The sequence below is a fragment of the Crotalus tigris genome, unplaced genomic scaffold, assembly GCF_016545835.1.
Source record: "Crotalus tigris isolate CLP2741 ecotype Arizona unplaced genomic scaffold, ASM1654583v1 scf7180000024277.1505481, whole genome shotgun sequence".
In the NCBI taxonomy this organism is placed as follows: domain Eukaryota; kingdom Metazoa; phylum Chordata; class Lepidosauria; order Squamata; family Viperidae; genus Crotalus; species Crotalus tigris.
This window is the reverse complement of record NW_024100449.1, coordinates 609,135-753,313: the sequence shown is the minus strand read 5'-3', so window position 1 is coordinate 753,313 and position 144,179 is coordinate 609,135. Positions and strand designations below refer to the sequence as shown.

Sequence of the window (144,179 nt, the reverse complement as noted above, 5' to 3'; positions counted from 1 at the left end):
CTCAGGAAGTAGCTGTAATGCATTGCAGAGGCCATCAGAAGGGAGCCTCAGAGATTCAAATAGGAAATAATAAGGCAGACAGGGAAGCTCGCATTGCTGCTCTAAAGGCACCTACTGAACACACAAATTGTTTAGCTTTATGGACCCCTAAAGAACAAGAGCAGGTGAAACCAAACTATTCTCAAGAAGACTTGGACAAAGCTGAGATGTTGGAAGCAAGGCAGGAAGATGGTTGGTGGATTTTGCCAGACCAGCGAGTCTTTATCCCAGGATATATGGCATGGGATGCAGTGCAACAGGTTCATAAGCAGCTGCACCTAGGAAAAGGGGCATTGGCAAATGCCCTGAAGAGAGAGGTTTATATTGATAAAGTGCACAGTATTGCAGCAAATGTCTGTGCTAGGTGTGAGATCTGTGCTGCCAACAACCCAAGGCAAGGACCCCAACTGCCTCAAGGACATCAGCCCAGAGGAAATTATCCCTTCGATTCCTTGATGATTGATTTCACTGACATGCCCTGTTCAGGTCCATACAGAGCAATGTTAGTTATAGTCTGCACATATACTGGATGGCCAGAATGCATCCCAACAAGAACAAAAAAGGCAACTGAGGTTGCAAAAGCCTTGCTTCATATTATTTTTCCTCGGTATGGGTTGCCATCTAGAATCTCTTCAGATAATGGCCCTGAATTCATCCATAAAGCCACCCAAAAGATAGCAGCTATGTTAGGGATAACTTGGAAGCTTCACTGCAGTTTCCATGCTCAATCTGGGGGTGGAAAGGATGAATAGGACCATTAAGGATGAATTGGCAAAATTATGTCAGGAAACTCAGCTTAAATGGCCAGATGCTTTGAATATGGCTCTGATGGCAGTAAGGTGTGCTCCACAAAGGGGGTTGCTTGTATCTCCCTTTGAATTGCTGTATGGCAGAGTCCCCAACCTACTCAAACCAGATGTTCAGAACACTGGGCAAGTGGCAGACACTGTAAACTTAAACAGCTGCAGGCTCTTAATCTTATAGTCCAGCGGCTACAACAATATGTTCTACCCAGGGGTAGGCAACCCAAAATACTCAAAGAGCCACTTGGACCCGTTTCCCACTGAAAACAAAACACAGGGAGCCGCAAAACCCTTTGAATATCTAAAATGAAGATAAGACTGCATATATCCATATATATATGGATATATGCAGTCTTATCTTCATTTTAGATGCCAAAAGGATCTCTCTCTCTCTCTCTCTCCCTCCCTCCCTCCCTCTTTCTGCCCTTGGTCTGCTAGTCTTCCCCGTGTGTGTGTGTGTGTGTGTGTGTGTGTGTGTGTGAGAGAGAGAGAGGCACTTGCACTTCCCCCCTTTCTCTCTTTCTTTCTTCTCTCCCTTTCTTTCCTCTCCTTCCCTTTCTCTTTCCTCTTTCTTCTCCCTTTCTCTTTCCTCTTTCTCCCTCTTTCCTTTCTATTTACTTTCTCCTCCTTTCCTCTCCCTCTCCCTTTCTTTCCTTCCTCTCTTTTTCCCTTTCTTTCCTTTCTCCCTCTCCTCTTTCCTTTTCTCTTTCTCCCTTTCTTTCCTCTCTCTCTCCCTCTTTTTTTCCTTTCTCCCTCTTTCTCCCTTTCTATTTCTTTCCTCTCTCTCCCTCTCCCTCCCCTTATTTCATCTCCCTTTCTCTTTTCTTTCTCCCTCTTTCCTCTTTCCTTTCTCTTTCCTCTCCCTTTCTCTTTTCTTCCTCTTTCCTCTCTCTTTCTCCCTTTCTATTTCTTTCCTCTCTCCTCCTCTCCCTTTCTTTCATTTCCCTTTCTCTTTCTCGCTTTCTTTCCTCTTTCCTTTCTTTCCTCTCTCCTCCCTCTTCTTTCTCTTTCCCCTCCCTCTTTCCTCTCTCCCTTTCCTCTCTCCCCAGGGGGGAAATCCTGGCTCCTAAGCTGCAGGGACTTCCAACCACAGAGCTTGCTTGGCTCTGTTCCCAGCCAGTGCCACGCGTGCACAAAACAACAACAACAAACTACTGCGATCGAGACTTACCTGCCTCGGTAGCAAACCATTTGAAGCAAGCAGCCTCATCCACAGAGAGAGGAGAGGAGAGAGTGAGGGCGGATGAGCTAAGTTTGTGGCAGGGATAACAAGGATTCGGGAGAAGCTAGCACGAAAGTTCCATGTCTTCTGACTTAGCTCGCCTTGTCCCCCACTGGTTCTTTGCCCGAACAAGTCACCCTCTCTCTCTTTCTCTCTCTTTCCTCTGCCCCCCCTCTCCAGATGAGGAGAGAGAGAGAGAGAGAGAGAGAGAGAGAGAGAGAGAGAGAGAGAAAGGCAGACGGCACCAAAGGGGCAGGGAGGGGAGGCCCGGGGATGGCCTAGGAAGTGATGCCCCCCTGCTGCAGCCTGCCCAGCCCGGGGAGACATATGGCCAGGTGAGTTACCCAGGGACGGCACAGGAAGCAATCTCCCCCTGCCACCCAGCCTGGCCTGGGGAGATGCATAACCGACTCAGTGGCCCCTGCCGCCGCCCCAGCCAGGACTGCCACCTGGCCCAGGCAGACATGTGGTCGGCTCAGCGGCCCGGGGATGGCCCAGGAAAGAATGTCCCCAGCCCGGTGTGGGGAGACGTTTGGCCGGCTTGGCGACCTGGGGACGGCCCAGGGAGCGATGCCCCCGCCGCCGCCCCCCCCCAGCTGGGACTGCTGCTCACCCCGGACCAAGGAGATGCGTGGCCAGCTCAGCTGCCCGGGGACGGCCCAGGAAGCAATGCCCTCCTGCCACCGCCCCAGCCTGGACTGCTGCCCGGCCCGGCCTGGAAAGACACATAGCCAGCTCAGTGGCCCGGGGACGGCCCAGGGAGAGATGCTGCCGCCGCCACCCCAGCCGGGACTTCCGCCCGGCACAGGCAGACAGGTGGCCGGCTCGTCGGCCCAGGAAGTGATGTCCCTGCCGCCCCAGCCGGGGACTGAAGCCTGGGGGGGCAGCAGGAGGAAGAAGGGGGGAGGGGGAGGAGGAGGCTCCGGAGCCACAGGAGATGGCTCAAAGTGCCGCATGCGGCTCCGGAGCCGCGGGTTGCCGACCCGTGTTCTAACCCAAAGACCTCATGTCCTGGTTACTCCAATACATAATATACAGCCTGGACAGGAGGTTTGGGTAAAGGACTGGAAAAGGGAAGTCTTAAGCCCAAAGTGGAAAGGGCCATATACTGTTGTTATGTGTTCTCCCCTTGCTGTTAAGGTGGCTGAGATCAAGTCGTGGATCCATTGGTCCAGGGTTAAATTGGCCGCCCCCACCCAGTGGAAAGTGCAGAGTGATCCAAGTCAACCCCTTAAACTCACCCTGCATCGTAGGAGAAGGAGCCTCTCCTCTTCTGGTGACACCCCGGAAGCTGCACCCCTGCGAACGGGAGAGGTGAAACAAACCCCTGCAGGTGTTACTCCGGAAGCTAACACCCATCGCATGGGCAACAAAAGGTCCCTACCTTGGAAACTGCGTTCACATCATTAGTCTTAGAAGTTTTTTTATTGGTTATGGATTCCACCCAGAGAATGAGGGAAACTGCCTGTATTAGGAAAGGGCTCATCCCAACAATTTGGGTGGTGGTAATGTTGTTGTTAATTACTGTTATAATTAATTCTCTGTTTCTGTATAGAGGGATCACAGTCAAAGAAAAGGGGGTTGAGGGTGTGTCTGAGGACTGGCTAATTGAACCCGATAATCTGAATATCAGTCAGGCTGTCACCCCATCCCCCACTTTAAAATCTCCAGAACCTGTATCAACCTCTGTGGGACAGGGTCTTTCCACAAGGGAGGGAGATCATAAGGGAGTAAGTGGTGATGAATATCTCTTGGGAGACCCCCGCCCTTACCCTTCAGACCACATCCCTCCTTGTGATGAATGTTTTGTAGACCTTCCTACAGGGAGACACTTTGTTTATTCCATCACACAACCTCCTAACTGTTCACCTGCCCTGTGAAAATGAGGGGCACCGATATTGGCGTTGTGTTCTTAATCCCACTATCAGGTGCCATAGCCTACGTGTTCCATGGATCCCTCCTGTACAAATCCACATGCCCCATCATATACCCCGCCGCTCAGTACGGGACAATCACCAGGTGAGACCAGGGAAGGAGCCCTGTACTCAATGTATCAAACACGATGGGGCAGTGCGAAGGAGGATTGGTAGGCCTGAAACTTGTCACCAGTTTGATCTGCCTCCCTGTGTTCATGGCCAGCGACGGGTAACCACATATAAAAGATGCAATGGTACAGAGGGGGTTCTTTGCTACCGAGAGCACCCACCTTTCTCTATCCATCGCATCCAAAGGGCCCCAGAGGAATCAGATAACTGTCACCAATGCATAACAAAGGCAACTCAAGGTGCAGCCACCATAACTACCTTAGTTTATCACACTCAAATACCGGCAGGATGTAAACAGATAGGAAAAACTTGTCTGAATAATGGCACAATGCGAATACTGTATATTCTTGCTTTGACAATATGCAAAACTGTCTGGTATTTATTGGGTTAATACTTAGCTTAGAGTGGGGGGGGGAAAGCCCAGGAAAGAAAGAGGAAGTAAACTTTTGACCTTCACACTAATTGGATAATGTGACCTGTGACTGCATGAGAAGGGAAGGGTTTAGCAAGAAAAGCTTGATGCCAGCGAAAGGAAGTTCAGATTCTGGCATCAACCCGTCCATCATGGTGACCGGCAAAACTATAGCTCTGCAATAAAGACTTTAGGAAACATGCCTGAAAGTTCTTTGAAGTGCTTCATTAGTCGGAACCTGTGACATCATGCCAGAATCCAACACTCTTTTCAAACGATCTATGCCTGAGAGGAGCTGGCAAAGTTTTGGGGAAGATCTCATTATGGAGAAAGAAAGATTGCCTGAGACCAGCCCCGTAGCTGCAACAATTTCCCCGGGGGGGAAAGTGATGGCCAGCAAGCCGGGGGAGAGAGGAATTTGGCAGATTTCCCAGCTGAGAGCGAAGACTTCAAGAGCAGAATGGACAGATAACACAGTTATGGGTGAGTCGTTGGAAAGATTTCAAAACTTAGAAATGAAAAACAGAAATCAGTTCCTACAAAGTGAAACCTACAGGCCCTCTATTGCAAATGTTCCTGCCATGGGCTCCAGCCCTGAGAGAGAGAATCCCAGTCTGAATCTTCTGCAGCAAAGGGGAAATTGGGTTTCCCAGCAAGTGGCTGATCCATGTCCTCTGAACTTACCACAGCTAATAGAGGCCTTGCAATGTCTTGGGGTGGTACAGAAGCCAGGAAATCAGCAGCTGGGGGGAGAACAGCCACAGCAAGGAGGTTGGCCACAGCCCCCAAACGTGCAATGCCTGGGCATAAATCTGCAGCCAGGTTGGGGCCTACAGCAACTGGGGTGGCCACAAGAGCAGCAGGAAGCCTGTCAGACCCTGCCTTTGCTGGCCAGAGACCCCAACCCTGAAGAGAGGGTGAGTTCCAGTCTGAGGCATCTGCAGCAATGGGTAGATGGTTTCCCCAGCAGATGAATGATCATCAGCAGCAGAGGGCATCACCACCCCCTGCAACCCAAGAACAGAGAAGACCACCACAACCCCCACTTGCGCAGCCACCATTGGGAGGCCTACAGCAGCAGGGGACACCATCCAACCCCACTGGCCAGCAGCAGAGCGCCCAGCAGCCGTAGAACCAGCCCCAGTGGGGGTCACAGCAGCCTGTGTTCGCACCACCCTTCAATGCAACCTTTGATGGGGACCCAGAGAAGCTGATTTTTTTTCTCAAACAAGTGCGTTTTCAGTTGAAATGCTGGGCCTATCTGTACCCGGAACCAGGGGCCATGGTCGATGTTATTGCGTCCAACCTAGAGGGAGAAGCATCTGAATGGCTGAACAATCTATATAGCGAACAAGCCCCAGAATTGGAAGATCCCCACCGCTTTCTTTTAAGTCTGAGAGAACGATTTGAGGACCCATCCATTGGCCTCAAAGCAGCAGGACAAATTCACAAAATAAAACAAGCTGGGAGGCCTGCCCTGGAGTATATGCGAGAATTCCGCAAGATAGCAGGTCGAATAGAGGGGTGGCCTGAGCAGTCCCTCATCCATTTCTTCATTGAGGGATTAGACGATCACCTCTCTCAGGCCTGCATCTATCGAGAAATACCTGATCGGCTTCAGGAGTGGTACCAGACAGCCGTGAAGCTAGATGTTAAGCTCTCCACTATAAAAAGCCTCCCCCACAGGAACCCGAACAGCAACCAGAGCTACCTGGACAGCAATCACCCACACGAAAGCCTTCAACTACTGCAAGGGCTGAGAGACCCAGGCCACCTGCACGCCCTTCCTTCGAGTGTTTCCGGTGTGGACAAGGAGGACACCGAGCAGCCACCTGTCCAGTCCCCTACCCTCGACTGCAGAGCAAGCCAGGACCGGCAATGCAAAAGAAACCTGCTCAGCGGCTAACAAGAGAAAAATCCAATTGACCCACGCAAGAACCAATTGCCCAGGTTACACCTCACACACAGGAGGATGCCAAGACTCCAGGTCGACCTGCCTCTGCTCTTCCCTTCTTTGATAGCGACGATGAAGGAGAAAACGACCCAATGGTGAGTCGACAAATCCTGCCTTTTTCACTGGCCGCCAAACTTATAATCCCTAAGTCTGGGGCACAAATAGACTTAAACGTACTAATTGATTCGGGATGTACCCGCTGCATTATTAGTCTGGCGTTTGCCATGAAAATGGGCATAAGGGCAAAACAGCTTTCCAAACCAGTGAGATTTGAGCAAGCCGATGGCTCCCTGATGGGAGGGACTCTTATTTCTAGGCCCTTACGCCTAGAAATAGGTGCAAACTGGGAGTTTATTCGTTTCCTGGTGGCTCCCAAAATGACCGAGGCAGTGATCCTAGGACTAGCCTGGTTGGACAAATGGAAGCCGTTTATCTGGTGGGAGAAAGGAATGAGAATTGTGAGACTACCTATAGGGCCTGATCCCCCCCATTGATTCAACAGACGTTACTGGGCATCTTAGGCCACCCAATGAGTGAGCGCACATGGCCGCCTCACTGACTCCAGGTGAACCAGTCATCCCCAAAGAATACAAGAACCTAGCGAGGGGGTTTATTGAACGGGCCAAATCTTCCGTGGGAGTCCCTGTGTTGTTCAAAGAGAAAAAAGATGGGTCTCTTCGTCTCTGCGTAGACTACAAGGGACTCAATGCTGTAAGTGTGGAAAATAAATACCCCCTCCCCCTTCTAAAGGATTTATTGACCCATCTGGCTAAGGGGAGTGTCTTCACTAAGTTAGACCTAAGAGAGGCATACTACCGGGTGAGAATAAAAGAGGGAGACGAGTGGAAAACTGCCTTCAACTGTCCAATGGGGAGCTATAAGTTCAAAGTCATGCCATTTGGACTACAGGGGGCCCCAGCTGTATTTATGCAGTTGATCAATGAGGTTCTACATGATCACTTGTACAAAGGGGTTTTGGTGTATCTTGATGATATCCTGATATACAGCACAAACATGACTGATCACATAAAGCTAGTGAGAGAAGTGTTAAAGAAACTATTGAATGCCAAGCTTTATGTCAAATTGTCAAAATGTGAATTTCACCAAACCCAATTAGACTATCTTGGCTACCGAATTTCCAATGAGGGTATTGAAATGGATCCGGCCAAGGTAAAAACTATAATCGAATGGCAGCCCCCAAGGACTCGCAAACAGCTCCAGAGATTTCTGGGTTTTGCCAACTTTTATCGTCAATTCATCCCTTCTTTTGCCGAGATTGCCCTTCCTCTTACAGAACTACTCAAAACAGGCAAAGGAGGAGGGAAGCCATGACCGGGCCAACCACTAGCATGGACAATGAGCTGTCAAACAGCTTTTGAGAATTTAAAGAGACTATTTGCCGCTGAACCAGTTCTAAAGCACCCCTGCCCAGGGGAACCCTTTGTGATTCAAGCCGATGCCAGCGATGTGGCGGTTGGAGCAGTGTTACTTCAAAAGAACAAAAATGGGATCCTGCAACCCTGTGCCTACACCTCTAAGAAATTCACTGAGAGCGAGCGAAGATGGGCAATCTGGGAGAAAGAGGCCTTCGCAATTAGGTGGGCGCTATTGAACTGGTGACACTATCTAGAAGGGAGCAAGGTGCCATTTGAGGTATGGACAGATCACAAGAACTTAGAGGCACTGAAAACTCCCCGCAAATTATCACCAAAGCAAGTACGGTGGGCACAGTACTTTAACCGCTTCAACTTCACTCTAAAGTACATACCAGGAGGAAAGAACTTTCTAGCTGATGCGCTATCCCGGTTACCCCAGTACAAAAGTGAACGAGAACAGGTTAACGAGGCAATTATCCTCAATCCACAAACCGTTGCTCAACTTACACCTCGCAGGGTCCCGAATCCGGATGACCCTGGAGTGAAGAAAATAAAACGAGAGCTCCTCACTGACCAATGGTTCAAAGATAATCAAGCGTCCCTAACATGCAAGGATGGCTTGGCTTACAAAGGGGGGAAGTTATATTTGCCAGAAGCACTCCGTCTTAATGCTCTCAACCACAGCCACGATGTAAAGCAGGCTGGACACTTTGGATATTTGAAAACCCTACACCTCACCCGCCGCCAATTCTGGTGGCCGGGGCTGAAAAAGGATGTGGAAAACTATGTAAAAAGTTGTACTATATGTGCCACAATGAAAAGAATCCCGGGGAAAACTCCTGGGTTACTGCAACCCGTGGCAGACCCTTCTCAACCCTGGGAAGAAATAGCTATGGACTTTATAGTGGACCTACCTGAAAGTAGGGGAAATACTGTCATCTGGACTGTGATAGACCTGTTCTCGAAACAGGCTCATTTCATCGCCTGCAAAGGACTCCCATCTGCCCAACGCCTGGCCAAATTGTTCCTGAAACATATCTACCGGCTGCATGGTGCCCCTAAGCGAATAATCTCAGACAGGGGGGTGCAATTCACAGCGAAGTTTTGGAGAAATTTCCTTACATTGATTGGATCATCTCAAGGGTTATCATCTGCTTTTCATCCAGCCACCAATGGGGCCGCTGAAGCCGCTAACAAAATGGTGGAGCAATATCTTAGGTGCTACGTTTCTTACCAACAGACGAACTGGACTGATCTCCTCCCTTTTGCGGAGGTGGCGTACAATAATTCCGTGCACAGCAGCACCGGCTACACGCCTTTCAAAGTAGCCACAGGGAAAGAATTCAACCCAATACCTGAATATCCTCAGTTGCCCTCCGCTTCACAGACACTTGATCAATGGGTGAGAGGGTGGGAAGAAGTTTGGAAAAACACAAAAACTGCGTTAAAAAAGACTTTTGAAACCTATAAAAAGCAGGCTGATAAAAAGAGGGCTCCCCAAAGAACATTCCAAGTTGGGGAAAAGGTCTATCTGTCAACTAAATATCTACGCCTCAAATTGCCCAGCAAGAAATTGGGACAAAAATTCTTGGGGCCTTTCCCCATAGTAAAGGTCGTCAACCCAGTCACAGTACAACTAAAACTCCCTAAACTGTTAGGGAAAATTCACCCAGTTTTCCATTGTAGTTTCTTGAAGCCTTATCGGGGCTCCACTTTGAGACCTCCTCCAAAGAAGGCACCTGGACCCCTCGTAGTGGCAGGGCAGACCCACTATGAAGTGAAACGTATTCTTGACTCCAGAATCTTTAGAGGGAAATTACAGTACCTAGTACAATGGAAGGGATACCCGTTGTCTGAAGCCACCTGGGTGAAATCTAGTGAAGTGAACGCCAACAGATTGATCGAAAGGTTTCATGTGAAACACCCCAGCAAACCGAAAGATAACCCTTAACATATGCTTTTGTTTACTTTACAGGATCTGTCCTTCTTGTAAGGGGGGCCGGATGTCAATGCTGCGAATACTGTATATTCTTGCTTTGACAATATGCAAAACTGTCTGGTATTTATTGGGTTAATACTTAGCTTAGAGTGGGGGGGGGGGAAAAGCCCGGGAAAGAAAGAGGAAGTAAACTTTTGACCTTCACACTAATTGGATAAAATGACCTGTGACTGCATGAGAAGGGAGGGGTTTAGCAAGAAAAGCTTGATGCCAGTGAAAGGAAGTTCAGATTCTGGCATCAACCCGTCCATCATGGTGACTGGCAAAACTGTAGCTCTGCAATAAAGACTTTAGGAAACATGCCTGAAAGTTCTTTGAAGTGCTTCATTAGTCGGAACCTGTGACAGTATACCTTGTTCACCTTGGGAGAAAAGGATGTTTGTTATCACCCCCAAACCCCAGAAAAGTTAAATATTACCTTGTATACAGGGTTTGGATAATGGCACAATGGAAGGGTGATTGGTCTATATGCCTATGTTAATCACACCAAGGACAGGAGAAGGTGTTTCTGGAATTTGATGCCTGCAATGCCATAGATAAACCAGACAAATATGGGAGAGTGGGATGTGGATCTGAGGCCTGGAAACAATCCTATAAAAGTAACCATAAGTATTTGTGCACTACAGATAGTACCTGGATCACAGCTGCCCATAATTGGCTACCGTGTGCTGGCTCAGTGAAATGTTCAGGGTGGGAATGTGTGTGCGCTTATACAGGAGGTGGATATAAGGGTTGTTCAGGATTGGGTGATCTCACATGGGTTCTAAACAGCAATTGGGTAAAACTGGAAATCAGAAGAACTCACCCATCTTTGAAAGTATATGGATTTGGAATTGAGGGGACTGGTGAACACCCTAAGACCTACCTCACGGTCCAAGTAGAAAGGATCTATGATGGGCAAATTAGGTCTTATTAGGCTGGTCTGTATATGATAGTCTGAAGAAGCTAGAAGATGACCCCCTCCGTATAAGTACAACAGCTACTAATTTGTTTATTGAAATGGCTGAGGAGGTGGCAAAAACACTTACTGTGAAGAATTGTTTTGTATGTGGTGATACCAACATGGGGGAGCAATGGCCATGGGAAGCATTAGAGGCCACCCCTGAAATCTATAACAACATGTTTAATGCTGGAAACATAACAGCTCGAACTCGCTTCTCAGGAGCTGTGTGGACTTTAGCTACTAACCTGGTTGGGAGAAACTGTTTCTTCAGGAATCATACTGTGCCAGTGGGGCATCTAATCTGTTTGGGATATTGGGATCAGGACTATGTAAAATGGGTCTCTCCTGGTCCAAGTCCAGAACCCGCTAAATTTGAGGGAACTCTACTACCCTATCTTAAGGGCACTCAAAATGAGTGGATTGCCCCAGAAAATATGTATTGGATTTGTGGTAATTTGGTCTATGAGAGGCTACCCTTAAACTGAGCAGGAACCTGTGTTTTAGGTTGGATTAAACCATCCTTCTTCCTTTTGCCTATCAGGGCCTGACAGCTGCTAGGTGTACCTGTATATAACCCCCTAGGGATGCTGAGACGAAGGAGAGAAGTGGAAACAGCTTTCTCTAATTTTCCCTGTAAAGAGCTGGCTGAATATGAAAAGAACAATGTCTGGAATTCTGAAAGAATAGTGTGCTCTTATGGACAGGCTACGTGGGCTGAGGATGGGTCATATGGCTACAGGACACCTATCTATATGTTAAACAGGATTATCCGACTCCAAGCTGTCTTGGACCTCGCAGGCCAACGTTTGGATAAGGCTCTCAATATATTGTCTGATACTACAGATAAGATTTGAAGAGCAGTGTATCAGAATAGGTTGGCCCTAGATTACATCTTGGCAAAGGAAGGAGGTGTTTGTGGTAAGTTCAACCTTTCCAATTATTGTTTGCAGATTGATGAGACAGGAAAGGTCATTAAGCAGTTGACCACTGAAATGAGGCAACTTACCCATAATGCTGACCAGGAATGGAAAGGTTTTGACTTTACCCAAGTATTTACATCTTGGTTTCCCAAGCTGCCTGGTTTGCAAGCCATCTTAGCCCTCGTGGGAATCATTGCCCTTGGTTGTCTAATTCTACCTTGTATTTTACCTATTGTTACTCGCACCATTTCCAAGAGCCTCTCTATGCTCGTCGAGAAAAGAGCCATAGCCCAGGTCATGGCCCTTGTAGAAGAAGGGGAATATGCTACCTTATGTTATCCTCCAAGGTATGACTCCTCAATAATCTCATGATTTTAGTGAAGTTTCAAGGGGAGGAAATGAGGTGGGCAGGAAAAAGGTCAATATATCTTAATAGGAATGCTTGATGCTGATAATAGTTAATGGATAATATTAAGTTTGGCTGTGCAATGTAACCTAAATCATATAACCTGTGTGTCATAATTATAGAGATGTGTTCATGCTATGTAGAAACCATTTTACAAGAAGTGTCAGTGTCAACTAAAAGTCACAGATGTTGTAAGATAGCACCCATGCAGAAAGGTGTGGTAAGACAACCGTTTGTGTGAACTTCTCCTTTTTACTTATGTAGCTGCAAGATATAAACTTCTCTGTTTTAGTGTGTCAAAGGTAGATAAGAGCCACCCTAAGGCTAAGGCGTGGGTGGTTAATGCTATAAGAATTACTCCCTGAGAGTAGCTCAGGGTTCAGAATTTATCATGTGAATGCTCTGAACCATTGTGCACAAATAAAAACCTGTTATCTCCAGCCCTTCGTGGTCTTGTCTTCTGATGTAAGTATTGTGGTTTTCCACTACACAATTATGTCCTCATTTCAATGTATGCTTCAATTTACACAAAAAGAATTGTTCCCCACTTATGTCCCCTGTCCCAAATAGAACTTATGTGATATCAGGTGCCAGAACTCTTCATGGCTATTTAAGTTCCTGAAAACCTGTAAGGTAGTACCTGAGAGAACAGAAACATGGAGTACATCTCAGAAAAGAGTAAAAGAACAGATTGTGATCTCTGATAAAGATTATGGTACAACAAGCAGCTGAACAAATATCCTTATGAGAACACAGCCTTCCCCAAACTGGTACAATTAATATGAGATTCTGGAAGCTGAAATCCCAGTGCAAGTGGAGGGTATTATGTTCAATTAGATTGTAATAACCAAATTTGCCAGGAAGCAATTAATAATGGAAGTGATGCAATGGGGCTGTATATTCAATTATAAGAATATAAGGCAAATTCTGTAAATTCTGTCTAATGTTAGAAGAAAATTCTGGTTCATTCATTCCAGTATATGTTCTGAATCATGTTCAAAGAACACAAGACAACTGCTTGAAGCAGAGGTAGAGTTTATTCAACAGTGAAACCATCAGCTTAGTAATCAATGCCAGCCATGAGTTAAAAAGGAAAGGCTGGTTACATTTATAGAATAGGTTGTCTTTTGTTTCAGGGACCACATGAATGTGGTCCAGTCTGGGAATCCACTGGGCTTGATAGGGAGAAAATGTGTTCCCTCACTTGTGGGGTCTTGTAATTGCTGCTCTTTGTGAGTCCAGATGTTAACCTTAGATGATGAAATCCTATTGTGAATTGTGAAGGATTTCCATATCTTGAAGGGATTTTCTTATCTAATTCAACTGTTGGCATTTGCTAGTTTCACCTATGTAAAGACAAACTTTGTCAATTTCAGCCTGTGTGTCAAAAATAGGCAAAAAGGCTCCTTTCGTTTTATCATCTGGTGATTCAGTGACAGATCAGTGAAGGTTGGGGCTGATGAGTGATATGGAAGGAGCAGGTGGTATGGATGGTTTTTCCTTCTCACACTAAAAATCAGTCTACTGTAACTCTTTCCCATTTGTTATCAGTTTCATTCATCAAAACTTCATTGAAATATTCGTCTGAATTTTTCTGCTGTTTCAAATGTTTCTAGACCATTCACAATCTACCTATGTGAAGAAAAGGCTTTTTATAGCTTATAGAAGCCATAAAAATTCATTCTTTAAAATGAATTTGTCAGTCAATAGATAATCCCTCATTCCTCTCGAACTTTTGCAGGTTCCTTTTTTTTTATTATTCAAATTTTTATAAATTTTTACAAAAAAGACAAAAAGACAAAAAAACAGAAAAGAAATACAACAATTCAAAAACAAGAAATACAGAATACACAAAAAAAACTAAACGTAACATCCCCTTTCCCCCCCCCCCAAAACACCCCCCTTCCCCCCCCCTGAGCTTCCCAGAGCAGAATATAGGCTTAATTAAAAAGGAATTAAAAAATATATATGTAAAAAGGAAAAAAAAAATTTAAAACTAAGAAATATATATATATATATATATATATGCGTTTAAGAAAATTAAAAACGTGAACCCTGGGAGTGTTCATGATAGGAAATAAAATGATCACCAGGGTAATAAAACTATAAAATTTATTAAAAAGCGCCTAGCTTTCGCCATCACCTGCCGGCATCCTCAGGGCTAGTGCGCCAGGGAGTGGGAGGGTCATTCTTATAGGTGTGGTGAGGTCTGCGCACGACTCCTCGACCTCGTCATCGGGCCTAAATAGGATAACTGCGTGCGGCTGGTCTGTTCCTTTCTATTCATCTCAACCGCCCGTTCATCCTCCTCCATCCTTCTCTCCCTCAATCTTGAGGTGGGCGGGCAAATGTCTCTATGGTTGCAACAGTCTCTATGTTTGAGCTCTTTTCCCTCGGGGGTAGATGGCAGTGTGCATTTCGTGTTTCTTTTACAGTCCTCCTTCGTTCCATCGTTCTTCCTATGGCAAGTTTTTTGTTGTTGAATTTTGGTATTTTTGTTTCTTATACAGGTATCATTTAAGTGATCACATAGGTCCTTTCGAGGTAGTTGTAATTCGTTAACGGTCTGGGGCTGGAGGGGGGGACCTTTCGAATGTGGAGGGGGGAGTAGTGATTCTTCAATTGTCCCTGTGTGTAGTCGCTTTGTGCGCGCTGCGCCCTGTTCGGGCGGTCCGGAAAGGGTAGCGGTGGGGCCATGCCTTCGCTCTTCCTCTTGGGGTAGGTATCGTCCAGGTGATCTCACACGCCCCTCCCAAATAGATATAGTTCGTCGGCAGTCCAAAGCCGAAGGGCAAGCCATTCGGTCGTGGGTGGAGGGGGGCGGAGGCTCCCCGCCCGTCGCCACCCCCAGCTGTCCGGCGCGTCTCCTGCTATGAGTGATCGATCCGGGGGGAAGGTTAGCAATAGAGTCGTGATCTGTTTGGTCTTTGCAGCGTCCTTCCTCGCTACAAGTAGGTATAGATCGTCGGCAGTCCGAAGCCGAAGGGCAGGCCATTCGGCCATGGGTGGAGAGGGGCGGAGGCTCCCCGCTCGTCGCTACCCCCAGCTGTCCGGCGCGTCTCCTGCTGCGGGTGATCGGTCCGGAGGGGAGGGTAGCGATAGAGTCGCGATCTGTTTGATCTTTGTAGCATCTTTCCTCGGCTTGTCTCCTCCTCCCTGCGTCGTCGGTGGTCATACGGATCCTCCGAAGCTCTCCGGGATACGCAAGCGGGGGGAACGGTGGCTTGATCTCTTGAGTTCTTTCTCCTTCTTGCGGTTTCCTCTCTCCTAACTTGGTCCCCTTGATCCAGCGGGGGGCTCTCTCTTTTCTTTCTGAAATGACTGGCACGTTTCCTTCCATATGCAGGTGGGTTGCCATATCTAAGGGTCTCCCCCCTCCTCCAACCGCGATGTCTTCCTTAGTATTGGTCACCACATTTCGAGTATCTATATCTTCCTTAATGCCATTAGAGTTATTATTGGAACGTCGGGGGTGCTGTCCTTGATTACTAGTGCTCCACAGCCTTAAAGCCATATATGCCGGGCACAGGTCCACATGCCGGTTAATAGAATTGTCATCCGAGAGCCATGCCTCCTTAAGTAGGCGGCCCCCCTTGGTATTGTCGCTAGCCAATACGCTGACCTCACTGAAATTAAATTTGTGATCTAGTTCCGCCATGTGTGCCCATATTTGAGAATGTGGATCTCCCCTTCTTACTGCTAACTTATGCTCGTGGACCCTGGTTTTAATCCGTTTGGCTGTCTCCCCAACATAGTTGGATCGGCAGTCCATACAATTGATCTTATAAATGGCTGCCGACCTTTCAGTGTTGGGGAGCGGGTCCTTTGGGCGCATTACAGCTGCCCGCAGTGTTTGGTTGGGTCTATGGGCCACTTGTATCTTGTGCGGTGCTAAGATCCTTGCAGTGGCCTCTGAGACGTTGTGGATATAGGGGAGAGTAATACGTGTGGTTACTTGGGATGTAAGTCTTTGGGGTGTGGGGTCACTCCGGGGTCCAGATGGTTTGCTGAACCGATTGATAAATTTGGCCGGGTACCCATTGTGTTTACACACCCGGAAGAGATAATTTCTCTCCTCCCTCTTGGCTCTGGCAGTGCTGCAGTGCGACTCCACTCGCTTGAATAAGGTCCTGACACAGCTGGCTTTATGAGCCATGGGGTGATTGCTCTCAAAGTGTAACATCCTGTCTGTACATGTGGGTTTTCGGTATACCCTGGTAGTCAGACATCCGTCCACCTGGCGCTGTACTAACACATCTAAAAACGCTAAACTGCCCTGGTGTTCCTCTTCCATGGTGAACTGGATGTCTGGGTATACCGAATTCAGGATGTTCATAAAGCCAGTCTTGTGCCGCTCCTTGATGACCGCAAACGTATCGTCCACATAGCGGGCCCAAAATTTTGGTTGGTATTGGGCCAACGCTATGTGTTCCAGTCGCTGGAGCACCACCTCTGCGATCACGCTGGAGATCGGCGACCCCATGGGAGTTCCCTTAATCTGTTCGTATGTCGTGCCCTGAAAGGTGAAATAAGTGTTAAGGCAGACCCCCATTAATTTTATAAGGTCTTCCGTTCGAAGGGAGTCTTGGTGTAATCCTTGGTCTCCCTGATTCAGTCGATCCCTCAAGACCGCAATGGCAAGTTCTTGCGGGATGGAAGTGAATAGGGAGACTACATCAAAGGAGACCATAATTTCATCTTCTTCCACCTTCAGGGCCCTGATTTTGTCAAGGAACTCCTCTGCCGACCTCACTGTGGTGTTGCTGTTATCTGTCAAATGGCTGATGCGTGTGCTCAGCCATTTAGCCAGTTCGTAGGTGGGGGTGCCCCTAAACGCGACAATGGGGCGTAGGGGGACGTCCGGTTTATGCACTTTTGGTAAACCATAAAACCTGGCAAGCGCTGAGTCGCCAGGGCGCACTCTCCTCAATACGTCCTCCCCCATTCTCCCATTACGTTTCAGGGCATCAAGGATCGGGGAGCCTCCGCCCCTCTCCACCCATGGCCGAATGGCCTGCCCTTCGGCTTCGGACTGCCGACGATCTATACCTACTTGTAGCGAGGAAGGACGCTGCAAAGACCAAACAGATCACGACTCTATTGCTAACCTTCCCCCCGGATCGATCACTCATAGCAGGAGACGCGCCGGACAGCTGGGGGTGGCGACGGGCGGGGAGCCTCCGCCCCCCTCCACCCACGACCGAATGGCTTGCCCTTCGGCTTTGGACTGCCGACGAACTATATCTATTTGGGAGGGGCGTGTGAGATCACCTGGACGATACCTACCCCAAGAGGAAGAGCGAAGGCATGGCCCCACCGCTACCCTTTCCGGACCGCCCGAACAGGGCGCAGCGCGCACAAAGCGACTACACACAGGGACAATTGAAGAATCACTACTCCCCCCTCCACATTCGAAAGGTCCCCCCCTCCAGCCCCAGACCGTTAACGAATTACAACTACCTCGAAAGGACCCATGTGATCACTTAAATGATACCTGTATAAGAAACAAAAATACCAAAATTCAACAACAAAAAACTTGCCATAGGAAGAACGATGGAACGAAGGAGGACTGTAAAAGAAACACGAAATGCACACTGCCATCTACCCCCGAGGGAAAAGAGCTCAAACATAGAGACTGTTGCAACCATAGAGACATTTGCCCGCCCACCTCAAGATTGAGGGAGAGAAGGATGGAGGAGGATGAACGGGCGGTTGAGATGAATAGAAAGGAACAGACCAGCCGCACGCAGTTATCCTATTTAGGCCCGATGACGAGGTCGAGGAGTCGTGCGCAGACCTCACCACACCTATAAGAATGACCCTCCCACTCCCTGGCGCACTAGCCCTGAGGATGCCGGCAGGTGACGGCGAAAGCTAGGCGCTTTTTAATAAATTTTATAGTTTTATTACCCTGGTGATCATTTTATTTCCTATCATGAACACTCCCAGGGTTCACGTTTTTAATTTTCTTAAACGCGAATATGATAGAGCAGTTCTGCTCAGAGCCAGGAAGTGGGAGAAGTCTGCACGACGCGTATCGGCCAACTACTGCAAATTAACATTCCTCCATAGATGCATTAAGGAGAATTTAACACCAAAATCATTGAGGAGAAGACCAACGGTGGACTCCTTAGAATGCTGGCGAGCAGTACATCAATTCCAACGACGTACGCTCTATGCACTAATCAATGACCAACATAGGAGGATTCGGCACCTAAAAGCATGGATTCAAGAACACCGAGATTTCTGCAACATGGAATTGAGAAACCAGCATTTCGTGATGCTAGACCAATACATCCGGCAAACCATGACTCAGATGACTCAGCGCATGACGGAGGTGTTCCTAAAAAGAGTGAACACGTTACGTGAGTCCAGTAATAATACCTTGTCGGGAAAAGTGATACACAACCTATCTTCTAAAGTATTAAGCCAGTCACAACTCTCCCTATTACAGCGAGATACAGGCTATAATCTTACTGACGCTAGCGCGCTTGCTTTCATAGCAGCGTTAGAGCCTGCTTTGCTCCGTATGGGAGCGGGAGAGGAGACCAAGAACCTAGTCAGGCAACAGGTCACAAGCCTTGTCATGAGCCACAAACGCTACCAAACACTGTCAGCAAAGGAAAAAGTGGCCCTGAGCCAGCTTAAGAAGGATGACACTATTGTCATCCTTCCAGCTGATAAGGGGAGAGCAACAGTTATCTTAGACAAAGAGGTATACGTAAGCAAAGCTCTGGAATTGCTCCAAGACAGTGCTGCTTACAGAATAATTAACAAAGATCCCTCCACTACGCTAAAGAACCATACCAACAAACTCCTTGATGCCCTGAAACGTAATGGGAGAATGGGGGAGGACGTATTGAGGAGAGTGCGCCCTGGCGACTCAGCGCTTGCCAGGTTTTATGGTTTACCAAAAGTGCATAAACCGGACGTCCCCCTACGCCCCATTGTCGCGTTTAGGGGCACCCCCACCTACGAACTGGCTAAATGGCTGAGCACACGCATCAGCCATTTGACAGATAACAGCAACACCACAGTGAGGTCGGCAGAGGAGTTCCTTGACAAAATCAGGGCCCTGAAGGTGGAAGAAGATGAAATTATGGTCTCCTTTGATGTAGTCTCCCTATTCACTTCCATCCCGCAAGAACTTGCCATTGCGGTCTTGAGGGATCGACTGAATCAGGGAGACCAAGGATTACACCAAGACTCCCTTCGAACGGAAGACCTTATAAAATTAATGGGGGTCTGCCTTAACACTTATTTCACCTTTCAGGGCACAGATTAAGGGAACTCCCATGGGGTCGCCGATCTCCAGCGTGATCGCAGAGGTGGTGCTCCAGCGACTGGAACACATAGCGTTGGCCCAATACCAACCAAAATTTTGGGCCCGCTATGTGGACGATACGTTTGCGGTCATCAAGGAGCGGCACAAGACTGGCTTTATGAACATCCTGAATTCGGTATACCCAGACATCCAGTTCACCATGGAAGAGGAACACCAGGGCAGTTTAGCGTTTTTAGATGTGTTAGTACAGCGCCAGGTGGACGGATGTCTGACTACCAGGGTATACCGAAAACCCACATGTACAGACAGGATGTTACACTTTGAGAGCAATCACCCCATGGCTCATAAAGCCAGCTGTGTCAGGACCTTATTCAAGCGAGTGGAGTCGCACTGCAGCACTGCCAGAGCCAAGAGGGAGGAGAGAAATTATCTCTTCCGGGTGTGTAAACACAATGGGTACCCGGCCAAATTTATCAATCGGTTCAACAAACCATCTGGACCCCGGAGTGACCCCACACCCCAAAGACTTACATCCCAAGTAACCACACGTATTACTCTCCCCTATATCCACAACGTCTCAGAGGCCACTGCAAGGATTTTAGCACCGCACAAGATACAAGTGGCCCATAGACCCAACCAAACACTGCGGGCAGCTGTAATGCGCCCAAAGGACCCGCTCCCCAACACTGAAAGGTCGGCAGCCATTTATAAGATCAATTGTATGGACTGCCGATCCAACTATGTTGGGGAGACAGCCAAACGGATTAAAACCAGGGTCCACGAGCATAAGTTAGCAGTAAGAAGGGGAGATCCACATTCTCAAATATGGGCACACATGGCGGAACTAGATCACAAATTTAATTTCAGTGAGGTCAGCGTATTGGCTAGCGACAATACCAAGGGGGGCCGCCTACTTAAGGAGGCATGGCTCTCGGATGACAATTCTATTAACCGGCATGTGGACCTGTGCCCGGCATATATGGCTTTAAGGCTGTGGAGCACTAGTAATCAAGGACAGCACCCCCGACGTTCCAATAATAACTCTAATGGCATTAAGGAAGATATAGATACTCGAAATGTGGTGACCAATACTAAGGAAGACATCGCGGTTGGAGGAGGGGGGAGACCCTTAGATATGGCAACCCACCTGCATATGGAAGGAAACGTGCCAGTCATTTCAGAAAGAAAAGAGAGAGCCCCCCGCTGGATCAAGGGGACCAAGTTAGGAGAGAGGAAACCGCAAGAAGGAGAAAGAACTCAAGAGATCAAGCCACCGTTCCCCCCGCTTGCGTATCCCGGAGAGCTTCGGAGGATCCGTATGACCACCGACGACGCAGGGAGGAGGAGACAAGCCGAGGAAAGATGCTACAAAGATCAAACAGATCGCGACTCTATCGCTACCCTCCCCTCCGGACCGATCACCCGCAGCAGGAGACGCGCCGGACAGCTGGGGGTAGCGACGAGCGGGGAGCCTCCGCCCCTCTCCACCCATGGCCGAATGGCCTGCCCTTCGGCTTCGGACTGCCGACGATCTATACCTACTTGTAGCGAGGAAGGACGCTGCAAAGACCAAACAGATCACGACTCTATTGCTAACCTTCCCCCCGGATCGATCACTCATAGCAGGAGACGCACCGGACAGCTGGGGGTGGCGACGGGCGGGGAGCTTCCGCCCCCCTCCACCCACGACCGAATGGCTTGCCCTTCGGCTTTGGACTGCCGACGAACTATATCTATTTGGGAGGGGCGTGTGAGATCACCTGGACGATACCTACCCCAAGAGGAAGAGCGAAGGCATGGCCCCACCGCTACCCTTTCCGGACCGCCCGAACAGGGCGCAGCGCGCACAAAGCGACTACACACAGGGACAATTGAAGAATCACTACCCCCCCCTCCACATTCGAAAGGTCCCCCCCTCCAGCCCCAGACCGTTAACGAATTACAACTACCTCGAAAGGACCCATGTGATCACTTAAATGATACCTGTATAAGAAACAAAAATACCAAAATTCAACAACAAAAAACTTGCCATAGGAAGAACGATGGAACGAAGGAGGACTGTAAAAGAAACACGAAATGCACACTGCCATCTACCCCCGAGGGAAAAGAGCTCAAACATAGAGACTGTTGCAACCATAGAGACATTTGCCCGCCCACCTCAAGATTGAGGGAGAGAAGGATGGAGGAGGATGAACGGGCGGTTGAGATGAATAGAAAGGAACAGACCAGCCGCACGCAGTTATCCTATTTAGGCCCGATGACGAGGTCGAGGAGTCGTGCGCAGACCTCACCACACCTATAAGAATGACCCTCCCACTCCCTGGCGCACTAGCCCTGAGGATGCCGGCAGGTGACGGCGAAAGCTAGGCGCTTTTTAATAAATTTTATAGTTTTATTACCCTGGTGATCATTTTATTTCCTATCATTCATATATATATATATATATATATATATATATATATATATATATATATATATAAAAATTATAAAAAGGCAACATGATATTTTTTAATATCCAATTTAAATTGTATAAATTCTATCCATTTATCCCAAACAGCAAGAAATTTCTCTTGCGTTTGATCCTTTAAAAAAGCCGAAATCTTTGCCATTTCCGCCAGATAAGACACTTTGGAAAACCATTCCTGCAGTGTAGGCAAGGATTCCTTCTTCCAATATTGTCCTACTAACAGCCTTGCGGCTGTGATCAAATTTAACATCAATATAGCCTCCTTTGTATCACAATCAATAGTTATACCCAACAAAAATAACTGCGGAGTAAATTTTACCCTCCTTCTAAAAATTCTCTGGATATTCCACCATATCTTGATCCAAAATGCTTTTATCTCTTTACACGACCACCAAATATGATAATAAGTGGCATCCAAACAATCACATCTCCAACATTTGGGCTGTAGGTCAGGGTACATGAAAGACATTTTTTGTGGGTCAAGGTGCCATCTATAAAACATTTTGTAAAAATTCTCCCTTAAATTCTGTGCCTGCGTAAACTTGACATTTCTTACCCATATGGTTTCCCATATGTCCAATGGGACTGGTTCACCAAAGTTTTGGGCCCATTTAATCATACAATCTTTAATTAGTTCCGTTTCCGAATCCAGTTCGACTAGCACCCCATAAATTCTCTTAATATGGGCTTGTCTTTGATCCTTCACTTGCTTAATAAGATTTTCATCTTCTCTAAGAAAGCCCACCTTACAATCCACCTTCCATCTATCTGCTAGTTGCCTATATTGGAACCAAGAATAAATGAAATTTTCTTGTGCTAAATCCTCCCGTAGTTTTAATTGCCAATTTTGTCCATCCCATCTGAGTAATTGTCTATAAGACACCATATCCATTTTGACATCTCTTTTTATTCCCTCTATCGCATGCCAAGGTATAGCCCATAATGGTACTTTAAAATCATTTTTGTAATACTTTCTCCAAACCCTAAGTAAGGAAATTCTTATAATATGAGATTTAAAAACCCAGTCCACTTTTTTGTTAAATATTAAATAGGCATGCCACCCATAGAGTAAATCTGCAGGTTCCTTTTTGTTCTACAGACAGTAAATTATTTATTTTAGACTAGTTGTAGTTTTGATTTGCAATAATGCTAGTAAGTAGTTTGTATATTGCTGGCAAACAGCTTGTGGGTCTGTAGTTTCCAGGGGCTCATCTCCCTCCTTTGTATTCTTCCGAATTAGGAATGTCCTTCCAGTTGTTAGGCATTTTTACACAGCTATGTTGGCCAGTTTTCTTCATAATTCTAGCCTTAGGCAGGAGCTCAGAATTGTAAAGGTAATACCTAATTATGTATGAGGTACCCAACCATGCTATTCTTTGTGTTTGGGCAAACTATATACATAATTGTTCCAAATTCAAGCAATCCAAATTCTTTCTAAGTTCTCCTGGTATTATATCTACTATCCCAATAACACTGTTAACTTCTTCCAAACTAACAGAATAGCAGAGTTAGAAAGGACCTTGGAGATCTTCTAGTCCAAACTCCTGCTCAGGAAGGAAACCCTATACTATTTCAGACAAATGGCTGTCCAGTATCTTCTTTAAAATGTCCAGTATTGGAGCATTCACAGCTTCTGGAGGCAAGTTATTCCACTGATTAATTGTTCTATCAGGAAATTTCTCCTTGGTTCTAGGTTGCTTCTCTCCTTGATTAGTTTCCATTAGTTTCCGTTGTTTCTTGTCCTACCTTCAGGTGCTTTGGAGAATAGCTTGACTCCCTCTTCTTTGTGGCAACTCCTGAGATATTGGAACACTGCTATCAAATCCTTCTCTTCATTAAACTAGACATACCCAATTCCAGCAACCATTCTTTATATGTTTTAGCCTCCAGTCCCCTAATTATCTTTGTTGCTCTTCTCTGCACTCTTTCTAGAGTCTCAACATCTTTTTTATATCATGGCAGCCAAAACTGAATACAGTATTCCAAGTGTGGTCTTATCAAGGCATTATAAAGTGGTACTAACACTTCCCGTGGTCTTGATTCTGTTCCCATGTTAATGCAATCTTTACATTTTTTAGTTTTTTTTCTAATTCCTGGTCTTTAATATTACTCTGTCCGGAAATGGCTACATCAATAAAACAAAGATTGTTCTTTTAATGATAGTATGTCTGGAATGGTATGATCCAGGTGTCAATCAGTTTGAATTTTAAAATTATATGTGTATATGTATATGTGTATGTGTATGTGTATGTATATGTATATATGCTTTATCATCTTCAATACTTTATTTGTGATTTCATGTTTCCAATAATTCTTGTTTATCAGTAATGTGAATCTATAAATTTTGTATAAATATCAGTGTATACTGCCTTTAAAAAAAAATCAGACTGTGTAATTTTGCTGCACCAGTTATTACAGCTAAGTGTTTCATCCTTATCTTGGCACAATCATTGTTTATTACGTGACCTAGGTTCCCCCCCCCCTATTTTTACCTTGATGACATTTATGTATAGTACTTGTCTTGGGCAGCAAAAAGCATTCATTTGGTGTCCTTTATTTAATGCACTATTCTTAAGTCACTGTCAATTTTACTTCAATATTTTTCAAAAAAATGCCCATGAAGTCCTTTTTCCAATTTTTTTAATACCATTTCAAGGAGTCTATGGAGATTCTCAGGTATCTAGGTCAAGGGTTAACTCAAAGGTGCTTTTTTCAAAAGGCAACTGGACTATGTTTTTTTTTTCCCTTGAGGAGGAAAAAGAGGTTTTCTCATCCAAGAAGCTTCATCAATTCATCAGTCAGAAGTAATCCTTCCATTCCCCACCATCACCACCATCCAGCCAGAACTGATGTGTTACTATTCATAGTCATATTTTGATTCCAGTTCTGCAAATAGTCCTTTTTTCTGAGATTTATTCAATTCACTTGTCTTGATGGAATCATTAAATCCTAATTTTTCTTCCTCTACAATTTGTTTTACCAGTAAAAGTTCTTGTCCATCAATCTTCCTTGGCAGTTATAATCTTGACATTATTGAGGTGGTGAAGGACAATGTTTCTCAACCTTGGCAATTTTAAGACATGTAGACTTTAGCTCCCAAAATTCTCCAGCCAACCTTAGAATTGCCATGGTTGAGTAACAATAGTGCAGGATAATACTCAGTCAGAAATTTTGGGGTTTGCTCTCAACATCACCAAAGCCCATTTGAATCCTTATCACAATATCTGAAATATTGATATTGTCCATGAATTGATGGCTCTGATTGTATTTCCATCATATAAACTAGACTTTAGGATTTTTCTTAATCATTTGCAATATTTTAAGCTTGTTTCTTTCTTTATCCACTTGTATCAAATATCTGATGTTTCCAAGATTTCTAAATATTTATAAGCTTGCTCAGATGCCAAACCTTCATGGTTACCCCATTTTTGAGTTGAAAGTCTTCTTGGGAATTAGTGATCTTCTTTTAGCAATATTCTAGTTGGCCATATAATTTTAAGCTATTCATATAAAAATAACCCTATTTTGCATTATTTAGCAACCTTGTGAATGGGACCATTACTAAACTGAACAATAAAGCTGATCATTATTGTCATTGGTGTTGTTGTTATTATTATTATTATTACTATTATTATTATTTCTATATAAAGTCAAATGCTGAAGGCACAAATATGGCCTTCTCTTTGTTACTACTATATGTCAGGACAATGCTCAAAATTGCCCCAATGTCTACTCCCTTTGCCAAGTTATCAAACATTTGCTAGACAATAGCAGGCTCCTTGCTCCAGAGAACTCAGACAGTATGGAGCCAGCCAGAGAATATTCTTGGCAGGCACATCCAAATATCACTATACTCCAGCAACTACAGCACATTATGAAAAGAAAGATACTATAGTAATTCCAAAAAATATGACCTTAATTACACAAAAACAAAAAAACAAAAAACTTTTGACATTCAGAAGTTCAGAATCTAGGCTAATATTCAATAGTTTTGCTGTTGTTGCTGTCCATTATGGATATGAAATGTGATTATTACATCAAAAGCCACTAAAATCAGATAATAAAAAGAATATTTTAAAAAGTGTGGAGAATTGTAGAGAAGAAGGCAGTGTTGAAAGAAAAATCTTCATCGGCGTCCAGTGCAAGCTAGGAATAAACAAAATGGAAACTGCTTTAGAAAGAAGGGGTACCACAACAATGGATAGAATAGGGATACTTTGTGGGTGCTAGAAAGGATGCCTTCTCTATCATATTACCTAACGTATGGAAGAGCCAGGTCCTGAGATATGAACAGCCCTGACCTTACAGCATTCAGGATGGCTGTGAAGACTTGACTATTCCCTCAGATACTATGGCCAAGGAAGTTATATTGTTATAATTATTGCATTTTTTAAAAAATGCCTTGAAAAAGACCTGGATCTTTGGGCTTCTGGTGAAGAATTGTGATAAACTGGATTTCTCTGAAGGAGTGGAGATAATGTTGTAGTGATATTGCTGACAAAATGGTGTTTTTCTGGCTTGGTAAGACTCTCCAAAGAAAGGAGTGTTTGTGAGATCACACATTTGCACACCAGACACCTGCTCTCGTGAGTAAACTACAGGAAGAGAGGTTTCCACAAATGGCTGGTGAGTAGAATGAATGGGAGCTGAGGGATTTCAATCAGGCTGACAACCTCTATACAGCCTTATAGACTGTATAGACTTCCTATTGAAAAGTTTGAAAAGATGCCCTGGGTAATTTTCCTTTAATCCTTACCAAAGGTTTTAAAGATAAGTTTAAGAAATATTTTCCTTATGACTACAATAATGTTTTTTTAAAAAATAATCTTCAGGGGCCACTAGATGTGTTATAGGTGATATTGTGATAATAGTTTAATGGGGAAGTGCCCAAATGTCAGCTCTTTGGAGGGAAAGGACTGCCAGGGGACAAAATGTAATATTATAGTATTTCTCAAAGGGGAAAAAAATGAGCTAGATTTCTTGAAGTCCAGAGGTTATATTTAAAGAGAGGAATTGTTTGCTTTAACATCCCCACCCCACGTGTTTTTTTTTTTTTTATAACATGTCCATCTGAACTATAAGGATACTCTTGCTCCAGCATGAAGTACTGGAAGCCATGTTGTCTATTCTTGAGATAGAAGAAATGCAAGATAAAAAAAAAAAAGTGTAGCAAAGAAATTTTCAAAAGACAATGAAGAAAGGTTAGCTTGGCCAATCAAACTTGCCTAATTTGGGGAAAAAACACTTTATTGGTTTCCAGGCCAATAATCTCACATGAGTATTTTGCTAAATGTTCAGTTGCTTTATTTTCACCAGGCACTTCTATTACATTATTTTTCCATAAGTTGATTTCACCAGAGGCTTAATTTTAAAAGAGTTGCACACATAACTGACAAAGAAGAAGAGATGAGAGAAGGCAATGAACAATGGCCACCAAAAATCCAATTAGTGTGCTTCGTTCTAGGCATATTGAAATAAGTAACAAATAGAGCAGCTTCTATGTAAGTTAAATGATGATGCATATATGACCATCTCCATTACATTCTTTTCAGGCATATGCTCTACAAAATAAAGCAACAGAGTCCTTTTTGTTTTCTTAATGGTCTGTTTTTCTGCTTCAATTATTTGGTTAGTAAATAGCTTGTTACAGTAGATGAATGCCAATCCTTAAGTGTAGCTCTGACGGCTTTCCGTCTGTGCATGTCTTCTTCTCAATGGTACCTGTGTCTCTTTTCCAAATGTTCAAACTACCACAAAGTAATTTTTCAAGCTATTTCCAAAAGCTTCCAATGAGGACGTGCCAACTCTTCATTAATTTATATGCTTGAAATAATTTCAGCTTGGATTGCTTCCTATTTTTCTTGTCCAACCCACCCCAGATGATGCCATTTTTACACATTCTTGAAAGCGAAAGAAATGCAGAGGTTGAGAACCTCAGAGGAAGAATTTGTCATTTGACACATGGGTGAAGCCTGTTTGAGTATCTTTAGCAGTTTGAGGGGTTGAGCAGTTCAGATAGATATGCAGAAAAAAAAATGCAAAAATATAATTTTAGCCTTTTTTTCCAATTCTGAAATTTAAAAAAAACCTTCATAGTTTGTGAAACTGGGTGACAAATTGAGTACTTAGAATATCCAGATTTTCTGTCCAAGATTTAATTAAGAAAGATTTAATTAAGAAAGACACTCCATTTGAAACATATGTTTTCTTTTTAAAAGGCTGAAAGAAAAGTTGCCTAAATCCATATTTATCGTGATAAAACTTCAATCATGTATAGTTTTACAGGGAATTCAATAGACAAGCTAAGGATAATTAAGAACAATAACTGCAATATCAAGTTAATTACAAAATGGGGTAAGAAACTGTGTGTGTGTGTGTGTGTGAACCTACCCCTTCAAATTCATTTCATCCTTGCTGCCTTATTGATTAACATGATCTCTCTAAGTAATCAGCTATTTAACAAAAGCACTCAAGCTCCCTTTTTTACGACCCTGTAATCGCTTAATTCTGGGTAGAGTTTGGGTGACTGGATGGAGCTGAGCATTTACTGGCTGGATGCCTTTCCAGCAGATATTTTTTTCTTTGTGCCCTAGGAGAGAAACATACAAAAGCACTCAAGGCATTTACATAAAATATCATTGTAAAGAAACAGTCAAAAAGTAAAATAAAACATCACATTATAGTATAGGTTAACTTTAAAAAGCAGTAGTATAAATATGATTTAAGGTTTTACAAGCAAAACATCACCCACTACTCATCTAAAACAAAGAATAAAAGGGTATCTGACATTCTTATAAGGATAATATAGATTATTATTTCATTATTGACTAAGAAATTGTATACTGTGCACACAAGGTCATCAGATTCTATCTGCAGCATACTCAACTTGAAAGCATGTCAAACATTGAGAGGTTTGTTACCCAACACATGAAGGGGTTATTTATTTTATTTATTTATTAAATTTATGTGCCATCCATCCCACTATCAACTGACTCTGGCTTACAACCTGATTAAAATGACAGGATAAGATATTAAAACAAATACACAAAAAATAGCTAAGGAAGAAACCAATATACACTGGATTGGAGGTGGGGGACTTCTTTTTAATCACGAACCACCTCCAATATGGAACACCCCCAACAGTGCCCCAGGCCAATCAGCTGAGACAGATTTTATGGTCCTTATGAAAGGCCAAGTGGGTCAGGCAGATCTTACCTCAAGGGGCACCATTATTCTTGAGGGTGGGAGCCACAGCAAAAAAAGGGTCTGACTTACTTCTAGCTTTTTTTGGTAAGTTGAGTGCCAGCAACATACTTAGCCTAATATATGATAGGACTGTCTGTATGGACCCATTTGCATGAATGCAAGCGTTGTGCTTCACAGAGACAGATGTGCTAATTAGAGGCCTTTCTATGAAAGGTAGGATGAGAGAATTGTTTTCCACTTAGCGGTCATTTATCTGCAGAGATAAACTTGTTGAGGGCCACATTGATCCCATGATACGTAGGGCTGAAGCAAGTTGTGGTTTGGTCAGAGCTCAGACTGGAGGCTCCCTATGGCAGCATTGCTTTATATCAGGGGTCCCCAACCCCTGGGTCATGGACCAGTACCAATCTTGATCGATTAGAGAAAGGGCCGCACAGCTGGAGGTGAGCAGTGGACAACCAAGCAAAGCTTCATCTATATTTGCAGCTCCTCATCAGCATTAGCATCATTGCCTACGCTCCCCTTCAGATCATCAGGAATTAGATTCTCATAGGAGTATGAGATCTAGGTTGTGTGCTCCTCTCCCCTCCCTCCCCCCAGTCCATGGGTGGCCCCTGGTGTCAAAAAGGTTGGGGGCCACTGTTTTATATCCCTTAGTTTTTCTAACCTTTTGTCCCTCTTTTTAGGTTTTTCTTTTTTTCTGGCAAAGCAGGCTGCCAGAAAAGAGAATAATTGCTTCGCCAGAGGTCTGAATTGGTTGCTTACAAGGAACTTTCAAAATTAGTCTAATACCTACATAAAATAGATGGAGAACAGCATATAGTCTTAGGGTTACAAGTTGTCCATCTCTCCTACACTTTTATTGTAGTGGTAATATGTTGGTAATCTCAGACAGAAATTTTCTGAGTTCTGAGGAACTTTTTAAGGCAAAATGGATGCAGTAAGTTTATTATACCTTGAAAAAAAATCATGTTGCTGAAATTAGTTTTTCTGCTGCCAAATTTCAATAGCATAACTGGAGGTGCTCTTGTTTATGGTTTAACAAGCTGTATGAATGCAGTCACTGCAGTTTGTAAATTATGGTTTAGTGTATTGTGAAAACCTAGCTAATAGTAGTTTATTCAATTAACCATGGAAAAGGGCAACTTGAACACAGTCTATGATGCTGACGAAAATATGTATTCACAGAGAATATCCCAAAGATTATTTAAAATTCTAGAGAGGTAAAGTGGTTAATAAGTATCATGAGACCCTCACATGGATAAAGTCTACCTGGTTTAGGTTATCACACAGGATTATTGTGAATGGCAAGAAAAAAAATGACATCTGGTTCCCATTGGAAAAATGGGATGAACATTTAATGAATGAAAGAGATACTAGCTTAGATAAAATGGAAAATGCAGAAAGGGACATTTTATAATGGATAATATAATAAATTAGCCATGATCCCAGACAAGATTCATCTGGAATCTGGAGTCATGGCTAATTTAATTTAATAAGATATCACAAAAAATGAGATTGCCTTTAATGCAAAATGCACCAATGTGCAATCCAACTGTATTATTTACACAGAGAATTTCTAAAAATCTGTAAAATACAGTCAAATTATTCAAAGAAAAATGACAGAACGAAACTTCAGCTATTTAAATCTCAAGTGGAAACAGAGAACTTTCTCTCCTAGCCACAAGGGGGACACAAGAGCACACAGTGAAAGAAGGCAAAAATCTCCATCAGGCTTTTTCTTTCTTTCTTTTTCAATGCAATTTTGTATAAAATTGCCAGAATAGTCATTAGCCTGATAAGATGGGAATGTAGCTTACTGGTATTTGTTGGAAATAGAAAAAGAAACCTAAAAATGCTTTGATGAACCCTAAAACTATTTGCCAGGTACTATTTATTGCACTCAATTCCACATATCCCACCCTCCATGTTTCCTGATTGTCACCTTTTTTGAAATTGACAAAGTCAGTTAAAGAACTACAAAGGAGGATGGTCATGAAAGCTGTTTTGGGGGATTCTGATTTTTTTTTTTTTTTTTTAAAAACTAAAACAAGCAAGGAAAAATTAGAGGAAAAATAATTCTGGGTCATGGGTCAAGAAATCACTCAGGACCACAGAATTTCTGTGGAACTGTCAAAAGTGAAAGTTTGGCAGCTACATGCCTCTTTGTTTTTATCTTTCCATTAGAGTAATGGGGGAGGGGGAGGTGATGTTTTCAACTGGGTTAGTTAGAGAAACGAAACTTCTCTAGTTCTCCTGAAGTTTGCTGAGAGATGCTGTTTGGAAATATTTCAAGGACGTTCTAAGTGTGAAGAAAATAACAAAGAGAACCTATTTACATGAGCTACGTCAGTGGTTCTCAACCTTTTTAATGCTGCGACCCCCAACCGGTCGTAAGTTGAGGACTACCAAACCGGTCGTAAGTTAAGGACTACCCAACTGATCGTAAGTCAAGGACTTTCCCTGCCCAGGAGCACCGCGATGCTTGGTGCCGCCCCCTGCGCCGGCCGAGGCGTAGCTGGCAAGGGGCAGCGACGGCGCAGGGCAACCACCGGCTGGGCCACCAGCTGGCCCAGCCCAAGGGAGGTAAGGCACCCGCTGGGCCCCACGTGCGCCAGCCATCCTCCCTGTGCCCGCCGGCCTCCCACCTCCCACCCCTGGCCCTCTTTTACTTACATTTTAGTAGTTACTCAGCAGGGAAGGGTGGAAACTTCCAGACAGCTCACCTTCGCTGCAGACAACTTGCAGCACCGTTTGCAGACTGGGACTTTTGGCGGGCTCAGCAGGGCAGAGACAGCCTGGACAATTCCTATTGGCTTTTGAAAGCCAATAGAATTAGACTCTATTCAAGAGAGTCTATTCTATTGGCTTTCAAAAGCCAATAGAATAAAAGGGAGTAGCACAGCTAAGGAAAAGGGAAAAAATGGCGGACTGCGTTGTTTGTGACCCCCATGAAATGGTCGTTCGATCCCAAATGGGGTCGCGACCCACAGGTTGAGAACCGCTGAGCTACATGAACATCTGGAGGGGGGGGATTTGGCTGGGAATATCATTGTTATATGTTATACTCTGATGCCTTGGGATTTTAGAGTTAGTTTTCCTTCGCCTATACCAGACTATGGATTCAATAACCCAGTAAGCTTTTCAGAAATGAAACTAATCCTAAACTTTTATTTGGATATTTGAGCTGGAGGTTGACAGGAACTTTATATATCAATGGTACGTTCACCATTGGAAGAAAGCTAAAGGAGCTACAATTTTGTTTTACACCCTAGCATCTGAGCACCTTCCACAGGTAATAGAGAGGCTCATATAGATGGAGGTGTTTCTGTTTGCTTCAGCATTGTTTTTCCCATCTCTTCATAGAATGTAAAGGACACCTGACCTGTGGATACATGAGAGGCTACTGTAGTAAATCCTGTAATGGGCATTATATCTGGTTTTCCTATGATTTGGCACAAAGAGTCTCCAGTGCTGTGTGGTTGGTAGTAAAGTCTAAAGAGGAAGGTGGCTGATTCCTTGAGATGGAGCAAGAGGAGCTCCTCCCAGGGCTTTGCTGTTTAGAAGGCATCATTACTTTTGCTCTTTTTAAATAAATCAACATCAATATTTTGAGTGTATCTTGTAAACTGCCTTGGTGGATATATTGGTGGAAAGAGAGGTGGATGGAAGATGGAAGGGGCTGCCACAAAGAAGAGGGAGTCAAGCTATTTTCCAAAGCGCCTGAAGGCAGGACGAGATGCAATGGTGAAAACTAATCAAGGAGAGAAGCAACCTAGAACTAAGAAGAAACTTCCTGACAGTTAGAACAATTAAGCAGTGGAACAACCTGCCTCCAGAAGCTGTGAATGCTCCAACACTGGAAGTTTTTAAGAAGAAACTGGACAGCCGTTTGTCCGAAATGGTATAGGGTTTCCTGCCTGAGCAGGGGGTTGGACTAATGACCTCCAAGGTCCCTTCCAACTTTAATAATAATAATAATAATAATAATAATAATAATAATAATAATAATAATGCCCTTCATCCACGCAGTGACATTGATAGACTTTATCTACCAAGGCAAATAGGTGGGCGTGGAATGCTACAAGTACATCAGATGGTTGAAGAAGAAAAAATGGCTTTGGAAGAATATTTGAAGAACAATGATGAAGATGCACTGAAATTAGTATATCAGGAAGGCTTACTGACTAATGGAGAGACCAAACTGGCCTACAAGAAAGACCAAATGAAGAACAGAATAGAGGCATGGGAAGACAAAGCACTACATGGCCAATACATTAAAAAAATAGCTGGAAAAGCAGATAATAATAAAACCTGGCAATGGCTAAGAGCAGGAAAATTGAAGAAAGAGACCGAGGGACTAATTCTGGCTGCACAAGACCAAGCTTAAGGACAAATGCATACAAAGTCAAAATTGAGAAGACAGCAACAGACAGTAAGTGCCGCCTATGCAAAGAAGCTGAAGAAACAGTGGACCACTTGGTAAGCTGTTGCAAGAAGATTGCACAAACTGATTACAAGCAGTGGCATGACAAAGTAGCAACCATGGTGCATTGGAAGATCTGCAAAAAATATCATTTGCCTGTAAGCAAAAACTGGTGGGATCATAAAATAAAGTCATAGAAAATGATAAAATTAAACTGCTCTGGGACTTCAGAATTCAAACAGACAAGCACCTGCAACATAACACCCCAGACTTAACAATTGTCGATAAGAAAGACAAAAAAGTCTGGATAATGGACGTGGCAGTGCCTGGAGATAGCAGAATAGAAGAGAAAGAACTGGAGAAGATAACAAAATACAAGACCTACAAATAGAAATAGAAAGACTGTGGCAAAAGCAAGCAAGGGTAGTACCAATAGTGATAGGCTCCTTGGGTGCAATCCCAAAACAACTGGAGCACCACTTGAACACCATTGGCATTGACAAATTCGCTATTAGTCAATTGCAAAAGGCGACCTTATTAGGAACTGCTTCCATCCTGCGACGATACCTGTAATACCATCAAACATCCACATCTGCCTATCCCAGGTCCTGGGTAAGGACTCGATAGATAGACAAAATGCCAAATCCAGTCTGAACATCTGGCTGACTGTGCGATGATCGATAATAATTGAGGAGGAGGAGGAAGCCATATTATCCTTGTGTTCCCAGAACACAAGACTGCTTACATTTCCAATATCTCAGGGATTGCCACAAAGAAGAGGGAGTCAAGCTATTTTCCAAAGCACCTGAAGGCAGGACAAAAAGCAATGGATGGAAACTAATCAAGGAGAGAAGCAACCTAGAACTAAGAAATTTCCTGGCAGTTAGGACAATTAATCGGTGGAACAACTTGCCAGTGCTCTAACACTGGAGATTTTCATGAAGAGATTGGACAACCTCATAAAATTCTATGAGGATTTGCTCCAGATTAATCTACAATGTTTAACAAAACAATTTTGGGACATTTTTTTATGGATATAAATAAGGCTGAAAACTTCCTGAAGAAAAGAGATTTAATAGACACTCTTAAGAAGAAAAATATTTCATTCTATGAAGATAAGCTGGAGGGAGTGACTTAAATTCAATGATTTAATTAGTAAGAAAATAAGTTAATAAGTAAGAAAGCATTAAGGTAACTTTATACGTACACAATGAGTTTGCAAATGTATTTATTTATTTATGAGACTTATATACCGCTTTAAGTGCAAGCACTCTCTAAGCGGTGTACACCAGTAAGCAATGTATATATATATATTTACATTGCCCCCAACAATCTGAGTCCTCAATTTACCTACCCCAGAAGGATGGAAGGCTGAGTCAACCTTGAGCCGTTATGTCCTCTGTTTTTTCCCCGTTTTATGTAATGCTGTGAAAGCCTTAATGTAGTTTTGTGGTTTGGGTTCTAGGTTTAAAATGAATAGGTTTCTGTTGTTATTTATTTATTTATGAGACTTATATACCGCTTTAAGTGCAAGCACTCTCTAAGCGGTGTACACCAGTAAGCAATGTATATATATATTTACATTGCCCCCAACAATCTGGGTCCTCATTTTACCTACACCGGAAGGATGGAAGGCTGAGTCAACCTTGAGCCGGTGAGATTTGAACCGCTGACCTGCTGAACACAGTCAGCTAAAGTGGCCTGCAGTACTGCACTCTATTTGAGTATTGTTTAAAGTTAGTAATATATCCAAATCAGGGAAAGTGGTTTCTCCCTTTAGGGTTAAAAAGAAAAACAAAAAAACCAAAGTTATATAAAATTCCCTTAATATGAATATGATAAAGATTAATGGGTCAATAGAGATATATATCATCACCACAGCAAAGAGTGTCAGAGATGATCAAACTGATTCTTTTGTCCAAAGAAGAGAATATATTTAATTTTGTTTCTATTTTGAAATTGCTTCCAGACTTTGTGCTTGCAATGAAAAAGAAAAATGAAATTTTGTTTTTGTTTTTGTTAAATAGATGGGTTTATTGTTATAGAAATGGTTTATACATATTGTTCTGTAAAAGTAAAAAGTTGTGATTGTAATGTTGGTATCTTCTACTGTGCTAAAGAGAGTTGGAAGTTGGTGCCTTTTTCTTTCCTTTTTCCCTCTTTACACTATCTTTTTTCATATATATATATATATATATATATATATATATATATATATATATATATATATATAAAATTGGAAGTGTCTTACGTTTATATATATATATATATATATATATATGTAGGTCTTTGGTTGTTCGGGTTTTCTCCCACGTAAAATTGGAAGTGTCTTGGCGACGTTTCGACGAAGTCCCATTCGTCATCTTCAGGCTGGTGTTTTCAGCTTCGTGCTTTGAGCAGCAATGTGTGGTCTTAGCTGTTTCTTCCTTTTAACTGCCAGTGGGGGTATGTACATACATACATATGTATGTATGTATGTACATATTCTTAAGAATATTAAAAATAAAAAGGTGATTCCTGGGTCAACTCATGTTTAGCTAGCAATAAATGCAAGAACACCAGGAAATTATAAAACTATAAAAAGTTTTAATAAATTTAAAACACCAAACTTTTGCCGGCAACTGCCGGCATCGTCAGGGTGGTTTCCAGTCGATGGGAGAGGCTATTTATGGCTGTGGCGTTCTTTGCGCCCGGCTCATGGATCTCGTCATGGGTCCCAGCCAATCCATCTGCACTTTGATCCTAGTTTCCGTGTTACTGATCATTGTTTTCTTGCTTTCCTTTGTACCAACATTCTCATCCTTTTTCTCCTCGTGTGGTTGTGGGTTGGGGGAGCTTGCACGTTTTCGTTGTTTGTTTTTCTTATCCTCCTTCCTGTTACTCCCCCTCCTCATTCTCCTACGTTGAGTGCCAAACAATGGGAGGGAACGTATGTAAGGAAGACTGAGGTGGGGAATAAAGACTTGATTGTTGAAGCATACCATACCCAGATAGGAACTGTTAACATGACAAAGGAGGAGAGAGATACACAATTGGGAAAGGATATTAACCAACAGTTAGTGGAGCCCTATCCCCATTGTAAAACACAGGAAAACATCAGATCAAGTCCTCCCCCCGACACGGCAGATGTTGGTATTATCGGAAGAGGAGGGGATGTAAGGTTACTAATGCCTCTAAAGACCAATAGTGGAGGGATAGGGAAGGGCATCCGAAGAAAAGAACATAACGTTATAGACACATCTTGGCTTTCAGCTGGCCAATCAGGGCCAGTAACACGGTCTAAGAGCCGTGCGCAAACGTTACTTGAACCTACTTAAACCACCTTTACTGCAATTGCCTTTTAGCCCTGACGATGCTGGGGAGTTCCCCAGCGAAAGCTTGGCAACTTTTTAGTATTAATATATTTTTAGTAAAGTATTTTTACTTCAACTCTCCCGGTGATCGTGTTTTATTCATATATATATATATGTAGGTATATGTAGGTCTTTGGTTATTCGGGTTTTCTCCCGCGTAAAATTGGAAGTGTCTTGGCGACATTTCGACAAAGTCCCATTCGTCATCTTCAGGTTGGTGTTTTCAGCTTCGTGCTTCGAGGAGCAATGTGTGGTCTTAGCTGTTTCTTCCTTTTAACTGCCAGTGGGGGTATGAACTGATTGGGTGGGAGCTTGGCTGTGTTCTGATTGGGTGGAGGTTTGTTCTGATTGGTTAGGGGTTTGGCTGTGTTCTGATTGGATGGGGGAGTGTTCTGTTTGGGTGGGGGCTTTGTTGTGCTCAGGTTAGTCTGAGTTGCAGGGGGATTTAAGATGGTGGGCTGCCTCGCTATTTTTTGGCTTCGCGTTCCTGGTCGTGCCTCATCTTCATGGTGGGTGTCAGTTTGCTTCATGTATGGATTGGAAGGGTTTAAAGTGGCTAATGATGCAGCTGTGGTCTGGCTTCTGGTTTGTGGTCGTGCCTCATCATCGGTGTGGTTTTGGGTTTGCTTTTTGCGTGGATGTGTGGTGGTGACATCCTGTGTGGTTTTAGTGAGTGTGGGTCTGGTGTCATTCTTTGTGTTAGGCAGTCGTTTGTCAATAAGGGCGGGTTTCCAAATGGCTGGTAGCGGGAGGTATCATCTTGTTTGTTCATGCTGTGTGGGCATTTTTCTATCTCGATGGCTTCTCTGATTATTCTGTTATTAAAATGTTCAGTTTTGACGATAGTTCTGGTATTTATAAAGTCAATTTCATGTCCTGTGGCTTTAAGGTTTTGGACCAAGGAAGATGTTGGTTCCTCTTTTTTGACTGAGTTCTTATGTTCTTCAATGCGTGCATTTATTCTTCTGTTGGTTTGTCCGATGTATGTGGTGGGACAAGAGGTGCATGGGATTTCATATATTCCTTGATTTTCTAACTCAATTCTGTCTTTGGGGTTTCTTAGGATGGTGGATATTTTTCTGTTTGTGCAGAATGCTGTTTTGATGTTGTGTTTATGGAGGATCTTGCTGATTCTGTCTGTGGTGCCTTTTATGTATGGGAGGAGGGCTTTGCCGTTTTCTTGTTCTCGTCTTGGATTTTAGTGGGGGTTTCTTTTTGGATTAGGTTTGTAATCTTATTTCTTTGGAATCCATTGGATGTTAGTACATTGGTGAGAGTGTGTAGTTCGGTTTTTAGGTGTTGTTCGTCAGCTAAGCGAACAACGAACAACCTAAAAACCTAAAAATCGAACTACACACTCTGTCACATTTTGGTGACAGGGGACCATATTTACGTTAGGAGGAGCTCTACAGTACGCAAAACAGTTATTCAAGAAGGCAGAACTGTACCGTATGTGTAGGTTTCCATTTTTTTTCCTGGTTTGACATAGTTTTTTTATACTCAAAGGCCTTGCTGGATTGGAATGGCTTGTCAGCCCCAGGAAGTAAGCAAATACTGTAAACACACTTTAACATTTTGGTTTATTTATGGATTCACAGGGAATGCTAAGCTTGGCATTTCTATCTTACTGTTCCAAACTTTTGTCAGAAAAAAATCTAGTTAAGGGACTTGGGAGACTTGGGTTTGGGGTTTGGAGAATTGCCATCTCTGGTTTTGAATGGGATGGCACTGTCCCAGATGGATCCAATGCATAATCTGGGGATTCTCCTGGGTTCACAACTCCTGCTCAAGGAGCAGTTGGCAGTCATGGCCAGGAGGGCCTTTACACAACTACAGGTTGCACATCAATTACACCCTTTCCTGGACTAACATATAGGAAATGGTGTAAATGGCGCCCTTTCTCTGCTCACAGTCATTCATGCCCTAGTCTTGACTATTGCAACCTGCTCTACGTGAAGTTGCCTTTGAAAAGCATCTGGCAGCTCCAATTGGTTCAAAATGCAGCAGTCTAGTATAAAGTTTTGAAACTCCTAATTGTTTCCTGTTCATAGAATAAAGAGATTCAGCCCTTCTTAGGTTTTCTGAGCTCAGCCAAGGTTAGCTAAATACTGCCATCTGCTGTGTCTAGACCTACTACTGCCACTATTTGTAGTAAACTATGGATTTCTAATGATGCAATTAATGTTATATGCAGATCTCATCAGTAATCCTAGAGGTTTTCAATCTAGAGCAAGACAACCCATCTGAAGTCTTCTTGAAGCCACTGGATTGCTTTGTTGAAGCCTTTGCCTAATCTAATGAGATTTTTCTCTTTGCACTTGATTGACAGTATCTCCTTCCAATGAGTTAAATCTCGAAGCCAATGGTTCTCAACCTGTGAGTCGCGACCCTTTTGGAGATTGCACAAGCCTTTCACAGGGGTCACCTAAGACCATTGGAAAACACATATTTCCAATGGTCTTAGGCAGGGCTTGTCAACCACCTTCTCTCCCTCCCCCCCCCCTCTGCTCCACCTCACTTGTTTGTGGAAATTATGCTGCTTGGTGGCAGTCTACATGAACTCTACCAAATGTGCCCTGCAGGGGGTGCATGAAGAGCACAGGCGCAGAGCAAGGCCCCGCCCTTCCCAGGGACTCATTGTGCAGCAACTGGATTGACTTCTTCTCATGCACACAGGTCAGTGAAGGGGAGGCCGCCACAGCACCCAACTCCTGCGCCCATCAGCTGGTGACCTCCAAACTTGCGCTTGTCAGCCGGGAGGTCTGGTAACAGCTGCCAGTCTCCTTTGTCACCCCGCCAATCCTCGACTCTTCCTCTGCCCATTCATGTTGAGCCTGCTGGGGCTTGACAGGGAGAGAGGGAGGGAAGGAGGAAGGGACTCCTCCTCCTCTCCTAAGCTTCAAAGCATGATCGGCTTCCCAAGGGCACCACAATCCTCACAAAAGTGGGGGGGAGAAGCAAAGGGGGCGAGAAAGCTCACGGCAGGCTCAAAGGAGCACCTGTCAGTGTTGGTAACAAGAAATTCCCCACAAACCAGGGAAGAGGTGGAGAAAAGGAGCCCCCTTTGTGAGGAAACTGCCACCTTCTTCTCCTTGGCTTTGTGCTCTTCTGTTTCTCAGCAACCGGGCTGCCAAGCCTCTCCTGGCTGGAACTTCCTTTCCTTCCCTCCCTCTTGATCTCTTCCTCCTTCCCTCCCTCTCCCATTGTCCCTTCCTTCCTTCCTTCCTTCCTTCCTTCTTTCCTTCCTTTCACCTCCCTCTTTGTCCCTCCTTCCCTCCCTCTTTCCCCTTGTCCCTTCCGTCCTTCCTTCTTCCCTCTTGTCCAGGATCGGGGTGAGCCTCTACAGCTGATCCATGCTTCTGCAGCTGTAGCTGCTCTCCTTGGCTCCTGCCCGGCAAACTTACTCGAGCTTTTCTAGAAAACATGCCTCTTGCTAATTTAGCAGAAGTGCAAATCAGCTGTAGCCCGGTGCTGATCCTGGGGCTTCTGCTAACTTAGCAAGCAGCTTGTTTTCTGGCGAAGCTGAGCAAGTGAGCTGGGTGGAGCTCTCCTCTGTCTCTGCCTGTGCACAGGCAGATTTGCCAGCAGCAAAGCCCCCAGCCACGCTGGCAGCCTATCCCCTTCCCCTTGTCCCTTCCTGGGCATGGGGGGGGGAGGAAGGAAGGGAAGAAGAGGGAGGGAAGTAAGGAACAATGAGAGAGGGAAGGAAGGAAGGAACAATGGAAGGGAGGGAAGGGAGGAAAGGGACAAAGAGGAAAGGAAGGAAGGAAAGAAGGAAGGGACAATGGGAGAGAGGGAGGGAAGGAGGAAGAGACTAAGGGAGGGGAAGGAAAGGCAGGAAAGAAGGAAGGAAGGGACAATGGGAGAGAGGGAGGAAAGGAGGAAGAGACTAAGGGAGGGGAAGGAAAGGAAGGAAAGAAGGAAGGAAGGGACAATGGGAGAGAGGGAGGAAAGGAGGAGGAGACTAAGGGAGGGGAAGGAAAGGAAGGAAAGAGGGAAGGAAGGGACAATGGGAGAGAGGGATGGAAGGAGGAAGAGATTAAGAAGGAGGTGAAGGAAAGGAAGGAAAGAAGGGACAATGGGAAAGAGGGAGGGGAGGAGGAAGAGACTAAGAAGGTGAAGGAAAGGAAGGAAAGAAGGAAGGGACAATGGGAGAGAGGGATGGAAGGAGGAAGAGACTAAGGGAGGGGAAGGAAAGGAAGGAAAGAAGGAAGGAAGGGACAATAGGAGAGGGTGGGAAGGAGGAAGAGACTAAGAAAGAGGTGAAGGAAAGGAAGGAAAGTGAATTGTTGTAAGTCAAGGACTACCTATACTTTCCCACTTTTTCCTCTCTTTTTTGATCAAGTTTTTGATACCCCCCACCCAGCTGGATTGGGGGTTGGGGGTCACCACAACATGAGGAACTGTATTAAAGGGTCACAGCATTAGGAAGGTTGAGAACCACTGCTCTATGCTAACATATCCTGTTAAACTAAGTAGTTTTAATGGAGATATGCAAAATATTCAGTTTTGGAAGTTTCAGCCATAGAACTATTCTGATCATTGACCATTCTGAGGTCAAACTAATTGCAGTACAGCCAGAATAGCCTGTTTCAAGGTTGTAATATTAATTTAACAAAATGCTTTGTATCTCTCTGGTTCATGTAATCAGATGGTCTCTTATAAGAAACTTAAAAATCATAGTTTGACATGAAATCTTTGGAATGTTTTGCACATTTCAGTAAATACATAATACTCCATCTGGTTTTTAAGCAGTGGTATGATACTTATCTGATATCAGAACAAGATATCTGATTTAATTTGCCATGCAAAAGGACTTGGGGAGGGGCATATACAAATCAAAAGAATCTTTTCCACCCAGAAATGGATTTTCCATTTTTTTTATCCCAATATGTATCTTTTATAACTGCTACAACTTCAGCATTATTTTTAAAGTTGTTCCAGAAATTACTGATAACATTCTATAATTTTAAAGGATGGTCATATTGAGAATAAAGACAGTGAATTCAAAGTAATAGCAAGACTTCACATATTCCTTTCCACTACCCTTACACCAAAGGGGAATAGCAAATGGTGCCCAATATTCATGAAAGGGACACTACTCTTTTATGGTAACATAATTTGAGGTGAGAAACGTCTGTGGCTTTGTGGTTTGGAAAATGCTACAGGTCCTCTTTTCTCCCTCAAGATTTCCATCTCCTGCACCAAGGAAACACACACGCAAACACACAAAATCAAGATATTGATGTGGCTTTATTGAAGAGGATCATTCATGATGATGTCTCCTAAACTGATAGGAGCTCCTCTTGCCCCATCTCAAAGGATCAGCGATCCTCTCCTTTAGCCTTTCTTGTGAGGCCTGCAGCAATAGAGTCTGCGTCTGCTGCAGTCACAGGTATATTTGGCGATATATAGTTTGTCACAGTTTTTGCCACATACGCCTCCCAAAGAATGGCAAGAAAGTTGTCCTTTGCATTCTGCAAAGAGTTGGAAAAAAACAATGCTAAGGAAAAGTGAAACATTTTCATCCATTTTCAGAAAGACTTAAGAGGAAATATAAAGTTGATAGATAAGAAATAAGAATTAGCAGGAATTCAGAGTTCTCATTTTAAAACAATCATGCTTTTTACTTTTTTGGATCATCCTATTTTCTAAACTCATCACATACTAGTAGGTTCTCCATGCATCTTATAGGATCCACCATCTAATCCATTAAACCCATTATTGCCCAAGACCTTCCTTTTGCTGCTGGGTCTGTTGCCACAAAAGATTTATAGCTGTGTTGCATCTGTTACATTAGAAGACTTTCCTGTTTTTATTGTGCCACCTACTCCTCCCAAGAAGACTAGCCTAGTTGGCTTTCCACTGACCATTAGGACAGGGATGCTCAAATCTACTGATATTATAGAACCACTTTTTTTAATGAAAATGGCCTTGAGATGTAAGGCAGAGGATTTATCTCTAGAGTAGGCAGGGCTAATAACCAGCCTGTTTTGAAGGAGGGGGAAGCAATTAATTTTACTCCTAGAACAAAAACATGCACAAGCATGGAGTGACTATTTAGTACTTAGATTACTGGGGTCCATTTGTAGTCCATGATCTACAGATTGTGCTGCTCGAAAGATGGATAATCCACAAGAAAATATTTGGGGCCCTAAAAAATGTCAGCTTCAAGCCTATTCGTAGACATTACTAGTCTGTAGGTCAGAAATGCCAGTACAGCCCCAGAATTTTCAATGGAGTCCTTCACCAAATGAATCGGTCAATTTTCCAAGGGCCATTCCACTTAGTAGTCAGTTCTACCTGCCTCTCTTTTCCTAGGATTGTTTCTTTTCCCCCAGATATTCATGGTAACAAAAATAACTATTCAACTACAAAGTATTTGTTTAACTTAGTAGATTTTTTTGTTCATTTATCTACCTCCTCCACATTTGTTTTCTTCTGGTGTCATGGTTTTAGAGTGTCAGTAGAAACTGCCTTTTATATCAAAATATAACTTATTAAAAAATTCTCTAGAATATGGAAACCAGTTTGGGCTGATATTATTCTAATCTGACCAAATAATTATATAAAACAAATCTTCAGAGTATTCATGAAAGTCAATAGGAGGCAGGAAGCATACTATTTCCACAAAGCAACAAATACACTGCATTTACTCTATGTCATAAAAACACAAAATTCTATATATCCAGAAATTAATGTATTTATTTATATATGTGTATATAAAAGAAGGGAGCCAGCTGTTTGGTTCGTAGTGAGACAAACTAAAACGTATGCTTTATCTTAGTGCAGCATTTAATCTTTGTCTGGGGCCAGGCAAATGTGGGTGAGGGGTGCTTGCAGGCAAGAACCAGAAATACAGCATTGCCATCGCTTCCCTGTAAAGAATGCTGCTTCCAGTCTGACAGTGGCATTGAATTTTCAAGAAGGAAAACTGTTGACAGACCTTTCCTTCAGGAATATATCCAAACTCCTGAAAAGCCACCACCACATTCCATGGCAATGAAATCAACAAGTTAAGTGGACGCTGTGTGAAGTGCTTCATTTTTCTATTTTAAATCCCTTTCGAATCTTTACATGATGTGGTGCTTTGAGAGGGAGAAGGAATTCCTGATCTTTTTCTCAGTGCCTTGAAGAATGTTATGCACCTCAGTCATGTTACTTTCAGCCTCTTTTTTTCTCTCCAAGTAAAAAAGTTAATCTTCTTTTTTTTACCAAGCCTAATGCATCTAAGATTTCTGAAGCTTAAAAGGCATCTTTCTATCTAACCACAATTCAGCTGGTAAGCGCCATTAGTACTCTAGGGAAAATCAAGCTGCTGAGAAACAATAGGCCGTGATCACCATTCATGGACTAATGGCAAGGCTCGGGGAAGCACAGAAAATTCTTCAAAGAAGAAAAATTAAAACTCCTGTCCTGCAAAGTGGTGATGCTCAGTATTCAGGAATCATAGAATGTTGAACATCGGCTGAAAAAGGAAGGTGGGGAAGAAAAATAAAATGGAGATAGCTGGAGGAGGCCATAGTAGGTTGGCTTGAACCTTCAGTGAGAGTAAACTACAACATTGTGTGATTTACCAACTAGTTCTAGCTAGAAGTTTCTGCAGACTCAGAACCTTACTTCATTTCCACAATGATATAATTTTTTCATAAAACCTCTTCATTTCCCTGGCCCGTACTCATACCTGGACCAGCCATGACAGTGACAACCAACAGCATGACAACCACAGCAAGGTAAAGAAACTTCATGGTGAGAAAGGGATGCTTTGGTCTCCAAAACTCTGAGAAACAGAAGCAACTCGGTGAGCTGGATACTCAATGCTGGTTGCAGTCAGGATCTTGTACTTTTATAGGGAATTTGTGAGGGGGGGAACCCCATGTAAATAGTTGTTTAATTGTTTGCACGCGTCATCTTATGTAGTTATCATCAGCTTACGTAAATTATGTCTTGTTTGTCAATATTTTTCTTGCTGTTTACTGCCCCCAACAATGTACACTAGCTGAATTTTCAATAGGCATTGTTGTCTTCTCTCATTTTTTTGTGATAGCACTGTTCAGCTGTTCCCGCAATTGTAAACATAAGAATCAACTTTCTGCTCCCAGAAACTAATGTTGGATTGCCAAATCAAAGCCAATGAAGGAGTAGAAACTTCCTCTCATCCTGCTTTGTACTGAGATATATGAATGTGCAGACCATGAAGGCCAAACAATTACTGCCTTTCACAATGGGCATTTTCTCAAACATAGTAACTAGAAGTGAAAAGCAGGCCTAAAGAAACTAATGCTTCTAAGGGACATATGTGGTATGGCGCCATTGGTTTGTCCATTTAGTGTCACAGGTGTACAGGATATTTTCCAAAGAAGAAGAGAAAAGGTCCATTGGCATATTTATAACATTTAAGGAAGAAAAAAAACAAAGATTTTCCATATTTTGGGGCATTTTAAATTATGTTTTTTCTTCCATTAAATTGCATCTCATTCTTGGAGCTTATCTCGATGAGTCCCTGCAGGTTTTTTGACAAGGTTTGTTAGAAGTGGTTTGCCATTCTCTCCTTCCTAGGGCTGAGAGAGAGTGATTGGCCCAAGATTATCCAGCTGATTTTGTGCCCACGGCAGTAGAAGAACTCACAGTCTCCAAGTTTCCAGCCTGATGCTTTAACCTCTACACTAAACTAGTTCTCAAATATTATTATACACAATTATTCAAAAATTATTATTTCAAATAATTATATACAATTATACAAAATATTATTTATATTTGTGTATAAAGTACAGCATATTTTTTGGGATCAGGTCTGCTTAAAACAATGCCAGTATAAAACATATCAGAGATACCTCAACAAAACATTAATATCAGCAATTCAGTCATGTCCAACCCTGGGCCACTCCATGGATCAGCACTCTCCATGACCCTCTGTCTTGCCTTGCCTCCTTCAGATCCACTGTGGTCATCCTTTATAGTGTCCATCCAATGAGTACTAGGGTGGCCTCTTCTCCTTTTTCCGCTAATCACTCCCAGCATGATTGACTATTCAAGTGAATCAGCTCACATGATATCGCCAAAGTTTGATAGCTTTTGTTTGATGATCAAAACATCAATAATAAAAACATCTAAATTAAAAGGCAATCTAAACAGAGCAGTTTTCAAACTATCCTTAAACCAGCTACTTGAAACTATTCCTTGGAAAAAAATTCTATGAGAAGACCCTGTACAGTATGTTGAGCTCATGCTACAACAAATCTTAAAAGTGAGAGAATAAATATAGTTTCCAATGATGATCTGATTCTAAGGCATTCGGATTCCTCAGCTTTCTTCCTTCAGACATGAAATGTTACAATGTCCAAAAGCCCTAGCCAGCAAAAGAGATTTGGGGAGCTGAAATCCAATACTTTAGGAGGCTTAACCTGAGGAAGACTAATGTATGTCATAAGCAGGCTAATAGAGATATATCTAGTCCTTCAAAAACCTTGTCTCAAAAACTTTGTCTCACTCCCCTTCTCGTACCCCCCCCCCCAACAATTTTGAGATGCTGGCTAGTAACTCTGGAAACATACGTCTCAAAAGTCAGAGCTGGCCATGTTGATGTGCTTGGGGAGGCTGCCTAAAATGATGTGTTTCATGTCAGCAAATGCATAGCTTCCACTGATTCAGCTGGGACCGACCAACATTAGAACCCTTTTGCAGAGAGCTAGGTCACCACATAATGTGACTGAAGTAAGATAATTTAAATCTCATTATTTATACCTCCATGAGAATTCTAGGTTGATTTGTTCACTGATCCATTTATTTGTTCTCTTGGCTGTCCATAATATTCAACATCAAATTCAAAAGCATCAATACTACTCCTATCCTGCTTCTTCAAAGTCCTATTTTAACTTCCATAGAGTGTCACAGGGAATCACATTATTGGTGCGATACTGAACTTTGTATCTATAAACACATCTTGGCATCTGAGTGTCTTTTCCAAGGTTTTCATGGTTGCTCTACTAAGGGCTAGTCTGTGGCGTATTTCTTGTTATTCCTTAGTTCAGCAGTCCTCAACCTTTCTAGCTCCACAGACAGGTGGCATTGGTGGCAGTGGCAGCAGGGGGGGGGGATGGTTTTGTGTGCACAACCTAGATCTTGCACATGTGCAAATGAAGCTTTGCGCACTTTCCCACCACTTGCGCAGCCCGCTTCCCAACAGGCCACAGACCACAATCAGACCATATACTGGAGGTTGGGGATCCCTGCCTTATTTAATCCTAAAAGGCAAAAATTACCTATCTTCATTATCGGTTTTGAGGCTGATTGCTATACATGTCATTACAGGAGTCTGGTGCTCTTTAAATTTTAATTTTAGTGCCATTTTTATGTGTGTTTTTACTAGAGCTGGAAAATTATTTGTCTTTTCAGCTATCAGAGTAGTGTTATCAGCATAATATAGGTTATTGACATACAGGTAATTCTTGATTTATGACTACAAGTAGGACCAGCATTTCAGTCTTAAACATTGCGATAATAAGTTGAGGTACAATGTAACTGGGTTTGATTTTATGACTATTTTTATAACAGATGTTAAACAAGTCATCGTGGTTATAAAACAAACCCCATGGTTGTAAGCGTGAATCCATTTTATCCAATGGACATTTTTGCTGTTTTTTTGTTTTGCTAGAAAACAGCAGAAAAGACACAAAACATAATTGTGTGACCATGGGCTGCTATAACTGTCACAAATATGAGCCAGTTGCCAAGTGCCCAAAATATGATCATGTAACCAGAGGGGTGGTGCAGCAGTTGTATCTTTGAGAATGGGCTGTAAGTAGCTTTTTTTCAAGTCCATCATAACTTTGAATGGTTGTTAAGCGACTGGTCGTAAACTGAGACCATCTGTATATGCTGAATAAATAAGGAAAGAGCATACTGCCTTGTCCCACTTCTTTGCCAATCTGAAGCCAGTCAGTTTTGCCATATTCTCTGTATACAATGATTTCTTAACTTGTATATAGATTTCTTATGAGGACAATGAGATGTTCTAGGATTCCAGTTTTTGTAGGTACATTCCACAGCTTAATGTGATCAACATAACTAAAGGCCTTTCTATCATCAATTAACTATGTACTGACAAATTTTTGGTATTGTTTTGCTTTCTCAATTATCTAGCATGCATCAGCAATAATATCTCATATTCTTCAGCCTTTTTAAAGACAGCTTGAACATCTGGCATCTCTTTTTCCATGTAGGGCTGTACTCTACATTTGATGATCAAAACTTTAAGAAGCCAGATTCCCATCTGAAAGACCTTGTGCTTTCCAACTCTACACTGGGAATTGTATGTATCTGAGTTAAATTCTCTACTCTCAAAGGTCCTTCAGATGGGATTCAGAAGTTTATCTTGAAGTAGATATACTCAGCAGTGCTTAGGCATTTGGCTGCACTGCTTTGTGCCAATGGTGCAGCAATCCTTTTGCTTACATAGTGGGCCTTAGAAGAAGTCTGCAGAGCTTGGTGGAATTCTGCAAAGAAGAAGAGCTTACAGTCAACCATTCTAAGACCAAAGTTATGATTTTGTCTGGAAAACCTAGTCATCACTAATATCAATGGCATCACAAACATCATAAACACCATTTTGACTGATTATGTCCCATCAAATTGTATTCAACAGTTTTTATATTTATATTCATGTGGTTTTCTTGATAAAAATATAAAAATGGTTTATCATTGCCTTCACCCATGCAGTATGAATGGATGCCTTTGCCAGTAAAATGATCACCTGCCTCTGACAACTTTCCATATCACTACTGCCTATATAAGTGTCTATTTGTTTTAGATGGGCACCTGAGATGACCTTCATACCTTGGGTGACCCTGCTGGGAGTACATCCCTCCCAGGAACAATTCCTCACTGCAATGAGGCAGCACAGCAAGATTGGGGGGATATGCAGGCATACTGCTGACAAAAAGGATGAGGTGGATGGTTTCCTACTCACAGAATGGAACCATCACAAATAGATTGCTAAGTTTCCATTAGCAGTAGTCTCCTAAAAAGGCATAAAATGTCCTAATTTGGAAATGATGACATCATCAAGTGTTTTTTTAACGGCATTCCTTATTTATTTCTATTTTTTTCTTAGGTTTTACACTATTTTACTGCATTTTATCCAGTTCTACCCTTTCTCAAGTTTCATGTCTTATTTTTCTATATTGTTTATTGATGTTGATTTTTTTTCTTTGCTGGTCATAGGCTTAATTAAATAAATTTGAGGTCAGCAGGAAGCTTTGCCGTATTTCAAGTTGAATTCTCTGCTTGCCTCACCATGTGGGATTTATTTTGTTCCCAACTTAGTATCATACTGAACTTTCTTGTTCCAGAAAACAATTACTGAATTTTTCTCCTGCGTATTCTAATCATGAAAAAGGGGGCATGAAAAAACAGCACTTGAACAGCCCTTCTCAGAAAAACAAGGTCACAAACTTTCAAGAGGTGGGTCTACTTTTTGGTTTGATCTATGAAAGTTATGATAAGCTCATTTCCTTGGGGTTCTAGCTTGAAGAATACACCAGCTATGCTTTTCGCCAAAATTGAACAATCAACACCCTGAAAATATTGGCATCCATTCTCAGAAGACAAGTTTTCAGCAAATTGCTTTGAACACACAATGGAGGCCCCAATCCAGAAACCCTTTTTTGTCCTGATACTGTATAGCATGGGCTGTATCTACTGGTGACAGCTCCCTAAAGCTGTGAAGAGTTTCTTTTGGACTCTACTTGCCCACAGGGCTTTCTGAATCCAGACAAACCTCTCTGCAAAATTAAAAAGCAGAAAGAGAAGGTGGAGGAAAGGAGACTACTTAAGTAGCTGCCTTCTACTCCAGAGAGAACTGCTAGATGGATTGAGTTATTTGTCTCACTTCAATGAAGCTAAAAGAGTCATGGCTCAGCACAGCAACTTGCTCAGGGGAGAGAAATCCGGTGAGACACTCAACCCAATTATAATCATGCTATGCATGAAGGTTGGTTTTCTTTGAGTTTGAAACAAAGTGGTGATCTAAAAGTAAAACCACTCTCAAGATTAATGGGATGATTATTTTTATCCTTTGTTAATCCTGTGTTAATTATTATAGACTTATTTTAAAAAAACATTTTTATCAACATATATTCATTGTTGGTATCTCAGGGCAGTCAGTAATGGTCTTGGAAAGTATTCCAGTTAGGAATAAATGTTATTTAGCTAACATAAGAATCATGTTTAACTTTTATATTATTTTTAATTACTAGTTCCGATTAGATCTTCTTAATATTCTGAAAGACCTGGCAAATATTCATGGACTTTAGGTTTACTAGACAGACAGAAAAAGGAGAACATGTCTAGTTTTTTGAGTATTTCTTTCTGTGCAGCCCTAATAAGTGCTAACTGCAAGTTAACAAGTTCCACTTTCTGATCTTAATTAGTTGATCAGAACCATTTTGCCAGTTTGTCCTGCTGCCTGAAATTGATGAGACTTTATTCTTTTAAATACTGAAGCTTTTGCCTCCTGATTACCTCTAGCACATTCCTACAACTGAAACTTCAGTTTTTCTGATGCTGGAAAAAAGTTATTTCATATATATTTAGGCCTGTTTTTTTGCCAATTTTTCACTGTTGATGTCAAGAAAAAACAAACAGTTAGTGTGTCTTCCTTTTTCTCCATTTGCTCTCTTGTCCGTGTCCTTCTTTGCTTGTTTGGATATCTGTTTGAGTCTCTACTCTTTTCTTTTTCTTAGTACTTCCTAACATCATTATTCCCTCTCTCCAATTTATATCCCACAAAATGGAGTATATGGCGAAGCAAATTGATAGAACTACTTCATTGATAGAACTACTGGAATTGGATTTTAAGTATTTTTTTTACAACTTTCCATCTGTTTATTTGAAAAAATGCAATACTTTGAATGGGGAGATGTTTCTATGTATGAAGCTCAAGGACATTACTCTCTTCAAGTTGGTCCTATTTCATGTACAATTAAAACAATTGCAAGTTGTTTCTTTTTCTCTCTTCCCTTTTATCATGCGGGAAGAAGATGAAACAAAATGAAGATGATGGCCACAACCATGCAATCAAAACCCCACACTTTTCTACATATGTCATGTGGGATTTTATCACATGGTTATGGCTGCCATATTGTCTTTTTTTCCACCCTGTCCCAGGTCAAATTTTGGAATGCAAGCACCTTTGGGTAGGAACCTCTTGTTTTGTACTTCCTACTGTGATATGTATGCGTTTATTTATTAGATTTTTATGCTACTTTTATTACTTCATTAATAACACAAGGCAATGAATATATTTAATACTCCTTCCTCTTCCTCTTTTCCCTGCAGCAACAACCCTGGTGAGTGATTGGGCTAAGACAGAGTGACTATCTTATGGCAGAACTCACAGTCTCCTGGTTTCTAAACCAACACATTAACCACTAAACCAGGGGTAGGCAACCTCGGCTCTTTTATGAGTCATGGACTTCAACTCCCAGAATTCCCGAGTCAGCATGACTCGGGAATTCTGGGAGTTGAAGTCCATGACTCATAAAAGAGCCGAGGTTGCCTACCCCTGCACTAAACCAAACTGGCTCTTGTTTTCTCTGCTTGCCTAAAACTCACCAGATACCTTTGTGTAAAACAAATTTTTTTTATAAAAACAGATTTTATGCAAAACTAATGTTTAAAAAAGCAAAAGGTAAAAATGGACATCTTTTAAAAGAAAAAAAAACAGCAGAAATACACTTTTAGAAAATGCACAAAGAACATGTGAAAAATTATAGGCGTTCTGTAAGCCAGAAGCCTGCTGAACATAAAGATTGTTTTTAATATAACTGTTTTAAGGTTACTCAGAAAGGGAAGGTGGAAAAAATGTTTTACACAACATGGGAAACAACTTTTGCAATGAATCCTATGCAACAACTGAACACAGATCATGGATTTGATACTGGTGAACGTGAATCCCATAGCATCAGCTTGAAACTGTGATTTGTCATGAATTTATTGTATGTGCTTAAATCCCATGGCTAACTTTGTTTTCTGTCCTCTGAATAGACAAGAACACAGGGTAAGAAAACAAGCCCTGGGCTCTTTATTCTCTGAGCAGGTGTATCAGGGTGGAATGACATTCAAAAGATAGAGGAGTAAACTTTGCCTGACCAAAGTTGGATTATTTTGTACTCTTCTATACCTGCCCTGTACTTTGTTCAAAAACTTAATCTAGGGCTAGTTCTTTCATTTAAACACTTTTTCACTTGAACTGACTCATGCAGCTCAAGCAATTCTCAACCATGAAGCTTTCTGCAGTTCTTGTCCTTCTGGCCATCTTCCCACTCTCTATTGTTCAAGCAAGTATAAGGCAATCAGGTAAGAACAATTCTGTTTTCTCTTTTATGTTGGACAATTGGGCTTGTGAGCTGAGAAGCCTTTCTTTTGAAGACAAGACTTTCATGTTTGAAAGAGAACTCAATGATCATTCTTTTGGAGTGTCTTGAGTAGAACAGAGAATGAAAGGCTGTGTTTGGATAATTCCAAACCAAAAGGCACAGTTAACAAATGCCTGTGTGTCATTATTTTACTCACTATTGTTCAAAACTTTTTAATCAGACCCTTATACTTATTATGTTATCAGAGGCTGGAACAGCTGCAGTTTTGGATTAAGAAAAATCAGAATTTGTTCCTAAGGTGTATTACAGATTTATAGTCCAGAATATCTGTGGAAGAAAAAACTTACAGAACAGTTGGGTGTGATAGATATACTTGTCCTGGAAAAGAGAAGACTGAAGGGAGATATGATAGCTCTCTTCAAGTATCTGAAAGTCTGTCATATAACAGGGCAGAATTTTTCAGAGCTGTTCCAAAAGACAAAGCAAGAAACCACAAGTTTAAATCAGAAGAAACAGATTTTTTCTGAACTTCAGGAAAATTTTCCTAGTATAAAAGCTATCAGAAATGGAACAGATTTCTTTAAAAGGTGATAGTTTCTCCTTTGGTTCAGAAATTTAAACAGATGATTGATGGCTGTTTGTTAGAGATGCCATAGTAGTGGATTTTAGCACTGGGCAAATGGTTTGACTAGATTATCTCCAAGACCCCTCCCAGCCCTCACATTTACTGACTTAATGATTCCAGAAAGTGAAAACAGAGGTGACTCCAGCTTCAAAAAGCTCAGTTCACTTAAATATTTCTATAAAAACCACATATGAGGCATAAAATAGAATACATTTGTCAACTGGGCCTTTTCAATTAATATAATGGTTGAACAAAACTACAGATTTACAGGGGTACTTTGGTATTCATTGTTAATTGGTTCCGGGAAGCACAATGAGTACCAAAAATGATAAGTGTCAAACAAATTTTTCCTATAAGGAATAATGTAGTGAGTCACAAGATAGTTGACACTGACAAGTTCTAGCTTGTGCGTTGAGTACCAAACAAACGATGAATACTTGGACAAAATTTTTGCATCAAACTATGTTGAGTGCCAAATGTGATGTGTTTTATAGCAGTTGAGTACCGCTGTATAATGTTCCAGCCCATGGAAACCAGAGACTAGTTGTATAGCATGTACCACCAACCGATACAAAGCTGATAGATCTTCTCAGTCATGTTTGCAACAAACCATGACAATGCCAAAATAATGAAATATAATGATGTCATCATGGTATTTATTTCTTTATTGATTTGATTTGTATGGCTGCCCATTTCACACAAGGTGACACTGGGTGACGTAATTGCCTAATGTTTGGTGCACGTTTATACATTATAACCGTCCCATGGCATAGTGCAGTCATTATACACATGTAATTATTTGTTCTGAGGTTTTTGCCTGTTCCATGTGAATATCCACAGATGGTTTGTTATTGTTAAATTTTGCAAAATCCCTGTTGGATTAAGCTAACCCTCATATATCTGCTTTTACAGCTTCAAGAAGTCAGAAACAGGCACAGAAGCCAAGAAGAAACATATCAAGGTCCAGCATAGATATAGATGACCTGGTACTTATGATTAAAGTATTCATGGTCCACAGCCGTATTTTAGTGGTCACCCAGCTTCCTGTCCTTGCCATTTTAATTTAATTAATATTATTTCAATAATTAAATGGGAAGCTGACATGGTGCAATCAAAGAAAAAGTCTTCACCGTAACTGTAGTTTCTAAAAATACTTCAAGGCCACACACAGGTGCATTATTAGAAAATAAAGATAGCTGAGTAACTGTAGGGTAGTACCTTTTTTGTGCCCCCTTTTCTAAAAAAGAACCAAAGGGAAGCTGGGATGCTAAGGAGCATCCAGGAAATGGGCAAAGGGGCTGCTGGGAAGCAGAAAATGGCTTGCCTTATTTTCCCCTCTTTTACAGCCATGCTGGGAATACACACATCCTCCATGGCAATTGTCATAAACATCCCCATAATATGTTCTCAAATTTGCTTATGTGACCTAGTCTGTTCTAATGACAACCACAAGTCAAGCAACAGTACAAGTTGCAACACAGCAGTCTGGCATTTCAAAAAGTCACTCAATCTTCAGAGGGAAAGACCATCTGGAGTAGGAATTGATTTTATCCTTGGGTTTAGTTGCTGAAATTAAAGCATCCTGGATTTGCAAACTGTAGGTATCCTTGAAGTACCAGCTTTCCAGATTGTAATGAACCCAGAGTCAGGATGACACAGACGTACCTTCACTCCTGTCCCAATAACTGCCCCTTAAAGTACAAAGTATCAAATCTGATGCCAATAATGTTTTCCAGGACGCAACAGGACTTCAGACACACAGGCCTGTATCCTGCAAGATGGTATTTGCAAGGCCAAGTGCATTGAGATCAAGGCCCTGCTAGAACTGGATCTTGGGACCTGCAAAAATGGGGAAGAGAGATGTTGCCGCCCTCAGAAATTGGTAAGGGAAATAACAACTTTTGTAAAGTATATCTTGTCCCTATAGGGAAACAAGGACAAAATAGCCCCTAGTATTATCCCTACTAGACTACAAATCAAGCTGCTACTTAATTATGATGATCACATTTTACTAAATTGCAAGTGTTCTGTTTCAGGAAAAGAGGCATTGAGACAAAGCAACGAGTTCCAACAATTCTCCTTTATTGCAAACACCAACAGGACAGATTTTAAAATGGTGCAGCCCCCTTTCATAGCCCCCCTGCACAATACCTTGCTGGCCAATCATTGCAAAAGGATCTTTTCCCGCCGTGCGTGTGCATGCAAGGCTGGAAGCAGTCTTTCTTATCCCAGGCATCCACATGGTCTGCCCGGGCCAATTGCTGCAGCCTGTGCCTGCTGGCCCAGGACATAACACCCCTCCCCCCTTGGCTAAAATAATAAGGCACACATATTATTTTAAATACTCCAACACTCCATTACATTGCTTACGTTGCATCTATATATACACAACACTACAGTCTTGCTACCACCATGCTCCCACTCCCCTTGAGCTGCATTACTTAACCCAGACTACTAGGCCTGCCCATGAACTGACAAGGACCGTACATAGTCTTGTAAGTATTTGGGAGGACCTCTGGCCTGCCCTGATCTTCTCATGGCTGGTGTGTGTGCCTGGCCTGCCAGCTCGCCTGCCAGGCTAGGCAGACCAGGACTTCGTTGCCCCAAAGACCCAGGGGACCCACCCAGCTGCTGACTGGCTGGATCTGCTAAATCCAAGCCAGGGTTCCTTGGGGGGGTGGAATTCCCCAAGTCCAGTGGTGGGGTGGAATTCCCCCACAATGGACTCCTTTTGGGAGACTGTCCCTTGAGCCCTAGACCAGCAGCTGGAGTGGCCTGAGTGCCAGAGGCCGGAGCTGCCTCCATGGCGAACCCCCTTTCTGTGGACTCCCTGTTTGGAGCAATAGCTGAAGCCTGGGGATGTTGGAGAGACCATGGTCCCCAATCGTAATTGTGGTCCTTCTCCCCCCCCCCCCGAGAGCCGAGCCAGGAGTGGAAGAGTTGCTGGGAAGCCTCCAGCGCAGTTGGTCAATGTGACATCGGATCACATGACCATCATCCAAGGCTACTTTGTATGACAGCGGCCCAGAGACCTTGCATACCACTGCTATGACCCAGAGATGTCCTGGTCCATAGTTCCTTGCCCAGACCGGATCACCCACTTGTAGTCTCCTAGGTGCCTGCGGCTGTGACACCTGTGAAGCCACCCGGTTTGGGTGCAATCTATCCAGTTTCGTGATGAGGCGGCGACCCCAGCGGAGTTCAGCTGGGCTCTTTCCAGTAGCTGTGCAAGGTGTGGTGTGGTGGCACAGAAGAAAGTCCGCTAGCCTGTGATGCCAGGTCCCATGAGTGATCCTCTTTAAGGCATGCTTGGTTGTGCACACCATTTGTTCAGCCTGGCCATTGGAAGCTGGATGAAATGGTGCAGATGTGGCATGCCGGATCATGTTGGCCTGGAGGAACGCCTTGAACTCAAACGATGTGAATTGGGGCCTGTTGTCGGAGACAAGGACATCTGGAAGTCCATGTGTGGCAAAGATCCGTCTTAGCACCTGGATGGTCCTAGCAGTGGTAATGGAGGAGACAGGCATGATCTCTAGCCACTTGGAATGGCTGTCCACAAGAATTAAGAAGAATTGCCCCTGAAAGGGCCCAGCGTAGTCGATATGGACTCTTGACCATGGGTATGAGTCTCCTCCCACCTATGAACTGGGGCCTGGGGCATCTCCGGCCTTGACTGTTGACAAACAGTGCACCCGTGGACCTGGGTCTCGATGTCTTTGTCGAGCCCAGGCCATCAAAAATGGTTGCGTGCTAACGCCTTCATCCGGACTATTCCCGGAGACTGCAGGACTCTAGTCCTCAATGAGATTGGGATTACTACCTGGCTACCCCATAGGACACACCCCTTGAAGGTGAAAATCTCGTGCTTTCTCTCCCAGAAGCTCTGGAATTCTGAGCCTGGACATATGCAGACAGGAAGATAGACCACCTCAGCATTCGTGGGGATATTATGTATGGGGTTTGTTTGTTCGTTGTGAACTAACCCAGAAGTGGCTTATGGTCTGTAAAGACCGTGAAGTGGTGGCCATATACAAAGTCATGGAACTTCTTTATGCCAGCCACTATGACTAAGGCTTCCCAATCTATCTGTGCATAATTGCGTTCAGCTGATGATAGGGTTCTAGAGTAGTATGCTATTGGGACTTGCATTCCATCAGCCTTCAAGTGACTTAACACAGCCCCAATCCCATAAGGGGATGCATCACTGGCAAGTTCTCATTGAAATGCACGAGGACTGCATTTGAAGAAAGCAAGGCCTTGACCTCTTTGAAGCTCTTTTCATGTGCTTGTGTCCCCTGCCAAGGGGCCTGTTTGTCCAAGAGCCGATGTAATAGCTCAGCCACTGCAGCCTTGTGAGGAAGGAATGAGTGGTAAAAATTTAGCAGTCCCAGAAAGGCTGAAGTTCGCCCTTGGATTTGAGACTTGGGGCCTGCTGAATTGCTTGCAGCTTGGATTCAGCAGGGTGGATGCCCTGAACATCAATGTGGAATTCTAGAAACTCCGTGGAGGTAACTCCGATCTTGCACTTGTCTTGCTTAAGCTTCAGCCCCGCTTGGAGGAAACATAGCAAAACGGCTCTCAGACTTTCGGCTAAATTGTCAGCTGAGTCCCCAGCGATGACGACATAGTCAAAGCACGGGCAAATGCCAGGGATATTTCGGAGCGTTCGCTCCATTACAATCTGGAAGATGCCAGGGGCCACCTTTACTCCAAATTGCAATCTTTTTACCTTGAATGCCTCCCTGTGAGTCACTGTAGTTTGGGCCTCAGCTATTGCCTCATCAACTGGCAATTGTTGATAGGCCTGAGCCAGGTCAAGCTTAGCAAAGATCTGCCCCCCCCCTTGAGGGAGGCTAGAATGTGACTGACCACTGGTACTGGATACGAATGCTGCTGCAGTGCTTTGTTAAGCGTGCACTTGTAGTCCGCACAGATTCAGACTTCACCATTGGCCTTCAGTGGCGTAACTATGGGCGTTTCCCATGGACTACTGTCCACAGGCTTTAAGATACCCTGCTGAATCAGTTTATCCAGCTCTGCATCTATTTTACCCTTTAAGGCAAAGGGCACCCTGCGTGGCTTGATTCTAATGGGGGCTATGGCTGGGTCTAGCCTCAGAGAAATAGGAGGGTCTTTGTAGTAGCCAAGTTCTGGACTAAACACATCTTCAAACTCCTTGCAGACCCCAGCCAGGCCTGTTGTTTGCACTCTGTATATTCCAGTCACCTGAATTCCTAGGGCCTCAAATCAGTCGAGTCCAATGAGACTCGTACGGTCTCCCCCAACCACAACTACATCCAGTAGCCCCTCAAAATTCCTTTGCTGCACCTTGAGTGTGGCCTCTCCCCTCATGTTGACTCTGGAATTTTGCAAATCTGTGAGGATGAGGTTTGACAGCCTGAGTTTCACCCATAGGCTGCTTCTGCTGCAGACCTTGTAAAAGGTGTCTAGGGAGATGATCGATAGAGCAGACCCAGTGTCCAGCTCCATCGACAAGGGGACCCCTTGCAACTTCACATTGATGTGAAGCATCTTCCTAAGTGGCCTGTGGACCCCCATTCTAAAAATGCTCCTACATGACGTGCAGAAGCTCACCCTGTTCTGGCTGGGGACCCTGGTACCTTTCTGAGACAATTCTTCTGGGTAACATTCCTTCTGGTGACCCAAACAGATGGAGGCAATGTGGCCTTGCCTCCCACAGGCCCTGCAGATGGCGGAGCGAAAACGGCAGTCTGCGCAGTGATGGCGGCCTCCCCACCAGATGCACCGAGGGGATGATGCTGGCTGGGCCTTCCCTCCATGAGGCCTTCTCCCTGAAGTCTGATGCAGCCGGTCCACTTCCAATTCTGGATCCTGTTCAGATTCTTCATGAGCAACCTCTTGATGGACGGTGGCTGGAACTTGAGGGGGCTTGGCGAGCTGCAAGGCTTTCACAGCTCCGCCTGCTGCTTCTTTGGCTGAAACTTCCCTCAGGGCATCTTGGAATGTGAGGCCTTCCTTCGCGAAGAGCTTCTGCTGCAGCTCCTGGCTTCGCAGGCCACAGATCAGCCAATCTCTCAGTCTCTCCTCCAAGTCTTTGAATTCGCAGGGCCTAGCTGCTTGTCGCAAGGCTGCAATAAACTCAGCTGCAGACTCACTAGGATCTGGTCCCTCTGCTCGAATGCGTGTCACCAGGCAATCACTGAGAGCTTGGGTTCAAAATGCTCTCGAAGCATCCTCTTCAAGTCTGTGTAGGTTATTGATTCCAGTGGTGCTGGGGCGATCAGATTCTCTGCAATCTCGAAGGTGTCTTGCCCACACACACACAGCAGCATGGCAGCTTTGAGGTCATCTTCACGAATTTGATTCACCTGGAGGTAGTTTAACACCCGGGCCACGTATGAGCGCCAGCGTTCTGGGTGAGCTGTGTCAAATTCTGAAAGCTGGCCTATCTTTGCCATCGTTTCAGCCCAGGAACTTCATTCATGCCTCCTGCTGCAAGGATTGAGATGGGCCCCCCTTTTCTGAGCTCACCTCCAACGTCTCAGTGCTGGCAGCCTGAGTCAATCTCCAGGAGCCACACTTCTCTGAGCTGCAAGCCCCCCTGTGGTGAGTCAGCTTGGCTTCTTAATCTGTTTGCCTTGCAGGCATCCCTTCCTCATCGCCAATGTTCTGTTTCAGGAAAAGAGGCATTGAGACGAAGCAACAAGTTCCAACAGTTCTCCTTTATTGCAAACACCAACAGAACAGATTTTAAAATGGTGCGGCCTCTTTTATAGCCCCCCCTGCACAATACCTTGCTGGCCAATCATTGCAAAAGGATCTTTTCCTGCTGTGCATGTGCACGCAAGGCTGGGAGCAGCCTTTCTTGTCCCGGGTATCCACATGGTCTGCCCGGGCCAATCGCTGCAGCCTGTGCCTGCTGGCCCAGGACATAACAGCAAGCCCCTCTTTTAAGAGACTTAAGACTGTGTCCCAAACATTTCCTGATGTCAGAAGTCATATCTAATGAAGAAGCTTCAATATTTAATTCAGATCAGTCACAAAGTAATAGAAGCTCTATTCTTCCACCAACTCTGAAAAAAATCAGACAAGAAAGCAGCGTCCTAATATTATTTGCATTTTTAGCTTGCATAAAATTAAAGTAGCCCTACTATTTAAATAGAATAGTGCAGGGAATACAGATAGTCCTCATTTAACAGGGATAACTGAGACCAAAAACTCATTGTTAAGCAACATGGTCATAAGTAGAAAAACCATGCGATCATGCCATTTAGCACTGGCAGATTTGGCTGTCCTGGTGTAGTCTTATTAAGCATGAATTGTTAATAATATGTGTCATTAAGTGAAGACCTCCTGTGACAACCTCTGCCTTCTTGCTGGCATCACAATGACTTTGTGTGAAAACTGCAGGAAAAGGTTGCAAATCACAATCATGTGACTACACGGAAACTGCAACACCTGTAAGTGCAAGGTTCAGTTGTAACTACCTTATTTGGTCACAGAATGAGTGGTCGTTAAACAAGGACCACTTGCATACTTCTCTAACTTTGCAGCAGGGGTGAAAGAGTCCATAAATGAGCTCCTATGCTGTATGGCCTAAACAATAAGTTCTAATGCTGTGCATAAAATAAAGCTATTACAGTTTGCAAAGCATAGTCTCTTGGTTTACTACAGTGTAAACATAGCAGTTACAACAGACTTTCCCAGAGCTACTTAAAATCCAATTTTGATGTCCCAACAGATTCCTGCCCCTGGTTACATGTTTGCAGCATGCAGCAGTTACATGACTGGGTTACGTGTTTTGCCAGAAACAAGCGTTTATTCTAGTTTCTGGCAAAAAATGGCCATTGGGTACAATGGGTTCGCTTAACAATTGCCATGTTCATTTCAAACCACAGCATTTGCTTAATGACCACCACAAAAAAGGTCATCAGATTGGATATGTGGTGACCTGTTTAACTACCAAGACCATAGTTCTGGGCTCAATTACAGTCGTAAATCAAAAACTACCTATATGTAATCCAATGATGTAAATATGATGGATAAACAAACAAACAAATAAATAAATAAGGTGGCTTTCCTACTGGTATATTGGCATGAAGTTTGCTGACCTGTTGATGATCTCATCGGGACATGGCAGAAATAAGATGTTGCCTGGGCATATACTTGCTGCTGTTTGGTACAAGTAGGGAAAAGTCCATAAAACTCAAATCCAACAGGGTCAATTAATCTCCTCACATCTTCATTCTTCTTTGTCAAAGGAAATCTTGATACATTCATAGCTTTACTGCAAATGTTATTCCTTAGCTTTTGGGGGACCAAGAGATCTCCAACTGATGCCAGCTGTGAAGACTGTTTCCCATTCCTTGGGTTTGTGCCTCAATTCAGGTAAGAGAGAACAGATTTTAACTCAGGCAGAATACCTGTTCTGTATTCTGGCAGGACCTAGAAGATGAGCCTTTTTTACCATGGTGCCCACCTTTTGAAGTATCATCCCTTTTGAGATTAAATTAGTCGCATCTCAAGCTTGAAAACTGAGTCTGAGGTCCTGGGAATATAATGAAGTCCGTCTCCTGGCTATGTGGCTAATGATGCCCGGCTACTATGCCTTTTATTTATATTTATGTATTTTACTGAAAGCTGCCTAGAGTCACATATAGACCACCTAGAGTGAGCTGAACAGCTATATACATAAAATACATACATAGATACCGGTACATACATCCATACGAACAGTGGTGGCATTCAAATATGTGAACAACCAGTTCTCTGTGTAGTTACCGCTTCCAGAAGTCCATTCTGGGCCTGGGGAACAAAAAATTAGCTACCAGTTCTGTCAAAGTGGTGCGAACTGACTGAATCCCACACTGCATACGAACATTTGTAGGATGTAAGTGAATCATTTTACAGGTGGATGAGATGATTCCTTGCTTTAATGGACAGAATGCAGCCCTCCTGTAGTAAAGATGCCCAACCATGTCCATTTGCAGATCAGGCTCTAGAACACCTCATACTATGGGGAAACAAGGATTCATTCTGCTTGGCAGAACAGATGACTGCCTGCTTTACAGGACAGAATGCATCCAGCCCTCCTAAGAGGAAAATTGTCCGCCCCCTGCAGATCAGGTACTGCAGCATTGTTCCAGCAAGAAATGGTGGAGGAGGGCATTTTGTTTGAGAGAGTATGAAGCCCCATCCTCATCCCAGACAGCTGTACTGCTTGCAGCACCAATCCTGTGAGACTAGTCAGAGCAAGGATGATAGATTCTGTTTGATAAAAGATCGTACTGGACAAAATCTCACATATGCTCATCCAGGGACATGTACATAACCGCAGATGAGCCAGCTCAGGATCATGTCTTGATAGCTGGTTTAGATAGCCATCAAAATGTGTTTCTTCTCTTAGGAAGCACAACAGAGGTGTTTTTCTCACCAGCAGGTGATACCAAGAAATCCTTCAATTGGTTTCCTAAAATTAGTGATCTGATTAAATACTCACATGTGCTACAAAAGATATCAATTTATGAGCTCAAGGGCTAAAACATTTCACACACCAGTTAAAAACTGAGTGTGGTCAAAAATGAAGAGGGTCATTTTTCCATTAAACATAAATGTAATGAATAGAAGGCATTGTCAAGCAAAAGTACTTTTTTGGTTATTTCCTTTTGACTGGATATCTGGGATGTTTTTATTAACTGGAATACCAATATTTAGCTTGGTTGTTTTTGAATATCAGCTCAAAATCCTCGAACTGAATGCTATGAAACTTGGCAGAATGTTTCTCTTCAAAAAGGGCAACTATATCTGAAAATAATAGCGGATTCTGCCCAAAAAAATAAAAATGAATTTGGCAGCTTTCTTTAAAGAGGAAAAATAATGTTTTATCTTCAATTGGCAGGTTCCCCATCACAGAAGACACTATAATTCTAGAAAACGTAGCTCAGATTCAGTATCTTTAATGGAAACCAGTTAAAAGTGATTAAATAAATATATTCTGTCACACAGAAAAATGGCAATTTTCATTTGGTGTTTTCCGGTTATAATTAATAAGGAAGTATGGAAATTGGAATTTTGAACCATCTTTAAGATCTGAGCCTTGTCTAAAGTAATCCCAGCACCCACCCACCCATCACCTAATCAGAATCCAAGCCTCCAACAATGCATTTTTTTCACATCCACATTTGGGTTTCTTGCCAATAAATTGTTTTGGTAGCCTTGCTTTTTAGCAGATCAAATAAAAGCAGAAGTATGTCCTCATAGATCTAAAATTAAAAACTGAGTGCCTGGTGGAGAAAAGGGGGAAAGGAAAAGGAGGATGCCAACTTGCCAGAGACCAAGAACAATAGTTAGCATCTCATTCACTGCACAAACATCAGGAAAGTGAGGCTGGATGCAGAGAGAATCTTACCAGGGACTTCAGATCCAAGACTGGGTGGAAAATGGCTCGCGTTCCCAGGCAGGGAAGTCAAATGGTGGTCTCACTGCTATGCTATATCAAAACATTACTATGCATGAAGCCAGTGATGGAACCTGCTTGGACAGCCATCAAAACCAGCACAGCTCCTCCTTCTTAGAGCTTTAGGCTGAGAAGCAGGCAAGCGAGGCAGCTGCACTCCTAGCCTTGTACTGAGGCTTACTGGCATAGTAACCATCTCTCAGCTTCATCCACCCAGGCAGGGAGCCCTACTTTCTTCTTATCCTGAGAGAGTATCTATTCAATGAAACTGATATGGCTCAGCTGCTAACCTTATGGCCAGCTGTCTCTGTCCTGCTGTGTATGCATCTGTGAGAAGGAAGGAAGGATGGACTACACAAAATATCCTGGAGTAGGTCTGCAAGTTTCAAACCCCTTCGATGGACTGAAAAGTGAAAAGCCAAAGAAGCTATAACGAACCACATCCATGTTGGAGTGGATTGTTTGTGCAATACTTACCTCCCCCTCCTGAATCTCTTCCACTTAACATTTTAAAATAAATGCTACCCTTAGCAGAATGTAAGCAAATTTCCTCCAACCATATACTGTACAGTATATTGCAGTGTGCTGAATATGGGACAGAATTGTAGCCTTCTGTAATGTACTACTGACAATTGTTGATGGGATAGCCAGTGTCCACTTCTTCTGAGCTGAGCATCTCATTTATTAAGTTACCTGCACACTGAAAGAAGACTTGCCAGGCACCTTATAAAATTAAGAGGCATTATTATAATGTTAACCTGAAGAAAGTGTATCAGAGGTTGCTAAGAGCTGACGCCAATTTGATGGCATTAATCAATTGTACACCCAAAATATATGCCTTACTAGTGAACTATAAATCTTCTCTATCCTTGGTCTCTAAACTTCCTTACCCTAATTGAATTCTGTAACTGTTATACTGACATCTGCAGGACATGTGGCTAATACTTAATTAAATCAAATTCCCAAGCAATCTACCTAGGAAATGGCTCAGAGGAGAGCCTGGAAGAGAGATTGTGAAATCTGATGAACCTGAACTATTCATCTTTGCAAACTGTAACAGGCTCTATTCGTATAATAATGACTCAGATTTTGGGGGCCAGATTCTGGTTTAGCACAGATAGGGAAGCCCTGCCTTTAGAATAATGATATCTATATCTTCTAATATAAAAGTAATATATTAGATTCTCTTTCCTGAAATGTATTTCATGGGAACGAGAAAGAAATTCTAGTATTTGCTCAGAGGAATTTATTTTTTTAAAGGTAAAATGTAACGGCCTGTGATAGTTTGATCTCCTTATGTACTTGCTTTATATTAAGCTTATTTTAAACTTTCCCATACAGAGAAAGTTTGCATCTTTCAGCATCTTTGGATCAGCTACCTACAAAGTGTATCTGGATAAACAAATTAGTTCTGTGTAATTAATTTTATAGCTACTATTTTCCCAAATGAAGAATGCAGAAATGTTGTTAGCTCATAAACAAGCATATGCAGAACCTCAGTTTTAGTCCCAAATATATGATTTTTAATCAAAGGGGGCAACATTAGTCATCATGGTAATTAAATAAGAACATGATCTTATGTATACATATTAAGAAGAAATGTGAACGTCAAAATCAGTGGGTCTTATTCCTAAATGTATTATAAAATTGAAGACTTATATCAACTTAGAAGTAAATATATTGTATCCTGATCTATCACGTATTCTCTAAATCAGCGGTTCTCAACCTGTGGGTCGCGACCCATTTGGGGTCGAACGACCATTTCACGGGGGTCGCCAAACAACGCAGTCCGCCATTTTTCCTCCTTTTCCTTAGCTATGCTACTCCCTCTTATTCTATTGGCTTTTGAAAGCCAATAGAATAGACTCTATTCAAGAGACTCTATTCTATTGGCATTCGAAAGCCAATAGAATCTATTGGCTTTTGAAAGCCAATAAACTAGACTCTCTTGAATAGAATCTAATTCTATTGGCTTTCAAAAGCCAATAGGAATTGTCCAGGCTGTCCCTGCCCTGCTGAGCCCGCCAAAAGTCCCAGTCTGCAAATGGTGCTGCAAGTTGTCTGCAGCTAAGGTGAGCTTTCTGGACGTTTCCACCCCTTCCTGCTTAGCAACTACTAAATGTAAGTAAAAGAGGGCCAGGGGTGGGAGGTGGGAGGCCGGCGGGTGCAGGGAGGTTGCTGGCGCGCGTGGGGCCTGGCGGGTACCTTACCTCCCTTGGGCTGGGCCAGCTGGTGGCCCAGCCAGTGGTCGGCCTGCACCGTCACTGCCGCTTGCCAGCTACGCCTCGGCTGGCGCAGGGAGAGGCACCACACATGCACGGCACTCCCGGGCCAAGACGGTTGCTGGGCGACAGCCCGTGTGCAGCCGCAAGAGAGGAGGCGGACCGTGCGCGCCTCCTCCTGCCCCGCCCGCAGGGAAATACAGGTAGTCCTCGACTTACGACCACATGGTTGGGGTCGCGGCATTAGGAAGGTTGAGAACCACTGCTCTAAATGTTTCAGATTATGTCTGCCTTGTCTGACAGCTAACTGTAGTTTAATACATCTACAGCTTATCAGATTGGAAGACAATTTTAAGGTCACTGTCTCAGTTAATCCACTTGTTTAAAGTGCATTATAACTTGATTTTATTTCAAGTGTTTCAAATGTTTAAAGTGTTGTCAACCATTTCAAATCTCTTGTATTTTTCACATGTAACTATGCAAATACAAATACATCATAGCAGATGGCAACATCCAAGGCACCTTAGATGATCCCTCAAAAACTAAACACAGTAAAACCTTGTTAGTACAGGGAACTGTCATTAGCAATTGCCTTGTTTAGTAATTACTAGCAGTTATAACAGTGATGAAAAAGTAACTTTACGACCATTCCTCGCATTTAGAATTTTCACAGATATGTAAATCAAAGAAAAGCTGAAATAAAATCATAAGCACAGTCATGGACAGCCATTTGTCTAGACAGCCATTTGTCTAGACAGCCATTGTCTGAAATGGTATAGGATTTACTGCCTGAGCAGGGGGTTGGACTAGATGACTCCAAGGTCCCTTTCAACTTTATTATTATTATTGATCATCGCACAGTTAGCCAGATGTTCAGACTGGATTTGGCATTTTTGCCTACCTATCAAGTCCTTACCAAGGACCTGGGATAGGCAGATGTGGATGTTTGATGGTATTATAGATATCATCGCAGGATGGAAGCTGTTCCTAGTAAGGCTGCCTTTTGCAGTTGACTGATGGCAAATTTGTGTCCTTGTATTTCTTTGAGTTATCCCATATCTGTGTCCAGAACTGCACTGTTTCTTCCTCGTCAGGTTTCTCCATTGATGGATTGGTAGAAACGTTTCTGATTGGATTGAAATTGGAGGTTCTGCCTATAATTTGCAATTTGAGCTTCATATCTGCTGATCTTCCAGGCTATAGCTGTTATTTGTTGTTTTATTATTTCTAGTGCTTCCTTGATCTTCCTTGTTTCTAAGTGACATTTCTTGATTGGGTATTCTTTGGTCTTCTTGTTCTTCAGCTTCTTTTCTTTCACTTGTTCTAGCTTGCTTGCAACTTGCTGATCTTATTTTCCAGTCTAACCTTCCATTTTTGTGGTGTACTATTTGGTTTTTTTCTTCTTTGTTGATTTTGCATCCCAGGTATTCAGTTATAACTGCAGCTGTGCTGTACATTAGTTGGTCTGTTTCTTGCAGTGAATTGGTGCTTAAACTAGATGTTGCAACATTTGCATCTTTTAATGCTTGTGCTAGCTGTTTCTTTGACACAAGCATAAATACAGCCAGCCTTATTTTGTTGTTTTTGTGCTGTTCTAGATTGGGGTGTCAAACTGCCGGCCCACGGGCCGGATGCATCATGGCAAAACCTTGCCCACCCCATTGCCAGCAATGGAAAAAAAGTCACAATAGGTCATGACACGTTGTGAGACGTTGCAAGTTTGACACCCCTGTTCTATATGCTCAGTTATTCTTTGTTTCAGTTCTTTTATTTCTTTAGTTAGAGGGATTTGTTCTTCCTGAGGAAGAGTTGACTGGTTTCCAAATGAAAACAGCTGTATATCTTTGCTGGATTCCACTACTGCCAACTCTCCCTGGTTTGCCTCTACATTCTAAGTTACTTCTGGCAAGGCTTTGATTTCTTTGACCTGGGTAAACCTTTGCAGTTTGTCCAATTCTGTTGCTGTGAATACTTTATTTCATATTATAAATTGACGTTGATCTGCTAGTTTCTGTTCTGTTATTTCTGATTCTGGATGTTGTTCTTTCCAGAACTGTTGTTGTTGATGTTGTTGTTAACAACCACTCAATGACTGAGTTGCCAGTCCCAACTGTGATTGCTAAGTGAGATTTTCACCTCAAAAAACATGTTGACCACTAGATGGCAGCAAGAGTTAGCATATAGGCCAAGTTGACATCCTATAGTTAGCTAAAAGAGAGTTGGCTAGTTTGTTGCATACATTGTGGCCTTTTCAGGTATTTCTCATCCTATCTTTATTGTTGTTGTTGTTAATTGCGAAGTCGTGTCCGACCCATCGCGACCCCATGGAAAACGTTCCTCCAGGTCTTCCTGTCCTCTACCATCTTCTGGAGTCCATTTAAATTCACACCTACTGCTTCAGTGACTCCATCCAGCCATCTCATTCTCTGTCGTCCCCTTCTTCTATTGCCCTCAATCTTTCCCAGCATTAGGCTCTTCTCCAGTGAATCCTTCCTTCTCATTAGGTGACCAAAGTACCTGAGTTTCAACTTCAGGATCTGGCCTTCTAAAGAGCAGTCGGGGTTGATCTCTTCTAGGACTGACCGGTTTGAACGCCTTGCAGTCCAAGGGACTCGCAGGAGTCTTCTCCAGCACCATAGTTCAAAGGTCTCAATTCTTTTGTGTTCAGCCTTTCTTATGGTCCAACTTTCACAGCCATACATTGCAACTGGGAAAACCATGGCCTGGACTATACGCACTTTTGTTGGCAGGGTGATGTCTCTGCTTTTTAGAGTGCTTTGCCATAGCTTTCCTCCCCAGGAGCAAGCGCCTTTTAATTTCTTGGCTGCAGTCCCCATCTGAGGTGATCTTTGAGCCCAGAAAAATAAAATCTGTCACTACCTCCATTTCTTCCCCATCTATTTGCCAGGAATTGAGAGGGCCGGATGCCATGATTTTGGTTTTCTTAATGTTGAGTTTCAAGCCAACTTTTGCACTCTCCTTCTTCACCCGCATCAAGAGGCTCTTTAGTTCCTCTTCACTTTCTGCCCTTAGAGTGGTATCATCTGCATATCTTAGGTTATTGATATTTCTCCCGGCAATCTTAATTCCAACTTTTGATTCATCTAGCCCTGCCTTTCTCATGATGTGTTCTGCATATAAGTTAAATAGGCAGGGCGACAGTATACAGCCTTGCCGGACTCCTTTTCCAATTTTGAACCAATCAGTGGTTCCGTGTTCGGTTCTCACTGTTGCTTCTTGACCCACATATAGGTTTCTCAAGAGACAAATGAGATGGTCTGGTACTCCCATCTCTTTAAGAACTTGCCACAATTTGTTGTGATCCACACAATCAAAGGCTTTTGCATAGTCAATGAAGCAGAAGTAGATGTTTTTCTGGAACTCCCTAGCTTTCTCCATGATCCAGCGTATGTTGGCAATTTGATCTCTAGTTCCTCTGCCTCTTCGAAATCCTGCCTGTACTTCTGGTAGTTCTTGATCCACATACTGATGGAGTCTAGCTTGTAGGATTTTAAGCATAACTTTACTAGCATGTGAAATGAGTGCAATGGTGCGATAGTTTGAACATTCTTTGGCATTGCCTTTCTTTGAAATTGGAATGTAAACTGACCTTTTCCAATCCTGTGGCCACTGTTGAGTTTTCCAAATTTGCTGGCAAATTGAGTGTAGCACTTTTACTGCATCGTCTTTTAAGATTTTGAATAGCTCAGCTGGAATACTGTCACCTCCACTAGCTTTGTTGTTGCTCAGATTTTCTAAGGCCCATTTCACTTCACATTCTAGGATGTCTGGTTCGAGGTCAGTGACCATCTCATTGTGGTTATCTGGGATGTTAAGCTCATTCTTGTATAGTTCTTCTGTGTAGTTTTGCCATCTCTTCTTAATCTCTTCTGCCTCTGTTAGGTCTCTGCCATTTTGGTCCTTTATCATGCCCATCTTTGCATGAAACGTTCCCTTCATATCTCCAATTTTCTTGAAGAGATCTCTGGTCCTCCCTATTCTGTTGTTTTCTTCTATTTCTTTGCACTGTTCATTTAAGAAGGCATTCTTATCTCTTCTAGCTACTCTCTGGAATTCTGCATTCAATTGGGTGTATCTTTCTCTTTCTCCTTTGCTTTTCACTTCCCTTCTTTCCTCAGCTATTTGCAAAGCTTCCTCAGACAGCCATTTTGCTTTCTTGCATTTCTTTTTCTTTGGGATGGTTTTAGTTGCTACCTCTTGTACAATGTTGCGAACTTCCGTCCATAGTTCTTCAGGCACTCTGTCTATCAGATCCAGTTCCTTAAATCTATTTGTCTTTATTATTATCTTTATTAGTTACACTAAATCCATTAATTCTAATTTGCCAGGGAAGAAAAGAAAGAATAGTAAAGTGGGCTGAGGAGCTGTTATTTTCATTCATAATGGCCTAATCTTCAGTGAGAAAATGTTAGAAGATTCCAGAAAATCCCACTATACAAGACCAACCACTTTGGATTAGGACTTTTCAATTTTGGCTGCAAAAATCCAGATGACTGTTAGGTGGCCATTTTGCAAAAACTTTACAAAGTGTTTATTGAAAGCATGCCTCTTTTATCAACTTGTTTCTATCATACCTGGTGCCCTCTGTGAATATTCAGTTTTCTCTTTTTCCTTTTTCTTATTTTATAATGCTTGAATTTTGGGGGGGAACTTTTTCCTCCTCCACCACTCTTATCCCCAGAAGCATTCTGTGGGATAAATTGATTTTTATTTTATTTTTTAAAATAATCATTTATTTTGTGTTAATGCTGCTTTATTTTGCCTTCCTACATTTTTATATTGGGATGCTATTTTGTTACATTTTAATGTTGTTCTTGAGCCAAAGTTGGTGAAGAGTGGAACAAATGGTAATGTTGGACAGAAACTAATTTTACAGTGCAGGCCATGTTCCCTCCTGACTTTAGAGTCAGGGAAGGGGCTACCATCCTAATCAGGGACATTCAACCTTTCTCTTCCTTTCCTGTACTATGCGCTCCAGATGCTCTTGATCTTTATATCATGCAAACTTCCTTCACAAATAATCTCACACACCTATGCTCTTACCTGAATATGTGTTTCTTACAATCACAGCAAAGCCTAAAGAACAGTGATTATCCAGAAATTCATTAAAAATAAGATCTCCTATTCTTAATCTGATGGTCTTGCAGACACAACAAAACTAAGCTACTGTTGAAGGAAAAGTCTTCATCATGGTTCAGTCCAAGCCAGGAATAAATAATATGGCAACCGCTTTAGAAAGAAGGTTGCAGTTTATTGGAGAGGAGAGCCAGACAGAAAGATGGCTCTGGAAGAAGAGAGAAGAGCACATGTAGGGAGTGGGTTTTTATACCCTCTGGGGCTCTTGAGGTTGTTTCTTGTTCCTGTTTGAGACTTTGTATTTCCTGTGTCATGTATTTTGACCTGTGTCCCTTTGGCATCTGTGGGTTAATCCTATTATGTCCTGTCTTAGAATTTGGGTGGGGTATATAGATTTTAGATGTCTTTGTTTTCATAATCTTCTAGCTGGGAACCTCCAATCTTCCTGGATTATTTACATTTGCATTTCTACAGAGCTGGTTTCTGCTTGGGGGAGGGAGACTTGGGGCTTTTAAGAAAACTGGGCATGCTTTTCTGCCTCTTTAAGATCCTTTGAGGAAATATATTTTTCTGCCCTTTTAATATTTCCTTCTCTGGGGGGGGAGGGTGACTTCCCACACTACAATGCAAGAGCCCAATTCCAAATGCATTGCCACCCAACTCCTTCCCTAACTTGATGCTCTTTTAGAGTCAGGGCCTAGGACCTAAGAGGTTGGAGGCTGGTCCATCATCGCTGGGATGCTGCAGATCCACTACACCCTATCCCAGTGGTGGCGAACCTATGGCATGGGTGCCAGAGGCGGCACTCAGAGACCTCTCTGTGGGCACACATGCCATTGCCCCAGCCTCGCCTCCCCCTCCTCTCCAGCAGCCCCCCTGAAGGAGAGTCTGAGCGTGGCCCACCTGAAGCAGCGCAGCCAAGGGCATGGCAGCCAGGCAGCATAGACAAGACTCTGCCCTCACACCCCATAGGATGCAGGCAGAAAGCGTGACTTCCATAGCGCTGCTGGGCTGCCTGGGCAATCTGCAGCGGGCCCTGGAGGCGGTGAGTGGCCCTGTGGGCAGGGGGCGGGGGGGCGGAGTGGGAGGGGGTAGAGCAGGAGCTGGGCCAGTTTTTGGGCACTTGGTCTCTAAAAGTTTCGCCATCACTGCCCTATCCCCATATATCTCCAATTAGACTAATTTGTTGACACAGGAGTTACCCTCACAATCCCTCAAGGCAGGACTGGGGTTCTAGAACAAGTGTTCAGAGGCTTCTGTCTCTTCTCAATTTCACAGGACTTGGCAGTTTTTATCTGCCTCGCAAAAAAGATGCAAAAATCTCCCAGTCCTTTGTGCAATCTAATGGTCGTCTGGATTCGTGCAGTTGGGACCTGGAAGCCCTAATGTTTCATACCATATTTTCTATCACTGTTGGCTGTGGGAAGACGATCGTGATATTGAAATAGATAATTTCAAGCGGAAAAGAATATACGGTAGATTGTTGTTGTTTTAAAAAATACATAGATGGGGATTGTGCAAGGGTAAGAAATAATACCAAAAATAACGTAGTATTGGAAACGCGTTTCCAGTCGGTAGTTTTCCGAAGAGGACGCTTCCGGTAAGGGCAAAAGCAAAAGAACCGGCTGGCAAGAGATTTTCACCTTCATCGCCGGGAGAAGTCGGATTGGCCAGGAGAGCTTGTCACGTGGGCGAGGCGTTTGGACTGGCCACGCTTTGCCCCGCCTCTCCGTTGTGGTAGACCCGATGTGGTGCATGTGTGGTTGTTTTCCTCCTCCTTCTTCTCCATATCCGGGGTACAGATTGGGAGCGTTTCCTGCCGGCTGAATCTGCGGGAGCCTCGGTGGGGAGACTGGGAAGCGGGCGAAGAGGATGTTGCGCTAGGATGGGAGTAGGGTCGCGGAAGAAGGACTCCTCTCCCTTACCCACCCACTGCCTATTTTAAAAAGAGCTGCCCGTTATCTTAACTGCAGCGGCTGCCTTTTCAGTCTCTGCCGCTTCCCCACCCTTCCTAACACGTTGCGATCGGATGCCTAGCTCTGGGTCCAAAAGGTGGGTATTAATTAAGCTTCTCGCCCCCCTCCAGCCATCCCAAAATCCTCCCCCCCCCCAGAAGTCTCGTCTTCCTCTTCCTGATTTGGTGATGGGGGGGAGGGGGAGGAATGCTAATTCACTGAGTAGTGCTGTAATGGCTTCTTGTGATTCTCTTTAAGAAAGGGAAGCTGGTGTCCTTTTCTCACCCCTTTTCTCACGTTTTTCTCGAGAATAGGCGAATAGGAACTCGTTACTTCCTTTGCATTATCTAGTTAAAATATTCTAATGCATTACTTTCTACCCAGTAATCCTGAAATGGGGTTCTTACCCTGCCCAGTTGCTTCTGGGTTTTTCGGCTTAAAAATTCTAGCCTAGCAAATTGCTGCAATTTTTCTTGAAATACGGAATGGTAAAGCCTCCAGATTTTTGTACTGTCCTTGAGATCCTTCTTGTTACCATATTGATTTAATCTCCTTACCCACTTATACCTGACTCTTTCCTACATGCTGAAAAAACTGCAATTGTGACATCCAGAATCATGCTTCAGTGCCTCCTTGGATTATGACATATTTCCAGTCTTACCCCAACTTTTCTGCTCTGAGACTTTAGGTCATAGTTTGATCCTTTCCTAAAACTTTACCATATCTGCCCCTTCTTTGATGAACATTCATGTTCTTTTAAATAATCTTCCCTTGTGAAAGCTAGAGATGATTTATGGTTGCTGTGTTTTGTTTTCTTCCTCCATCCAGTAAGAATTTGGAACTTGCTATGATGACTTCTGCCAGATGGTTAACTCTCAGCTAGTACTGTTATCTTGAGAGTTGTAACTGTTTGTGAAAGCTGTCGAAAAGTTGAGACTACACCTGGCCATTGAGTTGGGATTGGCTTGCCTGGAAGGACAATTGTGCTGGATCTGGAGGCACTATGGAGTTTGCTGAGCTTATCAAGACACCTCGGGCTGACAATGTAGTTCTTCACCGCCCTTTCCATCCAGCAGTGGAGGGAACCCTGTGCTTAACGGGACACCACCTCATCTTCTCCTCGCGAAGGCAGGATAATGTTGAGGAGCTTTGGCTTTTGCATTCCAACATTGATTCAATTGAAAAACGGTGAGGATATTTTAGTTCATGGGGGGGGGGGGAGAAGAGCAGTGATGTAGTCCAAAAAAACCCATCTCCCCATGGTAAAACTTTGCAGGTGCTAGATGCAGGAATGGCCTGGATTAAAGATAGTAAATAGAATTGAATTCTAGCTAGATAGGAGTGCCATCATTGTCCATTATTAAAATGAAGTGTCTATACTGTATTTTACTGTTTTTAGCTGATTTGCATAGCTGTTTTCCAAATAACTTTAGTTAAAGCTATAAAGTAGTATAGCACTCCAGTTATTAAGCAACCTGTATAATTCCCTTATCAGCTTCCAAGCACTATTCAGGATGTTGAGCATAGGCCCTTACCCTATTGGGACCATATATGTGAAGATACATCTTCCCATACCATTCCCTCATGTGGGCTGTGAGGGGAAAGGTGGGTTTGTTTTTATCCATGCTTTTATTGCTTGTTGTGAGCCTCCTGGTACCATTATATGAGATGGGTGGCTATATATGTTCCATTAATATGAATTTTATTTATTAATGTATCATATCTTCACTTGAAGTCTTTCTTAAGTACTGTCAGTTGATGTGGAACATTTCATACCAAGGATGGGAAGAAATTTATTCTGTACTATATTGGTAGTCTGATTCTGAAATAGTCTCTTCCTGGAGGCTTAACTAGTACTGATACTACAGCCTTTTCAGGACCAGACTTTTGTTCCCCATTGATACAGACATTTTTTATTGCTTTTATTACCTTTACTGCTTTGAGTTCCTATCAGAATAGAAAGATGGAATATAAGTGGCATAAAATAAATTTATAGTAATTTATGATCTTGCTGCTTCTTAGTTTATTGCTATTTGAAGGCTAAATGCATTCTGTTGCATTATTTTTCCATTGGCTTGGACTTATATTGTTGAATGCTTTTTCAAAGTTGATGGAGAAGGTATGAATGTTTAAAATGAATTATTACATAAAATTCACCTAAAATATACTTTCTATTCTTAAACATTTAAAATATCTACTCTTATGGGAATTTTGAATGAAGTTAAATTTGCATATTGCGGAAAGAAAAATCCTGAAACACTTTATTTTTAAATGATGGCTGATTTAGAAGGCATTTTCTTAAAAAGGTATTCCTCCTTACGGAAAAATAAGAGGGGATATCAGTGAAGCTTGTCAGCTGAAGCTTTAATAAATACTTGCACTAAATAGAAGCTGCTTAACTGAAAAATCATTAGTAGAAGCTTTTTGTATACTTTGCCTTTTTGTGTCAGAAAAGGCTTCATCCTTTGATTTCAGACCATCCATTAAATAGCTATTGAGGACTTAGTCTCCTGTTTGAATATCTGGATTGATCCTCTCTGAAAACATCACTTGAAAGGTAGTTTAATATTTCTTTTCCAGAGATATACTATCTCTGAATATCGAGTATTATTCAGCTGTCATCAATCAGTTTCCATAAATGATGTAAATCAGTGTTTTTTCAAAATTGGCAACTTTAAGATGTTCTGGGAATTCTGGGAGTTGAAATCCACAGATCTTATAGTTACCAGGTTTGAAAACACTGATCTACCTTAAATTAATCATCTTCCACGAATGCACCCAAATCTTTTATTAAGCCATCTCAGTTGCATTATGTTGCCATTTCCCTATTTATTTGTTGGGGGGGGGGTTGCTGGTGGTGGGATGACATGTATGGTGGACCTACACATCTGCAGAGGACAACATCAGGGAAATCTGTTTTAGATAATTGTGAAATAAATGTTTTTTTTTCTGTTAGATTAAATGGTAGAATGCATCTTGTTTTGGGAAAAGCATTGAAGTTTAGTTATTTAGACTTTGAGAGCTTTATTTTTTCCAGCTCCAAGGAATCAAGGATAATAAGTTTTCAAAGCTGCTTTTATTTTAAAAGGCTTTTAGAGAGATATAATCCACAGAACCTTTATTTTATTCTTGTGGCCAATTTTTTACACCATATAGGCGGTTCTTGACTTACGACTGTAATTGAACTGGAAATTTCAGTTGTATATCCTGGTTGTTAAGCAGATCACCATGTGATCAGACCCAATTTTATGACATTTTTGTAGTTATTATTAAGTGAATATTAAGGTCATTAAGTGAATCTATTTTACCTAATGGCTGCTTTTTGCTGGAAACCAGAAGTAAACCCTGGGAATTAGCAAAAAAAAAAATCAACCATTGTGGTTACGTGACTGCGGGATGCTGCAAACAGCCATAAAGGTAAGCTGGTTGCCAAGCACCTGAAATGTGATCATGTGACTGCAGAGTAGTGCAGCTGTCATAATTTTGACAGCTTTTGGGGTGGCTGTCCATCATAACTTCAGTCGCTAGGCAACCAGTTGTAAGTTGAGGTCTACTGTATTGCTGTCTTCAACACTAAAAGACAAGCAATTTGGAGCTATATTCAAGCTTAAAATGGGACAATTAACCTGCTTTGTCCTCTCTTGCTTTTTTTCTTGCTGCCCTGATATTTTATAATTTACTTGAACATGAATAACTCTTAGAATAACATCAGTAAAGCTTCTCCCTGTATAGTAGCGCCAGTGGGTTGCTACAATTCATGGATATGTTTTGTATTATTCAGACTCAATGAAAAAGTAATGTAATTAATCAGTCACTTTCATGAAGATAGGTTGCCCTGACGAAGAACAACCTTGAAATATTTGTGAATGAGTATTTCTTTAGAAATGAGAAAAATAACCCCCTGCATTTTTATTCCTATAAAAAGATCTCAATAAAACATATTTAAGCCTGAACAAACCATTGTTGCTCTATCATATTGTTGGGTGCCAACCTGGGGGTTTTATTGCTCTTTTAAAATATATTTATCTGATGCAGAATGGCCGACTGTGTTGGGAGCAGCCTGATTTCAGGAGAACAGCAGTCCAATGACAATGTGCCACAACAAAGGAAGGCTGCCACTCACATCTCTACTTGACAAAAAGTGTTTCTTTCTGAGATCTCTGTCACTGTAGGCATACAGCAATATCTCATCTTGTGGAGTTTCAGTGGTCATGAGAATGGTGAGGAATCAGCCCAGACCTACACCGGAGGATCTTATCAATGATCTCAAGGCAGCTGGGACCATAGTCACCAAGAAAACAATTGATAACACACTATGCTGTGAAGGACTGAAATCCTGCAGCGCCTGCAAGGTTCCTGTGCTGAAGAAAGCACATGTACAGGCCCGTTGTCAGATGTCCTCTGCTAGTTGCCGACAAACTCCAGACACAGAAGGAACAGGTGACCAGCAAACTTTAATGCAAAGAAAAAGTCAGCACTGGGAGTGAATTGCTCCCAATGCCTTACATAAACGTGCCCTGCCCTCCAGCCCCACCCCAATCAGCAAGCCAGCATCCTTCTGTGTCTGGAGTTTGTCGGCAGCTAGCAGAGGACATCTGACAGTAAGTCACCCAGTCTGTATGGATAATATCTGTAGCTCAAATTCCGCCTCCCCCCCCCCTCAGATGCATCAGCGCAGCCTCCACATTCTCAGCTGTCCTGCCTGGCATCCATCCAACGCCTAGTTCCGGCATGGCTCCACAACAGGTAGCTCTGCTCTCGTCCACAAGGCCATGGCCTCCCCCAGCAACCAGCGCCTTCCGCGGGCCACCGGCCCTACAGTTGCTTTCCAGGAATTCCCCTGCGTCTGGTGCAAGCGAGCGGCTGCAGCGAGCAGTGGATCCCCTGGTGTCCAGCAGGCCTGCCTCTGACGCCCAGCTGGCGGTAGGGATGTCCCAGGCGTCTGCGGCAATGGAGGGAGGCGGCCGCGGTGCACAGCGGCCTCATCAGCTCCCAGCTGACCCTCGGGAGCCGGGTGGTGTCCGGCCAGCTTGCTGACTCCCAGCTGGTCTTGGGGAGTGGGGCGGCGTCCCGGAGTGGAGTCCGGACCTCGGCTGGCCGCTGGCTGTTGCTTCCCTGCCCCCCACCGGCTTGACACCCGTCTGAAGTTTGCCAATGAACATCTGAATGATTCAGAGGAGAACTGGGTAAAAGTGTTGTGGTCAGATGAGACCAAAATTGAGCTCTTTGGCATCAACGCATCTCGCTGTGTTTGGAGGAGGAGGAATGCTGCCTATAATCCCAAGAACACTATCCCCACCGTCAACAATGGAGGTGGAAACATTATGCTTTGGGGGTGTTTTTCTACTAAGGGGATAGGACAACTTCACCACATCAAAGGGACGATGGACGGGGCCATTTACCATCAAATTTTGGGTGAGAACCTCCTTCCCTCAGCCAGGGCATTGAAAATGGGTCGTGAATGGGTATTCCAGCATGGCAATGACGCCAAAACACACGGCCAAGGCAACAAAGGAATAGCTCAAGAAGAAGCACATTAAGGTTCTAGAGTGGTCTAGCCAGTCTCCAGACCTTAATCCCATAGAAAATCTGTGGAGGGAACTGAAGGTTCAAGCTGCCAAACGTCAGCCTCGAAACCTTAATGACTTGGAGAGGATCTGCAAAGAGGAGTGGGACAAAAATCCCTCCTAAGATGTGTGCAAACCTGGTGGCCAACTACAAGAAATGTCTGACCTCTGTGATTGCCAACAAAGGGTTTTGCCACCAAGTACTAAATCATATTTTACGAAGGGGTCAAATATTTATTTCACTCATTAAAATGCAAATGCATTTTTGAAATGCATTTTTCTGGATTTTTTTGTTATTCTGTCTCTCACTGTTAAACCTACCATTAAAATTATAGACTGATAATTTCTTCGTCAGTGGGCAAATGTACAAATCAGCAGGGATCAAATATATTTTTCCCTCACGGTATCTGAACTAAGCTGGAGTACATTCCGTTTTTTAATAAAACTGGTTTACAGTATTCTCGTACAGAGAAATGCAGGAGATTCATTTAAATTTTTCTTCTTGTTTTCTTTCCTCCTAGATTGTGAAGAAAAGCAGTGTCTATTTCCCCCATTGTACTGCTCTATCCAACAATTTCATTTCAGAAGGAAAAATGATAGTTTTTTCTACTTTCTTCATCATTCATGTTGGGTTTTTAAAGTAGCTTAGCACCTTGGTTGTAATTAATTATTTCCTTGCAAAGATTAAGATTAAAAAGAGCTAAAAGAAACCTCAATCATAGTTGCTATAGTATAGTAAAAAAAATACCATTTTTCAACCCTCCTCTCCTTATTTGACTATGTCTAAGAAAGAAAAATATCGGCTTAGATGAATTCTTCCTGATCCTCCCAGGATTGGTCTTGGGATTCCAACAACATTACTGAAATTATTTACTAGCATAAAGAAATTGCTCATCTGGAAATTAGATTATATGAAGTCTTTTAATATGTCTCTCCCATGTCTCTGAGTTTGGAGCAACACTCCAGTGAGGTAGGCTTGAGGTAATTTGTGTAGTTTTGGATCTCACAATTTGCTTCATTGACATGTGGGAATCAAAATCAAAGTCTTCTGCAGTTCCAGTGTGGCCATTTCCTTCTCACCTGCCAGTCTTTCTTTAAAATTACATCCCATCCTTATGTTCTTTTTAACTTGATCGCTATAGGTTTGAAAATTTTAATTTGCTAAAATAACCTGCAGTTCTCCAGTTCATTGGTATATTCTTCCATTAAGGGTTTCCAACTAGCAGTGCTAGAATGTTTTAATGGCTGAAGTAGGATAGGCTTTAAAACGTTTGTGCATTGTGAAGGCCATGTAGGTGTCTACAGTTGAAAAATTATATTCTTCACTCTTCAATACTCATGTTTTATATCATTGCAGTTTTATCGGCTTCTTGGGCACCATCATTATCAAATGCAAAGACCTGCGAATTATCCAGCTTGACGTTTCTGGCATGGAGGAATCTTTGAACATTGCTAGTTCCATTGAGGTAAAGTAATTTAGAGAAATGAGAAGAACTCGGCAAAACTCTGGTTCTGTTCTGCAGAGATTCATGTGAAAGATGGGGCTGGGATGGTATCTCCTTAGATGCATTAGGACAAGGTTTCTCAACCGTGGCAACTTTTAAGATATGTGGACTTAAATTAGCTGGCTGGGGAATTCTGGGAGTTGAAGTTCAAATATCTTAAAGTTGCCACAGTTGAGAAGCACTGCATTAGGATATTTTTAGAATGGGAAGCTTTTTGAAGGAGGCATCTGAACATTGATAACAAAACCCCTAAGATATGTAGAGAGGAAATAAATCCTGGTGAAGAATCTCCTTGTTGTCTTATGTATGTAGGGTCACATATTTTATATCTGTATATGTAGTCATCCTGATGGATTTTTGCTTAAATTAGACCTCAGTCTAAGTTAGACCTCTAGAAATTTAGAAAAGCTGCTCTGGGAAAAGCTACCAGAAGTCATCAAATGATGTATATTCCATAAAGCAAGGTAAGCTTGATTGATAAAACAAACTTGTAATTAAAAAAGTAACTCTGTTAGTATTTATGATACCGTTCATGTCTATTTATTGGCATTTCAGTGGGCTGTACAAGCGGCGCCTGCCTTTTTACTGTACTTTGCTGTGTGTCTTTTCAGTGTGCTTGTGCTTTATCAGACAGAGGTTCATAAACACTTTTTGCTGCAGAAACTATAGCAGTATTTGGTTAAATAGAGAAAAACAGCTCATGTTTTTCTTTTTTAATATTTTATTGGTTTTTTAACATAAACACCTTAATATTTGGTAAACAGCATGTTGTCTGGGCATACATTTACAAAGTAATCACTAATCGTCAGTTTTTAGTATTCTAAAGTCCAGATAGTAGCTTTACTTGATTTTCTCTTCTTCAAATAATATTCTCTTTGCCAGCCTTAAATCAATACAATTCTTATTAATTTAATAGGTAACAATTTAAATATAAAGATTTTTCTAAAATTTACCAGTAATAATCAGATCAATGTTATGCTTTTCTATCTAATCATCTTGGCTGTCTCATCATAAATCCTGTTTGCAGTTCTTATTTAAATTTGTTTCCCCTACAGTGTGCAAAACATTTTTACTGGTTAACATTTTCTCAAAGTTAATTACATTTAAGTATTTAAATCTATATTCATGTCTTACAAAGTAAGTAAAAAAAGAGACAAAAGAAAAATAAAAAAAGAAAAGAGAGAAAGAAAAAAAGAATACGAAATATAATATACTACTTAAAATACATAGCTCTCTTAAACTAATATAAGTTTATTCCCAATTTTTTTCTTCTGTTCTTTTTTATCCATAATTAAACCTACGTTGAGTTTTTAGATGTTCTATTTAATAAATCTAATCATCAAATCTTTTAAGTCTATTTCAAAACATTTTTTTAGTTATCTATAGAATTTTCTTAAGATCAATTACATTTAGATATCTAAAACATTTCCTTTATAATAACCATCCCAAACATGTTTATATTGTTCATATTTGAAAACAAACTAAAAGAAAAAGAAGAGAAATAATATTGTCTTGCTTAGGGAGTTCATCCCTCTTAGATTAAAATCTTTCTATTTCTTCAACCGTATTTGAACAAATATTTAATTTTTAAATATTCCCTCTGATGCGTCCCATCATCTAATTTAGCCCTCTCCTTTTGTAGAACCTCTTTCCTAATCAATATAATCCATTCAGTCAAAAAGTCTTTCCATAATCTTGTAAGTGTTGTGAATATTAAAAGGGAATCAAAAAACATGTCTTTGTACAAAGACTTTGTCCCTTCATATTCATTGAAGATTTCTCTTGTGATCTATTGTCTCTCCATTTCTTATAGTACTCCCAACAACTCTGTAGTCTTATCAAATCTGTTTTCTTATTCTCAAATTTATTTTGTGATCTTAGAGTCCAAGTTTTCTTTTCCTTATCCAGTATTTTTTGTAAGTTCTCCACTTGAGTCTCCATCTCTAAATTTCTTTCCATTAGTTTATTTTCAGTTATCAGTTTTACATGATCTCTCTCTTTTTTTATTTTCTGATCATTTATTATGTTGTGTCATTAAGGAAAGGGAAGCCCATCATGCTGTTAGGCAAAATGAAGCAATAGCTTTGAGCGACAGGCTAGTCCAGGAAAGGAACTGGCATTGTACTCTCCACTCATTACTCTCCAAATCTATTGCTTCAGGGTACCTAAAGGCAGCCTATTATACCAGGGCTTTTCAACCGGTAGTACACGTACCACTGGTGGTACATCGGCACCTTGCAGGTGGTATGCTTATGATGGGTGGAAAAGCACTGTAAATAAAAATATGTAAAAAAAAGTGTAAAAATGTAGTGTGGAGTTGAGCTGAAGTGGTGGCAATGCAGCACAGGCCTGTGGGAGACCAAGCTGGAGCCACGGTATTGCTGGGGCTCTGCTGAGTCCCCAGGATCCGTGCCGGGCTCCAACTGACTGGCGCTTCCGGAAGCTATGCACAGCCTTAAGAAAGGAGTCAGTTGCAGCTACACTGAAGACAAAAAGAGAAGGAGGAGATAGACATGCCTATGGGGTGTGTATATTTGGCCCAGGGCCTCCCTGGAGACAGTGAGGGGCCGGCCCACCCCAGCTTGCAAAGGAAAACCTGAATTCAACGGGCCAGAAGGCAGCCCAGCCACCGTGCCCCTCCAGTTCTTTCACGCCCTCTGGGCACAAACGCAGTCACTCTTCGCCATAGCTGGGGTGGGACTTGCAAGTACCTCCGTCCTGCAAAGCAGCACTCCCCCAGCGCTCCTGCCCACTGCCACGCTGGCAGCCCCGACTAAAGGCCACGCGCTGCAACCTTGCCCTGCCAAGGATGGGGGTGGCGGCCAAGACTACAGCAAATCTGCAGCTTGTCAGCAGTGCTCAAAGGCTGCCCAACTTTACTCTGCAATTTAGGGGCTGGAAAGCAGAGGAGCAGCACCGTGTTTGCAGGCCTGCCGGCACCTGCTGAAAAACCTTTTGCTTCCCCTCCCCCCCCCTCCCATCGCAGCTACCTTCTTCAGATCTGGCCTGATGCCAACGGGCCTGCTGACATAGATCCGCCAGCTTCGTCCTGCAAAGTGCGGCTCACCCGGTGCTCTTGCCTGCTGCCATGCTGGCAGGCCTGTCGGAATTAGGACGGTGGCTGGGCTGCCTTCTGGCCTGCTGGATTCGGGGTTTTCCTTTGATTGGGGGTGTATGGCCTGACCCTGGCTGAAATGCAAATCCCTCTATAAACAGGAATTGGGAGGCTGTTCTGAAATTGATGGGCTACTGCTGGGGAGAAGAATCAAAATAGGGCAACACAAGCAGAGTCCACTATGGTTTATTAATTGCAAAGTTTTCCTCAGGTTTTCCTATCCCTTCCTGGGCTATTAAAATCACATTGGCAAGGTCTGTACTGAACACCTGGCTGCAAACTACTCAATCCGATTTTAGCCTAGCCCCTTGTGCAATCCCAGGCTACGTTCTGGATGTAAGAGGATGCAGTATCAGGAGAGAGCTGCAAAATTGATTTGTTATTTATTCTTGCCTTTACATTGTTTGATGACTTTGCTAGCAACCTACAGGCTGTGAACTTTCCTTTTTTCCCTGGGGAAAGAATTCAGGAGTGTTAGAGTTATTTTTCCTGCTAATTACACAATACCTTGTGGGTTTTTTAAGGAGCTTATGAGGAAAAAAAGTGTCTGAAAATTAAAGGATGTATGGATTGAGTTGTGAGACAGGGAAGGCAAGTACATGGACTTATGCACTTCCAGTTGCTGATAGGTGTGCCATTAATATTCTGACTGGACACCTGCATGCTCTCAGGGCCCAAAGATTATCTTCATTCTTCATAAGGCGGTATTGTGGATTAATTCAATTTTTCAGGGTTCTGATTTTAAGGTGAGTATCCTGAGCTATGAAGGCCTTTGATCTTCTTCTTAAATACATAATAATAAAATAATGAGAACTAAAGCTCAAAGGGAAGGCAGATTAGAAAGAACAAGACCTTTTGGGGACTTCAATACCCTTCCTGTTAAGAGTTCTTTAATAAGGTTTGCTCTTCCTTCTTAACATCAATAAAGGTGTTTTTTTCTAGAAAATATGTGAAGAGCTATAATTAGTGATTTAACTATGTTTTCTTTTTGGCTGTGTTTTAATTTATATATAATGTATGTTTAATTGAGGAGGGCCTGGAGAGGTAGAAGTGGCCAATATGGAGGCTGCACCTTGCCCTCCAGATCTCTGTCTTCCCTGCAGATCTCTGGAGAGGAGGAAGGGGTGGCAGGGGAGCTGTGTGAGGGAAGGCTGCCCCAATAAGCCAGCATCATTACCACGCACAATTGGAAATGGGAATTCTCTTTTGAGAAGGGCCAGCCTCCCTTGTGCAGAACCCAGGAGCGCTGCTCCCCTGCTGCCTCTTCTTGCTCTCCAGAGATCTGTCAAGATAGAAGTTGGACTCAGAGGAAACTGCTTCCTACCAACGTCCTGCACCTCCTGCTTTGCCAGGAGGGGCACCGGACAGTAGAACACCAACAATGTCTGAGATTGGGAAAAGAACATTTCTTTAGCGTGCTATACGTACACACACACACACACACACACACACACACACACACACATACATTTCAAGCTTGGAGACTAGTATCCACATCTGAGCTAGCAAATTGCCAATCATGCCTGTGCTTAGAGAGAAGGCTCTCCCTCCTCTGTGGATAAAAGTCCCCAAACCTGGAATGCGGTGTGTGTGTGTGTGTGTGCACGCATGCACTTGGCTGCTAGCAGTTGGGGAGGCAAGGAGTTTGTGGGGCACCGAGTTGTCTCCCCATCGAGTTAGCCAGTGTGACTTGTTCTGTTCTGGCCCAGCTCTCTCAAGTCAACTGTGTCCAGTGAGTGGCGTTGAGTAGACCACACCCACCTGCTAGGTGACTGGTGGTACTTGAATATTGCCACATTCTAAAAGTGGTACAATCTCTGAAAAGTCCTGTATTATATGGACACCTAGCACATTGTAATACTGTGTGCATTTCCCCCTTCCTGTAGGCACTGTCTACCTTGGATTCCATTACACTCATGTATCCTTTCTTTTATCGACCCATGTTTGAAGTAATTGAAGATGGCTGGCATTCATTCTTGCCTGAAAGTGAATTTGAACTTCTCAATTCAATAGTAAGTTTTTATTTTTATTTTTTAATCATATTTTTACTCCTACCCATCTCACAGAAGCGACTCTTGATGATGCATAACAATCAATAAACAACCAGTGTATAAAAACAGTCATTATAAAAATTATAAAGTCATTGTTAGAAATAAAAAGCAGTATAAAAATTAAAATATACAAGAGCAACCACAATGGAGCCATGTAAGAATGTCTCCAGTTCCCTTAGACCTCAAGGGCTGGAGACATCATCAGGTCTTGAGGGACTTCTGGCAAGATAATGGGTGGGGCTAATCTGACTTTTGGAGAAAGAATGTTCCATAGAGAGTGTGCTAAAGCAGACAAGGTCCATCTCCTAGGACCCACCAAATACAGGTCTTTAGATTATGATACCTGCAGCATACTTCTGCCAAATCTAATGGGATAGGCTGATGTAATTGTGGAATGGTGGTCCCCCAGATAACTTAGACCCATGTTAGAAAGGCTTTAAAGGTTCAAACAAACATCTTAAATTGGACCTGGAAACTGACTGGCAGCTAATGCAGTTCACAGAGCAGAGGTACAATATGCATTATTTTGGAGCACAAAAAATTGCCTGTGCCACTGCATTCTGAACCAGTTGGAGCTTCCGGATATTCTTCAAGGACAGCATAATAGTAGTCCAATCTGGAAGTGATAAGGGTATGAATGACCGTGAGCAGAACCTGGCAATCCAGGAAAGGACGCAACTGGCACACATCATGAAGCAGCATGTAGGCTTTCCTAATCACAGCAATCACCTGATTTTAAAACAGGACTTACGAATCTAGGAGGTTCCCCAGATTGCATACCAGGTCTGTATAGGGTGGTGACACCCCATTCAGAACCAAAGATGGCATAGTCTTAGAACCAGTAGACCCCAAAACCCAAATCCACTCAGTTTTGGCAAGGTTCAGCTGAAGTCTGTTCTCCCATCCAGATCCTCACAGCCTCCAGGCACCATGATAAGATGTTCACAGCATTGCTTATTTCTCCAGGGGCAGAGATGTATAATTGGGCATAATCAGCATATTGATGATCTCCCACAGTACAGCAATGGATGAGCTCATCCAGCAGCCTCATGTAGATGTTAAATAGGAGAGGGGAAAGCACTGTAGCCTATGTCATCTCCCATAGTAGGGGCCAAAAGTGGGAGGAACCAATCTGGAGAAAGAAGGTGAACCAGCACAATACCCTGCAGCCCATCCCAATCCAATCCAGAAGAATACCCATGGTCTATGTATTGAATGCCACTGAGAGGTTGATGATATTGAAAGCCATCAAGTAGGGCAAAGATGGATGCCCAACCTCCATCCCACACATGCCAGAGATCATCCAAAGGAGTTACCAGTGCTGTTTCCACCCCATACCCAAGTCTGAATCCTGACTTAAAGGGATCCAGACGATCCGCTTCATCCAAAGCACTTTAAAATTGTTGTGCAACCATCTTCTCAACCACTTTTCCCAGAAGGGGAATTTAAATGCTGGAGCAAAATTATCCTGTATGATGATATGCGCAATGATTTCTGAAGGAAGGTCCCCATGGTTCTGTAGGTTCTCTGGGCTCAATTGGAAACCACAAAGGAAGAACTTGGTTCTCTAAGACCTATCAGAATAGAAGTCTTTTTTCTAATACACATAAACAACAAGTAACAATACATGAAGACCTTAATATTAAGTATTAAACTCAAAATAGATACCTTTATTCTATAAATTATAATTTAAGCATTTTGCAGTTGTTATCAATGCTACACTCAGGTGTAGATTTAACATTTAAACAACTTATCAACATTAACATTTCAGAAATTATAGTTAATATTGACATAACCTTTTTTAAGCCTTAAAAGTTTAAGTTATATATATCATCAGAGTGTTTAGTCATTACCCAGATATATAATGTTGTACTTGTGTTTTATAAAAGAAAATAAAACAATATTAACTTGGGTGAAAGAAAGAAAGGGGCTTCTAGAGAAATGTCAACTGGATCATATTACTGAGGGACATTTGGTATGGAATGAGAATCTTTCTTCTATCAGACATTTTAAATGGCAGTAATAGCATTACAGACAGTAGTTCTGGTCTTTAGGTTTGCACTGCTGCTATGACATGTACCTCACATTAAATGTCCTGGGGATCAGGCCATCGTGTTGTGCCAAAATAAATTAATGGATTGGTCATCACCCTTAATGTGAACATGACAATTGTATTTTGTTACCCCAGTTTAGAATGAAAAGGAAATGGTGGAAGTTTTGGATGGCTTTAAACACAGCCCAGATGTTGCATTAGTTGCCACTCAGCTTCCAGGTGTATCTTTAAGGTGCTAGACATCTCCTTTAAAGTCCTATGTGGCACAGGGCCTCATAATCTGTGGGACAACCGCCATCCAATTATTTCTGACCTACTGGTACATTCAGGCAGAATGGGTATCCTCCAAGTCCCTTGTGGGACCAAGGAAGCATGTCTTCTCTGTTGCAGCTCTTGCCTTCTGGAATAGCATCCTTCCCCCCAGATACATATAACTCCCATTCAAGAATCTCAGAAGTTTCCTCGATCGTTCCCATCCTAGGATTAAAATGATTAGGTTGACTGTTGATGTAGCTAAAGGTTGGTTAGAGTTGGGCAACATAAAAATCAAATTAATAAATATCCTCAGCTTTCTGAATTTCCCATGTAGTTCTAAAGTTAGGATATCTCCAAGACTTTGAATGGGTTAAATTAAATATACACTTAGGCAATGGATATTTATGTAAAGATTTATTTTGTAAAATTGCAAAGTGATTCTGAAGCTAAATTAATTTATGACGAGAAAGAGAAAGTAGGTCAGACTGATTTTGGTGGATTCTTATATACATAGTATTCTTTCCTAGACAAATGAATGGCGGTTGAGTTACATCAACAAAGATTTCTCAGTCTGCCCTTCTTACCCACCTGTTGTCACTGTCCCTAAATCAATTGATGATGAATCTTTATGGAAGGTTGCCACTTTTCGCCATGGTGGACGCTTCCCAGTACTCAGCTATTATCACAAGAAAAATGGGATGGTGAGTTGGACACTTGGATTACAAGGCATGTGTTTTCTTTGTAATAACTACATATTTAAAATGTATGTATGTTGCAGTATTTAAATGCCATAATTGAAATTGTTGTACTGGAAGCTTCAGAATTTAGGGGTAGCAGGAAGAGAAGATTATCTGAATAGGTAGATATATGATTAGGAAGAATCAATTAGCAGCCTGAGACTTTAGTGGTTACATTAACTAAATGCTCCCAATGATATAAATAATTCCCAAAGATGTAGAAATTCTTTTTACAATAGGTTATAATTGGTTCTTGCACTTTTATTTTAAATCTTTCTGATTGTTTAATATTAATAGAGAGTGAGGCTGCACATTCAGTAGCTTATTGGAAGCTGAACAAGCATCATTCTCTTTTCGTTCCATAACCATAAATTTGAAAGTAACGTACCTTTTTGAGAAGGATATGTTAAAGTTATCTGAAGAGTACTGTGGGTGCACTCCTATGGAAAAGCATAACACTTGACAAACTGCTGCCCCTTCATGAGATGATATGTTCGACCTTTACAGTCATTACTTTCCTGTTGTGTGTTCCTAGAAGTTGTCTATCAGCTGTATTCAAATAAGAATTATTGTCATATTAAACTTACATACTTCTGAAGAAAGCGAAATGGGATGAAAATAGGCTTCAAACTTACACATAAATGCTAATTTTCATTCTGCTGTCTTAATATTTGCAGAAAATTTACTATCACTTCTGTATTTCTTTTTTTCTCTCATCTCTTTGAAAATCAACATAAAATTGTTCTCACTTGAAACACAGAATTATATCCTGGATATATATGTACCAGATTTCATTCAACTTTTATTAAGGAAAATGTGTTTTCACATTAGTAGTGAAAAACTGAATTATCAGGTGAAATATACAAACCCTTTTTACTCTGTTAGTATAATTAAAATGCATGAATGACTTTGAGGAAAAGGGGGAAGAGATGTTGTCTAGGAAACAATCAGACAAAGAGAAACAGGAGCCCACAGTCACTTAGCAGTCAGAGAAGGGAACTTAGGAAGGACCCACTTTAATGGTTAAAACAGTTAAAAGTAGAGGCCTTCAGATTTGCAAGATTCTTTTAATGCAGGCTTCAATAAAACAGAATTAGGTCATCTTGTTTTTCCTATCTGATTTACCTGGGAGGTGACAATCAGTTATTCCAGAATGGTGAACATTTTCCCCCATGGAATCACAGAATACCTTTAACACTACATTGGCTTTTATACTACAGAAGACTTGTCTGGGTACACATTCTTACTATAGTTTGTTGATCCTTTTAGGTGATAATGCGCAGTAGCCAACCACTTACAGGTACTAATGGGAAGCGTTGTAAAGAGGATGAGAAGCTGATCAATGCCACCCTGAGGGCAGGCAAGCGTGGATATATCATTGACACACGATCTCTGAATGTTGCTCAGCAAGCCCGGGCCAAAGGTGGAGGCTTTGAACAGGAGGTTCATTATCCTCAGTGGAGAAGAATTCACAAATCCATTGAGCGGTGAGTTTCTGTATGAGAAAGACTTGCTTTCAAGAATTTTAATTTAATTTAGAAGCTTTTTTTTTTTAGTTTAGAACATGGGATTTAGGAGATTTGAGATACACAGATAAACCAATTGCTCATACAAATAAACAGTACCAGGTTAGGCACCAGAGTTTAATATAAGAAACCTTTGTATTTTCTTAAACAGCAGCTCTAGGTTTGTTTAAACAGATAAGACCTTTTTTGAAGCAGTTCCCCAAATGCTGTAAGGAGCACATTGGTTATATACAGGTGTTGGGGCAGAAGATGCTCATATTTTAATGTTTTTATTTAATTTACGGTGGTTATTTATTAAGAAAATTGATGGTTGTAGAATGAAGGGTGTATTGTTTTTGTGTTGTTTGAAGGAAATGTTTGTAACATCCAATGGAAGCTTAAAGCCTTTTCCTTTAAAAAAAAATCCAAAAACTACACTACAGAATTGTCGGGTTTCATTGTAGAAATTCAGTTGGGTGTTTGCAGAGGTTTCAGGACTTGCAAACATGGCAATGGATCAGTGGGAATGCATGTTCACTATGATCTATCTCTGCAAGACAGTATTACTTTTGAACTTTCTTGTGTCCAGGTTTCTAGACAGAAAGATCTTCTGTATAATGTACTGCTTTTTAACCAACTCTTTTTGCAGGAGATGCAAGGAAACCTTGACTCTACTGAGTAGATAATCAAAATAGAGCTGGAAGGGATCTTCGATGTCTTCTAATCCAAGCCCCTGTTCAAACAGGAGATCTACCTATATCATTTCAGACAAATGACTGTCCAGTCTCTTCTTAAAAACTTCCAGTGATGAAGCACCCACAACTTCTAATGGCAAACTATTCCACTGGTTTAATTGTTCTCACTGTTAGGAAGTTTCTCCTTAATTCTAGATTGCTTCTCTCCTTATTTAGTTTCCATCCATTGTTTTTTGTCCTGCCCTCTAGTGCTTTGGAAAATAAGTTGACTCCCTCCTCTTTGTGGCAACCTCTCAAATTCTAGAATACTGCGATCATGTTTCCCCTATTTCTTCTTTTCTTTAGAGTAGCCAAACCCAAGTCCTGCAGCCGTTCTTCATATGTTTTAATCTCCAGGCCTTTAATCATCTTAGTTGCTTTTCTTTTCACTTTTTTAAAGTCTCAACATCTTTTTTTGTAGTGTGGTGACCAAAACTGGATGCAGTATTCCAGGTCTGGCCTTACTAAGGCTTTATAAAGCGGTACTAATACATCACATGATTTTGATTCTATGCCTCTATTTATATAACCAAGGATTGTATTAGCTTTTTTGGCTGCTGCTGAAATCTCTTCAAACATTTAGCAGGATATGAGGCTTGGCTCATAGTTGATAAAAGTTCTAATATTGGAATTGTATGGTATTTAGAATCCTATGTCTATTTCTTAAAATTGAACACTTGAATATAGGAAATACAAAAGGTGTTCCCATTTTGATAGTAAAAGTGTGCATCATGGATGTAAGGTTGTTTTCATGTTTGTCTCCCTTTCTTCCCAATGTGCCTATAGATACAATATTCTGCAAGAGAGTCTTATCAAGCTTGTGGAGGCCTGTAATGACCAGTCTCATAATATGGATCGCTGGCTAAGTAAGTTAGAGGCTTCAAACTGGCTGACCCACATCAAGGAAATCCTGACCACAGCTTGCTTGGCTGCCCAGTGCATTGATAGGTAAACATTTGGGCATCTGCTTCAATTCATTTATTATTTATTTAAAACATTTGTATGGTTATTCATCTTAAAACCACATCCTGCATGTCTATGGAGATTCTCAGTCATCCAGGTCATGGTTATTTCAAAGGTGCTTTTTCAAGAGGCAACTGGACTTTCTTGTTTTTCTTTGAAGACGTTTCGCTTCTCATCCAAGAAGCTTCTTCAGCTCTGGCTGGATAGAGGGGAATGGAAGGATTTATATACCTTACAGACAGCTGGTCATTTGCATTCTTTTAGAGAGTCATTGAGGCCACTTGGGGGTTTATCACTTGGGGGTTTATCTGTATCCTCAAGGTCACCTGAGTGGTGGCTTGGAACTGCTGAAAGGACTATGTTGTAGACTGGAGATAGTTAATGTCATATCCCTCCCCCTCTATTTTGTTCAACTTTGAAAATTGAAACAGCATTTTGAGGGAGGTTGAAAGTCTCAGTTCTTGCGTTTTGAGGCAGAGTCATGAACTGAACCTGTTTCTCCGCTAGATAATCTTCTTTTGCTGTACGGGTGATACATGATAAGCCCATTAAGCAGTTCCTTTTCTTGAAACATATTTTCTCTCCTAGGGAAGGAGCATCTGTCTTGATTCATGGAACAGAAGGCACTGATTCAACACTACAGGTGACTTCTCTGGCTCAAATCATTCTGGATCCGAGATGCAGGACCATTCGTGGCTTTGAAGCTCTGATTGAGAGAGAATGGCGTCAGGTATGAGCTGCTATGTTTTCACCAGCAAACCTTTATGTTGTATCTTCATCTCTGAAATGCTGAACATCATTCATTTGTTAATTCATGCAAAGAATAACATCTTACCAGGAATCAGTTGTGGGCAAATGAAATAGATGGGTTTGTTTGTCACACTTTATATTGACAAATTATTCTGGAGTCTAGGCTGCTAATGACAGTCAAAGTAAAGTACATCAGAAGATGCCTAGCTTGTTCCAATAATCCAAATTAACATCCAGATATTTGCATTTTGTTACCTCAAGAACAAGTTATCTGGATACAAACAAGTTATACTGCAAGATTCTTAGTGCTACAATCCTGGCTCTGAACTCAAGGTTGCTAAGAGACTGAAAACCTGGGAGGGCAGATCTGAGGGCAATATTCATCCCTCCACCCAATGAGATTGTCCACAATACACGCCGAGTGTATTATATGGATGAACCATTTTAATTTTGGATGAAAGAATTGTAAATTAGAGTGAATTTAAATCAGTGATCCTCTTACTTTGAAATGTGTAATGTTTTTGAATGAGATTGCTGACAGACCAATCTAATAAATCATTTTGGTATGTAGCAAAACCTTTAAAAACTGAGGGATGTAATATAAAACTTAAATTGTTATCCACTCCAGGGTTTGTTTGTTTTTTTCTCTCGGGATACTCAGCAAAACAAGATTATTCAAAGCTAAAGCTGTAATCTGTTCATATTTATTTGGAAAAAGAACAGTTGTATAACATTGGGCTTAATGTGCAAGTTGAATATGCTCATGATTAGTCTGTGTGTATTCAGTATTTTCCATATGAAAAATTTGATAGCTGCAGGGAAAACCAGTAATTGTCCAGATGATGGAGATTAAATATTTAGTCAGTTAGTATGGTGAAGTTTTTATTTGAAGAATAAGAGATCAAGCTCTCATGAGGGTTTTAAAACACAATTCATCAGAAACCTGAAACATAATATTACTATTATGGAAAGGAAAAAGATGTGGTTCATAGATACAGCAATTTCAGGGGAGTCAAACTGATGAAAATCAAATAGAAAAAGTAACAAAAATTAATTGAAAGACTTTAGAGGAAAAAGTCAACTATAATTGTATAGCAATTGGAGCTTTTAAAACCGTGCCAAAGATTCACCAAATATTTGGAAATTTTAAATTTGATATTGCTGACTTTGCAAAAAGCCACCTTGCTTAGAAATTTGTATATACTACACTAATTTATAAATGTAATACAGTAATAATAATATCCATACCAGCCCCACCAATATTGATATATTATTTTCTAAGATTTTCCTTAGAAAAATATTTTCTAGTCTGTGGTCCCAAGAAAAAAATAGAGTAGAGAATAGAATAACAGAGTTTTTTAATAGTAAAGCCAAACCTTTTACATAAATTCCAGTGTACAGATTTTGCAACTGTACGATGCTTAGTCTTTACTGAACTGATCCACAATGTCATCTTTTAATAATTTCAGTTTTCAGCAATTTCCCCCCCCCCTCATTAAAAGAAAAAAAATGCATATATTGACCATAAACAGATTTATTTTCTTTTCATAATCTTCTGATTTTGTGAACTTTCTTTGCAAACTTCTACCAGTAGTGATTCCATATTGTGTATGATACAATCAATCAATTTATGTTTCTGTTCTTCCTCTATTTTACTTGAAAAAAAAATTCCTCCCACCTTTACTTCTGGTGAAGTAGAGCCTTAGTCAATTTTACCTGCAGCATGTCAGTTAATTGGATCATCCGAAGTATTTATGGCTTTAATTATATTTGTTGCATTTAATGTTGTTTTCAACATTTTTCAGATTCATTTTATATCATTAAAATTAGTATTCTTTTCAACTTACTCATGTAGTAAGCTGGAAGCTTCCATTAATCTTAATTAATGGAATTCTTCAGTTGTAATTTATTCATTGGCTGTAGTACATCAAGAACTTTGCCTCCTTTAATTATTGAAGTTGCACATTTGGATAGACTGAATTGCATCCCTATGTTGTCACTGAATGCATGAACACTGTTCAGTAGAAATTCAAATTCTGCTTTTGATTTTGCTAGTAATTTTAGGTCATCCATTTGTAGCAAATAACTAGTTTTGTACCTTGCTTTGGGTCAGGGGTGAAAAACCTAATCCTTAAAATGTTTTACAAACTTATTACAAGTTTTTAACTGTTCAGCTGAATCTGCTGCTGGACTTACCTTGTACAGTCCATCCTCCTGCCTGAGAAAACTATGTTGGCCATTTACTGGTGATATAGTGATGGTAGAAAACTAAGCTCTGCCATCACTACACATAGAGAGATTGTGCTCATATAAATTTGCTGCTAAATTTAACCATCTGTGCTACAGTTGTCTGCTAGTTTGCATCATTGCTATAGACACCAGAGTAAGCCAAGATGCTTCCTGTAAGCAGAGAGGACACTCGGGAGCAATCATTCAGGGATCTTTCTCATCTTACCATTTCACGGGGCCTCAGCAGAATTCTAACCATTGTGCCTTGAAAACTATACAGAGTGTTCAAGAATCCTTCAGATTCCCAAAGACTACGAAGGGAATAATTTTAACTGGAAAATGTAATCTTTACAAGCCCATCTTTGCCTTTCTTCAGTGGGGATTATTAAATCTATTTCTTAATGCTTTACTGTGCTGTCTATACTATCAAGGATACAACCTTGACCTTATAACCCTTCTTTTAACTTAGTGTTTCCCAAACTTGACAATTTTAAGGTATGAGGACTTCAACTCCCAGAATTCCACAGCCAGCAACGCTGGCTGTGGAATTCTGGGAGTTGAAGTCCACATGCCTTAAAATTGTCAAGTTTGGGAAACACTGTTTTAACTCATCAAGATGAGAAGAATGTAATATGAGAAAGAACTGCCCATTCTTCAATTATTTGAAAGTTTCTAGCAGCAAACCAGAGCTTACTAAATTATATTTATAAGAAAACAAAGAAGAATGTGTGGCCATGCATATTTTTAATGTTTCAGCTATCTCTCTCCTACACTGTTGGCAGTTTTGCACAAGACTGCATCTCTTGTGCATTCATTCAAGATATAGTCCACTATGAGGCCGTAATTGGTAGGAATATACTGTGACTCAAATATGAGTTCATGTGTCGGCTTCCTTTCAAAAAGAACTGCCAATTTGCTGCCATTGGCTTGAAGCCTCACAACAGCTTGCACAGAGACCCATGCGAGACATATGTGTCTGTCCTATTTATATGCTCTGTAAGACATCAGGAAAACAGTTGGACAATTAATGCAAGATGCTTCACAAAAAAAGTGGAAGAGGAAAAGTGTCCTAAAATTGTAAGCCATGATAGCATAAATAGGCAGGACTGACAATATAAGGCTAAGAACAACTCTACTGAATCAGATCATGGATTACCTGCATGGATTACTCCTATGACTATATAGGACAGACGGGGAGGAGACTGACCACCAGATTTCAAGAACACAAGCAAGCGTTCAGATGAGGAGACCTGAACTCATTGGTAGCCTCACATTACAGTGAACAAGGGGACACATTCAATTTTGCAGCTACTAAAATTCTTGGAAGAGCAAGCACAACAGCCAGGGAAGTGATTGAAGCCTGGGAAACAGGCTCCTCGTCAGTCAATAGGAGTGCTGATTTACCACCAGGCTATCAAGTACTTAGAAGGCAAGAGCTGGGCAACACTAGCAAATGACAGCTAATGACTTAAAAGCCAGCCATCAACATACCCCAATCAATATCTAAAAAGTCACTTACAGCAGGCACTATAAATACTACACACAGAACAGCACATACACTATTAGAGAGAAGTTCCCTGAGGATGGGCTCCAGCACGAGTCCGAAAGCTTGGAAGACAAAATCTCTATTCCCGGTGATCGACCCAGATTGGATCCTGAATGAGATCAATTCAGCATCTTATTTTCAAATGTGACTTTCAATCAATCAGAGTAGAGCTGGAAGGAACCTTGGAGGTATTCTACTCCAGCCCCCTGCTTAAGCAGGAGTCTCTATATCATTTCAGACAAATGGCTGTCCAGTCTCTTAAAAACCTCAAGTGATGAAGCACCCACAAAGTCTGAAGGCAAGCTGTTCCACTGGTTAATTGTCCTCACTGTTAGGAAGTTTCTCCTTTCTCTGATCCTTTGAAAATTATGTCTCTGGGAAACTCACCGGAAGAGTGTAAGAAAAAAAAAAAGAATCCTGTGTTGTTTGCCTGGAGCAATATATATTCTGAAGAATAGGTTTGCATACTTCTAGATTCCATTTACTACTGCATAGGTATTTTTTAATCATCTGGTAATGAAGCCAGTGAAGAGCATACCCTGTTGATCAATAAGCTGCTTCCATGTCTGCCTCGATGCTTAGTTTTTTGGGGAATGGGAAGATTAGATTAAGTAGTACAGTGCCCAACCTTCTTTATCTAGTGCCTTCCAATTTGTATATTGGCTGGAGATAATGGAAGCTATCCTTCAATGTTACTTTGAGACCATTTGTTTGGAGAAGACAGTCCTAATACTTAACATGCTTAGTTGTTGATTTTACAACATCACTTTTCTGTCAATGTTAGATTTTTTATTTACTGCATTGTGTGCAATTTGGGTCACTTCATCTTTTTTTTTTTTTTTTTTTTATTAAAGAGTTTTATAAATTTTACAAAAAATAAGAAACAATACAAAAACAAAAAACAACATATACAAATAAAAAACAAACATTACCCAACAAAACCCCCCTTCCCCCACCCCTACCCAAACCCCCCCTTCCCCCCCCCAGGACCTCCCAGAGCAGAATATAGGCTTAATTAAAGAAAAAGTTAAAAAAAATTATAAAAAAAGAATATAAAATAGAAAATATATATATATATAAAGTTAAAAATTATGAAAAAACTATATAATATTTTTTTATATCAAATTTAAATTGTATGAATTTTATCCATTTATCCCAAACAGCAAGAAATTTCTCTTGCGTTTGTCCCTTTAAGAAAGCCGAAATCTTTGCCATTTCCGCCAAATGAGACACTTTAAGAAACCATTCCTGCAATGTAGGCAAAGATTCCTTCTTCCAATATTGTCCTACTAACAGCCTCGCAGCTGTTATCAAGTTTAACATCAATATAACCTCCTTTGTATCACAATCAGTAACTATACCTAACAAAAATAATTGTGGAGTAAATTTTACCCTCCTTTTAAAAATTCTCTGGATATTCCACCATATCTTAATCCAGAATGCTTTTATCTCTCTGCACGACCACCAAATATGATAATAAGTAGCATCCATACAACCACATCTCCAACATTTAGGTTGTAAGTCAGGGTACATAAAAGACATTTTTTGTGGATCAAGGTGCCATCTATAAAACATTTTATAAAAATTCTCCCTTAAGTTCTGTGCTTGTGTAAATTTGACATTTCTCACCCAAATAATTTCCCAGGTGTCCAATGGAACTGGCTCACCAAAATTCTGCGCCCATCTAATCATACAATCTTTAATTAGTTCCGTTTCTGAATCCAATTCAACTAAAACCCCATAGATCCTCTTAATGTGGGTTTGTCTTTGATCCTTCACTTGCTTAATAAGATTTTCATCTTCTCTGTGAACGGGTCACTTCATCTTAAAACTACATTGTAGAACTTGGAAAAAGTCATGAAGAGAACAAGTCAAGTAATCAGGAGACTAGAAGAGAGTTTGGGAAAATAAATGATAGCATTTAGAATATTTGAAGGTAATATATTTGTTAGTTAATGTCCTGCCTTTCCTTGTAGGAATTCAAGACAATATAAATAGTATTCCTGCCTGTGGATTTTTTCCCCTACAGTAAACTGGGAGTAAGTTACTTGGAAATAGTGATTGGCCCCAAATCATCCCTTGAATTTGTGAGGTAGAGGCTGAAGTTGAACACAGAGTTGTCCAGTCCTAGTTCAGCTCCTTAATCCTTACAACCTAATGGTAGAGCTTGATGCAGGGTGAAGTAAGAGAAAATATAATAGAGACATAGAAAAGCATGCATGAAATAGATTTTTTCCCTCTCTGTCATAATGCTGAAAGTCAGGGTTATACATTGAAGCTAAATGGAGGTAAATTGATAAAAAGGTTTTTTTTTTTTTTTAATACAACATAATTGAATAATGGAGCTCCTCTCTCATTGGATTGATAGTGGACACTGGTTTAGAATTTTAAAAAAACTAGACAAATTCATGGAACTATGAATGTTTACCAATTTTGAGTGTGTTGCTTATCTCAATGTCAAATACTGTATAAACATTGGGAAATGATAGAAGAATGATGTTATAATTTTCCTGTTCCCGTCTGCGAGTTTTTTGTTGCCTTTATTAATTCCCTAATTACTTTTCCTAAATGTATCACCAGTCAAATACTATTTGACTGGTTCCAAATGTGCCTGATACCAGCTCTTTCTGCAAATATCTTTCTGCAAATATCTACTAAAGATTTTTAATTAAGTCATCAACTGAGTGGAGAGAACAAGGTGGCTGCAAACATTGTGAAAATGCAGGGCCCCCCCAAACTTCCAGAAAGGTTCTTCTAGACTTCAAGCTACTGCCTGGAGGGCCTTTTTGCAGCTTCATCATCTGCACCAGTTGTGCCCTTTCTTTGACCGGGAGACTCTTCAGATGGTTACTTGTGCCTTGATCATCTCACAATTGGATTATTACAATGCACTTTACATGAGGCTACCCTTGAAAACCAGCCAGAAGCTACAGCTGCTTCAAAATGCAATGGTGTGAGCAATAATTATGAATAATGACTAATATTAATAAAGATTTATACTGGGTTGCATAAAATATGTCACCACTGCTACGTGAGTTGCATTGACTGCCAGTTGGCTTCCAAGTACAACTCAAGGTGCTGGGTATTGCCTACAAAGCTCTCTTATGGCATAGGGCCTAGATATCAAGAGAGATTGCTTATTTCTGTATCTGCCACCTGGCATGATCCAATAGAGTAGATGTGCTTCAGATCCCTTTATTAAACATTGACATCTTGTGATGTCTTCTCTATTGTCATCCATACAATCTGGAACAATATCCCTGTAGAGATAAGGCTAGCATATTCTCTCCTAGAATTCTAGAAAGCTTTGAAAACTTGACTTTGGTCACAGGTGTGGAATTGAACTGCAGCTGTGATACAATGTTGTATTTTTAAGGGGAAAACTAAACCTCTGGTCCCGGTGACCAACAAGATTGGATTCTAGAGTTGAGGTTTGTTGTTTAAGGCCCCTGATTTGTTTTGTCAACTTTGTTGTTTATTAGATCATTTTAGTCTGGGCTGTCCACCTATTAGCTGCTTTTATATTTTCTTCTAGTTTTGTATGTAGCTAGAATCCGTTAAAATTGTGTGGCTAATAAATTTAAATAAATAAACCTAACTCTAACATCCCAGTGGACTTAAGTAAGAAAAAGACAGCCTCCATTGAATACTAAAAAGGAACACTTTCTAACAATAAAACAATTCAACTATTACAAGAGTCTCCTTTTTACTAGATGCTTCACAAGTAAGAGAACTATTTGTCATTTGGGTTTCTATGCTAAGCAAGAGTTTGAGCTTTATGGTCTAGCTAGCCCCTTCCAACTATAATTCTATATCGTAGTATGTTTTATGCAACCCAGAATAAATTTTATTAATATTAGTCATTATTTCATAAAAGGAGAATTTGCTGTAATAGAAATAGCTAATATTTCTTATAACCAGTACATGATTTTATATGTATATATATATATAATGTATATATTTTTATGCTATTACATTACAGGCTGGCCACCCATTTCAACAGCGCTGTGCCCAGTCAGCTTATTCAAATAGCAAGCAGAAATGGGAGGCTCCTGTATTCCTCCTTTTCTTGGATTGCGTCTGGCAGATCCTTCGCCAGTTCCCTTGCTCCTTTGAGTTCAACTATCATTTTCTCATCATGCTCTTTGAACATTCTTACGCCTCTCAGTTTGGAACCTTCCTGGGTAACAATGAAAATGAAAGGTAGATGAACTTTTTTCCTGAGTTTCTTGGAGGCTAAGCAATATTACTGTTCATTCAAGGCAGTATTTATGTCATTAGTATTAAGATTATGGGAGTCTTGGCTATTAATTTAAAAGATTTCAAGTTTGCACATGAGCTGTACCTTTTATCAAATTGGGATTAGTTCATCTATTCCAGACATGGTTGTGCAGGTTTCTTGAAGTCTTCCCTCTCCTCAAGTCCATCCCTCATAGGCCTCTTTCCACGTATAGGAAGACATGGCACCAATATGGTAGAATGTACCACTGGATGAAGAAAAGGGTTTTGGAAAATGGTGAGGGTCTTTTTTGAGCTGTCAAAGACTGATAGAGCTTTTGCAGGTCAGCTATTCTCTGTCTGTGATCCCAAAGGAGATAATAGCAGGAATAGTTATTCTGACACTGTTTTGAGCACAGTTGCATTTAACCATGTAACCTGAAGTTCACAATAGTTTTTGGAATCACATGGATGGAATTTGGGTGTGAAACAAGAGATATAGTTTCTTGCTGATAGACATAATAGGTAAAGTAAGCAAAAAACGAAACAGAACCACAACCCCAAACACAGAAACAAATTACAACAATCTTGGCCTTCTCCCTTTGCTATCAGGACAATATCTGAGTCTTGTCCACAACAGCTTCTGGGAGGAGTCATAGCCTATAAATACTAAAACATTTTCCAACTTTGAATTAACGAAAACTGTGGATATCAAGGTTTAGAAAGATTGCCTGAATATTTAAAGATCTAAGGACTACAGTGATGAATTGGTGATCTAACTTAGCAGAGAGTATATCTTCCTTACTTAATGTATATGTTTCCCCTCTAATCAAGCAGTGTTGTCTCTGTGTTTACTTTGAATTTCTTGCAAATATTGCATGGTTGTGTTTCAAAGATCACTTTGAAATCCTATAGTGTTTCTGGCTGCAAGGGGGATCTTGCATCTCATACTGCTAAAACTTAACTGAAAGCACAGTTTATATTTTCAAGGAATACCAAGAAGACATATATATATACTAAATATATGTTTTCTTTATTCATTGGCTTCCTTTGTTTTCTTTAGTACAGTTGTACAGACCATTTGTTTTGACAATATACAGAATATCCTGCACACTTTTTTCTTTTTAATGTTTTAGTACAGGAACACCTACTTTACAGTTTCTCCAGGACTGAATTTACTAGCTAGAAATTTTTTTTGTATCATCTTGTTTTGTTCTCTCATACTATTATTTGCAAATTGAAAAGGCATGGTTCCTTTTCATTTGTGTTACAGAAGTTGTAGAGCTTTTTTTTTTTTAATTCAGTCTTTCACATAAAAAAAAATCTCTTCTCCAGGTTCAACTGCAAATGTTGTGAATAGAACAGATAATTCTGCTGGCTTTTTCAAATTTGGAGCATTTGTATTTACTTCTAATTTTTCGCCAGGTCTAAGCTTAAGTTGTCTCAGAAGACAATGTCCTTGTGGTCCTGGGTGAATAGGCCAGAAGAGCTCAATCGATTTAAGAATCCTCTCTTTGAAGCCAACAGTCTAGTCATCTGGCCTTCCGTTGCACCACAAAGTCTGCAGCTGTGGGAAGGTACGTCATCTCCAAGCAGATTTGGAGGGCTTAAGATATCAGATTTGCTCTTCTTCCTTATTGGTGACATTAGTTACCTGCCACTAAACAGAGTCCAGGCAGATGTGGTCTCAGTCATTCATACCTATACTCCAGGTTGGTTTCTGTCACATATTCTCCATGGAAAGAGTCCAGAAACATGAATATTAAGTAGTGCTGGCTGGCTGAAGTATGTATCTCTACTATTTTTCCACTATGATCAGAAAGTCTGAAGTGCTTCCTCCTCTCCTATATATAACATCTCCTGCTCTGATCGGCATTAGAAGGCCTGTTTTGTTTCTCCTGCCATTTGAGAAATAACAGATAAGATATAAGAGATGAATTTTTTCAAGCCTTGCAGATTTAAAAATCTTTCTTAAATCCATGTTTATAGCAGTAATTATATGAATATAAGTAGCCAGGCACTTTTCTACATTGAAGCCTTATCTAATATTACCGTATAGGTAATATTTGAATAGCTCCTTCCCTCAGAATCTTTGCAAAGCCAGAATAGGGAGGCCGTTGCCCACAGGCTGCAAACAGCTGTCCTTCCTCTCTTCTGATGACATTGCCAGAATTTGTCAGTATGTTTTTTCAGTGGAGTTAATTTTATTTCCTTTTTTCTTTTTTTGAAAATAAAAAAACCAGGGTGGTGCTAAATTTCCACTAGACTTAATTTTTTTTTCATTTGAAGGGGAGGGGGTGCATGTGTGCAATGATCTACTCACTGCTGCCAGCTTTCTGTCATCTTGAGGTCCAATTTAACAAAAAAAGACCTTTTCACAGTATAGGGTAAGGTTTAATATTTGCAGAGCTGTTAAACTAACAGTTGTTCCTACCTTCATTATTGAAAATTGTTCCATAGAGAGATACATAGTTGTATAACATTCCTCTTTAAAATGTTCACAGCTACCTCACTCTAAGAAAGAAAGCCGGTAGAAATTCACAACTAATGTGATCTTCTTACTGTTTTTTTTTAATTTATTATTATTTTTTAGAGGAGCTACTAGAGAGCCAGCCTGTATTGCTTGGTTTTGCTTTCTGGGAGTTAACAGAAAAACAAAGCTGAACTCATTGACAGACTTTTCTAGCTTGTTGGAAGGGAGCTTCTAATAATCCATCAGGTCACAGATGATTGTGCTGTGTGACTCAGTTTTTGTATCTTGCCAGAATGGAGAGCTTCCTCCACTAACTTTTCTGTCAGGACTAGTCATTTGAGATCAAAGTAATCTGAAGAAGATGAAGCAGCACCTGATTGTTCTTGCTCTTCCCTACACTATCCCCATATTTTAGATTCTTTTATTCATGAAATGAAAGCATTGCATAAATAAAATTATATTACCATTTCCCCAGTACTGATTTTTATGAAATAGAAAGCATTTTTAAAAGTGGTTTTTGTTGTTGTTTTTTATTACCCCCAGGAGTTTTTCTTCGCTGGAACAGATCCTCCAAATTTGTGGATGAATCTTATGAAGAAATGATCAACATTATAAAATATAACAAGGAACTCCAAGTGAAAGTCAACATGCTGAGACGGCAGCTAGCGGAGCTGGAGATAGATGACAACACACAGGATGATGGGATACCAGAGAGCCCCTGAAATCTGGAACAATATAGGGCCAGATTGTTTCTTCTTGGTTAAGCGAGTCACTTCTACACACTAAGCACTAAACAAATAAGACTTGCATGCGCTCAAGCTCCTTTTTGGTGCAATCAGGTTGAACCTTTTCTTTCTTTCTTTCTTTTTTTTTTTTGCTTCAGAGTTCCTCACTTGGCACTATTGTCATCCACCTCCATTTAGGAATGTGGTGCTTGTTTTTGTTTACATGATGAAACTTATAATTTAGCTGGTTGTTGTCCCTCCTTGTCCCCTCCGGAGAGGTGTTTCATCTTTAATAAATTGTGTGTTCGGTTACAGTGTCACTCAGGTTTTTAACCACTACAAACATCAGTGAGACAATAGGGGTGCTTTTAGCTTTGTGGAAATTTTCATTCTGCATCTGGCCAATATTGTGAGAGTTTCCATGCTTTGTAAAGGTTGATCTTTGGGATCACTGTGGTAAGGCAATTCTAAATTTTTCCTTTCTTCCTCAAAGTAAACTTTTTTGTTCTTGTTTAAGACACTGTAACTTGGATAGGACCTTCAGTCACAAAACAATCTTTTTCTGTGTTCCTTATTCCACACTGCAACTTGCAGAAATGAAAACAAAAAAGTGTCCAATAAAAAGCAAGACTTTTTATTACATTTTCTCTACCCTCCAACACTAGATGGAGCAGGCAGGGCTGATCACATTCATTTCTTCAACAGGAAGTAGATTATGTACAACTGGTAGGAAGGTACATTTTGGAATGCTATCCATAAAGATGTGGGAACTTCTCTATTTTTAGTGAAAAAATATTTTCATTGTTTTTATTTTTGTTGACCTGTCTGGAAATGCTAACTTGCCAAAATGGGAATGTGTCTTCTATAGATACATAGTATCTGCTATAGTAAATGCAAGCTTTTCTCACATGTAACCAATTTGGTGTAATGTTTGGATGGTTTTGCTGTATCATTGAATCACTTCTCAGTTGGGGAGACTGTATCTGGATATTTATGCAAATACATGGATTTGTATTCCTTAACAAAATGCACTATTTGGCTAAAAGTATAGCTTGACTGATGGATAAGTAATGCATATAGCACCAACAGCATGAAACCTAAGTAACTTTGATCCATAGGTTGTTATCACTAACAGTGAAATGACTTCGCCCAACATGGAAGCTTCTTATCGTTAGCTTTCTGCTAGTATGTTAAGCTGAAGGTAGGAGGAGAATTTAAATATATCCACTTCATAATCTGGATTCAGCTTGGTTTGCAGTTTAAGTCAATTTGGCCTGGGGGTTGATTTGTCCTATTCCTATGGAACTAAAGCATATTCAAACATCATTGAAGAGGGAGTATCTGTGTTATGCATGCTCACACTTGTTAAAGCCTTTAACAAATTACTAATGTTAGGTATATATGTCAGAACTGCATTCTGTTGTAGAATTTCCTCTTAGTCAAAGGCTTTTGAGGAATATAGCTATGCTTTCATTTTTTTAACATCTACAAGTAAGAGGCCTTACTTTGTGTTTTGCTCTGTTTCTTTGAATGTTCTATAATACTTCTTTTTCTATACCACTTAAAAGAAATAACTGCCTGTTTTATTCTATTTTCTTCAGATATCTATCTCACTAGACATGTCTGTTTCCTGATCTTTGGAACATACAACCCTTCTTGATCTGATGTGGATTTTTAAAAATTTCCCCATTTTGATCAGAAGCTTTTTTTTAGAGACAGTGTCTCTTGAACGAACACATTTTATTCTTTGCCACCATGTCAACTTAGCTGACAGTATAAGAGGTTCCCCTCCTGAAAATGCAACATAATACAATTGCATTGCTGAAACAATAGAGCATTCAGCATTTTATTGTTAATGTGAAATATATCATCCCTTTTAATGAATTTTACTAAATATTTTGGAGTAGGAACAACATGTGGCGCTTTTTTTTTTTTTTTTTTTTTGGTGCGGAGGAAGACTTGGAATTGTGGATAAATGTGCCTAACCTAACCTGCTCATCATCTCCTTGCACCTCTCCCCAAATCCTTTTGGAAGAGCCAGGAATGTACAGTATTCATTTTCTTCAAGGAATGCTGCTCAGAATTAGTACTGTCTGTAACTCTTGTTATTTTTACTAAGATACATTTCTTCCTAAGTAGAGTGATAGCTTGCTCTTCACAATAGATTGGAAGCTGCAAGCCTGTTCCAGGACTTTACCAATAATGGTTGGACTTACCAGACACATGTATTTGCCACTACAAGGTTTAGAACAACAAAGGGACATTTTCAAATTCATTTGGATATCACACAAAGGTAGTCATGCGGTATTAGAATAACAGAGCAGAGGGGAAACTGGGAATGGGCATTTTTTTAGGTGCTATCCTTTTTCTCAGTAGCTAGGACAATATCCAGTTGAACTAACCAGGAGATGTGGGCTAACTTCACCTATACTTGCCTTTCTATGATTTTGTGGTTGTTGGAAATTATGGCACATTATAGGGTTGCTTGGTTTAACAGGTTAACCAGGATGTTACTGCCATTGAATTTCTGGGAAAAGGTAAAATATCAGGGATGAAAGTTCAGAATCTTCACCCTGAACTATTTTCAGCTTAGTTTGGCAACTTTTATATGGATTTCACTCTTATGTTTTAAGCCCAACCATAACCTTTTCGCCATAATCAACTTCTACCCTCAAATGGACTTTTAACTGGCACCACTCTAAAATGTTGAAATAAATAGACTGCATATCTGTTTATTTCGAAGTTATTTTCTTGTTAAGTTTTGATGTGATTTTTGCATATGATATTTATGATATAGCTCATTATCTTCAAGAATTGGTTGTAAACTATTCATAATCTTAATAGTTAATTTTTGATAGTTTTTGAAAGGTGTGTTTTATTAAAGGGAAGTGTAAATAACAATATTTACAATGCAGTATTTATTATTTGCATGAATTAGATCTTAGTACAATTGCGTTAACAGTTATAAATATGTCATTTCATATGGTTTCATAATAGTTTCAAGATTGGTTAACATTTCACCCTTTTCCAGAAAAAAAAAATCAATTGTATTTTCATACTACTATGAATTCTGGAACTTATTTTCCTCATTAAAAATTAGGTCCTTTATAACAGTGCAAAGATGGCCCATCTTGGTTTGCCTGCTTGATTTCAACAAACCTAAATATCAATACTTCTTGTAGTGGCTATTACAAAATCATACTTATGAAGGTTTGTCATTTTCTAAAATGTCTAAATCTTTGTGTTTTTTTTTTCCTCCTAATGTCTGCACGTGAGACAGAGAATTGAGGTAAATTCTGAATACTGTTATAGGGATTCTATGTATTGTAATAGTGAATTGTGTAGAAAAGAGTAACCTGGTTTCATTTCTACAACTGAACATTTCATATGACTAGGGTCGCCTTCCACTCTCTCTTGGGCTCTGCAAAAATAATCTAATTATATTGTGTGGATAGATGCCAGCTCTTGCCAATATTAACAATTTTTGGCTACAATCTGCCTGCTGTAATTATTTGAAATTGCTGCCTCAGCATTCGTGAAGTCTTCAGTTTTAAAAATCAAAATAAACTTGAGAAGTTACTCTTTTATTGGATGGTTAATATTTTTCTAGCATCTGATAGTTCCATAACTTATTCTACAGTAGGTGTCTTAAGGTGTTGCCTGTTTTTCAAAGTACCAAATTTGCTGGTCTGGTGAATTGCCGGCCTGATAAAAATAAAATAAGCTGCTCTCTAGGAGTGCCTGACCCCAGCATCTAAATGGGTTACCTTTGCCCTCACCTCATCACTTCCTTCCTCTCCATTTCCCTCATTGTTTCTGCTAGATTTTAGGAGAAGAGGAAATGTATACATGCTTCCATGCTTTTATATGTGAGAAAAGATTAATTGGTAGATCCTTATGGAGGAACAACTAATGTTATGACTAGAGATTATTAATTTACAGACAGTTAATGTCTCTTCCCCCCACCCCCCATCTATTCTTTGCAAGGATGGATGGATATAGATTTTTGCCTACTGTTCCTTTGGCAGGTTTTGGCATTCCACATGTAATACCCATGTAACACCACTGCTCCACAAGCTATGCTGCCTCCCAGTAGCCTTTTCAAGATGCTGGTCGTTACTTATAAAGCCCTTCATGACATAGGGCTAGAATACCTGCAGGACCACCTCTGCCTGTCTGTCTTTTCTGGGATGATTGTGTAACGTTAGTTTCAGTCTGGCTAAAAGAAAATCCTTAATAAATATATTCCCATTTGTTTTTGATTTTGACAGAACCCATTTTCAAAAAGATTTCTTCATATTTAAGTTTCATTTCTTTTTAAAAATAATTTATTTTGAAGAGTGAAGTACAAGAGCTCGAATACTAACAGAATATACAAATATATTGGTTATGACATTCAGCATAGTATAGCACTTAAAGTGCTAATAGGGAGACCCAGTTCTAGTTCTGGTCAGGTTACTTACTACTCTCTCTTATCAGTTCTAGACTTGGAAGTCAAAAACATCTGTCTACCAAACTCTATTAAGCCAGGATGGTAGATTATAGTCCACAACCTTCAGTGAAGAGACCTTGGTTTAGGTTGAGGATGTAATACATAAAGATAGGAACCTGATATTAATTTTAAAAAGGAAATATAAGCAAAAAAGAAAAATTATATAAAATCAATGTAATGATTAATTACTATCAACGTAGAATTTAAATTCATAAGTTTATCATTAAATTTAGACCATATGGGAACATTGCTTCATCTTCTCATTTTTAGAATATAAAATCTTTTCAAAAATAAGCAAAACATGCATATCTTGAATTCATTTTTTAATATCAGGATAGTTAAATTTCTTTACATTTATGTAGAATTAAATCCTTTTGCTGTGTCCCAGGTTCAGTAGAATCAAAGGGTTTCATAAAATGATAAATTCCCTATTTTAGGAATATGGTTCATATTTATGTCTTTATCTGTTATACTTCTTTCCAAAATCCCATTAATACACACAATGATTTGAAAGTAAAACAAAGACAAAGCTAGGCAAGAGCGAATCACATTGGCTAGAACTTTGAAATTTCTTGTAGTTTCCCCACAATAGAGATCTAATATCCAACTCTTCTTGGAAGGATTCAGTACCACAGATAGGGGGTTCATGTTATTAGCCTCTCACAGTTGTTATGATGAGATGGGGGATACACATCAAATAAATATATGTTTTCAACTGAATTTATTTCATTCTTAAAACATAAGACAAGTTTACATTTCTTAAAATTTTAATTGATTGATTTTCCAAGATTGCATATTCCAATTCTTCATTCCATAATAATATACCTGAAGTTATGTTAACTTCCATTCTACTTTTTAGTTTCTTATAAAATTGGATTCTTGGTTTCAGTTCAAGCACTGCATCACTTCCTAATATTTCAGGTCAGCTTCCAGGCTGTTAACACATCTGAGTCATATTGCTTAGTCAGTACATACTTCAGTTGTATCTATTACCAACAGGAGGTTATAAATAAACCATATTCATAATACATGACTTTTAGACAACCTTTATAAATCAATTATCCCTTATTTGGACCAAGCATTCTAGTAAAACATCCTCTGCTATTTTCAAATTAGGGTTATTGCACAATGTCAATTTCTCGTGTAGTTTTGGGATCAAAATGTGGATATTTATCTATAAGCAAATATGTCTAGAATAAGGGTGTCAAAGTGCCGGCCCACGGGCCAGATCCATTATAACAAAATCGCACCTACCCCATTGCTGGCAATGGCAAAAAAAGCCGCGACACATTGCGATATGTCATGTGACATTGCGGATTTGACATCCCTGGTCTAGCTTTCAAGACTGAAAATAAATATTCCTTTTTTTACTATTTTATTTTATTCAAGACAAAATAAATACAAAATACAAAACTCCAAAAAATACAAAAAGGAAACCACAAAACAGTCAAGGCATTAAAAAAGAAAAAGGTGCATCAAAAAAACCCAACACCTATCCCCCTAATTGAATATTAATAATACATTGCTACATTGATTCCTACCCCTTGTGAAACAGCCCTCCCCCCCAATTTTTTTAACCTAATCTATTTGCAAGTTATTGACCTGTCTTCTACATAATATATTAATGACAAAATAGTTAACAGGAAGAATACTAAAACAAAACAAATTATAGTTGCAAAACTCTCTGTTAACAATTATTATTGTAATCCACTTATAGAAAGTTGGTGAAAGTTTCTTATCACATAGTAACTTAAGACTGGCCAAAGATATTTGGGAACTTTAGTCTGCCTTAAGTTTATTTCTCATAAACTTATTTATGTGTACGGTATTTAATAGGAATTAACCTTGGAATCCTTCTTAAATATATATGAATCTCCATGTGAAATGCATTTCAATTATATTAATGTTGCCCCTAAAATTTAACAGAAATTTTAGTCATTGTGTTATATGTACTGAAATTGCATCTATGCCTTTTAAGATGTATTTAATTGAACTTATGTGCTATCTTTTGAGAAAAACAAAAACCCAAGTCTTTTAGAGTCAGTACAAATTATAATCCTTGCTTCTTGCACAATCTATTAACAATTCAAATCTGAAAGGCACCATATTATAGCCAATTAATAATGTAACTAAAGAATAGGCTTGTTGTTACATTCTCAACAACTGTGGTGATGACTATTATTTAGAGAGGTTGCCATCTAAATCTCACCTGCTTTAGAGCTGCTGAGCAACCAAACCGAACATTTTTATTTTATGTTGTTACCCCTTTGTGAAAACTCCGGCATCATTCAACCTGCACTGTTCCTTCAATAATTAACGAAAAAAAAGACAAAGCCACATTTACCTATAAATAGAAGTAACGTCACATCGGGTCATTGATTTCGTTTTCTACACGTCACTGCCGTTCCCCTGCCTGTTCTTTTTCGGAGCGAGCCGCTCAAATCTAATCCAAATGTTCCCATGGTAACCGCAGTAGATGCCAGTGGCCCCTTGCCAGCAATGTCAATGGCGAGGTGCGGTTTCTTCCGCTCAGAGGCCGGTGCATTGAGGAAAACTGCCAGAGCTGCTCGCCAGAATCCAATCAGAGGGCAGAGTTGAAGCGAAGGTGGGAGGGATTTGCAGGCAGCAGCCGGTGCCGAAGTATAAGACGAGGAAGGCGAGCGTCGCGTGTGATTCTGCGGCGAGTGCTTGGTATTCACGTGTGTCGTCTGAGAAGAAAGACTTGAAGGTGAGCAACCGAAGGCTATTCTGCTTTTCTTTATCTTAAATTCTTTTCCTATCGTTTAGTGAGTCGTTATTTAGTAAGTACATATATTTGTTCATTTTCTCAATCGGAAGATGTTTGAAGTGCCCTTGACTGTTAACACCAGTTACTTCAGTAGTTTGGCTTATGTGGAAAGTCGGTTATGGGAGAAGATTAGTTGGAATATATTCGGAAACGCCTTTCACTTCCTGGCTGACTTTTAACTTTTTTAAAGCTCTGTTGTCGATTTTGCTGTTCACCAATTTTTCATCAATATTTTAATAAATATTCCGAGGTGGCTAAACAATTAAAATTGCTGCAAAAACTGATCATAGTCATATTATTAAAAGGATTGATGGGGGGGTACCTTTTCCTCAATGAAATGCCCATTCTTAAAGTCCTTGTACTCTTAGCCAATAACGGGCAGAGTTAGGGGCATTTGGAGCACATCTGAGGGGCACCAGGTTGGCCAAATCGGTTTAGGGATTTCTTTTCTTTCCCCAATCTTTTCAATGTATTATTTCACACGCTGTAGATCTTCAATGTTTTTTAAGATACAGGTAGTCCTCGACTTATGACCACAATTGAGCCCAAAATTTATGTTAAGTGAGATATTTGTTAAGTGAGTTTTGCCCCTTTTTATGACCTTTCTTGCCACTGTTGTTAATTGAATCACTGCTGTTAAGTTAGTTATACGGTTGTTAAATGAATCTGGCTTTCCCATTGGCTTTGCTTATCAGAAGGTTGCAAAAGATGATCACATGATTTTGGGACACTGCAACCATCATAAATATGAATCAGTTGCCGATGTCTGATTTTTAACCATGTGACTATGGGGATGCTGCAACGGTCATAAGTTTGAAAAATGGTCATAAGCCACTTTTTTCAGTATTGTAACTTTGAATGGTCACTAAATGAACTGTTGTAAGTCAAGGATAACCTGTACATCCTTGCAAGTAACTTAAGTGAGGTTCCACCCTACAGCATTTTTATTTCTGTTCAGAATGAATGAAACAGAGAGAGGGGGGGATTTTGGGGGGGGGTGCTTTCCTATATGTGGCTGGCAGTTCACCCATAATTACGTTCATTCACAAAATTCCAGATTTATATCCCAATCCAAGATGTCATAACTTACTGTTATCTTCTTAAAAATATTTTCCTTTACTTGACTGTTACATTAATTTTTTAAACTCCTTTTACTTCTATTTTTGAAGTTTTAGCCTTCATTTTTACTTTGACACATCTTACATTTGGTTCATTTCCTGTGAAATTCATTCCCAATAGTGTTAAAATATTCAGTCTAGAATGTTCACTATGGAGAGCACGGTCCCTTCTCTTTCTTTACAGATAGGGTGGGGTTTAAAGAAAGCAAGAGGTATTATAATGAGCTTTCTCAGAAATATTAAAATTCCTTTAAACGTCTATAACTATTTAAAATGTATGTTCTCTTTCATTGCCTTCCCTAATAATACTGCTTGCTCCATGCTCGCCTCCTATACTTGCTTTGTCATGTAATTTAAATCCTTTCCTTTTTGCATGCTGTGTGTAAAAGAATATCTCTGAAAATACTTACATCCTTAATGGATGTAGGAATGTAAAAAGCCTTGTGCCAGCTGTCGGTCAGGTTTATGTAAGTTGACTGACAGAAGCTCTGTGGAGCTTTGGAAAAAATCCTTTCCAGTCTGACTTGATATCTTCTCATGCACCTGTTTTGTCACAGTTCTCCATTTAATATTCTTAACCAAACTGTAATGTTTTTATTTGTTACTCACTTTTCTTTACCAGCTTACCATCTCTTCATTCTAAACTCGTTGACTATATATTTTCCATGCCTTGATTTCTTCCACCTCTGTGTTATGATACTTTATTTTCTTTGTCTGAAAAAATGCTGATTCTTATCAGTGCATTCCTGAATCATCATCTTATTTTCTTCAGCTTTGGTTTGGTTAAGCCATAAAATTAAACTCTTTCTCATCCTTCTCTAAGAGTGTTCCTCTGCAAATCTGGTCTGGAAAACTTTCCTGCTTCTTTCTAATTACTGCTTTGAAGCTCACCAGCATCACTTCCTGAAGCACTTTATGATTACAACACTTCTTGTAAAGTAATTAACTTCTCTATATTCCCTAAAAATAGATGATCCTTTAACTGAGGGGTCCCCAATCCCTGGTCCATGGATCAGTACAGGGCTGCGGCATGCCAGCAACCAGGCTGCACAAACAAGCAAAGCCCCATCCATGGGACAACCTGCCTCCAGAAGCTGTGAATGCTGCAAAACTGGAAGCTTTTAAGAAGAGACTGGACAGGCATTTGTCTGAAATGGTATAGGAGTGGACTAGATGACCTCCAAGGTCCCTTCCAACATTATTATTATTCAGTTCATCATTGCAAGATACTAAACAAGGAATATAAATTCAATATAAAGCAGAGCATACACTGAAAACACCTAGAAAAAACTACTTGATTGCCACAAATGAAATATATCTCTTTGTAACAGCCAGCAGCACTGTGGAGAGTTAAAGCAGAGGTCCCCAACCTTTTGGGCACCAGAGACCAGTTCCATGAAGAGAGGTTTTTCCATGGACCTGAGGATGCGTGGTTTTGTGTGCTCCCTGAATCCCATGGATGGGGCTTTGTTTGTTTGTGCAGCCCGGTTGCTGGCATGCCGTGGCCCTGTGCTGATCCATGGACCAGGGATTGGGGACCTCTGAGTTAAAGGATCTTCTATTTTTAGGGAATATAGAGAAGTTAATTACTTTACAAGAAGTCTTTAGTTCTCTTTGAATTTGGTTGTTTGCTTGCAGACATTTCATTACCCAACTAGATAAACACCATCACTGCAAGTGAATGTTAGTTTCCCCCCTGTTTATATACAGTAGCTTGTCTTGCCAATAATTGTAGGGATGTGGTTTTGTCCATGATAATTTCTTTATTAGGGGGTATTGTTTTCTGCTTGATGAGCAGCCTGGTAACCTAGAAGTTTGGTATAAGTTAGTGAGATGTCTGAATAGACATACGTTAATCATGTATGTAGAAGTGTTGATTTCATAGAGACAACAAACCATTTCAGTGAACACTTTAAAGACAACAAATTGGAATATAGGAAAACTGAAGACAATTATTATAAACATTTGCAAAAACGTAGTCTGTATCCAAACATTTCCCTTCTCTTTTACAAATATATATATATTTGTATATATGTAGGTCTTTGGTTGTTCGGGTTTTCTCCCACGTAAAATTGGAAGTGTCTTGGCGACGTTTCGACAAAGTCCCATTCGTCATCTTCAGGCTGGTGTTTTCAGCTTCGTGCTTCAAGGAGCAATGTGTGGTCTTAGCTGTTTCTTCCTTTTAACTGCCAGTGGGGGTATGAACTGATTGGGTGGGAGCTTGGCTGTGTTCTGATTGGGTGGAGGTGTGTTCTGATTGGTTAGGGGCTTGGCTGTGCTCTGCTTGGCTGGGGGGTTGGCTGTGCTCTGATTGGCTGGGGGGTTGGCTGTGCTCTGATTGGCTGGAGGAGTGTTCTGTTTGGTTGTGCTCAGGTTAGTCTGAGTTGCAAGGGGGTTTAAGATTTTGGGCTGCCTTGCTATTTTTTGGCTTCGCGTTCGTGGTCATGCCTCATCTTCATGGAGGATGTCAGTTTGCTTCATGTATGGATTGGAGGGGTTTAAAGTGGCTAATGATGCAGCTGTGGTCTGGCTTCTGGTTTGTGGTCGTGCCTCATCATCGGTGTGGCTTTGGTTTTGCTTTTTGCGTGGATGTGTGGTGGTGCCATCCTGTGTGGTTTTTGTGAGTGTGGGTCTGGTATCATTTTTTGTGTTAGGCAGTCGTTTGTCAATAAGGGCGGGTTTCCAAATGGCTGGTAGGCGGGAGGTATCATCTCGCTTGTTCATGCTGTGTGGGCGTTTTTCTATCTCGATGGCTTCTCTGATTATTCTGTTATTAAAATGTTCACTTTTGGCAATGGTTCTGGTATTTTTAAAGTCAATTTCATGTCCTGTGGCTTTAAGGTGTTGGAGCAGGGAAGATGTTGGTTCCTCTTTTTTGACTGAGTTCTTATGTTCTTCAATGCGTGCACTTATTCTTCTGTTGGTTTGTCCGATGTATGTGGTGGGACAAGCAGTGCATGGGATTTCGTATACTCCTTGATTTTCTAATTCAATTTTATCTTTGGGGTTTCTAAGGATGGTGGATATTTTTCTGTTTGTGCAGAATGCTGTTTTGATGTTGTGTTTATGGAGGATCTTACTGATTCTGTCTGTGGTGCCTTTTATGTATGGGAGGAGGGCTTTGCCGTTTTCTTGTTCTTCGTCTTGGATTTTAGTGGGGGTTTCTTTTTGGATTAGGTTTGTAATCTTATTTCTTTGGAATCCATTGGATGTTAGTACATTGGTGAGAGTGTGTAGTTCGTTTTTTAGGTGTTGTTCGTCAGCTAAGCGTTTTGTTCTGGAGATGAGTGTCTTGGCTACAGAGTTGATCTGTGCTGGGTGGTGGTGTGAGAGAGCGTGCAGATAGCGGTTTGTGTGTGTTTTCTTCTGGTAGATGGTGTGTCCTAGGGAGCCATTGGATTTCTTGTAGACTAAGACATATATATATATATACACATACACACACACACACACACACACACACATTGATTTCCTTTTTAAAAATAACTTATGTTATTATTCTGCTAATGTTACAGAGATAGCAAGCACTCCTGCTATTTCTTGGTAAAAGCACTTTTCTTGATATGTTCTCAATCATATTGAAATAAGACATCCTTACCTTAGAGCTGAGTGGGCATTCTGATGTCTCAGGATCACATATAATCCCAAATGACTTTTTGGTGGATCCCTAGTGCTATATCTGATTTAATTGTTTATATACTAATACAAACTAAGAAAAAAGGAAAAAAGAAAAAAAATCAAAGAAAAAGCTTATAAGTGTAAGAAAGGAAGAAAAAAGAAAATAAAAATAGAAAAAAAGAAAAAATAGAATAGAATAAAAAAGATAAAAGAAATGAATTCCAATTTTTTTATACCAGTTATCAGTACAATAATAAATTTACCCCTTTCTCTAAAGTTACATCATGATTCTTTTCTTTTTATGATCTATCCTGTCTAATCATCAAAACATACATACATAAGCTTTTTTCTGTTTTATATAAAAGGTCTATAATTGGTTTCAGACAATGATAAACTTAGACATTGTTTTTTCTCTAATTAAGCAAGTCAATTTGTCCATCTCAGCAAGATGCATCATCTTCACCAACTACTTTGCTGTAAGGATTACCAAATCTTTCCATCTTTGTGAGTACAATAATCTCACTGCAATTGCATACACAACCACAAAGTTCCATATCTTTTTTCCAACTGTTTGTCCATCAATTCTAAAAGAAAAATGTCTGGTTTCAATTCTATATTAACCTTTAAGAATTTATGTTTGTATTTGAATCCAAAATTTTCTAGTTTTTTTCATGTCCACCAAGCATAATAAAATGTACTTTGTTTCCAACATAAATTTAGTGTATATATTCTAGACAACTCTAGTGATATACCAGCAATACATCATTTTATAAAAATTCTTGTTCAAGATTATAACATAGTGTAAAATTCAATCCTTTCAACCACATACTTCCCTATACATTCAGTCGCTTGTTCTTCTATTTAAAATTTTAAGAAAAGTTTATAATTTTAGCAATTACATGTTTATCATTATACACAATTCTATTTCAGTCTCAGTCTTACAGTGTTCATAGCCATAAATTCTTTTGTGTATTTTAAATCTTTCTACTAACTGTATATAAGAATCATTGGAATCTATATCTTTCTGACACAATTTCTTTTGATGTATACCTCTTGACAGAATTCTTGTATCTCACAATAAGTTATCCCAAAGATGCTTTTTCACTGGGCAGCAATTTCTGTTTGCCTATTATTTCTCATCTACAAAATCGTTCTTATTTTAAGAGCTACAAAGATCTTTGGGGCACAACCTAGGTTTTGTGTCTAGTCCATATTCTCAGTATGGCATATCTAACATATGGATGTTTAAAATCCACATTAAACTTCACTTTATCATACCACAGCTACCCATACCACCCAAATCTCAGGTCATGCTCTTCTAACTTCAAAAAACATCTATTTCTTAGCAACGCCTACTCTTTCATCCAAAACAAACAGCAAACTGCAAAATACAATTTCAAATCAGGTAGCCAAAAAAGCTAATATAATCCTGGGTTGTATAAACAGAAGCACAGAATCAAGATCACACTAAGTATTAGTACCACTTTATAAAACCCTAGTAAGACCACACCTGGAATACTGCAGCCAATTTTGGTCACCATATCACAAAAAAGATGTTGAGAGTTTGAAAAAAAAAAATTCAGAGAAGAGCAACTAAGATGATCAAAGGCCTGGAAACTAAAACATACGAAGAACGGCTGTAGGACTTGGGCTTGGTTAGTCTAAAGAAAAGAAGAAACAGAGGCGACATGACAGCAGTATTTGAGGGGCAGCCACAAAGAAGAGGGGGTCATGTTATTCTCCAAAACACCAGAGAGCAGGACAAGAAACAATGGTTGGAAACTGACCAAAGAGAGAAGCAACCTAGAATTAAGGAGAAACTTCCTGACAGTGAGGACAATTAACCTGTAGAACAGCTTGCCTCCAGAAATTGTGGGTGTTCCATCACTGGAGGTTTTTAAAAAGAGACTAAACAAACACTTATCTGAAATGGTATAGGTTCTTCTGCTTGAGCAGGAGGCTGGACTGGAAGACCTCCAAGGTCCCTTCCAGCTCTATTTTATTCTAAAAAGCCTCAATCCTCCTCTTTCCTTTGCATCTTGTAACACTTTATATATAACTCATAGTTTTTCCCCGCTACACAAATTTAGACATATGCTTTTGCCATTTTTTAAATGGGGCATAACTGTCAAAATAGGTACAGTCTGAAACAAAACATTCTAAGCAAAACATTCATTTTTATCACACAAATTTTCCCCAGCAATGACAATTGTAGTTTCTCCCATCTTCCATGCATTTTTCATTCTATGTCTTAACCTAGTTATTTTGAAAAAAACATATAATTCACATTTGTCATAGTGATATCCAGAAATTTTACTTTCTTCTCAATCTTAAAACCTGTTTTATTTTTATTTATTTGATCTTTTATTTTCATGTTTTTGTTAACATCTTTGTCTTTTGTCTGTTGATTTTAAAACCTGCTAATGCACCAAATTGTTTTAGCTTTCTCATGTTTCAGTTCCCTTTAAAGCACAGGTATCAAACTCACGTCACATAACGTATTGCAACGTATTGCAACTTTTTCCCCATTGCCGGCAATAGGGTGGGCGCGGTTTTGGCATGACGCATCTGGTCCGCAGACTGGCAGTTTGACACCCATGCTTTAAAGGATCATTAAAAATCAACACCCGCCATGAGCTTTGTTTCTTTCTGTATGTTATAAGGCTTTATTAGATTTCCATTAATAATTATTTGTGCTTTCTGAGAAGTATTAATCAATCTTGCCTATTTTATAAAGTTTTCTGCAAAGTTCGTATCTCCCAAACTTTGAGCAAGTAGCCCAGTTCAAAATGTCAAAGGCCTGAATATAAGAAAATCAATGCAACTTGTTTTTCATTATGTTGCTCTAAATATTTCAAAATATCCAACACAGTTCTAATATTGTCTTTATTATCTTTTAGGTTTTTTAAAAAAAAAACAACCACAATATGCTGTAATTTCCTATCCTTTTGAAGAGGGACATGTTGAGCTATAATATAAACCTTAAAAACAGGCTTTACATTGTTTTTAAAGCATATACACACACCCTATAAGCTCCCAAATGCCCCCCCTCTAAAAACCCTCTTTGAATATCATGGTCCAACCAGTCAGTATCATTCTCCTGCCCACTGAGACCTTCACTTATGCAAAAGAAGCATCACATGCTGTACTCAGCTTCCAAAGCATGCCCACCCTCTGCTGGTGAGTGAGAGCTCATGTGATTGCCCAAATGAGAGAGAAATGAAATCCTTATCACAGCAGTTTCTCTTTCATTCTGACCATTGTCTGTCTTCTTGCTTAGCAGCCAAAACATAACAATGTTTGTATGGTATTATTTAATTACATAAAAATTAAAGCTTACAGTAAGCTTCAAAACTGGAAGAGTAACAATTGTGCAATCAGCTGTCATAAGAAGAGCTTATAATGAGCAATCACTGCCGTAAGGGTGTGTCTTTGCTTTGTCTTTCCTATCTGGCTATCAAGGCAGAACTGAAAGAGGAAAAGAAATCCAGAATCCCATTAATTATGACTATACTTATAGTAATAATTCTGCCACATACTGTATTATGTACTGCTTTTGCCATTCTCTCAACGGTCCCATGAGAAGGAATGCAAAGTAGCCTTGTTATTAAAAAAAATGTTGAAATCCTTGTAATACATTATACAGATTATTATTTTGTGACCTGTGTATTGCCCCCAAAATAGATTTTAGAATCTTTGTATGAACAACTGTTATTAATGGAAATGATACCATCTGACTTTTTATCATTTTATTGACTAGGAAATGAAAATTTTCATTGAATTCACTATGTTCACGCATTACTTACAGCAGTGGTTCTCAACATTTTTAATGCCGCGACCCCCAACCGGTCGTAAATCGAGGACTACTCAACCGGTCGTAAGTCGAGGACTACTCAACTGGTGCAGCACCATTTGCAGAATGGGACTTTTGGCGGGCTCAGCAGGGCAGAGACAGCTTGGACAATTCCTATTGGCTTTTGAAAACCAATAGAATTAGACTCTATTCAATAACAATTGGTTATTGCCATTTTGATTTTGAAAGAATCCAGTGTATTCCTAATTGGGCTGTTTATTATCTTTCTGCTAAAAATGGCCTGCCCTTACTGCAAACAAAACCTTTATAACCTCTGTCCAAGGAGGAGGCAGCTTTTATGAGAAACTGTTCAGTGCCATTATAAGTATTTTTCTGTAGAATGTGAGAAAAAGTCTGCTTTTGAGTAACTGCTTACAATGCTAACAGTTCTGTCACGTTTAAAGAATTTACTCATTTTAATCTTGATTTCTAAAAATATTATTTAATGTGTTTGAACAGCCTCATACTTTCTATTCTAAAACCTCACAGCTATAAAGATTTTTATCATCTCTTTTTAATAGTATCTTTCCATAAATAGTTCTATTGATACTGAAAAAGTACTAGTGTTTAATTTATATAGACATGTTTTTTTGTTCTCCTACAGAACAGGTGTTTCTGGTTATTTTGTCATGCTAGTAATCTGTCACATGGTGGTATGATATTTTACTAGCTGCCAATAACACAGGCTTGCATAAGTCTGTTGACTACAAATCTGATATTTGGTGTTCTTTGAGGGTTGTACTAATAGTACTTTAAATAAAAGGGCCTCTTCCACTGATAACAGCCACATTAACATCATTAGTTTTCACATGGTGATGCTTTATCCAAACAATTACAAAGCAACAGTATTTGAGTGCTTATTATGCTTCTGAATTTAAAAGATATTTGCACTAATAGCCCAAATGGCTTGAACATATGTTTTGATTATAACTAGTGATACAGAAAACTATTTTCTAAAAGAAATTTTTTTCCAATGTTTTCTGTATGAAACTTTCTAATTCGCATCACTAGTGGTGCTCATTTTCTTATGCAAATTAGACCAAGTTTCATAAGAAATGAAATTTTGAAATATTTTTCGATACAAAATGAATTTTTGGTTATGAATTTTAAACTGCACTTTGAAATCACATTATCCTCGTATTGTAATTGCAGTTTTCATAATAATCGTGCAGAGTTAATTTAACTTTCCTGATTAGAGAAAAGCAAAATACAACAGTATTTCTTTTCCAAAAAAAACATCCCCAGCAGTCCTGTGATGTATTTTCTTTAAATTTTCTGCCTAGTCTGAGGTCATGTCCTCCGAAATTGAAAAAGAGGAGCATGATATGTCTCCACTTTTTGCTGATATGACATGCACAGAACACACCCTTTTCTATGTAGTGACAACTCCCAGTACTTCAGGAAATCTAATTGGCTTAGCAGAGAGGCGGTGCCCTATAAATATACCTCTTTTGCTTTTCAAAACCACTTGCAGAAAAGACGGTAAGCTGGTTATCTGGCATCATCTGTTTTACATAGGGAGTGGGAAAGTTTGCAGCTTTTTTTTTTTTTTCACTGAATTGAAAGCAGATTTTTTTCTATCTCTAATAATGTAAAGTGAGACTGAAAAAAAATGTGTCTAGTAGAGTTTTGATCATTTTCCTGAAACAATTTAGGCTTGGTTCTTTTATTGATTTGTAAGACACTGTATTAATATTAAAGTTAGTAAGCGTTTTGTTCATTTTAGGGGGATATTCTAAACTTGATGAATTCTGACCAAAATTATAATTTAATGTTAAAAGGTGGTTGGTTGTGGGTTTTTTCATTTAAATTTTTTTTATTTTTCCTGTCAATTGTAAGTCATCCTGTGAACTGCTGTAGAGTCTCTAAATTGAATGACTGTGATTATGATTATTAGCCTTTCTAATATTTGAAGTGTAAAATAGTTTCTTGAGGGTTATTTTGTTCATTTGCAAAGAATGAAGAAAAATACTATAATTTCATCAATAACGAGTTTATAAATTAACTTCTTAACATTTATGTTAGCTTGACAGCACAACAAATGGCTAGGACATCGTTAATGGACTGATTCTAAAGAGATATCATGTGGCATAGTTAGTCACTAAAACTGAATAATGAAATATTCTGTTTTTAGACTTTACTCATAGTGAAACCAAAACTAAACTGCTAAAGCTGTAATTTGGCTGTGAGCTGAATAGCAGGATATAATTTTGGTTTGTGGTTTCTGAAAGATTATGCATTTTTATAGCATCTCTCCATTTCAAGGAGGGGAAATACTGAACTGGAGATTATATGAATTTAATGGGTTGTATGTATGTATGTATGTATGTATGTATGTAATTTGAACAGATGAAACACTTTCACTCAAGTTATGTGAATATTTGGCAGCCTTAATAGGATGGCTATAATGTATGGAAATTATCTATGGAACATGCTACATTTTTCTGTATTGAATGCTGTTCTGTAGAAATAATTATCATTGCAGATGATTTTAGCAAATAATCAGAATACAGTTATATATACCATAATATGGCTGGGAACTGGAAGTATTATCTTTGTTGAATCAATCATACTTGGGTAATCCACTGTAAGCTTTGGCCATATAGTGGGGTTGATAATCAAGGGGCTCAAGGTCTGTGGATTGCTCATCTCTAATCTGCAATAGCCTTTCCAAATCTGTTGTTTTTCAGATGTGTTGTGAGGGCAATTCTACCATCCCCAGTCAAATCAGCAGTGGCTGTCTAATTAAACATTAAGGGAATTATTAGTGCATGTGTTTAAACAGCTTCAAATTGAGAAGGATTAATCTAACATCAAAAATAGGCAATCTTTTGTGGCAAGGCATATCTGAAGTTTGGGAAATGTGAGGTTGACACATATAAAATAACAAGAGTGGTATGGCAACTTATAACCTTCCCATTTATTAGGAGAACTAGCTTCTAAATATCCTCAAATATTATCCTGTTGAGAACTTGGTGAATCCTAAAGATATTGCAGATAATAAATAGGTTTTTAGATGCCAGTTTATATTTGGAGTATGCCAACATCCCATTTATTTTATTATATAATTAACAATCAGGAGGTACAGGGCATTTGGTAGTATAAAAGTAGATGGGGGAAGAGCATTTTATAGATTAAGGCTGACAGAACTGTTGTTTCTATCCCTTTTATTGGTAACTTGCCAGAACTTCAAACTGGCCACTTTGCAGTGATAAAACAACTACCGTAGTCAATGACTTTCTTTTTTTCTTTTCCAGCACAGTTGAAAAATGCCCACCATCAGGAATTTGACTTGTGCTGTTAAATATCTGTTGAACAAACCTGGCTGTGGTTGTCAGGTTGCTCTTGTGCCAGCTAGATGTCTTAGCATTTCACCCCGGCAAGTGCCATCAGATGCCAGCTTTCATTCAGTATGTTTTTCAGAAACTGATCATCCACGGGTGTTAATTACAGGTCAGTCAAATTTTAGATACTTCTTTGAAATTGGTTAATATGAGATGTTTTGATTTACATTTTTACTAATTTTATCTGATCATGTGAATTGATATTCATTTGATTTCTATTTAAACACGTTTTGTGTGGGTTGGAGCCCAAATTTTGTTATGACATGGTTCAACTCTTCTTAATCCAGGCTATAGCAATTCCATCATCAAAGAACAATAGATTTGTTCCCAAAGCAATTCCAGATAACAATAGGGCTTTGGAAAAAAATAATCTACTTTCTATCTGCATGGCACATAGCCAGAGACCTAGAAGATAAGGGTGCTTGTTTTTTATAACGTGGTTACTACTCTTATCACTCACAATTTACAGCCCCCATAGCAAGGCTTTCACATATGTTTAAAATAATCTCCTTCAAGCTGCCTTTCCATAACTTTCTGTACACTTGACATTGTATTCTGGGTTTGTTCCATTTACTGGAATCCTTATATCTTCTTTCCCAATTCTGATGCTGTTCAAATATTTTGGACTTCAGTTTCCATCAGCCCAAGCTAATATATGATAAGTTCTATATGTCTATAGAACTAAATGTTGCATCATAGTATAGACAGATGACCTTGGTAGGCATCTTATGCATAAAAAAGTAATTCAATTCAGCCATTTTCAGTAATTTACATCTGTAAAAGTGCCACGGTCTTATCAGTCGATTAAATTTTTCTGTGAACTTTTCTAGGAACATCAACATATCCTGCTCTTGGATAGTCCTTATATATGAAAGGTTAAAAAAAAAGATTTCCAACTATAATTTACATGCATTATACACTTGCTTTTTAGGGGGACTAGGCCAGCTTGGAGTAGGACTTGCCAAACTGTTAAGGTAAGCTATAACCTTCATTGCTTCTGTTAACAATGAGGACTCTGTTATCTTTTTTTAAGGTTATAAGTCTTCCTGTATTTTAATGTTTTCTTGCATCTATGATATGCAGCTACAGATAAACCATTGCTTTTCTAATATATTATCTTGACCTTATTTTGGGGGGAAGAGAGGGGTAGAAGGAGAAAGTAATATAATAGGTTTAGTATAAAAAATGGTAAGTGAAAATGTGCCTAGTTAATTATGCTTATTTTGGAGAGCAATAGGGTGGTAGTTGGAAACATCAGTATTAAAGAGTGCAGGAAATATGGATTAAAAAGTGCATCTCATATATCAAAATAGATTTTGCTCTAAAAGCTGTGTTCAAAATGAAAATGAAACATTAATTATGGTGTCTTTTCCAGAAAACGCTTTGGAAAGAACAACGTGATTTTGTCAGATATTAGAAAGCCCCCTGATAGTGTCTTCTATAGTGGTAAGTACTATATGAAACAGAGAGAAATATTTAATGATTATATTCTAGGAGTTGTAGGGTTTTTTTAACTAGGACATTTTCTTTTAGTTAAACCTTGGGTTTTTGAATTAATCCTTACAATCATCCTTGAAGTATATGATTCAAACTTGTAAGTTTCTCCACAGTTCCTCCTCTTTCAGGCAGTGAATGTTGCCCGCAGTGAAAGATGTTTGTGATAATCCAGCTATAAGAAATGAGAACAGCAAATGTAATGTTATATGCATTGTTTAATTTGCTTTGTGCAGAAGAAAATCAATATCATAGAGTACGCTTATAGCTTGGAGGCATTAGAGCGTGAAGAGACACAATTGAATCATTGTAATATTGTTTTTGTCACTAGATTCTTCCAGTTTTTCAGAAACCTTGTAGAAATTGATGGGAGATTAGTGTGTATGTCAGAGAAAATATATTTAATTTGACCTAAGCTAATTTGATTGTCGCTAACTCATTGCCTGAGTTTTAAATATGACAAAGGATATGTAAAATAAAATGTTGTGGCATTCCACATATGCAGGAAATACATATTTAAAGCAGTGTTTTAATTGCTGTGTCAACTTCAATTTTGGCCAACCCAGGTCATGCCTCCTTTGCTATACTGACTGAAATGAGCTATCTGCCCCATGCGCTATATGCTCTATAAAATGATGTGCTGTGCCAGTTTTTAAAATATGTGTCTGAAATTCTGTTTAAAGACAATATAAATGGTCTGTCATAGTAAAATTCTCCAAGAAGCAAAGAAGTTAAACTAACAATTGTTCTTTGAAACAAGCATAATTGTTATATTAACTAAAATCTGTGTTTCTAAACTCACTCTCATACTGTCTTGATGCATAGCTTTTTCAGAGGGTCTTCTTTTGACTGTATATATTAAGTGCCTTGTTATGATCTTGGGTAAAATAGAAATTCATAGGTTTTCAAACTTGTATATGTCCTAGATAAAATGAAATTCATTCCAAATATATCAAAGCTCTGCTGCAACTAAAATGTGTTCATTCTGTAGTGACTTTGTATGGATAACCCATAGTATGTGGACACCCACATCATGCACTTGCATATCCTACAGTACATATTTGTACATGCTAATGTATTGCAAATACAATATTCATAAAGAACATGGAATTAGAAATTCTTGAAATTTCTTCAAATACCTTCTTTAACTGAAAATGTCATTGACTCTATTTACAAGCTGTTGACATCTTCAGCACAGCATGGATTATTTTAAACCTTCTTTTTATACTTAGGTCCTTTTATCTACTCTGATATTTTGGATTATAAGAATCTTCGTGAGATAGTGGTAAACAACAGAATTACTTGGCTATTCCATTACAGTGCTTTGCTCAGTGCAGTTGGAGAAGCTAATGTCCCTTTGGCAAGATCTGTGAATATTACTGGTATGTCTTAACACATTTAGTGTTATTTGTTTAGGTATACCTACCACACTACAGAAGTCTTGATTTTCTTTTTTTCTTTTTTTGGTTTGGGCTTAAAAACTCTTGTTTGCTATTCCCAGGACTGCACAACATTCTTGATATAGCTGCCGAGCATGGTTTGCGTCTCTTTGTTCCTAGTACAATTGGTGCCTTTGGACCAACTTCTCCTAGGAATCCAACCCCTGATCTCTGCATCCAAAGGCCAAGGACAATCTATGGAGTTTCCAAGGTTCATGCTGAACTTATGGGAGAGGTAATGATAAGCATTTTGATGTAAGAATGCCTTGTTCTTTCACATTCAAGTATATAATATAAAATGCTATAAAAGCCTGTAGCTGAATTTTTCTTTCATCTTTAATCTTATAATTGGTTTTTTACTTTTCTTAAACAATTGAAATATTAGCCTAATACTATAACTTAAATAAATATTGAATATTTATTATGGCTTGTTATTTTGCTTTTGCACTGATATTCTCTTAACTGTAACCTTTGCAGATATGTTTCAGTTACAAGAGAAGTCAAATAGCAACACACACTTGAAAATTAATAGGCTTTCTAAGAAGTATGCTTATATTAACTACAGTGTCAAAACTATAGTCCATTGAGCAAAACTGATAAATACTGAAGAACAATTTGTTTTTCCAAGATTGTTGATCATTGGATTGTGTCCAGATTCAAGTGGCTAACAGCCAGCATACTATATAAGATGAGAATTGCTGGGTTTCTTACATCTGGACATAATCCATAAATGTTTGGCAAATATATGTCAATGATACCCTATTGAAGTTTCAGGCTATGAGGCTTCCGTTACATTAGACAGAAGACAGGTTGGTAGCTAAATTCATTTTAGATACTTCAATTTTTGTTGCCATCTTAAATAACTGAATTAAACATTCAGCACACATGAACCCAGCTAAAATATGCATCAGCATTTCTGTAACAAGATATGTATTTTAGAAATGGAAGGAAAATATTCTGTATTTTGTATTAATATATTTTTACTATAATATTATTTTACTATGATCATTTTGAGGCCAGTTTGGTGTCATGGTTAAAGGCATCAAGCTAGAAACTAGGGGACGATAAGATCTAGTCCTGTCTTAGGCACAAAGCCCGTTGGGTGACCCTGAGCCAGTCCCTCTCTAGTCCCTAGGAAGAAGAAACCAGGCTAGCCACAAATGTTGCCAAGAAAACCTCAGAGACATTAACCAGTTCATTTTCTTAAATAAAACCCATATGCCACAATTCTACTATATTTCAATTAGCTTTTTCTAGATTCAGTTTTAACTGCTACATGTATGCTCCCATCAATGAAAATCAAGACCTTTTTTTATTAAGGTCTTGGATCCCATGGAAACTAATACAGGTTTTCTGAAGAAATGTGCAATTCATATGACCACAAATGGTTCCATGGAAATTAACTTCAGTGGGGAACAGGTTTTTCTGGTGCTTTTGGGTACTAAAGATTTACATCAAGTAGGCTTTAATGTGAGCTGAGCTGTTCACTATATGATTATTATTTACAGTGAATGTTGTCTCTAGAAACATACTGTTTTATATTAACAAACATCCTCACCAATATAGTACATAAAGCTTTGATTTGCAACAAGTAACTAGATCTGTCTTGGCATTGATCACAATTAATGGTGCATCTCATTTCTTTTTCTTTTCCCCTTTTAATTTTGTATGTTAGTACTATCATTATAGGTATGGACTAGATTTCCGGTGTTTAAGATATCCTGGCATTATCTCAGCAGATTCCCAGCCTGGTGGAGGAACAACTGGTAAGGAAGCTGATGCAGTCTAATCTTTTATTTTTATATTAACTGGGGAGTAATTTAGCCAATGAAATATAAAGGCAGAACCACAAGAAAAGTAAGGAGTTCTGCTTATGCTTACAATTGTATATTTTTCATGCAAGAGCCATTCTCTTGCTAAGAGCTCCTTAGGCCCTCTAGAGAAACTAGAGGGATGGAAGCAAAAAAAACATAGACTGAAGAAGGATTACTGGGTGCTTCCCTGATTATTGCCCTGCCCTTTTTCTCCCTCTGATGGCTACCTTTTATTCTTCATTTCTGAACTCTTGGAAATGAAAACTTGCTGGTAGAAACTACCAGGTTTCTCAGATTTTGGTAAGGAATCTATTCTAGACCAGGGTCTAAAAGATAGCTTTTCCTTAACTTAACATTTATGCATTTTTCTTTTAAATCTACATGAATAATATAAATAAATAAATGTAGTTTGGCTCTAGACTCTAAAAGGTACATGAAACATTCACCTCTATTTTAATTAATACAGTTCCTGTTAAACTTTCTATGTTTTTCATATTAATTTACTCTTCTAAGCATCCTTTCATTTTACCTTTTGTTGGCATATATTGATAGCCTGCTTTTTTATATGTAACTGGAGCTTCAACTAGTGGTATATCATCTGAACCAGGCATACTGTCATATTTTTTTTCTACCAGATTATGCAGTCCAAATTTTCCACGATGCTCTCAAGACTGGAAAGTTCCAGTGTAATCTTAAACCAGACACCCGCTTGCCAATGATGTATATCGATGACTGTCTTAGAGCTTCTTTGGAGATCATGGAAGCACCTGCTGAGCAGCTGAGCATGAGGACTTACAACATCAATGCCATGAGTTTTTCACCTGAGGAGCTGGTTCAAGAGGTCCAGAAGCATATTCCAGAACTTGAAGTTGCCTACAATGTAGATCCTGTTAGACAAGCCATTGGTTAGTACCTGGCTTTGGCCTTTTACAATGCTGTATGAAGCAATGAATGACAATGGGCTAGGTCAATTTTGTTCTTTCAAACTTGTTGACAGATTTTTTTGACAAAGTGTACAAGAATGGAATTCCATTGCTTAGGGCTAGCAAAGACTTTAAGCTGCTTAATAACACCAGATGAACCTCACATTTATTTTAAAAAAATGAATCCCAAGCTGCAACAGTTCAGCTTGTCCTTTTATACATTTTCAGGAATCCATATAAGATATAAGCTCAGTATCTGTGCCAAAGTGTGCATTGAAACCTTAGCTGGATTTTCTATCTGATAAAGGGGTGACTTTCAGATGGGATTGTAATGGCTGGGTTTTAAAAGCTCTTAAATATGTATGCAGATACCTTAAAGAATATATTTTATCTCCAGTGAGAAAGAAATCTGTGAAGCATAAGAAGCTGCTTTTTCTACACTGTGTTTTAGAAAAGAGTTTTAGCATCCTCTCTCTTCAACTGTTTTCTTTGTTTGAAAATTGCTGTTTTCTAAACTCCCTAGATGAGAAAAAGTGGGAAATTCTTGGGTTGGACTTTCAAAATCCCTTGCTTTTGATTTAATATATATGTTTTTCTTTATTTTTGTTGAAGCTGATAGTTGGCCAATGGTTTTTGATGACAACAATGCTCGCCAAGATTGGGGATGGAAACATGATTATGATCTTCCAGACCTGGTGACCACTATGTTCAACTTCCTTAGCTCTGTCCGTTCCGTTTCCAGAGTTGCTCAAGTCAGCTAAGTCTTTATACGATGCAGCCATCAGATGTCTCAGAGCACTTCATCTACTAAGAATTGAAGAGCCTGCTATTTGAACATGATTATTGACTTCTCAGTTCGCTTTTCTTTTTGTTGAAGAAATATACATGCATATACAGTGTATTTGCTAAAGATATGCACACATACATATATACACATACGTGCATATACTGAGAAAAACTTTATATGTACTTCTGAAAGATGTTTGTCTATAGGGACCCTCAGGAAATACTTGTTCATTAGCTGCAATTCTCCTAATCCTAAATGTTTATTTGGAATATACTCTTCTTTTGTTATTTTGTTTTTTTAGCACTATGCATGCTTCAGTAAGGATTTGGAAGAAGTACTTTGGAACTCACATGAACATATCATCTTTTGCTATTTATTAAAGCAGCCACTTTTTTTTAAGAATTCTATCCAAACTTGACCAAAAATGCTTCTGTAGAAGGCTGAAAAAAATTGGGCTAGTGTAATGAGTGAGCAGAGGTGCTGACCTTGTTTAAGCATCAAAGCATTTTCATATTCATTTTGAAGTGTGCACAGGCTTAAAAACTACAGCTAAAACTAAATTAATGTCCTACCTTGAATTTCCTGGGCTATAAAATGTAGATGACATGAGAAGAAGAGCATTAAGGAGAGACTTCATAGAAGAGAAGCATATTCTCAGCTCTTAGTTGGAACTGTGATTTTCTGATAGTTTGTTCTATCTCTAAGTGCAAATTCTCCTGAACTTCTTGCTCCCACATTCATAGAAAACTGAACACAACTATACAGTTCTGGAAGGATTAAGTATTAGGTCTTACATTTTTATTATTGTAAGCTCTCTTTGTCCACTAGAGCCCTCCTATAATATTCACAGAGTGAAATTGGTATCAGGATGCTATAGTTTCTAAGCAAATACACTTCTGCATTGTTGCAATATCTGCAGCACTAAGAAGTAAATGACAAGAAAAAAACAGGGATTTCACGCAGTATCCCTCCATTTTTTCCTGACATTTACTTCTTTGCAACAGTGCAAAGAAAAAAATCACGCAATAATGATAGCTGCAAGCTGGGCAGCTGGAAAATTGCGCTTTGATCATTTTGGATCTATTACCTGAATATTGTGGAAATTCAAACTAGATTACATTTAAAAAATCAGATTAAATCTGTGAATCTGTCATTTGCTCCTTATTTATAAATTATGGTACTTTGGGATATGTTTCTGTGTTTTTAGGTATTTTGGTATCTGAAAATATAAGATTTAAAACTACACTTTAATTCTTTCCCCAACCTACTATAAATGTGTTCAGTTGCCTGTGGAAGTGATTTTTTTTTCCCCTTCTCTGTTTGCTTTTGTTTTATATTGATACCTTCAACATTCCATAGCCCAGGCTAATTTATAGACAGATACTGTTTGCTTGACTTTGGGTATTTTTTTTATTCTGTACTGTATGTCAAAGTAAGATCAGTCCATAGGAAACTTGGCCTTGAAAAGTACAAGGAAATTATATGTGAATCCAGATATTTCCTCAAGTTAGTGGTCATTTTTTAGCAACTCTGAATTAGTTTCCAATCAAAGAACCCTAGACAGCAATGTTTCCTTTGTTACAGTATAAGCATATTTAACTTATCTATATATTGTGAATTATATGCCCCTCAATTTCAAAAAACTCTTGAGATGCTTACAGATGATACAAAAATAGAAATAATTAAAAGGAAATAACTAAACCTAATAAGAATCACCACTGACACCAAGGAAAATAGTACTGGCAATAATGTTCACCATTGCAAGAAGGGAATTCCTGAGGATCAGTCCTCAAAGACTTTCCAGAACAGTCTGAGTTTGGCAGCTTTCCTGAACACAAAGAGTTGGTGCTTTTCCAAACATCTAGGTTCAGGGTCACTCTGTGATAAGAATAGGGGATTGTTTTTGTACCATTGTTGTGGGCTTTCCAAAGGCATGCTTTGGACAAAATGGAGTGGAATATATGAACATTTTAATCTACTCAGTGGCCTATATCTCCATATGAAGGGGACTGCATGATGCACAGTTGTCTTTTATAGGTTCTTTAGATTTTAGATGTGTTTTTTATCCCACTTTTATTATTTTTATAAGTCATTCAAAATGGTGGACCTACCTAATACTCCTTTCTCCTCCTATTTTCCTCACAACAACAGCTATGTGAGGTGAGCTAAGCTGAGAGAGACTGACTGGCCCAAAGCTACCAGTCAACTTTCAAGCCTTATTACCCCTTGAATTCTCAGGAGATATAAGGTGGTACATATTTCAATGTTTGTTACATTTCTGTGCATATCTCAAGCACTTACACTGAAATACAATATTGCCTACATTTAAAATTTCTCTGTAATTCTAGCTCTAAGACAGGATTTGGACTTTTGGTCATAGCTGTTTAGATTATACTTTTGGCCCAATGGGTCTGCTAAGCAAAACCCAATCAAATAAGTTTACAATGTTAAGAACTTAAAAATAATTTCCACACACAGGTCACTTTGATATTGAAAGTATTTTCTTTATTAAATACAAATGTGCTGAGTTAACTACATAATTGTCTTTTTTTCTGTAATAAGAAATAATTCATAAGAAAGGTTTTTTTTTGTTCAGTCTGATTTATTCTAAAATGCTGGAAGATGACTAAGGCTATTCTGGTGAGATCAGAATATTAAAATCAAAATTCCCATATTTGGGCAAAGATTTGGTCTGCGAGTTTTAGTTACTTTTTTATGAAGGTATTTAAAAATTTTGTTTCCCTTATGGAATTTATTATAGTCAAACCTTTTTATTACTCTGTATGTCCAATGACTTTAATGGGATGTTTTATCAGTTCTGAATTACATAGTTTCTTTTAACAAGAAGGAATATTTGTCTCCAGATTAAGAGTAAAAAAAATAGTTTTCTCTCTTTCTCTGCCACTCCATTGAAAGATATTAGTACTATTTGAATAAAGTTCTAAATACATGGATCTGTGTTGTTTTTGTCTATTATATGTGAGTATCAATTGTAATTGCTTGACAGCAGTGCTACTCTTTTATAGAAAAAAAATGGCTGGTACAGGTAGTCCTTGACATGCAATTATTCATTTGATGACTGTTCAAAATTACAACAGCACTGAAAAAAGTGACTATTTTTCACACATCCATTGCAGCATCCCCATGGTCACATGATCAAAATTTGGACACTTAGCAACTAGCATGTATTTATGATGTTGCAGTGTCCCAGGGTCATGCGATCACCCTTTATGACCTTTCTACAAGGAAAGTCAATGGGAAAGCCAGATTCACTTAACAACCATGATACTAATTTAACAATTATAGTGATTCACTTAGCTGTGGCAAGAAAGCTCATAAAATGGGGCAAAACTCACTTCACAATGTCTTGCTTAGCAACGGAAATTTTGTGCTCAATTGTGGACGTAGGTTGAAGAGTATTTATGCCATTTGTGTTTTTAAAAAGACATAAATCTGACAAAAAATAGCAACAATCAGAGACACATAAGAAAATAATAACAGAATAACATGGAAGGGACCTTGGAGGTCTTCTAGTCCAGGCAACAAGCCCTGTACAATTTCAAACAAATGGTTATTCAATCTCTTCTTAAAAACTTCCAGTATTGGAGCATCCACGACTTCTGAAGGCAATTCATTCCACTGAATAATTGTTCTAACTGTCAGGAAATCACTCCTTAGTTCTAGGTTGGTTCTCTTGATTAGTTTCCATCCATTGCTTCTTGTTCTGCCTTCTAGTGCTTTGGAGAATAAGCTTACCCACTTGTTTTTGTGGCAGTCCCTTAAATATTGGAACTCTGCTATCATGTCACTCCTAGTCTTTTTCATTAAACTAGACGTACCCAATTCCTGCAACTGTTCTTCATATGTTTTAGCCTCCAGCCCCTTAATCACCTTTGTTGCTCTTTTCTGCACTTTTTTCTAGCATTTCAACATAATTTTTTATATTGTGACCAAAACTGGATGCAGTTTTGTGATCTTACCAAGGTATTTTAAAGTGTTATTAAGACTTCACATGATCTTGATTCTATCTGCCTAGGACTACGTTAGCTTTTTTGGCAGCTGCAGAACACTACTGGCTCATATTTGAGTGACTGTCCACTAGCATTCCAATATCCCTCTCGCAGTAATCAATAATTACTAAATTATTAGTAACTGAGAGAGAGATCTTGGTAGTAACTACTTGGATTAATAATTTATATAGTTACTAATAATTTACTTACCTTAGGAAGATCTGCTTGTGACAAATACCAAGTACATTGTTAAACATCAAAGGGATACAAAAATGTGAATAGCTAAAGTAACTATTTGGTTTAACTGAAATTACGTTGGATTATTCCATAAACATGAATATTAATTCAAACCCGTTGCAACAAGTTTAGAGAAGGACAGCGGGGATAATGAGGGGACTAGGAATTAAAAATCCTGTAAAGAGAAATTGAAGGAGCTGACTATATTGAGCCTTGAGAAGATTGAGGATCAGAATAATATCCTTCAAGTATTTAAAAGGCCATTGCTCAGTTGGTTAATATTCTATATTGTTCCTAACAGTAGGGTACAAAATAATGGATTTTAGTTATTTGAAGGCAGGCTCTAATAGACTGCTAGGAAAAACTTTTCAGCAGTAAGAAGAGTTTGCTGTGAAATCAGTTCACCAATGAAATGGTGAACTCACCTTCACTGTATGAGTTCAGATGAAGGCTAAATAATTCTCTTCTGGGAATGCTTTAGTTAGGATTTCTGCACTGAGCAGGAGTTGGACTTGATGACCCAAATGGCCCTTTCCAATTCTTAAACATAAATCTGAAGAAATATTTACTATTTACACATACTCTGCAAAAATTAACACTATAGCAGGATTCAAGCATACATATAAGTAATCCTCCACTTATAACCACAATTGGGACCATAATTTCCATTGCTAAACAAGGTGGTTGTTAAATGAACTGCACATGATTTTACAATCTTTTTTATCGTGGTTGTTAAGCAAATCACGCAGTCGTTAAGCAAATCCAGCTTCCCTCATTGATTTTGCTGGTTGGAAGCTGGCAGGGAAATTGCAAATGGAAACCACATATCTCTGGGATGTTGCAACCACGTTGTAAATACATGCTAGTTGCCAAGCACCTGACTTCTGATCACATAACTGAGGGAAAGATTGCAAAGTGCTAGTTCAAGGTCATAAATCACTTTTTTCAATGCCATGTAACTTTGAATGGTCACTAATTGAATGGTTATAAATCAAGGACTACCTGTAGTGTTTTGTGTACAATAACTTCATCAAATAACATTACATGGAAGGATAGTGTTTTCTTTCTTGATAATTGTGGCAGGATCTCCAATTCACAAACAAGATCCAGAAAATTCTGCCTATGGCTCAGATCAAATCAGGCCAAATCAGTTTCTTTTCCACTTAACATTAAATGTAGCTTGCATCTATGCAGAAGAAGGCTGATTTAGAGATGCCTGTAACTGCCCGTAGCTGTAGCTGCACACCTACGCTGTGAAGGGGTTGATGGATAGGCTGCAGATGGCCACAGACAGGCTGATACAAACACCTTCAAAATCCAAACTGCGTGTTGTGTGGTTGTCCACGTCCTGTGTGCTGATTGGTTGATCTGGCTTCCTGTCCAGTGCTTTGCTGTTTGAGTGCTCCCCTAGCCAGAATGCTAAAATTTGCAGACCTGTGAGTGCAATAGCTATGCAACTATCTACGAACAAAGACGGATATATTCCCTCACATGCAATGCCTGAGAAATCTGCTCAACCCTTAAAGGCCATCACTGAAACCATCCATCATGGATTCCCTTGAAATGGAAGCTACTGTTACAGTGTTGTTGCCAGCAGTTGCTTGGCAACCAGGTGGGGGAGTTTTTGCTCACAGATCTTATCTTGCTATTGCATCATTATGTCCACAGAAGGGCTGGAGATAGATAACAGGTCACAATATCTAGAGCGTGGAGAGAACAGACAATTTCCCTGTAAGTTACAGCATTTTCTGGAAATGAAAACTGCTGTGGGGAAGGATTACTATTGACTCAATTGTGTAGGGATATTTTTTTTCAAATGTTTCTCATTTTCAAATGAAGGAAGTAACGAAAGCTTGCTATTTCTAGGGGGGGGAGAAGCAACTACACACAATATCAGAATTCAAGATCTTTTAAGTAACATATTTCCCAAATGTGAATGACCTTGTGGGGAAAAAAACCCAACTCTCATAGATTTCTTTTGTTGTTGTTAATAATTTTATTGCAGTTTTTAATAAACATAGTAAAAATGAATAAAAACTAAAGTAGAAAGGAAAAAAGCACAGGAAATGCAGGAAAAAAGAAATGAGAAAGAAAATAGAAAAGAAAAAGGCAAAAAAGGCAATAATAAAAATGTGACTTCTAACTTTTATCATACAGAGCATAAGTTAATATAGTAATTTTTCACCCTCTTTTAATGTGTGTGTGTGTGTGTGTGTGTGTGTGTGTGTGGTGAATGCTGACCAAACTCTCTGGATCGAGTTGAGTTTATTGTAAAGTTTCTTGTTTCTTGTAAATACAGGGGGAGAATGCAAGGTTTTCCTTGCTCAAGAGGGGTAAGGCAAAAGCTTACATAATGATCCTGTTTGCATGAGTCAAGCAGCCACATAGCAACATAATACCCCTATTTAGCAACCTGAATTTCCCTTTTCATTACTAGCCGTAATCCATCAAGCATTGGGTGATTCAGGAGTCAACTTCTCTGTTCTCATAAATGTTGGTTAAGGTTTCACTTCTGTTTTATGGATCTACTGAAGCTGTTCCTAGAATTAGGCTTCTTTGCACTAGGAGGTCAATGCTTTTTAACATGCTGAAGTCATTTTACTAGCCCAAGCTCCTTGTCAGGTTTTCTCCTTCATATGTTAGGCAGACCATTAACTATCATGCTCTGCAGGTAATAACAATAACAACAACAACAACAACAATAATAATAATAATAATAATAATAATAATAAAGTTGGAAGGGACCTTGGAGGTCATCTAGTCCAACCCCCTGCTCAGGCAGGAAACCCTACACCATTTCAGACAGATGGCTATCCAGTCTCTTCTTAAAAACTTCCAGTGTTGGAGCATTTACCGCTTCTGGAGGCAGGTTGTTCCATTGGTTAATTGTTCTAACTGTCAGGAAGTTTCTCCTTAGTTCTAGGTTGCTTCTCTCCTTGATTAGTTTCCATCTGTTGCTTCTTGTCCTGCCTTCAGGTGCTTTGGAGAAAAGCTTGATTCCCTCTTCTTTGTGGCAACCCCTGAGATATTGGAACATTGCTATCATGTTACCCCTCATCCTTCTCTTTATTAAACTAGACATACCCATTTTATTTTGGGGGGGAGAGATTAAATTATTAAAATGTACGACACCTAGGAAGGATTTATATTGCAATGTTTTATGCAGGTTGAAGGTTGAAAAGGCAGAAAGCCATACTGCCAATTTTCAGGAATTTTGCTCCTGGTTTTAGTAGCAAATAAGAGAAGCCATGAAAAATAATGTTGAAGGCTGCCTTCTTCCTTGTTAGAACTTGTTAATTTAAAACTAGTAATGAAACTCAGTGACTACTTTTTTAATTTTTGTTGTTATTATTGTTAAGAAAATGGAAAACAGCTTTTTATCTGAGACTATATCCCAGTTGCAGAAGGAATGGGATTGGTAAGTAGTCTTGCTCACTGTTTAACAATGGCTTCATCTTATTTATAAGCATAGTATTAGAAGGCTTCAAGTTCTCCAAGTCCCTTTACTAGTAGAGAGAAAATGGGTCTTAACAAAGGAAACTGACTTTACTGCAGTATCACTCCATTTATAGAATGTCCTCCCCAAAGGATGCCCACATTAATACCATTTCAATGCCAGGAGAAGACATTTCCTAAGCCTTTAAATCACATTTTAGACATTTTCTAATCATGATTGAATTTATGTTGTTTTAGATGACTGCCTTTTTTTGTCTGGTATGTAATGTCATTTGTTTATCTGTCTGTCTGTCTATCTATCTATCTATCTATCTATCTATCTATCTATCTATCTATCTATCTATCCATCTTAGATTGCTATCCATCTCACAACAGTGATTCAGGGCAACATACAAACATTAAATCCCAAACCCAAATTAAAACAATAATTACAGGTAACTGACATTTTCCAAATATAAAAAACCCACATCAACTATAGGGCTAGCCTAACTCCCAAGTTGGGAAAACAACAGGCCTTCACATTCTTATGGAAAGCAGTAACATCAGGCCCACCCAGATCTCTGGAGGCATGCAGAGATACAGTAGTGCTGCCACAGAAAAGGTAGCCTGCCAAGCAATATAACATTGCTTAATAGAGGGGAACCAGAACATGCATGGGCTGAGCAAAAATAATGGGAGAAAGTATTTGATTTTTATTGGATATATTAACTCATTTTTTTAAAAAAAACTTTTTTTCTTTTCCCTTGTATGTACATACGTATTTTGTGTATGTGTATACACATTTATTGTAAACTGAGAGCTTCAGTTATTTGGCAATTATGAATAACTAACTAAATAGCATTTACTGGAAGCAAACGAGAATGTTGCACTCTTAAGAGTTAACAAGTTAGACTCAATTAGTTCTTGGCTGGGAAGCCACCATGAAATTCCAGGAATATGTCCAGGACTGAAAAATTAAACTAAATCCTAGAAAATGATAGTAAAACTACTTTCATATTGTTGCTAAGAAAACTATATAAATCAGTGGTTCTCAACATTTTTAATGCCGTGACCCCAACCGGTCGTAAGTTGAGGACTACCCAACTGGTCGTAAGTTGAGGACTACCCAACCAGTCGTAAGTCGAGGACTTTCCCTGCCCAGGAGCGCCGCACATGCGTGGTGCCGCCCCCTGCACCAGCCGAGGCATAGCTGGCAAGGGGCAGCAACGGCGCAGGGCGACCACCAGCTGGGCCACCAGCTGGCCCAGCCCAAGGGAGGTAAGGCACCTGCCGGGCCCTCCGCGCGCCAGCAACCCTCTCTGCACCCACCGGCCTCCCACCCCTGGCCCTCTTTTACTTACATTTTTAGTAGTTGCTCAGCAGGGAGGGGCGGAAGCTTCCAGACAGCTCGCCTTCGCTGCAGACAACTTGCAGCACCGTTTGCAGACTGGGGCTTTTGGCGGGCTCAGCAGGACAGAGACAGCCTGGATAATTCCTATTGGCTTTTGAAAGCCAATAGAATTAGACTCTATTCAAGAGAGTCTATTCTATTGGCTTTCAAAAGCCAATAGAATAAAAGGGAGTAGCACAGCTAAGGGGAAAAAAAGGGCGGACTGCGTTGTTTGGTGACCCCCATGAAATGGTAGTTCGACCCCAAATGGGGTCGCGACCCACAGGTTGAGAACCGCTGATATAAATGTTCCCAATAAGAAATCACCAGATTGACCTGAAGGAGAGTTTATTTCAATCAGTTCTTTGCATTCATATGAGAAAATCTGGAGGTACCTTGTTCATATTCATAGCCATTTCTATTAAATATTTAGCTCAATCCTACTTCCCAGAAATATCAAGGTTCATCTTATTGCTAGGAGAACATAAGAAAAAGTTTAAATATTTTTCTTTTCTGAAATAAATACATGTCTTGCAAAATGATTCCTTTACTCTTTTTTCTAACCACTGCTATTTTTTCTTGACTAGTCTGCTGTTTGAGAAGATAGAGCATGTGGTGAGTGGTACAAAATTCTGTTAGGGTATGTTGTCAAGAGTGTCTAATACATTGTGCATCATTTATTACTGGTAACTAGATGTGCCTGTAGTGACTATCTAAACCCCTGGACTTCTTATTGTCCAGAAAGTTCAAAGGTAGAAGAGGAGATGAACATAGATTACTAACATTGCTTCAGCTTTCTTTTTTCTACTCTAGGAAACTGATACATTATTACTTTTTGTTTATAATAAATGTTGGCTTCTGTTTAGCAAACATAGGAAAGGGAAAGAGGAAAAATAGAGAGACAACTTTATCAAAAGCTAAATAATGATGCAAAATAAATAGCCTGATTTTAAAATATGTGACTTGTACAAGTGGAAAACCAACCCAGATGAGCTTTGTCATTTTTAGGTTTCTACTATATCTTGGTTAGTTTGTCTCTATTGGTCTTAAAGTCATGGTCATTACATAGTATTTCTCTTAAAAGCTTTCAGATTTTACCTTCAGTTTTTCACTTATTGACAAAGTTTGTTCAAAAATTGGAAATGCAAAGCTATTGTTGATCCTAAAATACTGTTCTCTCTCTAAAAATCCAGTTGTTGGACTCATGCAACCTTGCAACAATGGAAAAAACAGGACTACCTTGTCAGGTGAGTGTGTATGTGTCACTTTGTAAGAGTTTCTTCCTCAGAAGCAAAAGTCAGACTTTTTCTCTATAGAATGGGAGAGGGAAAAATCTTACCCTCCACCAATCAGTGAAAAGATGGTGCATATGGTATTCCCTTTGACCAATGCATTGAAAATCTGGTTTAGATTGGCCATTAACTACATCACATACAAAAGTACAAAAAACCCACAGAATAAAAAAAAAATGAGGCATTGAGTGAAGGGTGAGAGAATAAGAATGGTCAATTAAGATGAAGAAAGACTTGAAATTCAATCTTTTCTTTGGCATGAAGAAGCCTTGTGATGAATTTTTCAGAGCATACAAGATCCTGGATGCAAGGGAGAAGCTACTGGACACCCTGAGAATAAAGAAAGTCATCTGCTGAATGAAAATGCAAAAAATTGAAAAAAATGTAATTATGATGAATCTGTATTAAACTATATTGTAGATTGAAACTGAAGTTCAATCTAAGTTCAAATATGAAGCCTTAGAAATCTTCTGTTACTCAGAAAACCAAAGAATCACAATCATGGGACAAGGAAGCAATTTGTTGCCCTTTTAAAATGTAAGAAGCTGTCCTTAAATTGATCCATAACTTTCATGAGTTTCCCTGCCGAAAAAAGAGGCAGAGGTGTTCACATAGGAAATAAATAAAAGCCAAGATGGCGCCTATACTCACACAATCAAATCTCTGCTCCTTTTAAAAATATGTATCACATATGCCATTCATATTTTAAAAAGGATGAAGCTTCAGTTGTGCCAATGCATGACTTATTTTTAATCTTTTTAATGGAAAAGGTTAGGAAAAAACTTTAGGCCAAATCAAGGGCTCAGAGAGATTGTTATATCCTGTCATATCATGCCAACACATTCTCCAGTTTTTTAATTCCCTAATTTTGTCATACACTTTTTTTTCCTAGTGCACCTTTTAAAGCAGATGCCACTCAAGTTCCCAAGTCCTTTTGTGCTGCCCACCCATTTTCTCCCTTTGAGCACATTGTTGTCTATGTCGGATGGAGTTTCCCATCTCTAGGGCAGGAGGCAGCCCCAAAATTGTTAGTAAAACCTAAGGTGTTTTTTTTCCTTTTCTTTTTCTTAAAAAAACAAAACAACATTTCACCCCTTTTCACTCTGTTAGAGAGAAGTTCCCTGTGGATGGACTCCAGCACAAGTCCAAAAGCTCAGAAGACTAAACCTCTGGTCCCAGTGACTGATCCAGATAGGATCCTGCAACATTTCACCCTTCTCTTAGAATATTTTGGCCTGGTATACCTGTGGTACAGCCATTCCTTTTGCCTCTGTATTTGACCTTCTCTGACCTTCTAAGTCTCCATTGTAATGTGTGCCCCCTCCCCCAGCCCCTAAAAGTCTATCCATCTCTTTAAGGCACAAAAGAGGAGTCTTTTCTTTCAGCTGATCTTATAGTAATTCTGTTCGTACACAACTGGTTTCGTTTTCAGGTCTCCCCCCCCCCCATGGGGGAAGGAGTGTTAGTTTCCACCAATGACTATGCAGAAATGGCTCACACCCCCAGACAGCTGGATTTCCTGACAGGACTGGATGACTCTCAGATTACATCAGTTCCTGGCAGAACAGGGATGTGATAGCTGTCAGCCAGATGGAAACCAGGGGAACAGACTTCCACTTTTAACTGATCTTAATCACTGCCCTTTTATAAGAAAGATAAGTCATTGGAAAGTTCTTATCTAAGCAATATCTGCCCCTCCCCTCTGCTCTGGATACACATTATTCAGCAACAATTTTTTTTTTTTTGCTTGCCTAGAGAATAAATGGAATTCAGTGTCCTTGGGTGAAAAGTTCAGTGCATTATAATGCCCCAAATAAGGTATACTCTTTTATAAATATACTAACCTATATATACCAGGAAAAACCTGGCACATGTATTGGTTAAGAGGCCTTTAATGCTTCCCAGAATATTATGGCGATTGTGCCATGAAGATAATGGTTGTAAATGTGATTTCATGTGCACAATATTGCTAAAGGCCCATTGCTTTGATATGCAATGAATCTTGGGAATTGGAGGAAGCCTTGCATAGCATTTTATTCAATTCCCTACTCAGTGCATTAATGAAACATTTTGGAATTGTCATGAGAGCCACTTTTGAACTTCAACTTCAAATGTGAATGAATCTCCTGTAAAATATGGCATACATTGGTGGGAAGGAAGGAATCTTTGAACTACGGTTTCTGGTTGATGCTTTCCTGGGATATTCCCAGCATGAGATGAGTGGCAATAGACTATATTTTGGGGCATGGTGTTCTGTCAATGTAACTCCTTCATAGGGGCCATTACCTATCTATTGAGAGATATGCAAAAACCTATCTACAACCATTTTGGAATTCACTCTGTGATCTTTTTTAATTACTTAATTTTAATTAATCTCTTTTAATTTGCCTCTAATAATTTAAAATAGCATGAATAACACTCTCACCTTCATTGTTTATTCACAATAATCTTATGAGTAGATTAGACTGATAAATAATGATACGCTCAAAGTTGTCCAGTAGGCTTGCATATCTGAAAGCAGGTTTAAACATACTGGCTAAGGAATTCTGGGAGTTGAAATCCACACAGCTTCAAACTGCCAAGGTTGAGAAACATTGATCCCTATGAACTTGAGCTACTTCAGATTTTCCTGCTTGGGAATAACACTGCTCTGGGAATTCTAGTGCCAATCCCTCCATAGGTGACTGAATGGTTCTGCCTTGCTAGATGCACTCTGGAATCTTTGAAAGGGAAAGTATAAAAATCTACTAAGAAACTTGTAGGATGATTTGAAAATCCATTTCTCCTCCATGACTTCAGCACTTCATTTTTCATTCATTACTTATACTGCATAATAATATATAACAAGTCTCCAGGCTCCATTGAATTTCACCACTTTAGTTACTTTTTGACCAGTGATTGAGAACTGACCTTGATTCGCTGTTTAGCAATATTGTCTTTTGAAGAGCATTGCAACTTCTCTCATCAAGACCAGAATGAACTTTCAATGGATACAAAGATGAGAAATTGGGTGCCAAATATTTCAGATATGGTGGCAAGAATAGATGTGTTGAAGAAGAGAGAAGAATATATATAACATTGCCTCCTCTCTAATACTGTTGATTCCTGTTTTTGTTATTGTGCCACCAGGAAAAGATGGAAGGGGGAAATAAAAGAAAGGATAACCCCAAGGATATAACATACTAACCTACAGAAAGCTGATTGCTCCAGAGAGATATTTTATAAACTACCTGGGTGGGTGTTCAGCTAGAAAAACTGGGATGGATGATGCCCAGAAGACAAGTGGCATGTGAGAAAGAAGAAACCCACCCACCCACCATCATTATATAATACCCATTGTTGGCTTTAGCTGCAATAGATAAAAGGAAGCAATTTCTTCATAATCGCTATAATTTCTCAAATTCTCTGATACACAAGTACTAAGAGTGGACTGGGGAGTGCAGCAAAAAAAAAGGGGGTCACAAGCCTATTTAAAGATAATGTGTCCAACTTGAGTTTCTGCATTAAGCAGAAGTTTGGATTTGACAGTTTTCCATATCTAAAATTATACATAGTTTTAGAATAATTGTCTCCCTTTCATAGCCTCATGTATATCTCAAGTAATGATGTTAAAATATATTTTCAATGGAAAACTGCCCTTGGCTTTCTTGCAAGCAGAGCCTCCATGGCCAATAAGAATATACTTTTGCATGCATCCTCCATTCTTTTTCTTATTAATCTTAATCTCTCAGCAGTCATATTCTTGCAGAATGATCATGTAGACCAGTGTTTCCTAAACTTTCCAGGTTGACAGCCCACACACAGTGAGGGGAAGAGGGGATGGTTTTGTGTGAGGGACAGCTGCACATGCACATCTTAATTTGTGTGAGTGGGGCTGCAAGCATCAACGTCCCTGCTCATGTGAGTGGAGCCGCACATGTACGTGTGCTCACCAGCCACTTTCACAGCCCAGTTCTGAATGAGCCATGGCCTGGTAGTGGGCCATGGCCCAGGTATTGGGGACCCCTGATGTAGACAATATTGCACAAGAATAGATATCCCTCCTTGCAGTACTGGAGAAACAGGGATAACCAGAATATATGTAAATAAAAAGAAAAACGCTGCCAGATAAAGTTAGGAGACAGTACTGAGCTTTATATCATTGTGGAAGGAAAGGCCTGCAGTAGTCAGCATAAGCTCTTGGGTTCTTTTATTTTCTCCCTTAGGATTTTAATGCAGTCTGAAAAGCATGAGACCACACCTTATAAAAGGAAAACACTGATGGCATCTAAGTATGGGTTGTAGGAAGAAGATTTGTGCTGTGTGGGTGAGCAGAGAGGAGGAAATTGCAGCAAAGGGAGTGGAGCAACTGTTAGCTTAGCAAGGGACTGATGAAGAAGGAGGAGCAGGCTTGGGCTTCAATAAAGCATCAGCAGACAAGCTGAAAGGGGAAGCAGAGTTCATCAGCCTCAGCACCCCAGCATTGATGCTGAGAGTATCTAGCCAGCCAGCAATTGATAAAGCAGCTTCCTTCCCATTCCCATCTCCCAAACCAGCACAGACTGAAAAGCTACAAAGCCAAAACTGGGGCAGCAGTTCAGAACAGTAGTTGACAGCACAGAAGTTAAATAGCTTGAAAATGGCTAAAGAGTAGCTAAAGACTTTGGTATAAGATCTATTAGCAAAGGCAATACTAGGGCTTGGTTGGACTGAGCTGGGGACGATTTCTTCCCATCCAAGCCACACAGCATATAGGCACTGGGACAGAATATCAATAGTCTTACTTGGCTAGTCTGGGTTTAAAAGATATAATTGAGTATCAGCTTTCTGAAGATACCAAACCTCAAATGAGTGGCTAACTTCACCCAGTGGATTCATATAGACCAGACATGTCAAACACAAGGCCCGGGGGCCAGATGCAGCCCGCAAAGTGGTTTCATGTGGCCCATGAAGCCATCCTGGAAACAGTGAGAGAATGGCCCCCTCTGCCTTGGCCTTGGCCCAGGCTGGCTGGGGGCCAATATATAATTTTGTGGTGGCCATCTATGCTGAAATGCATTCAGCTCCACAAGGCCGTCCAGAAACAGTGAGGAACCAGCCCCTGCTGTGTTGGCCATGCCCCCTGGGTGCATGCTGGGGAGCTGTCACCCTTTGTAAGGAATGAAGA

The 144,179-nt window shown here is 40.2% G+C and overlaps 2 protein-coding genes and 1 long non-coding RNA gene across 3 annotated transcripts; 2 read left to right on the top strand and 1 right to left on the bottom strand.

Annotated features, from left to right (window-relative positions):
• The first annotated feature begins 72,338 nt into the window (after nt 1–72,338).
• MTMR9 (myotubularin related protein 9) lies at nt 72,339–106,586 on the top strand. The gene is made up of 11 exons (XM_039323554.1): nt 72,339–72,670; nt 73,402–73,761; nt 79,498–79,606; nt 84,647–84,772; nt 87,647–87,820; nt 89,126–89,343; nt 90,882–91,043; nt 91,647–91,788; nt 99,566–99,786; nt 101,227–101,378; nt 102,818–106,586. The coding sequence occupies exons 2-11, from the start codon at nt 73,577–73,579 to the stop codon at nt 102,994–102,996; spliced, it is 1,668 nt and encodes a 555-aa protein (XP_039179488.1). The 5' UTR covers nt 72,339–72,670; nt 73,402–73,576; the 3' UTR covers nt 102,997–106,586.
• Nucleotides 86,394–109,944, bottom strand: LOC120299107. Its single transcript, XR_005554339.1, has 5 exons — nt 109,836–109,944; nt 99,929–100,070; nt 88,245–88,405; nt 87,708–87,795; nt 86,394–87,341 (listed from the first exon to the last, which is right to left on the bottom strand). It is a non-coding gene; the product is annotated as an uncharacterized LOC120299107 (long non-coding RNA).
• Nucleotides 109,945–110,090: 146 nt separating this feature from the next.
• Nucleotides 110,091–131,623, top strand: LOC120299106 (L-threonine 3-dehydrogenase, mitochondrial-like). Its single transcript, XM_039323555.1, has 9 exons — nt 110,091–110,219; nt 122,126–122,321; nt 123,144–123,186; nt 123,588–123,658; nt 124,939–125,088; nt 125,208–125,380; nt 126,821–126,911; nt 127,595–127,864; nt 128,495–131,623. Exons 2-9 carry the CDS (start codon nt 122,138–122,140, stop codon nt 128,641–128,643), a joined length of 1,131 nt encoding a protein of 376 aa, XP_039179489.1. The 5' UTR covers nt 110,091–110,219; nt 122,126–122,137; the 3' UTR covers nt 128,644–131,623.
• The last annotated feature ends 12,556 nt before the right edge of the window (nt 131,624–144,179 follow it).

What these genes read in the sequence shown, in the direction of transcription:
- LOC120299106 (XM_039323555.1), top strand. Translation starts at nt 122,138, where the DNA reads ATGCCCACCATCAGGAATTTGACTTGTGCTGTTAAATATCTGTTGAAC. An exon ending in ATGCTGAACTTATGGGAGAG is followed by an intron (nt 125,381 to 126,820) that starts GTAATGATAAGC and finishes TTTGTATGTTAG; the next exon opens with TACTATCATTATAGGTATGG. An exon ending in TCCTGTTAGACAAGCCATTG is followed by an intron (nt 127,865 to 128,494) that starts GTTAGTACCTGG and finishes TTTTTGTTGAAG; the next exon opens with CTGATAGTTGGCCAATGGTT.
- MTMR9 (XM_039323554.1), top strand. Translation starts at nt 73,577, where the DNA reads ATGGAGTTTGCTGAGCTTATCAAGACACCTCGGGCTGACAATGTAGTT. An exon ending in ATCACAAGAAAAATGGGATG is followed by an intron (nt 87,821 to 89,125) that starts GTGAGTTGGACA and finishes TGATCCTTTTAG; the next exon opens with GTGATAATGCGCAGTAGCCA. An exon ending in GCTGCCCAGTGCATTGATAG is followed by an intron (nt 91,044 to 91,646) that starts GTAAACATTTGG and finishes TTTCTCTCCTAG; the next exon opens with GGAAGGAGCATCTGTCTTGA.